The sequence below is a fragment of the Rhododendron vialii genome, chromosome 7a (assembly GCF_030253575.1).
Source record: "Rhododendron vialii isolate Sample 1 chromosome 7a, ASM3025357v1".
NCBI lineage: Eukaryota > Viridiplantae > Streptophyta > Magnoliopsida > Ericales > Ericaceae > Rhododendron > Rhododendron vialii.
Genome location: NC_080563.1, coordinates 6577058 through 6682754, shown reverse-complemented (window position 1 = coordinate 6682754; position 105697 = coordinate 6577058). Strand labels below are relative to the sequence as shown.

General features: G+C 38.2%; 14 protein-coding genes across 16 annotated transcripts; 8 read left to right on the top strand and 6 right to left on the bottom strand.

Moving 5' to 3' along the window:
• The first annotated feature begins 306 nt into the window (after positions 1–306).
• LOC131334338 (secologanin synthase 2-like) lies at positions 307–3870 on the top strand. The gene is made up of 5 exons (XM_058369299.1): positions 307–763; positions 1106–1329; positions 2101–2345; positions 2583–2967; positions 3127–3870. Exons 1-5 carry the CDS (start codon positions 454–456, stop codon positions 3556–3558), a joined length of 1596 nt encoding a protein of 531 aa, XP_058225282.1. The 5' UTR covers positions 307–453; the 3' UTR covers positions 3559–3870.
• Positions 3871–4728: 858 nt separating this feature from the next.
• LOC131332586 (secologanin synthase 2-like) lies at positions 4729–6578 on the top strand. The gene is made up of 4 exons (XM_058366888.1): positions 4729–4816; positions 4931–4940; positions 5248–5473; positions 5691–6578. Exons 1-4 carry the CDS (start codon positions 4729–4731, stop codon positions 5814–5816), a joined length of 450 nt encoding a protein of 149 aa, XP_058222871.1. The 3' UTR covers positions 5817–6578.
• LOC131332585 (secologanin synthase 1-like) lies at positions 5977–10408 on the top strand. Its single transcript, XM_058366887.1, has 3 exons — positions 5977–6325; positions 6610–6772; positions 10273–10408. Exons 1-3 carry the CDS (start codon positions 5977–5979, stop codon positions 10406–10408), a joined length of 648 nt encoding a protein of 215 aa, XP_058222870.1.
• A 4529-nt stretch (positions 10409–14937) lies between these two features.
• LOC131334337 (ferredoxin-thioredoxin reductase, variable chain-like) lies at positions 14938–15830 on the bottom strand. Its single transcript, XM_058369298.1, has one exon. The coding sequence runs from the start codon at positions 15543–15545 to the stop codon at positions 15045–15047; it is 501 nt and encodes a 166-aa protein (XP_058225281.1). The 5' UTR covers positions 15546–15830; the 3' UTR covers positions 14938–15044.
• Positions 15831–17634: 1804 nt separating this feature from the next.
• On the bottom strand, positions 17635–23441 carry LOC131334336 (cation/H(+) antiporter 28). The gene is made up of 6 exons (XM_058369297.1): positions 23101–23441; positions 22131–22492; positions 20929–21568; positions 20404–20650; positions 18822–19174; positions 17635–18485 (listed from the first exon to the last, which is right to left on the bottom strand). Exons 1-6 carry the CDS (start codon positions 23305–23307, stop codon positions 17865–17867), a joined length of 2430 nt encoding a protein of 809 aa, XP_058225280.1. The 5' UTR covers positions 23308–23441; the 3' UTR covers positions 17635–17864.
• Positions 23442–24697: 1256 nt separating this feature from the next.
• LOC131334335 (protein SEMI-ROLLED LEAF 2-like) lies at positions 24698–36439 on the top strand. Of its 2 annotated transcripts, none has more exons than XM_058369295.1 (19): positions 24698–25150; positions 25896–25970; positions 26249–26364; positions 26916–27030; positions 27150–27278; positions 27795–27842; positions 28398–28591; positions 28689–28888; positions 29040–29332; positions 29470–29620; positions 29713–30119; positions 30225–30374; positions 31976–32048; positions 32296–32423; positions 32657–32857; positions 33482–33622; positions 33701–33829; positions 34950–35162; positions 35874–36439. In XM_058369295.1, the coding sequence occupies exons 1-19, from the start codon at positions 25016–25018 to the stop codon at positions 36033–36035; spliced, it is 3060 nt and encodes a 1019-aa protein (XP_058225278.1). In that variant the 5' UTR covers positions 24698–25015; the 3' UTR covers positions 36036–36439. The 2 variants fall into 2 exon arrangements, with proteins under 2 accessions (XP_058225278.1, XP_058225279.1); XM_058369296.1 differs by having other exon boundaries at positions 24699–25150; positions 28692–28888.
• Positions 36440–37715: 1276 nt separating this feature from the next.
• On the top strand, positions 37716–44115 carry LOC131334333 (peptidyl-prolyl cis-trans isomerase FKBP42). The gene is made up of 8 exons (XM_058369293.1): positions 37716–37954; positions 38991–39062; positions 41250–41432; positions 42243–42332; positions 42453–42637; positions 42747–42869; positions 42976–43128; positions 43613–44115. The coding sequence occupies exons 2-8, from the start codon at positions 39026–39028 to the stop codon at positions 43937–43939; spliced, it is 1098 nt and encodes a 365-aa protein (XP_058225276.1). The 5' UTR covers positions 37716–37954; positions 38991–39025; the 3' UTR covers positions 43940–44115.
• A 755-nt stretch (positions 44116–44870) lies between these two features.
• LOC131334334 (uncharacterized) lies at positions 44871–45566 on the bottom strand. Its single transcript, XM_058369294.1, has one exon. The coding sequence runs from the start codon at positions 45269–45271 to the stop codon at positions 44903–44905; it is 369 nt and encodes a 122-aa protein (XP_058225277.1). The 5' UTR covers positions 45272–45566; the 3' UTR covers positions 44871–44902.
• Positions 45567–47028: 1462 nt separating this feature from the next.
• On the top strand, positions 47029–48103 carry LOC131332584 (uncharacterized). Its single transcript, XM_058366886.1, has 2 exons — positions 47029–47773; positions 47937–48103. The coding sequence occupies exons 1-2, from the start codon at positions 47029–47031 to the stop codon at positions 48101–48103; spliced, it is 912 nt and encodes a 303-aa protein (XP_058222869.1).
• Positions 48104–52844: 4741 nt separating this feature from the next.
• On the top strand, positions 52845–59127 carry LOC131334331 (protein OBERON 4). Its single transcript, XM_058369291.1, has 2 exons — positions 52845–56561; positions 58285–59127. The coding sequence occupies exons 1-2, from the start codon at positions 53546–53548 to the stop codon at positions 58857–58859; spliced, it is 3591 nt and encodes a 1196-aa protein (XP_058225274.1). The 5' UTR covers positions 52845–53545; the 3' UTR covers positions 58860–59127.
• A 206-nt stretch (positions 59128–59333) lies between these two features.
• LOC131334332 (DNA-directed RNA polymerases II, IV and V subunit 11) lies at positions 59334–61950 on the bottom strand. Its single transcript, XM_058369292.1, has 5 exons — positions 61795–61950; positions 61623–61712; positions 61416–61494; positions 60652–60747; positions 59334–59624 (listed from the first exon to the last, which is right to left on the bottom strand). Exons 1-5 carry the CDS (start codon positions 61845–61847, stop codon positions 59592–59594), a joined length of 351 nt encoding a protein of 116 aa, XP_058225275.1. The 5' UTR covers positions 61848–61950; the 3' UTR covers positions 59334–59591.
• A 1614-nt stretch (positions 61951–63564) lies between these two features.
• On the top strand, positions 63565–72507 carry LOC131334329 (uncharacterized). Of its 2 annotated transcripts, none has more exons than XM_058369288.1 (4): positions 63565–63840; positions 67103–67461; positions 70142–71971; positions 72192–72503. In XM_058369288.1, exons 1-4 carry the CDS (start codon positions 63618–63620, stop codon positions 72207–72209), a joined length of 2430 nt encoding a protein of 809 aa, XP_058225271.1. In that variant the 5' UTR covers positions 63565–63617; the 3' UTR covers positions 72210–72503. The 2 variants fall into 2 exon arrangements, with proteins under 2 accessions (XP_058225271.1, XP_058225272.1); XM_058369289.1 differs by lacking the exon at positions 63565–63840 and adding an exon at positions 63931–64020 and having other exon boundaries at positions 72192–72507.
• A 2751-nt stretch (positions 72508–75258) lies between these two features.
• Positions 75259–79267, bottom strand: LOC131334330 (probable cytokinin riboside 5'-monophosphate phosphoribohydrolase LOGL10). The gene is made up of 7 exons (XM_058369290.1): positions 78650–79267; positions 77982–78079; positions 77813–77843; positions 77602–77701; positions 77117–77187; positions 76792–76935; positions 75259–75577 (listed from the first exon to the last, which is right to left on the bottom strand). The coding sequence occupies exons 1-7, from the start codon at positions 78791–78793 to the stop codon at positions 75488–75490; spliced, it is 678 nt and encodes a 225-aa protein (XP_058225273.1). The 5' UTR covers positions 78794–79267; the 3' UTR covers positions 75259–75487.
• A 5976-nt stretch (positions 79268–85243) lies between these two features.
• On the bottom strand, positions 85244–88814 carry LOC131334328 (polygalacturonase). The gene is made up of 9 exons (XM_058369287.1): positions 88399–88814; positions 88158–88286; positions 87629–87796; positions 87504–87524; positions 87188–87395; positions 86936–87017; positions 86661–86769; positions 86137–86253; positions 85244–85696 (listed from the first exon to the last, which is right to left on the bottom strand). Exons 1-9 carry the CDS (start codon positions 88678–88680, stop codon positions 85472–85474), a joined length of 1341 nt encoding a protein of 446 aa, XP_058225270.1. The 5' UTR covers positions 88681–88814; the 3' UTR covers positions 85244–85471.
• Positions 88815–105697: the final 16883 nt, after the last annotated feature.

Sequence of the window (105697 nt, the reverse complement as noted above, 5' to 3'; positions counted from 1 at the left end):
TTTACGGAAGATTTAATGATAAGTCATTTTTATCCAATTGATGGAAAATGTTTTACATGTAAAATGTTGCCTCATTTTTTACACAATCAAACACCGAAAAATAGATAAAATATTTTACCGTAAAATATTTTACGTCCAAACAAACGGAGCCTAAACCTTGCACGTCCACTATAATCAGCATCTTTTGCTCTACTTTTTTTGTTTTTTTGTTTTTGTTTTTTGAAAAGCTGATCCACTCATTCAAAGTTGGTTTTTTGTATGTCATGGCCAGGCACCATTATTGCCCTAACTTCCTCTATCTTCTGTATTTCACTCAATTTATTGGCTCGTGATCTCTACTTCTAATCTATAAATAGAGTCTCACTAAACCATTATTTCTCACACTCAAAAACACCAATCACTCTCTCTCTCTCTCTCTCTCTCTCTCTCTCTCTCTCTCTCTCTATTGTAGCCATGGAGATGGATACAATGGTTGCTTGGTCTGGGCTTGCGGTTCTTCTCGTAATAGATTGGAGGTTGGCCTGTCTAGCTGTTCTTACAATATTAGCCTGGAGATTCTACTACTGGGCATGGGTTACCCCAAAAAGGATAGAAAAGCTCCTGAGGGAGCAGGGCTTCGACGGAAACCCCTACAAATTCTTGGTAGGAGACATCAAAGAATATTCCCAACTCCTCAAAGAAGCCCACTCCAAGCCCATCGACATCGATGACAATACCTTGCCACGTGTCTATCCTATTGTCCATAAATCCATCCAAAAATATGGTAAAATTCAAATATTTAGAATTGTACTTAGCTACTCCGTATATAAGAATTGTTGTCAGAAAAAAGATAGCTGACAAGCTAATTATGAGATACTTACAGTTCAATAGAATATAATAGGGTTCTATCACTATATATATCAACTTTCATCTTAACTATTGATAAACGAGACCAATGTACCCCAACGCTTGACCAAGTACATCATAAAGTGTTTTAATTCGTTGAATTATGCTGCAACAAATTAAGAGATAAAACAAAGGATCTCAGAAACACTAAAGTGATGACAAGATGCTATTAAACTTGGTAAATCTCGGTTTCATGATTATATATGTATATGATGTACAGGTAAGAAGAACTTTGTATGGTTTGGAAGAATTCCAAAGGTGACAATACTTGATCCTCAACATGTAAAAGAGGTCTTGACTAACTACAAAACATTTCAAAAGCATTTTGCAGCAACGAATCCTCTTTGCATGCTCTTTCTAACTGGAATTGGAACCCTAGAGGGTGACAAATATCTTAAACACAAGAAGATTATTGCCCCTGCCTTGCATTTGGAAAAGTTGAAGGTACTAATTCCCACTCCTCAGGATGTGTAAAACTTCATTCCGCCCAATGGTACCATATGTTAAATATTCGGTGCAACCAAAATGACATTTTGTGACGGAACGATGTTTTCCGCTAAAGTATCAGATTTCGTCAGCAAAAGTATTAGCGATGAGATGTTTCGTTGCCTATACGTTGTCGCAGGGGTGTGTCAGATTTGGTGACGAAAAAATTGCATCGCTAAATGTAACATTTTGGCAACGGAATTATTTTCGTTCCTAAACTGGAAAATGAGTTTCAACTTTGCAGTGCTCCTATTCAAAGATCAAACTCACGATCTCTAGTTTCCAAAAGGTACTCTTTCAACAACTAAATATGTGTTTCCTCAACAAAATATGTACATTATTTCCTCACCAAAAAGGCACTTTTTGGCGACGAAAAAAGGGTTTCCTCTCCTAAAGGAACTCATTGTGTGACAAAATCCTCTTTCCTCACCAAAAAAGTCTCATTTGGCGATGAAATTCGATTTTCTCATCAAGGAAATCGAATTTCATCAGTAGGTTTTGTCGCCAAAAATCATTTTTTTTTGTTGTAGTGGTCATTGTATTGAATGATACAACTCTTAAGTTGTGGTCATGTTTAGAGCTTACAGCAAGAACACAAGACCTTTGGATTACTTTTGGGCGCCGTTGGCCGGTGACAATCTTAGGGGACTTAATTCCATACTGACCGTTGATCGTTTTCCTCAGCTATGTACTACGTTTTTACTTGTAAATTTTCTTGTTTTGCTGTAGGGTATGGTAAGTGACTTTGATGCCGTATACAGCGATCTGATCGTCAGGCTTAAGAAGATGACCGAGTCGACCGGGTCCGTTGAGCTGGACGTGGCACCTCTCTTTGAGACCGTAACTATCGATGTGATCTCGCGCACTGCGTTCGGTAGCTCCTATACCGAAGGTCAGAACATCTTTGCGCTGATCAAAGAGATGAGGAATCTTACCTTCGTGCTCCAGCGCAGACCAAACATCCCCTACTCTCAGTACGTATAGCACGTAACTTTCTTTTCGCGTTAGCTGTTGTCGTAAGCAAACAGGGAGTACGTACGGAACCAAAATTTTGATACGAGATCAATCCTCGTGAAAATAACAGAGTTTCACCAAAAGAGATCGCAATTCTCCGATTTTCACTCCTAGATTTTTTCCGTGTTGTAACCGATTTGCATCACCCCTTCTTCTTCTTCTCTTTTTTTTTTTCTGATGATTTTATTTTTTTGTAGTTATTTGCCTACTCGGACGAACATAAGAATAAGGCAAGTAAACAAGGAACTAGATGATTACCTAAGGGACATGATCGAGAGAAGGATGAATGAAATGAAGGGAGGAGCTGCCACAAAATCAGATTTACTTGGTCTGCTACTGGAATCAAATTTCCAGGCAATAAAACTAGGGAATGAGAGTGCTGGGATGTCGATGAAAGATATCATCGACGAGTGCAAGCTGTTTTACTTTGCCGGGCATGAGACTATCGGGCTTCTGCTCGTGTGGACGACGGTGATGCTGAGCCGGCATCCAAAGTGGCAGGAGAGTGCCAGAGAAGAGGTTTTCCAAGTTTTGGGGAAAGAGAGGGCACGTACTTATGATGACCTTAGCCGCCTCAAAATCGTGAGTATATACTTATGTATTTGCCTTTCGGGTTAGGATCCTCTCCGGTCCAAATTTTGGACTGGACGAGACAAACACGTTTGGTGACTGCATGGTGTTTCAACCAAAACATTTTCAAAAGCAAACTAAGAATCTTTTCTTTTCTTTTTTCGCATGTAGGTGACTGCGATTCTGTACGAAGCTCTGAGGCTATTCCCGCCAGTGCCAGATCTCAGCAAAATCACGGTTGAAGAGACGAAACTAGGGGACCTAACCATCCCGGCCGGCGTTGTCGTCATGTTGCAAACAATTGCGCTTCACCGCGACAAAACCATCTATGGCCCCGACGCGATGGAGTTCAACCCCGAGAGGTTTTTCGAAGGAGTAGTGGCTGCAACCAAGGGTCAATTAGCGTTCATCGCCTTCAGCTCGAGCACTCGGGCTTGCCTCGGTCAGGTCTTTGCCTTGACCCAAGTCAAACTGGGCCTAGCAATGATCCTCCAACACTTCTCTTTTGAGCTCTCACCATCTTATAAACATGGTCCCAAAGTCGACTTGGTTCTTACCCCTCAATACGGCGCCCCTATCATCTATCACAGGCTGAAAAAATAAGTACTTCATTTCGCGACTGGCTTGCCTTTCTACTACTAGTGTGTAATGTGTTTGCAGAAGAAGCTAGTATGATGGATCTAGAGTGCGCGCGTTTTCTGTATGTAATGTTGTTGAAGTCGTTTTCATGAATGTTTCTGTCGGAATAACTGAATAAGTAGCGTGGGAGTGGTATTTGTCTTGTGAAAAAAATAAAATTTGGACTGACATGTTGTCTTATAATTGATGATAATGTCCATGGGTAGAGCATAGTTCCCCTTTTTCCTTCTATTTGTAGTAGTATATCTTTTCATGATATTCAAGTTCCTTTTCCTATATCTTTGCTATTAATGTATTATGCAAGATTGTAGAATTGGCATTTTCACCCCATTAACCGGACAAGTTTTTCCTATCATGGAAAAACTCTAAATTCAAATCTTGATGAGGGTTATAATTTTGGGTCGATTTGCAAAGTTCAAATCCAAATCTTTACAGTTGAACTTATAGATTCCAAAAAAATTGGGATGGTTCAGTGCTGGTGCAAACCTCACACAGAACACAAGGAGTTTTAGGTGGTTGTCCAAACTCAAGTACTTTCGCGGGGAGGAGGAATTTCACTATATTCGTACGGTGGGAAAGATGATTTGTAAAATGGCAGAGGAGAGGAGACACTTGGCTCACTATTCTCAACTCGCCTCTCTTGCTCTCACCTTCACCAGAGCCCCGGCTCGCTCGACTACTGTCCCTTTTAATCTATGTGGCAACTACACTATGGGCGTGGAAATTCTATAACTGGGCATGGGTGACCCCTAAGAGGATTGAAAAAGTCCTAAGGGAGCAGGGATTCGATGGAAACCCCTACAGATTTTTGGTTGGGGACCTCAAAGAAGCCCACTCCAAGTCCATTGGCATCGACGACAATACCGTTCCACGTATCTATCCTATCGTCCACAAATACATTCAAAAATATTGTAATTTTGGCCCCATTTTTGTTTGTATTTAGCTATACACATGTTTCTACTTTGATAGCTGAAAAAACCAAGCGGCGACATACAATTAAGCAGTGATATCAACTTCCATCTTGAATATTGATCCATGAGGACAGCGTACTCCAACACCCAAAAGAGGCACCCCCGATCCTAAAAGACATATCACAAAGTGTTTTCTTTGCATTCAGTGACAGACTCATGAAAAATGTCAAGGAAAAAGGCTAGGGTAGAATTTCTTCGGAGCACAGAACATATCTATGCTGCAACAACTCCAAAAATATTGAAGGATCTAAGTGAATTTTAAAATTTAGGAGGGAGGCCAGCCCTTCTGTCCGCCGAGATGTATGAACAGAAAACACTAATTGACAAGATGTTTTTTTTTAAAGTTCTTTTCTTGGCACATGTAGAATTTAGCAGGTTAGTTTTGTAAGATCACTAGTAGTAGTAGCGATATGCTGCGCTATCAGCTCGATCAAAGATCACATCACACTACAAAAATGGTGCTACATGACCACTAGACCAACAACCCCGGGTTTTTTTTTCCTTCAAAGAGTTGTTCACATGGGTTTGTGTAAACAAGTGTCCCTTGACAGAACTCAATGGAGGAAAAGGATTCATGTAGCCGACCCCAAGTGATTGGGACGCAAGGCTCGGTTTAGTTTGGTTTGGTTTAAAGAGTTGTTCACATGCTAACTCTTGGTGCATGGCTGTACGTGTTTTACAGGAAGGAAAAGCACTTTGTATGGTTAGGAAGGATACCAAGGGTGACAATACTTGACCCTGAACATGTCAAGGAGGTCTTGACTTACCACAACACATTTCAGAAGAAGTTTGCAGCACAGAATCCTCTTTGCAAGTTCTTACTAACTGGACTTGGGGCCCTAGAGGGTGACAAATACCATAAACACAATAAGATTATTTCCCCTGCTTTCCATTTGGAAAAGTTGAAGGTACTTGATTCCTATTCTCATCATAAAACTTCCCTCGAAATTCATTACGTTTCAAGCTTTGATTGTAGCAGAAGTTGAGTACACCAGGCTTCTTGATTACAGTTGATTGTTGGTCGATGAGAACTTTAGACAGCTGGTTAATGTAATATTAGTTCTGGATGTATGATCTTTTAACTGTAGTGAATTCACTTGTTAATCTTTTCTTATTTTGGTGTAGGGCATGGTAACTGCATTTGATGCTGTATTCACTGATTTGATTGTCGAATTGAAGAAGATGACCGAATCAACTGGGAAGGTTGAGTTGGACGTGCACCCTCTCATTGAGACTGTAACGCGCGGGTGATGTGATTGCATGCGTCGCATATGGTAGCTCCTATAGTGAAGGAAAGAAAGTATTTCGGTTGATCCAAGAGATGACGGATCTTACTGTCATACTTCAGCTCAGACCAATCATCCCCTACTCTCAGTAAGGATAACTAAACTTTTTTCGGTTGATCCAAGAGATGACGGAACTAGAAGATTACCCAAGTGACATGATTGAGAGAAGGATGAATGAAATGAAGGGAGGAGCTGCCACAAAATCAGATTTACTTGGTCTGCTACTGGAATCGAATTTCGAGGCAACAAAACAAGGGAACGAGAGCGCTGGGCTGTCGATGCAAGATATCATCAACGAGTGCAAGCTGTTTTACTTTGCTGGGCATGAGAGTGTTGGTCTTCTGCTTGTGTGGACAACGGTGATGCTGAGTCGGCATCCTAAGTGGCAGGAGAGAGCAAGAGAAGAGGTTTTCCAAGTTTTGGGGAAAGATAGGGCAGCCTCTTATGATGACCTTAGCCGCCTTAAAATTGGAAGTATGCATTCGTCCTTCGCACAAAGTTTTCGTAAGAGAAAATTTTATTGGCAAAGAAAGTTTCATTATCTCGAAAAATATACCATGAGATGTAGTGAGTTGTATCTAGCCAGTTGTTTTTATTAGCTCCTTCCCTTAGATTTTAACTTCCATCTTAGAATCATGATTTTGTAATTCAAGGATTCCCAAGAATTAGCTAGATCTGAATTTTTTTTTTGTTTACCTATTTGGAGGTGACTGCAATTGTGCACGAAGTTCTAAGGCTCAATTGCACGAAGTTCTAAGGCTATTCCCCACCAGCGCCAGATATCACCAAAATCACAGTTGAAGATACGAAACTAGGGGACTTAACCATCCCGGCCAGCGTTAGCATAACTACCATTCATCGCGAAAAGGCCATCTACGGCCCCGATGCAATGGAGTTCAACCCGGAGAGGTTTTTCGAAAGGTCGGTGGCCGCAACCAAGGGTCACCTGGCGTTCCTCGCCTTTGGCTGGGGCAGCCGGGCTTGCCCGGCGCAGTTGTTCACCTTGACCCTACTATTTCTGAAAAACCTCTTACCGATATCCTATCGAGTTGATTTTTTACATAAACTTTTAAAAAATTATTTTAAAAATAATGAACAGTTCGGATCATATTGGTGGGACTCAAAATGAGCCCCATAAAATAGTATGTGCAAAATTTGTGTAAAAATGTATGTGTCCTTAGATTTATTGTTATCTCTTAGTCACCTCCCAACTTTACAAATAAACAAGTTTATTTCAGACAAAAAGGCAAATAAATTATACGCTGATAGGAGGAAATCTTTCTCCACTCCCTATTTATCTGAGTCACCTCCCAACTTTACAAATAAAATAAACAAGTTTATTTCAGACCAAAAGGCAAATAAATTAGTAAATAAAACTGGTACTGTAAAGGAATCTCATCCCATGAGTGCGACATGAGAGTTGAGTTTTGTTCACCATTCACTTAAGAGAGAGAATATTACGCTCTTTTTTATTGGTTGAAATGATGTAGATTTCACTACAAAGTGATGTCATGCTTACCAAAAAGTTTATTGCATGGTAAGCATGGTATCATTTTGTGATGAAATCCACCTCATTCTAACCAATAGAAAAGAGAGTAATCTTCACTCTCTTTTAAGGAAGGTGAATAAAATTGGTTTGCAAGATTTTCACATCAACAGTATGATATTTGATGAGAGATTAATCATTATGTTTTTTTTTTTTTAACATTAATTAATCATTATGTTGATAATCAAAAAAGCGGTCATTATGTCGGAAGTATTTGCTCAATTATTCTCACGATGAATATTTAAATAAGGCAAAAGCCCTGCAATCACCCAACCAAAGTTTCATACAGCTCAAGATCACTAAAACCACTCTTTCTCCAAAGGAAAAAAAAAAACAGTAAGACTTAGAAAATGAAAATGTCGCAAAGACCCTTCATTTGCACAAGAAAGGTGGTAATGTGGACGAGTTGACAAAGCAGTTCGACTTGGGGGGGGGGCCCGATTTCTGAGCCCACTCCGGTCTCGCTCCGATGATCGGAATTGTTTACTTTGTAGAGCTCGTCGAGTAGAACAACTATGCAAAAAATCAGCTTAATTGGATATCATTAAGTGTCTGATTGGAGCTCATATAACTCTCGGTCCATGGATTATAGTGGATTTGATCCAGTGCTTCGGATCCATTCTTTTCAAGATAAAAAGATTCCGATCAGGCACTTAATAATACAGTATCTAATTAAGCTGATTTTTTTGCATAATTGTTCTACTCGACGAGCTCTACAAAGTGAACGATTCCGATTATCGGAGTGAGACCGGAGTGGGCCTAGAAATCGGGCACAGCAGCCCCCCCCCCCCCCCCTTCCGTTGGACTTAGGTAACCACTCTTCTCTCATGCAGTCCCTGGATTGAACCCAATTGCAGTAGCAGTCATGTAAACCTTATGCCGTGTGTCTTCGTGTGTGAGAGAGAGAGAGAGGGGCTTTGTTCGCGCATTGGTGGGGCTACACTACTACACAAGCTTATGGGCAATTGATTCCTTCCGGGATCGGTTGCGGGTCTAATTCACCTAGACTAAACATATACCGGGAAGTCACGGAGATAAAATGATGCAATATGTATCAGGAAAACAATATTGTTACAACCATAGATGCACCAGAAACGAACTAAGCGAACTAAGCATCGCAGACCATTTTACTCCACATAGGCTAGTTGAAGTTGACAGCCAAGGAGAAATTTTTATGGTGAGCTCTAAAACTCGGGTAGTTTTTTTTAGCACTAACCAAGTAGACAAGTTGTTTCCACCGGACTAAATGGAAAATATGGAATTGTTTGGCCTTGGTCAACGGAAAGATTAGGGGGAAGACAAAAAGTTTTAGTGGAAACAAAACAGCTATAGGCTACTAGAAGTTGTAGGTAAAAAAAAAAGCTGAAACAAGGATCTTCACAATAGTTCAATCCTCCAGTTTTGCTGTTTCCAATAGTCCACAAACCTAGCCTTTGTGCTTGCAATTGTGCCATCAGCATGCCTTATGATCATGAAGATCCACACCCAACTAGGGATCACAACGGGTCAGTTTGGCCCGAGTTTTTGCGAAACCCGAATTGAACCCAAAACGCTACAATCAAAACAAAACCCGATAGGTATCCTATCACCTAGACCGTGACCGTACCCAACGGGTCAGTGTTGTCCTCAAACCCGATTTTTATGTAAGTGCATATACATGAGGGCAATTATATAATATACATATATACAGTCATTTTCAAATGAGGAGGTCCTTATTTTAGTTAAAATAAGAACCTTTTCATTTCTCCCATTTTCCGTTCGAATTTCAATGATTCGAGCTGTTCAATGTGTTCAAAACGTGATTTTAAGAGTACCCGCGAGGAATTAGCAAAAAAAATGACCGGAAAGGGCTTCATCCGAGCAATTTTTATTTGAACCGTTCGATAAAATATAAACAAAAACTGCTCGGATGAAGCCTTTCCGGTCATTTTTTTTGCTGATTTCTCGCGAGTGCCCTTAAAATCATGTTTTGAACACATTGAGCGGCTTGGATCATCGAAATTCTATATATATATGTAGAGTCCCCTTCTCCTAAGGACCACCTTAACTTAATAAAATAAGGACCTCCCTTTCCCGATAGAATTTCGATGATCCGAGCCGCTCAATGTGTTCAGAGCGTGATTTTAAGGGTACAAGCGAGAAATCAGCAAAAAAAAAAGATAGGGAAGAGCTTCATCCGAGCAGTTTTTGTTTATTTTTTATCAAACGGTTTAAATTAAAACTGCTCGGATGAAGACCTTCCCGGTCTGTTTTTTTTTTGCAGATTCCTCGGGGATACCCTTAAAATCACGTTCTGAACACATTGAGCGGCTTGGATCATCAAAATTCAAACGGAAAATGGGAGAAATAGAGAGGTCCTTATTTTAACTAAAATAAGGACCACCTTATTTGAAAATGACTGTATATATATATATATATATATATATATATATATATATATATATACATATGTCATGTGTATATTATATGAGGTCATTTAGTTAATATATAACGTGGTTAGGGGTTCGATGCACATATTGTACAAAACCGAACCCGGTCGATGTGGATTGGTTTGGGAATCCATTGGTTCGGATGGAATTGCCGTCCCTACTTCCAACCTATGGCATGCATGGTTGCCAGGTGAAAGAGATATAAGAGTCCATGCGCATGTGCCATTAACCAGGAGGAGATAAGGGCAAAGGTTGAGCATAAGCAAATTGAGGGGCACCAGAAGTTATTAAGAGTTTGTTGAAATGAAAAGAATGTACTCCAATAAAAGAAGAGGAAGAGGAAGAGGATGAAGAAACCGAGGAAAGTGACAACAAACCGAAATCGATTTCAGTAAACAGAAAATGTATTGAAACAAAGACACTGTCTAGACACTATATCTTTGCAGTTATCACAATAGCCAACAGACAAAAAGCCTGAATTATGGAGGAGGTTTGATGGGAGCTGGACCAAAATGGGAAAAGCCCAGGCGGGGAACTTGGGAAGCAAAAGGCCTTGTCGAGCTAGGAGCCCACGGAAAGTAGCCCGCTTATTCACTTGGAAAACCTAGTGCCCTCAGGCCTCAAGGAAGAGAAAGACCTGAAACTATTACCATGTTCTCATTCCTGAAATGGAAAGAGAATGAATGAACATATGACTGGTTTGGAAGTTCAGAACTGAAGAAGGGAGGTTAGTGATAGAAAAATGTAGCGCTGAAAAAAGCTTCTAACCAAACAAGAAAGACGGGTAGAGGCTTCTTGTAACGAGGAGATGGTAGTTTCAATCAAATGCCTACTTTCCATTGTGATTAGAGCATGAACCGGATGTCTCATGGACAATCCCACTAGACCATAGGACATGATCAAGATCAATGTCGATAAAGTATCCTCCTTTATCGGACAAATATGCCTCAATAGAAGCATTAAATTCAAAGTAATAAGATCAAGAAAAACATATCAAAATATCAAACATACCTGATCTAACTGGCAAATCTATGAAAACCGACTAAGTCTACCAATTCAAGGAATAAGATTCAATGGCAGACCTACCAAGCAAGAAGGTTGAGTGCCAAAAACATATCATTTAGTACTAGTTTCCATATAAACTAGCAAAAAAGAGTGACCTTGCGACCACAATGGAAAGATTAGAAATCCAAGGAACTGACGTTGAAGCGTATATCATTCACTTAATCTCAAAGAACTGTGACCCCAGTTTGGCTCAGAATGGTAGAGTTGGAGTTCAATTCACAGGCATAAGGAGGAAACAAGAATAATGTTCAACTTCATGCATAAATATTGTTACACAATTACTCGATTACTCGAATTGGTCATAGTAATTGTCAAGTCAGGGAAAAATACAAATACGAACGTAAAAATGATCTCAGCAGAATAGGATTTTGGGTAAGTTAATGAGTGAGTCAAACAACTGTAAATCTCAATATGTGCAAAACAACATAAACCCAGCAAGTCAAATTAAAGACAGTCAGCTACAGAATGGTTTTTCGTATGAAGCCCAATGAACTTCTACGCTACCTTCTCAATTCAACTATACTGAAACACTCCATTCTTGGTTATTATCTCTTCAATAAGATGCCTGGCCGGTGATCTTAAAAAATTGCACTCAGAAAACTTAATGCACAGATTTCCCCGTGGACAAGAGTTACTTTTTTTTTTTGGTTATTACCTGTTCAGAGGAAAACGAACCCTGCCAAACCACAGACTGCTAGTCAAACTCCTTACACTTAATTACAGAATCATATCTAACATTCAGTAGGCTGGTAATCTCTTTGACCATATTAAAATCTTATCTCCAACTTCAACCAAAATGTTATCACCTAAACTAACTATCAAGCATAGCCTTGCCCAATTCTTTCGTCCCAACAATAGGAAGAGAACCACAACTATATCTCAAAACAATTCCCTTTTTTTTTTTTGGTGCTTTGGGAATTCATTTCCCTTCAGTACCTGCCATCACCATTTTTGAGAAAATAGAACATTCCATTTTGCAAGCCTCTCTGCACAAATATCTGGCTTTTCTTCAAGAAAGCAATTACTCCTATATCAATTCTTGTTTTGCTAACATTGTTAATTACTGTCTTCAGAAACCTTCTTAGCTTCATTACAAATAAGTTTCCTATATGGTAAAATCTTTTTAACTCGCATTAAGATTCCATATACTATATTTACAGGTATATGTAAATTGTAAACCATGACCACTTGCAGTATCTATTCCGCACTTCAGTCATTGAGAACCAAAGGCAAATGCTTCGAGACCCAAAACCTATAGTCTACAGTGAAAGGCCACAATTAAACCACACCATCAGGCATTTGTAACTGCTAATGCAAGCAAGTTTTGAGTAGAAGCCTTGCGCGCCATGTGAAGGCTGTGCATGAACTATGTATTGACTGGCTTACTATCTCAATCTTAGCACTAGATTTTCTGGCTTATTACCTCAATCTAAGCACTAGGCAAGCTCAACAAGATAAATTAAGCTAAAATTTCAATCCCATATCCACATAGTACCTGAAAAAGGCTTGAGTTAGTGACATACGTTTAAATTTAAAAGCTTCCACCTAAACTCTGATACTTTAAACCGTTTTTTCTAGCAACCTAAAAAAATTAAAATAGCATATCTGATCAAAACAGAGCACCCTGATAGCAAGGAAATAAGATTCAATGACAGACCTGCAGAACAAAAAAGTTCAGCGCCAGAAGATAACATTTAGCACCATTTTATTCCTAATAAACTCGAAAAAAAACTAATAACCTTCAGCCCACATTGAGAGGATTAGAAATACTAAGAACTCTCAAACTTACATCGAATCCCATATTATTACTACAATCTGAATCGTGAAAGAATTGTAACCACAGTTCGGATCAGAATGGTAGAGTTGAACTCAGTGTTCATTACTTCATCAAGAGGAGAAAAGCGTTAAAGAAAATGGTCATATTCCAAAATTACGGGTAAGGAATGTTGAACTCAGTGTTCAATGGGAGGAGAAAAGCATTAAATTTATAATAAAAAAAAATGGTCATATTCCAAAATTACAGGTATGGAATGGCAATACTAAGCCCATGAGAAGACCATATGGAAAGTTGAACTGACACTGACCTCCATCGACTGGGAGTTTGAATAGGAAGTCAAATGTACAAGGTAACAGTCAGCTGCAGATACATTCTGCATATAAAGGCCAAAAGAACAACTGCAGATCCACAATCACTCTCTCAAGTCTCAATCTATATCTATCTTTGAGTTGTTTTATATATTTCAATTCTTATGCATAATGATGACCACAACAAAAGGTTGGAGATTTTAGAACAACGCCAAATTTGGATAACCCCCTCTCTTCAGTTTTGTACACATGAGATGAAAAGAAAATCAGAGATATTTTCTAATCAAAGTTTCAAAACTTGATAAGAAATACTTCGGGTAACAGTCAGTTCTTGACAAACTATAATAGCCAACTTCAACGCCTTGCCATTATGTACAAAACTGCCAGGTACCAACCGTTGAGCATTTCACCACCTGCACCTTTTTTTTCAAGAGTGATGCAAAATATTGGCACAAACGAATCAAGAGGATGCCACCCATAAACAAAAACAAGGCCATAGACATAAAGGCCTTATACACCATTATGTATCGAAAATATCTATGAAATTTGAAGAAAAATGGGTAGGTTGTTGGGTTATCTCTCACTTGACCTCAGCCATAACCCTTGTGTACCCTGCCGGAAGTACCCCAAAAATGCCACAACAAGGGAGAACCGATGTATGCAACTCCCGCACCAACGGGCATGAGATGAGAGAGTGATCCAACGACACCCCATCTCTGAAGCACATTTAATTCCAATTTACTTATAAAATTCTCCGGGCGAATTACAGTATCATTCGTTAAATTATATTTTCAGCACAACACACACAGTGAACGAAACCTTTATCGGCACACAAGTAACCCATATGGCCAACCCATGCTCAACTCCCAATCAAAGTCAGATCGTACAAAAGGTCTCCATTTCAAAAAAAAAAAAAAATCTCCTAAGCTATTAGAGGTCATATAACCTGCCTACAAGAGCCAACAACTCCTCCACCTCTTAATCTTGCACACCTCTACAAAAATGATAATTCACAACCCCGCCACCCCACCATCACCACAACCACCACCACCACACATACACACAAATAGGATCACTTCTAATTAAACTACATCGTGAGATTTGAATGTAACACCATTCTTCAGCAATTCACTTTAGGATTGATATGGTACATGAAAACTATCCATGAATCGAACCCTTCATTTTTCTTTCATGGATAGTTTTCATGTATTGTACCATATTTGATTTACTTTTTCAACTGAGCGACTTTATGCAAACAATAAATGGATCTTTCTTTACCACGCAACTTCAAACCACCAAACAACATACTAAAAAACCACTAATTTTTCAAACAGACTTCAACAAACTCTGAGTTTGAAACCAAATCGTCCAGCAATGACATATTAGCTGAGTCGCCTTCTATTCAAAAATAACTGATGGGTTAAAGTTTTGAAACTTCGAAAGACTAATTCACTAACATATAGGAATGTGCATCGGCCATGACTTAATTACCTTGCGAAGCATGACTTGCGGCCTTCATATCCTCAGGTATGGACATGGCAATGATATGGGGCAGCCAAAGAGCTCGTACCTTCTCGAATATGGAATATGTACCTCCAACACCTCAATCATCGAAAACCAAGCAATCGCTGCACATCTACATTCTACACAAGCTAGGTAGTATACATGAAAGTATGAAACTAACAGACTCTGTTTCACTCACATCATTCTGTCAGTTCCACTCAATCCCCACTCCCGAGTACTCTCACTGTGGCCACACTAATCCAACTCAATCCCAAGTACTCTTCGAAATTACCACACCAATTACACATCTAATTACTCAGCATTTGTTAAAACGACAAGTATCATCGCTCAATTAACTATTTATCGGTACTTCAAGCGGGAAACAACGCAAAATTCACTCGGAAGCAATCGATTGCTTAGCTATTAAAACGCCAAAAATTCTAATTCACTGGACAGACTAGATGAATTATCTACATCCATTATCAAAATACAACTAATACAGAGTCAAGCGACAATCATTATATAGCAACAGGATATATATCACGAAAAGAAAAACCCAAAAAGTTCAATCAAGGTACTCGAACTCATCTTCTTTGAGGTGCGCGAAGAACTTAACCGCTCCTCGCCCTTCCACTTCCTCAACGAACTCGACTTTGAACGGCATGTTGGCCGAGATCCGCTTCCCTTTCCAAACGGCGACGTACTGCTTCAACTTCCCTTCCTTTCCGGTCAAATCGATCTCGGGCACCCTCGGCACGTGGTACACCTTTAAGGGGACCTTAACCCTAACCCTAGCCCCGATCTTCTCCGCCGCCGCGGCCGCCTTCTCGTCCTCCTCCGAAAACGCCCCCGACGGCGACACCTCCGGCGCCGGGTCCGCCACGAACGTCGTCGCCGATTCCGACGCCCTCACCGGCGGCGCGAAGGCGCGTTTTCTACAATCGCAGCAGCTGGCGAAGCGAGGTCGAGAAAAAAACGACGCCGTGAAGAGGGAGGCGACATTGATCGAGGGGGGATTCAGCGACGTGGTGGCTGCAGTGGAGAGGAATGCCGGAGATGTCATCATTGGTTACGAGAAGTTTTCTCTAACTAAAAATTTACTCACTCTGTATATATATATAGAGAGGAAAAGAATATCTGTATCTAATCCACAAGTTAGACAGAATGCTCGGTGGGTATGCTTCCCATACAATTGTTGCACATTCTACCTTCGGGGTCAGGCAGTAACAGAGCAATTTCGTGAATTTCTCGTCCTGGGCGCAGATGACCGGTCTTTGCGCAAATGATTGGCCTTTGATTGGATGTGTAAAAATATGTAGTTGAGATGCGCATAAACTAAATTAGATAGATTGCTTGTTGGTTTAAAAAAGAATTAGAATAAGAGATATATATGTATGTGATCTGTTAGATATGTGTGGACTTGTGTGACTTGAGATTTGGATTTTATTCCCGTGGATTTTCAGCTAACCAGATAAAGCGGGGTAGTCATCCGAATTATATGGTCACGGAGGAAAGAAAGGTAGACGGGGCACGTGACCATTGTGTGATTGCCACGTGCATGACGGAGGGTCGTTTTCTCAAGGGGGAACGATGGTTGCTTATTTATTGGGGGAGTAATGTAAATTGGGTTTTGCTAAAAATGCCTAGCGGGCATCTACAAGAAGACAAAAATTATATACATTTTTTCATCTCTTCATTCCGTGTCAGGGGTCTGACACGGGTCCACTCTTACTATGACGGGTCCATTCCTACTATGACAAAAATACCCCCGCTTGGGCAAAAAATATCCGAACCTATTTTATTTTATTTTATTTTATTAATACTAATGTTTATACGCTGTATCTTTATTTATTTATTTATTTAAAATTATTAGTGTTTCAATTTTCAATCAAGTTGAATTGGTGAAAAGATCTTTTTTTTTATCATTTTATCTTTAATGGTCATTATGAAATTTTGAACTCGTAGAATCAAATATCTCTTAGGGTTAATCAACGAGAGCGCTAAAGTCAAAATTTAATTATAGCCATTTAGGATAAAATGATTAGGAAACTAAAATCTTTCCACCGGTTCAAACGGATTGAAATTTGGAACACTTAATTTTTTAACTATATTTTTAAATATATAAACTGTCATTTAAATATAGTTAAAAAATTAAGTGTTCCAAATTTCAATCCGTTTGAACCAGTGGAAAGATTTTAGTTTCCTAATCATTTTATCCTAAATGGCCATAATTAAATTTTGACTTTAGCGCTCTCGTTGATTAGCCCCAAGAGATATTTGATTCTACGAGTTCAAAATTTCATAATGACCATTAAAGATAAAATGATAAAAAAAAGCAAGATCTTTCCACCAATTCAACTGGATTGAAAATTGAAACACTAAAATAATTTTAAATAAATAAAAAAGAAAAATGATACAGCCTATAAACATTAGTATTAATTAAATAAAGAAAAAAATAAAATAGGTTCGAATACTTTTTGCCCAAGCCCAAGCAAGGGTATTTCCGTCATAGTAGGAGTGGACCCGTGTCAGACCCCTGACACGGGATGAAGAGATGGGAAAAAGTATATAATTTTTGTCCTCTTGTGGATGTCACTGGACATTTTCTAGCAAAACCCAATTTAATTTTTTTTTTTTTTTGAGAATTAGGTTTATCGTCTTGGATTAGCGATAGGTAGTACGATGCCCGCATGTACAAAATCTTACTAGTTTGTAGGCCAATGCGTGCGCTACAAAAGCGACTCTATGAACTAATCACACAATCGCGTGATCTCGATGTCTTGATATACAAATAGTGCAGTAGAATTTTTTTACCATGCGACTGTGTTGAGTGTATCAGGAAATTGCAAGACCGTGTTGAGTGTATCAGGAAATTGCAAGAGCACTGGAGGAGAAATCATGAATTTGAAGATTTTACATTCTGGAATCTAACTTGGCTCATAACCTGGCTCATTCATTTTAATCTAGCAATGACAATTGTTAATGAAAACCTCTTCCACTTCCTGATTGATTTCGTTTTCCTAATGTACAAGAAAAATGGTCCAAGAAGCATACAAAAGAAAACTTGTAATCGAGAAAAGCAAATGCTAACATTCGTCTTTGGAGCAGAAGGTAATAAATAAAATGTGCATTGATATCTGAAAAATGTGTATTGATAATTAAAAAATGTATTAATATCCGTGAGATATGTATTGATATCCGAACTCTTTTGCTGAAATTATTGGTAGAGGTCAGCGACACCGATCAAGAAAAACCACTTCTTGCTTGTTGTACGTCAACTACCTTCCATTCAACTCTACTACTAGGTTTCATTCACGTTCCTTACCAACTCCTATTTATTCTGTTTAGTCACAACTAGAATCAAACATGTTTCTAAAACTACACGTCACATGATTGAAAATTCATCATCTAGGCCAGCCAGCTCCCCTCTGAGACTATGTTGTTGAACAATCAGCACCGAGGCCGTAACCGAGAAATCAGAAGCCGAGAGGATATCCCCGATAGGACCCAGCTCCGGACACTCCTCCCAGTCGTTCATCCCCACGGTTAAAACCGAGTTCACCCTCCCTCCCCGCCCCACGATAAAGAGCCCGTACTGCCCTTCCATGGCTCTCAGGGTCGCAAACGTCTGTCCAGAGTTGACGAGGTACTTCTCCATGTACGCCACGCGCCCTCTCGCCACGTGGCGGTCGTAGAAATCCGTGAAGCACTCGTCGTCGAGCCTCATTTCTTCCTCCTGCTCCGGGGTGTTCACCTTGGGCCTACCGGGCCTCGCCGAGGTCGAAGCGTTTTCTGAATTGGCTTCCAGTAGGAATCTTATGACCGTGAGCTTTACTCCGGTGTGGCGCGCCATGCGACCAGCGTAAGCCAGAACCTCGCGGTCGTCTTTGCCGCCGATAAAGATCACGGCCACGTTGAGGGAGACCGTCGATCTTGATATATTGGCGATCGATCCAAGCCCCCGGTCTACTAGTATCCCCACGGAGCAGGGGGCGTGGCGAAGAACCTGGAATGGATGTCAAAATTCTCGGGAGTTCAGTGTATGAAAATCAGAAAACCATTAGGCTTTTGGACGAACTGAGGCACGGGGTGAGTGAGCCACGCAATAACCGATTGAAGACATTTAACGAACCCTGCTATTGGTACCAACGGGTACCGTACCAAAATCGTACCGACGTTTTTTTAAAAAAATTTGGACGGCTCGAATCAGCGGTTCAATGGCCGAAAAAGGCCCGATACGACCATTGGTACGATTTTGGTAAGAGACCTGTAGGGCCTTCTGAATTGTAACCACAGCATACCCTGTGAAAAAAAGTGAACTTTCAAATGACTTGTTTCTTACCTTCCGGTTGACGTGGCGGAACCCGGAATGCCCGACCCCGAGCCGCCCGTCCCCCGCCTGCTCCTCCTTATGGAACGGCATCACAATCAAAGACACCATCAAATCCTCCGCCAGTATACACACGTCCTGGTGCATGTTGTTCATGGTCGCCACCGCCACCATCCTCTTCACCCCGACCCCACCTCCTCCCTCCTCCGCCGCCGCCACGTACCCCTCCACCGCCCTCGTCACCTCCTCCCTCATCTCCACCACCCCCGCGTCCATCACCGCCACCGCCCCGTCCCCGCCGTGCACCAGCGTCGCCGCTATCTTGTCCGTCAGCTCCACCATGTCGGTGACGTAGACGGAGATACCTGTCAAAACAATTTAGAATCTTAAAAGTCAAGTCTCGAAAGTGCTGGGATACACCCACTTCTTCTTCAATGCGTATCCATTGGATCCTAAATATTGATTTGTAAATAAGTATTCTACCTTTGTGAGTGGGGCTAGGCAAGACATGACAATACCTTTGTCATTGTCTTCCATACTCCCTATTCCTCTTTTCTTATACAGAAATTCCCATTAAAAGCTCAGTATTTTCTTATCCTTCCAATAGTTCCAATTACTTTCGGCAACTTCGGTTTGGGGCTTGTTTCATAACCCTCGTGTAGACGTGACCATTACAAGAGGAAGGCTGTGAAGAACTGGGCTGTATCTTGGAGTCGTAGTAACCCGATTGCACCTTCATATAGGGAGGATCTACGACTCTAGAACAGTGTAATCACAGCCAGTGGCGGACCTAGGAATTGACATAGCGGGAGCACCAATTTTTTTTGTAACCGTAATATACGAGTTACAGTTAAGCACATTTACTCCAAAATAATTTTAGCATTCATGATAAATTAACAATTTTAAAGTATATATTTATTTTAATAATTAGCTACTTTGGCAAACTTGCACACATTGACTAAATGCATTAAAACAACATTATCACATGTTCATCATCTATTTTTCTATTACTAACTCTACTATTACAGTTTTGTGGATAAAAAGTATACAAATGCAAAGTAGGGTAGACTCGAACCCACGAATAATACAAAAAATAAGGTACGCACTACTATTTTCTACTACCTTTTCGGGAGAAAAAAAAAACACACATTTTCACAAAAAGGCAAAAAAAAAGCCTATAGGAGAGCATGGGAGTTGTCTTGAATCCACCACCTCTTGTTTAGAAGGAGTACACTTTACCACTTCACCAACAGACAACTACTTACATGCATTCAACATAAATAATATATATATATATAAAACCACAAAAAAAAAAAATTTAAGGGTGTGGGGGCACGTGACCCCACGTGCCCTATGGTAGGTCCGCCCCTGATCACAGTTCCTAATTTTTCCGGCCTGGTTTCTCTAATCCTAATTTATCATATTTTGTAGCCTGTTAGTTAGAATTAGTTCCTATTGTTATCTGTTTTCTTACTGCTGCATTTGTTTCATGGTTAAACGAACTACAATGATAACTGTTCTAGTTGCTAAAAGCTGAGGTTATTATTAATGTTTCACTAGCATTTAAGTTTTATTGCTACTGTAATAACAATACCTGGGTCGGGCATGCCCCGGGAGATCTCGATGAAGTTGATTGCGGACCGGAGGTTTTGTGAGCCGCGGAGGCAGAGGAGGATTCGCAGCTCGGTTGACGGGTCGTGCCACTGGAGCGCCATGCGTTGGGTCGGGCTGCGTTTCCGGGCGCGGTCGATGATATTGGCGACGACTAGTGGGGTGTAGATGACGGTGAGGAAGATTGCGAAGAGGATTGACATGCTTGTGGATGTTGTGGTGATCTTGTTCTGCAGAATTTTGAAACAGTGTTTATAGTACTAGTAATGAGAACATATGCAAAATTGGAAAGATGTATACAAATTGAAAAGTTAATTGAACCGAACTAAAGCAAGTATTTGGCTAAGTGAGTGAGTTGTTTAGCCCAGCTTGCATGTAACTCAACTAATTCAGAGGCTCTGAAATTAACGATCCAGGCAAACGTCCGGTGACCAGTAGTCTAAGGTACTAATAGGTTTTCACCATGGTATATAGTGTCTATGCATTATAAAAAGAGTTGACAGCTTACTTCGGCAGCAGTGATGGCCAAATACACATGAAAATGGCCCTTGATATTCAGCAGCAGCCCAATGGCAACCGCTTCCGGCCAGTGAAACCCCAACATCACCCCAGAAACCAGAGTCCCAGCCACCTTCCCAACCGTTGCAATCACGAAGAGGAAGAACAGCCTTGCCCATGGCCCCAGATGATCACCGTCAAACTTGGTCAGATCAGCCTCAACTCCAACCCAAACGAACAAAACCGGGTAGAAAATGGTAGTCAGGAAGTAATTCACTTTGCTGATCATCATCTTGGATATCCTCCCTTCCCGCGGCATGAAAAGCCCGGCCAGAAATGCGCTGAGTATGGAGTTGTACGAGAATAGTGTGGAGGAACAGCTGCAAACCGAGACCACGTATGCTACAGATAGGATCAGGTGAGAGCCTTTCATTGGTTTGCCTTCTGGGTTTTGGCTATTCACCCAGTTCATGATTAGTGGTGATAATTGAGCTGCTATCACTGTTTCGATCACCAGGACTGAGATCATTTTTAGGATTGTTATTGAGTCTCGGAGCTCGTAGCCTGTCGTGGGGTTGAAAATGATGAATCCCAACGACAGGAGGAGGGTGGAGACCAGGTCGGATATTACTCCGGTTGAAACAACGAACCTGTTGGGGATTTAGACACTAAATTGTGTAAACGATTAACTATACACTCAAGATCACAAAAAACCAGGCAAGCAATTTTAGGCAAAATATGTACTGCAACAACAACAAATAACCACCCTGAGTGTTAGTCCGGGTAGCCAGTAGGTGTGCTCCCCTGTCCCCACACAACTATTCAATATTCAAGGTTTGAATTATGGAATCAAGCCATAAAAAAGTAATTTCTTATTAATCCCCTATTCGTGGAGTAGATGATGTGTCTTCGATCGGACAATGGATGGGATTGGTAGAGGTGCAAGTAAGCTGGCATGGATTAGTCGAGGTGCGATTAGGGGATAAGTTGAAATTGGGTATTTTGTGAATATATTACATGGTCGTCTTGTATATTTGGGTATTCATTGTAGCTTCTCAAACTAAGTGTGATTTTAAGTTGCAAGAAATACGTACCCGCCGTATTTCTAAGGTAAGGATGTTTTTATTTGAAACAAGACAAGGTCTATTGATTACAAACTAAGTGTTTCATCCATTTGTAGCAGATTCTGAAAACTTCAAGTACAAGCCGTACCTCCCTATGTCAGATTTCCCAATCTTGAGGTCGGTGATGAGCCGCGTCAGGAGGGGGGAGGCGGTGCCAGAGAGGACTATGGAGAGAGAGAGGTTGAATTTCGTGCTTGAAGCGGCATGAGGAACCACATGGAGGAAGGGAGTGAATATGAGGGCTAAGATGAAGGTGGAGAGCATGCCGGTGCAGGCAGCTTTGGTCTCGCGGACTGGAGGATTTAGGAAGATTTTGTGATCAATTTCCAAGCCTAACACAAACATATGGCAAACCATGCCAAAGTCAGCTATGTACTTCAGGGTTTGGAGTATATCCGGGGCACTGATATTTCGCCGTACGAATGGCAAGTTTGAAAGACAGAAACCTACCTGCAGTTGTAAACAAACAATGAGGGTATTAAGCGTTTTACCAGAGAAACGGGAGAAAATAAATGGACGAAAGACGCAAGAAATGAGAAATTTATGTACTTGCTGAGAGCAGTTCTACCGTCGGTATTTGGATCGAGAAAAGTGCTGACAGTTTTGTTATTCCAAACTCAAACATTTTTCATATGTTGTAACAATATTTAATATTCGTCCATTGAAAAATAAAGTCCTGCATCCGTCGTTGGCCTTTCATAGTATGTTCTAAATTTTGTCGCAATGTTTCCCCACCCACACTCGAATTCTGTTTCATCACTTGCGAATACCTTTCACTGCCTTATATTCTGAGGCCTTTATTTTCTCTCCATGTTCTTCTTCCCTGTCAATTTATTTGTCCATATTTCATTTCTCTACCCATCTCCGGAAAAAAAATCGATTATAGTTTTTGGATGATTTTGAAAACTTCATCTACAGGAACTAATTGTGATTTTTTATGTGCATAATTTGTTCATCCGACTGAAAAACATAATCTGAACGAAACCAATAATCTGGACGAGAAATTCTTAATGTATCGATATGCATGGGACAAATTTGAGAGAGAGAGAGAGAGTTACGATGAATTCGGGGATGAAGCGAGGCTGGGAAAAGGGCCTTAAGAGGGTGTACATGCCATTGCACAAGAAAAGGGTGAAGAAGATGAACAACATGTAGAGGGCTATGTTTGGAACATTGATGCCCAGTATTACCCTGCAACTTTCATCTGTTGTATTCCCGTTGCCTCGCGGCTTCGTGCTATTTTCCAACAGCAATCCCCCCGCCATTTCCTTCCTTCCTTCCTTTCTCAATTAATTTCCCTATCCCTTGATCTGTTTTCTTTCTTTTCCCGCAAAATACTGATCATATCGAGAGAGAGAGAGAGAGAGAGAGAGAGAGAGAGAGAGGTTCTCATGGATGCCCATGTCCACTAATTAAGGATCTCAACTGTGCAATTAAATGTTGAATGCTTAGAATCAACATCGTGTGGAACAAACTGGGGTTGCAATATCCAGACCGTTCATCTCGATAATCAATGGTCTAGCTTTAAGAAAAAATTCCCAGAACAAAATACTTTTTTGACGGTTGAGATTGCACAACACACCCCTCGAGTTCGTGTGGAATCCGGGATTTGGAGAAAAGTAAAAATTTAATGGTGTATGAGGGCACCTCCCTATAGTGCACCCTGCAGGAGAGTTTCAAATTGTCCATCTCAATAATTAATGATTTAATAAAAAGAATATTAGTTTTTAATTTTTGTTATTATAAAAATAACATTGTCACTTACCAAAAAAAAAAAAACATTGTCCAAACTTTTTACAACTCATCTCAATGAGAAAAATCATAAAGGAAAATTGATTTTTGGCCAAATTTAAAACCATTCAAGAAAAACTGTGTAATTAAACATTCACAAAAATGCTAGGAAAACATACAAAAGTGTATAGATCCAAACACCAATGTATTTTTAGTAGTCTTCCAATGTGTATGGTCCCACGTGTGTCCGATGATTTTAGATTTGTGAGGCTTGTGTCAGTTATAGTTACGGTACTTCTATTTTCCTTTTTTCCAAAAAAATAGGTTGGTTTATTTGATTCCATTTCGTAAACAAATGGTTATTGACAGCAAAAACACACAAGGTGAGGGGGAAAAAAAGCAAGAGGCTTTTGGCTCAACGACATTAAGATGTGTATTTAAGTTTTAGGAGTAAAGGTCAAAAGTTTCGACTCTTATAAAGTATTTTCTCTAAAAAAAAAGAATATACACATAAGCTCCGTTCAATTGCACGGAAAGGATTAGAAAGGATGGAAAAATCAACTTTTTCATAATTTTCTTTCTATTCAGTCACTAGAAAAGTTATAGGATCCACAATTTCAACTTTCACACTGAAAAATATTTTTCTACAAAATAAGTCTTGCCAAAAACAAAGAATTCTTGTTTTTTTGCAAGATTTTTTTGTTGATAGAACACACATAGAAAAATAAAATTTATTTTACTTTACTTCACATCACTTCGTTGGCAACTAACTAATTTTTCATACAACATACCCGACAATTAAAACGGAGCCTTGAGAACATGGTAAAAAAAATGAACACTCTTGTTTCTCTCTCCTAATACGCACATAGATCACGACCGTGCGAAGGGTATAAATACTCGGGACAGATCGCAGATATAGACTTCAAAGAAGCTTCACATTTCCTCTCTCTCTCTCTCTCTCTCTCTCTCTCTCTGGGCCGTTGGAGAATGCCACAGATCCGGTGCTCTCGCTCTTAAATCGTTTCTCTGCATTCCCAGCTCGAACACACCGCCAATTCTCCCCCGAAATCACTTTCCTTCCCTTCCGAATCCTCTCAATCTAAGCAAATTCCCAGATCCTCTGTTTCTGAATTACACATTGCTCCCATTTGTTCGATAAAAATTATGCTGTGAATTTGGTTACATAAATCAGGAGAGAGGAACAGGAAGAGGAAGAGAGAGAAGATTGAGGGGTTTGTAAAAATGGGTGTGATTTCGCGGAACATAATGCCGGTGTGCGATAACCTATGTTTCTTCTGTCCTTCGATACGTCCTAGGTCGAGACAGCCTATTAAGCGGTACAAGAAGTTGCTCGCCGACATCTTTCCTCGCTCTCCGGTCAGAATTCTCGTTTATCTTTTTATGTGTTTTTTTGTGATGGATTTTTGTTCGTGCGGTGCAATAGTATCTGTTGAGAAATAAGCCAAACTTACAAACGTCCTACACGCGAAGAACAATCAAGAGAAGAAACAAAGCACCCAAGACACATAGATTGATACGTGGTTCCCCAGATGTGTATAGCTGAGTACATCCGAGCTCGCACCAGTTTTCACTATTTGTCGAATGAAAAATGGAGTACATGTTTTATTGGATGCCTATGTCGGACCTTGAATAGTTAGCAAAATGCGAGTCAAATGAAATCAAGCCCAACATTATCGATCTTGTGTGGATATGCTGTTTTGATTTCAACGGGGATTGTTATTGAATGTACCTTTTTTCCTTGATTGGAACTGGATGGAAACCCTAAAAAATGGCTTTGATGTTACATAACTTACATTGTACTGGGATAGATCGGTTAATTTGTTTACTGGTACAATTTATTTCCAGCATGCCTGCATTATCAAGCTTGGTTTGTCTCATGCGATAGACCGATATCGTATGAGCCTTTTATCAAGTGAACACGAGCTTGAACTTGAATAGCTTGGTCTTGTCAGCCCTAATGGAAAGTATTTGACATTTAGTATCATGGTTAGTAGGCCCTGTGTAGAAATAGTACATTAAGCTTCTGCATTTCTTCATTTCGGAAACAAATATTCCATTCCTTTTAGGTCTATTATGAGTAGTCTTTCTATATTTTTGGCAGGACGAGGAACCTAATGATAGAAAAATCAGTAAACTTTGTGAATATGCTTCGAGAAACCCTCTCCGGATTCCTAAGGTATGAGTTTTTTTGTATAATCTGAAGCTTTATCACCTAAGATGGCTTATAAGTTGTTACTGTGAAGTATATGCTAAGAGCAAGAGAGCTGAGTTATAAGTTGTTTCCAACATTGTCTTTCGCTGCTGGTTGTGTACTTAAAATGTAATGGTTTGGAGACGAGTAGCGTATACTTATCTTGGAGTAAACTACATTCAGTGAACCATACATCTTTTTTCCCTTTCCTCTCCTTTTGTGCTTGACTACTATGCTAATTGAGTTCCAAATCTTATTCTCAGATCACATGCTCTCTTGAGCAAAGGTGTTACAGGGATTTGAGAAGTGAGCAATTTCATTCTGTAAAAGTTGTCCTGTGTATCTACAGGAAGTTGTTAATATCTTGTAAGGAGCAGATGTGAGTTCTTCCTTTGATCAAACATGTTATTGATAAATATATTTTTTTTTCTATTTTACCATATAATTTCCTGGACCATGGGGATTGCTGGAAAAATTTAATATGTTGCAGTACTTTAACCAGCATCTTAAAGAGAATCCTATGTTAGTAGCAGTTTCCTCTACAAAGGAACTCTCTTGAACACCTTATCCTCCTACAATGAGTTACTAACATACCTAGTCTTGTATTTAAGATTTGGGAGCTCTAAAAGCTGAGTTGCATTCAGACTTCAATGCTTGTTGTTTTTATTTTAGCCCCAGAACTCAACATCTTAGCTGCACTAAGTTGAAATGCATTCGAACTTAAGAATCTTCCAGTTAAGGAAGTGATGTAAATAAAACTCAAAGCAAGTTTACTCTTGAAACTTCACAGAGGGCTACTCCTCGATATTTTAACATGTCTGACACCATTATTTTGAAAAATATTGGTTAGCGAAGTTTTTCTGGCATTTCACGCAGAGCACCATTAATGATGTGCTCATCACATTACTAATCAGCACACATGTGTGTCAGGCCACTGTTTGCAAGCAGCTTGCTCAGCATCATACAGATTTTGTTGGACCAAACAAGAAATGATGACATGCGCATTATTGGATGCCAGACTCTCTTTGAGTTTGTAAATAATCAGGTGGGAGCTATTTGTTTATTCTCTCCTTTTGGGTTGATCTTGGTTTAAGATATTCCGAAGCTCGCAAGACTTTTCCTCCACGAACCAGCTAGCTTATGTATTGTCATTGTACGGTGCAGCATGATGGTACTTACATGTTTAACTTAGAAGGCTTGACTCCAAAACTGTGTGTTTTGGCTCAAGAAATGGGAGAGGATGAGAGGGTGAAGCATTTGCGTTCTGCTGGGCTTCAGGCCCTTTCCTCCATGGTGATGTGCCTTTTATCATTTGTTATTATGCTTCGTGCATTGATTGATATTTCTCTCTTTCCATATTAGTCCGAGTACTCTTCTAATCATAATTTGAAAATTTACATGCACTTTAGGTGCTACATCTTATATCACTCCATTCTTATTATTCTGCCCAACTGACATCTGTTCATGAAGCTGAAGCAAGTCTTCTCCTTATCCAAGTGGCTGACGATGCTATTTCCCCAACTATGCTTCTTGCATCCATGCATACACCTCATGTATGGAGGCAAGAGGCTTTTTACCCAGATCTTCAACTCTGGTTGCTTGTGCATGTTGTTTTAGTTCTGGCACCTATTGGTTCCTGAGATGCTTTTGTGTCAGTTTTGAATATTTTTTAGATATTTGCAGCTTTGGTTTGATCACTTAAACTATATGCTTTCATTGCCTCACCTTTGTTTCTTCAACTGGCTAATTCCTCTGTATAGTAATTTGATCTCATTCGGATTCTCAGATTATTTTAGCTTTGATTCACAGATCTGGTTCATAGGTCGATTCTCCCATATGTCAGCTGAATTTGATAATGTAAGTTAGCCAAGGATTCTTTTGTTTGTACTTCATTTTCTAATGAGTTCATCCTTTGGCATGAATCATCATTTATCTTGCAGTGCCAGTTCTATGAGTTATAGATATAATCATTCCTTCCTTAAAGCAGCTATTTGTCTTCAACACAAAACCTCCTCAAAGAACTTTTCTGTGAAGTACCTTAGTAAACTTACTGTGCACCTTTTACAGTAGGTGGCTAGGATGCTCTTTTCCAAGCGAAGTCAGTAGAGATTATGCCTACCGGGGGTGGATAGTCTATACTTCAAAATGATGATTATTTTTTTCACAAGTTTCACTTTAAAATTATCCATGTTAGAAATTACCATTCCGTCACTCTTAGAATTCCAAGGCATCCTGAAACATACAATATATCAAACACTAAATCTACAAGAATATGTCCACTCCTGGGTTGGCTTTTGTTGGCATCTTTGTTTTCACTAGGAAAATGGATGAAAGCACTTTTTTCTCTCTTTTTTTTCAGCAAGACCATGTTTAGTGAATACTCACGACATTTTATACTTCTAATTAAACCAGGTTGTTTTAGTAGTCTTGGAAAATTGTGGAAGTCCTACAGAGAAGTCGGATCATCTTAATCAAGGCACTGAGAGCAAATGGGTTCAAGAAGAGCAAAAAGTTGAAGACCATGCTGCTCCTGCACCAGATTCCATGAGAAGGGCTACGTCTTGGAAGAAGATTGTAAATGAGAGAGGCGAACTCAACGTGAATCTGTAATTCCTCTAGTCAGAAATCATAGTACCTCGAAAGTGCAACTAAATTTTGTTCATGAGCATTTAATTGTCTTTCCCTTATTTACCTCGTTTCTAGCAGAGAAGATGCCAGGACCCCTCAATTTTGGTCCAGGGCTTGCCTGCATAACATGGCCAAGTTAGCTAAGGAGGCTACAACCATACGGCGTGTGCTGGAATCCTTATTCCGCTATTTCGACAATGGAAATTTCTGGTCCCCCGAACATGGGCTTGCCCTTTCTGTGTTGCTGGACATGCAATTATTGATGGAGAGTTCAGGTATTCATCTTCCCCATATGTTTGGTTTACTTATGAATTATCATATCCCCTAACAGCTCCTTCAGAATCTTTTGTTTGTAATCCTTTTTGTTTTCATGCTTTACTGGTTCCCGGGTTGACCATTTATAATATTTCTAACATCAATTTGCAGGGCAGAACACACACTTCTTGCTGTCTACATTAATCAAGCACCTTGATCACAAGAACGTCTTAAGAGATCCCAACATGCAAGTACACATCATTGATATTGCCACCTGTCTTGCTCAAGAAACAAGGGTTCAGCCTTCTGTTACGATACTGGGTGCATATAGTGATATGATGAGACACCTGCGGAAAAGCATACACTGTTCCCTTGATGACTCAAACCTTGGGACAGAAATAATTCAATGGAACAGGAAATTCGGAGAAGCTGTAGATCAGTGCCTCATACAATTATCACGTAAGGTGACCTTCTCCTTTATCCTTTTGCATGTTTCTAGGATGCTGGAATTGAATGTTATAACGCCTTCTTGTTCATTGCGTCTACCTTCCCCCATATGTTGAAAACAAATAAATGAACTTATCAATCCTTTGAAAGGCAGGTTGGAGATGCTGGCCCTATACTGGACATTATGGCTGTGATGTTGGAGAGTATATCAAATATTACAGTTATTTCCAGAACCACAATTGCTGCTGTTTATCGTACTGCTCAAATTGTGGCGTCCATACCAAATTTTTCATGCCAAAATAAGGAAAGGGCTTATTTGACCCTTTTTCCTGTAGTATCGTTGATGGTTAGTGAGATTTTTTCACATGTTTAACTTGATCTTCTACACTGCTACAGGCTTTCCCTGAAGCACTGTTTCATCAATTACTTCTAGCTATGGTCTGTCCAGACTATGAAACAAGGGTGGGTGCACATCGTGTGTTTTCTGTTGTTCTTGTCCCATCTTCTGTTTGCCCTCTTCCTAGCTCAACGACTCCATCCTCAGCAAATCCCACAGACATTCAAAGGACACTTTCAAGAACTGCGTCTGTCTTTTCTTCATCAGCTGCTCTTTTTGACAAGATAAGAAAGGATCAAAGTTCCTCGCAACAAGATGACATAAGTCAATCAAGAGAAGACAAACCTGTGGATGATGAAAGTGGAACAATCGATAACCAATCTATGTTGAACAGATTGAAGTCAACTTACAGTCGAGTTTATAGTGTGAAAAGGCAAGAATTACCCATACACACAGAGCACGAGCCGGTATATGTTTAGATTCCTGCCTATGGAACAGTTTTGAAGTTAATTCTAATGCTTGGAAATGTTGCTTCATAACCATCTTTTATGACCCTTCTTATTTAACCACAGGAAGCTATTTCTCTTAGGTTGAGTACTAGACAGATCAATGTGCTATTCTCATCACTTTGGGCTCAAGCCATATCTCCTCTTAACACACCTGAAAACTATGAAGCCATTGCCCATACGTATAGCCTGGTGTTGCTATTTTCACGAACCAAGGTAATGCGTAATTCTACAGTACTGATTCTCCCCTTTATGTTTTTCTTTCCCCACAAAAGCGGATGACCTTTCTTTATTTCCTTTCCCCTCTCTTGCTCTTGGTTACATTATTCTGCTTTTCTTTTGTTTCTTGTTGGTGGGGTTGGCGAAGGGTGGAATGATTCTGGTCCTTACTTTATTGGGTTAATTACGTATTCTAGGCTTTTACTTATTAACAATTGTGCTACAAAAGCTGTATGAAAACTGAAAATTTGTTGTTTTGACTTAAACGTGTTGGATCCTAGTATAACCTATTATGTATTCTAAGCATAGTTTGCCAAGTTACGCCCAAAACTATTTTTAGGTATAAATAAGAATTTTTCTCAGCAAAAGAAATTATACTAAAATGAACGAAAGGAATTTCACTTTGATACAGATTAACTAAGTGACAATTTCCAAGACATACGCCCAGTGGACAGCTAGTTGATTGACCAAGTAGTTATTTTCTTTCTTGTACAATTTAGGTGTTTTTCTTTTTTGCATTACCAAGACATATGCCTGGTGGACATCTAGTTGTATTCTTAATCTCTTTGTTGCCACTCTATGTAGTAGGTATTTTATTCCATGCGATACTCTTTTTATTGAAATTAGACTGTTCAAAATATACATATGTCTAGTGGACATCTAGTTGTATTCTTAATCTCTTTGTTGCCACTCTATGTAGTAGGTATTTTATTCCATGCGATACTCTTTTTATTGAAATTAGACTGTTCGAAATATACAATCTTATCGCCATGCTTAGTCTAGAATATTGTTCCTGGTTAGACAATATTCAAATGATGTTTGTAAATGAAGTTGAACATAAGGATGATTGGTTAAAGAGGTCAGGTGACATGCAGTCTTGCAGAGATACATGTGGCACTTTTCCTGGGTATTGAAAAGTTGAGGTATGCAAGATAACCCGGAATTGTGCTGCAGTCTGGTACCAGTTCATGAATGAATATAAAGAAGCTTTGTCTGGCATTTGTTTAGCCTATTGTTGAGGTTCTATTGAGTTGATAAATGAATAATAAAGAAGCATGCGTTTCCAAGACTGTTCTAAAGTTGATAAATGAATACTAAAGAAGCAAACTGCATTTCCCAGATTGCCAGAGAATTGAACTTTTTTTTAAATATGTTTAAGTAACTAATTAAGAACATATGAGCTCATAGCTATGGGATAGGATTGAACACTAGAAGTTTATCGTGGGTTCGTTAGGAAAGAAGAAAATGAGGAAATAAAGGTTTGGCCATGCATCACTAGAAGATCATTGGATCTCTTAATTTTTTTCAGATTCTCTTTCGCTACATGGTAGATTAGTCTTGTAATTATTTGACTTGATGCTGCATCAGAAAGCTTTATTCTGTTCAATAGTTACTGGCTTTAATCCGGATGCTTCCTATGTATCCTGTTGCTTCCCTTCTTAAAGGCCTCGCACTGTCTTCTTGTACATGAAATTAAACTATTAATGGTCTTTATAGATTTTTCCGTGTTCTTTTCCATTGTAAATCAATAGTTATTCATCAATAAGTTGTTCCATTGTTGTATCTATGGGTTTTTAACAGTTTGTTGTGTAATGTAGCACTCCAGTCAAGAGGCTCTTATCCAAAGTTTCCAGTTGGCATTCTCTTTGAGGAGCATTTCTCTTGGTGCAGGTACGTCCTTGAAGTGATTCTGAATATCTAGAAATTTTGGCTTGGGAATGTATTGCTCTACTTGGGTGGATGACATGTTCGTTGGAAATTCTTGTGTTCGGCTAGTCCTGCTGGTGGACAGTGGAATTGATCCCTGTTTTGTCGGTCCATTGGGCTGGATTCTGAGTTATCCAAAAGAAATGTTTGTAGAAAATTGATTGCACTCTCTCCTCTTTGCCTTCATACCAAACTTCTTTTTGCCTTGCAGGACCACTACAGCCATCTCGACGGAGATCCCTCTTTACCTTGGCAACATCTATGATAATATTCTCAGCAAAAGCGTTCAATATCCTCCCTCTTGTTTATTGTGCAAAGGCTCCAGTGACTAGTAATAATGTATGTGCAGCAGTATTAGCTACTCCGCATTCATTGGCATAATATTACCTTGTAACAGTAATGACATTTTCTGGATATTTTGGATTGGTAACTGTTGAGTTGGTTTTTCTTCTTATCTGGGGTAAATCTTTGTGGCTTACCGTTGAAGCAACAGTAGAATAAGTTCTGTTTTATGAGGTTTTCCCAGTGGAGCTTACTTCATGCTACCTGATGTATCCAATGAACTTCTGCAGGTTGATCCATTTCTGCATTTGGTTGATGATTGCAAGTTGCAGGCTGTTAATACTGGATTAAACAACATGGGAAAAGTTTACGGATCAAAAGAAGATGATGATGATGCCTTAAAGACGCTTTCAGCAATAATGACAACGGGTGACCAATCCAAAGAATCCTTTGCTTCCATGATAGTAAAGATGTTGGGGAACTCTTCAATGGTAAACGTGATATTGCCTTTTACCTAGATGTTTCCTAGTTTGCAATTCAATAGGACAACAAATGGTGATGCTTAACCTTAGTTGCAGGAACCTTCAACTATGCCCACGTTTGTTCGACGGAAACGCGTTTCCGCGTTCCCGTCGAAGGAAACTCCAAGAAACCCGTCCCAATGACGACGGGAACTCGTTCCTTACCTATACGGGAACTTACACCCAAAAAACGGTTGAGAGACTTACGATTCAAGTTGCAATTGGTACCTTTAAAGTTGTTTTGATCTTGTTAGTGAGCACATCTGATATTAACCTTCTAGAGTCATATTAATGCCCTTAACTTTTACGCCTACTTAATATGCACAAGAGCTCTATTGTGTAATCATGTGCTACAATAAAAATGTTGAAATATAACTAGAAACTTATAATTTTAATAGTAATATTTTATGTGGTAGAATAATATTTATATTGACATTTAACAATATAAAATTCCAAAATATATTTATAATTTTAATAATTTTTCCTAACCGCTCCCAATGGCGCTCCCACACTTCTGTGATCATCCGCTCCCCCGCTCCCGCTCCCGTCCCCGCTCCCGCTTCGTGTAACTAAGTGCTTAACTACTTCTTTCAGCCGGAGTCTTCCTTAATGAAGGAGCAGTTGCTCAAGGATTTTCTTCCCGATGATGCATGTCCATTGGGAGCCCAGTTATTCATGGAGACACCTGGCCAGGTCTACCAGTTTGATTCTCAAGATAGGAAATCTCTTGATGAGGTATGTACCCTGTACAGCCTTCCAAATCTAGCCTTTGGAGAACATTGACCTTTACGTACTTTTATTTTCAATGTGCAGGTTAAGCCTCCAATATTTGTGATAGATGATGGTGTGCCACCTGATGCATCTGAAAGTCAACCAGATCCTGATTTTCTGCTGACTGTAGGAAATCCGAACCTCCTGAGTGTCGACCAATTTCTAGATTCGGTATGTATGCCAACTTACTGGTCCATTGGCATGAAGCAAAGTAATACCGTCTGGGTACAAAAGTGATGGACTTTGCTTTAAACGTTCGGGTGTAAACCTCAATCTCCAAATCTAGCTATTTAAGTGAGGGTTCCCTCACGCTTGGGACTTGGCTTCAAACGCTCCCTCGCGAGCAGTGGGCTCACTTGGCAGCAGTTGCTGTGTGGAGGCTAGGGACATGTACCCTGCCCATCCCTGGTACTCCGGCTCTGATACAATATCACATGGTCTTAGGTAGAACTATACCTTTCTGTCTTTTTTTGAGAAGAAGGTAGAACTATATCTCAAAAGCTTGCTTTTGAGCAGTTGTGTACTGCACATTACTTTTGTACCCAAGCCATGTAGGACTTCGTTTTGTAATCTTATGGTAATTTTAAATCAGTGTTTTTTTTTTTTTGATCAGCAAGTAATTTTATTAGTGGTTGTCAGACGTCGTTAACAGAACCAAACTGAGCCGAGCCGAGCCTTAAGTCCCAATTAATTGGGGTTGGCTACATGAATCCGTATTTTCCATTGAGCTCTGTCGAGGGCATCGTGTTCATTAATAACCAATAAGCCTAGATCCTTGCGCACTACCGCTTCTAAGGTCAATTTCGGAGACGTCGTTAAAAAGGTTCTTAAACTAATTCAGGAGGTGTTCTTTTAAGACGTCGTTAAAAGAACACCTCCTGAATTAGTTTATGAACCTTTTTAGCCTCTCCACTCATTACCAATTGATAACTCTGACTCATTGTCAATTACTTTGAGTTTGACACTATAACTTGGTATCAGAGCTTGGTTTTAGATTCTTATGGGCAAAACTCTATTTCATATGACTATATGAGTTGATATCCTTTTGTTGCCATATTTATATAGTGTTCATTCTTTGTCACCTCTCCACATAAGTAAGGGCATTGCATGTGAGGCAAAGCATTGGGGATTGTCCCAGAGTTTAAAATAAGACCTCCAAGATTAGTGTATGAGACGTGTTGAACTGTCCACTCATTGCCCATTGGTTTTGTGCCATGCTTAAGATTTAGTTAAAACTTTATGTATGTCTATTTGAATCCTCTTTTACAAAGTTGCAAGTGAAATGATGCAGGTTTTGGCGACAAGTAATCAAGTCGGAAGGTCTTCTGTCTCTACCGCATCTGACATGCCTTACAAGGAAATGGCAAGCCATTGTGAAGCCCTCCAAATGGGAAAGCAGCAAAAAATGTCTGATGTCATCAATTCCCAACAGATTCAAGGAAGTGCAGTGAGCTACTCTTGCCATGATTTTGACCAGGCAAAGCATGTTCCATCTTATTCCCAGGTTGTGCCCGGCTTCTGTATGGTACCTCCTTAATTTTTAAGCATCAATGCTATGAAGAGAAGTGTCAGCACAAGTCTGTTTCTTCAGTAGTCATAGAAATCTGCCACATAATACATGGAAATTTGTTTGAGGCAGTGGTCCCACGTTATTTTCTCCCATTAATCTGTCATGATTTCACTCAGTAGAACAGGAAGCAAAGCTTCTGAAAAAGATCAACTGACGAACGTAAATAAGGAAAAACTAGTTTTATGTGTAGCTAGTTTTCACCACTGCGCTACTGGTAATTGGTAAATATGACTTCATCGGACAGTCAATAAAAGTCAACGAAGCATATACTGCTGGTGAGAAATCTTGATTTTAACCTTAGAATGTGATTTCTTGTGGTCACTAGTTTATCATGAGAAACTTGGTAGCGAGGTTGATAACTCGTCAATCATCATTATCACCAAGTCTGCATAAGTGGAATTTAAATCACTTATCTAATTGCCACATCTGGATATTGAGCCCCACAATGCCCACATGGTGGGGGTTTGTTGGTGGTTGGTATCACCGGTTCATACGACGGTTGAAATTCCTGATATGGAAGATTTAGTTTTGTTTGAAATTGCATACGAGTACACATCCAGATTCCATACATATGCTTTATGGTATACTGAGCTGCATAGCATTTCCTGTATAGTAGTTTTGATCGTGGAACCATTGAAATTGCAGATGGGGAATCCATTCCTTGACCAGAACTTGAGTGTTACTTCACACAAACCAACCACTGGGACTCCAATGCTTTGTGCAGCCGAGTACCAGCACCATCCCGACTTCTTTAGGCTACCGGCAGCAAGCCCCTTTGACAACTTTCTGAAGGCTGCTGGTAGTTGATCCCAAATCAAATGGCGGACTCCTGGCCCTGGCTGCTTTCAGAAGTTTGCACTGCTGTTTGCTATTGTTGTTGGAAGAGAAGTTCATCTTTTTTTCCTCTGAGAGGTAGTGAATTGTTTGCATTTTTCACATAACATGCCCCCATTGATGTTTCCTTTTTCTTTAGTGCTGGGGAGATGGAGATGGAGAGGGATTTGCTTTACTTTAGTTCCTCCCCATTGTTTTTTGGTAAATATTACGTGTCCAACTGTCTGGCGCCCTATTTTGTTGCCTGGGTTCCATATTGATTTGTACATTGTGTATTACTACTACTTATTGCCATCAGTGTGATGGAAGGAGTTTATAAAAGTTCGACATTCACTGCAGAAATGGAGAAGTTGTTTTGGGCCTTTGCCAGATAACTATATTTCCTGTACATTAATTTATTTTCTGTTTTGGAGAAGAACTTCCTGCTTCAATTTCTTTGTTAAATTTTAGTTTTGGGAGAAGTAACTGAAGGGGATTCCTGCACCATAACACAGCAAGCAGTTTGTAATCAGTTTCTTTTAGCTTTCTGATCAACCTCCTGCCAAATGTGGCTAATGGGCCTGTTTAGAGAGAAATTTTTGGGTGCAAATAGGGTACGGCCGATGTGGTACTTGTGCAGCACATCCGAGTCGTCCAACAATGCAACCGACGGGTACCACGTGGTAGCCGATTTGCAACCAAAAATTTCTGCTGTTTAGATGAGGGACCATAGAGATAAATAAACTCATTGGAAAAAAATGAACTTTGCCTTTCTTAGGGGTTATGATGACATTAGGCTACCTTTGGGTCATGCTGACAAGGAAAGGATATGGAGTAAATTGCACACGCTCATTCTCAATAACTAAACAAACCAACGAAATTCTTTACAAGTCTATAATGATTTTCTTATCATATCTAACTCAAAAATCATTTTAATTTTACATTATTCGTAGGCAAATACTTAAAAAGATTTAGAAATTTGAACATTGGAACTTGTTCAAAGAAAGTACTTGGTGTTTCCTAACAGGAATCAAAGCACTTAAAAGCTCAACTCAACTGACTACTGTTTGGCAATAGATACGAAGAGCAGTTGTCATCGAGTCATGAATTTTGGGCCTTGACAAACACGAATGTGAGATTAACGGTCTTTCGTCCTTTCCCACTTCTCTTTTCGGTCACTATAAGTACTAATCTGAATGAAAAACCGCACAGAGGAGGAGGCTACCACACCATTGAATAAGACTATGAGAGTAGAGGCCGAGGAACTACAGTTACTCTCTAATAAGAATTTCTTTCCTTGTAATGTTTTTCATTTTTTTCTCCAGAGAATTTCTCCTCTTTACCAGAAATTTTTCTGCCATTTTTTTTCCTTTTCTCTCATTTTCTTCAAATTCCAAACAAAGCATAAAAGCTCATTTTGAAATTAATTTGTATACTCTCTCTCTTTCTCTCTTCTTAAATGATAGTGTGTCATGAAAATACATACAATTTTCAAATCAGAATATGTTTTCGTGCATAATTTAAAATTAATTTTTTTGACACCAAATTAAAGGTCTCATTGATATCTTTAATTTGGTGTCAAGAAATTTAGAAAATTATGTTTTGTACCTTATGTTTTGGTTCAAAAATTGAACGTATATTCATGGTTGACTATTAGTATTTAGAAACGGAGGAGGGGGGTTTATCGAAAACAAATCATGAACATATACGAATACAGATACTGTGTATGTACATACACAGTTTATACGTCAACGCGAATACACAATCCATCCAACTTCCTGCCTGATCTACGTCGTACTCTCTCTCTCTCTCTCTCTCTCTCTCTCTCTAGAATCTTCTTCGGTCATAGCAAAAACATAGCTCTCGAAGCTTGAATCCAGTACCAGTAGTGCGCTCGCTCGCCCTCTCTCTCGGTACCTCTCTCTCTCTCTCTCTCTCTCTCTCTCTCTCACACACACACACACACACACACACAATTGTACGGAACTACTGCGGTGTTTAATTTCGCTATTTTTTGCTGCAATGTTGATCCATTTTTCCTGTTCCGTTTCGTTTGCTAAGAAAACGTTCGTGACAAAAACTACACAATTGAATCATCTGCTTTGTTTTGTTTTGTTTTCTTGTCCTCAATTGGACGGACTTAACTAGGCTAAGTTGAATTGCCACCCACAGAGAGAGTAGATCCAAGTTGCTCTAATAAGTTCAATTGAGTGAAGAACTGTGTGCTATTTAGGGTATAATATTCTTCTTGCATCTCTAGCAGCGAAAGAGGTTTCAGTCACAATCAATTTTCCCTTTTTTTTTTGGATAACTCAAGTGTCTGGACCAGCTTACGCGCACCTCGACTAATCCTGGGGCCAATTCCACCGCCCACTTGCAGGGAGCTCAATTAAAGCCGGTTTTGACGGGCCCCAAAGGAGTTGATAGCACCTAAGAACAATGGCGGAGCCAGGATTCTTAGGTGGCAGAGCCAAGATTTTGTTACCGGGAGGCCGGCTTAATAGACATATATTTTTTATCGAAACGTATAATTATTATATCATAAGGTTTTTGCTTTTTAGTTCATTACATTTATACATTGAATTGATTCTTTAGGCTATTTCAATTGTCACGTGCTTATTTTTTATTTATGAAAGAAATTGAGAGATGAGAATGTAAAATAACCAAAAATTTTATCAAATCAAAGCAAAATTATTTAGATTGTAAGTAACTATACACGAATAATTATCAATAATATTTAAAATTAAGTATATATAAAATAAAAATTTTAAAACTTGGACGCTCGGGGAGCCGGGGCCGGCCCCCGGGCCCCTACACACCTCCGCCCCTGCCTGAGAAGTTTCAAACTGGGACCTTAGCATAGCTCCATATGAAATTTTGCATTTTTAACAATGCTGCTTATGTTGTGTTCTCCAGAAGTTAATCTAACTTTGATTTTACCACTACCAGAACTTGATAAGACTGTTCGGTTGCTGATTTGAGAAATGGAGGAACTTCAGGAGCTGCAAAATCAGTCAGATGGTATATACATCCTGTCCTTGTATTCTGACAACTGTTTGATACATTTGATTTCTTGTACAAACATGAACAACAGTGGAAATGGCTAATCTGTTTTCATTTTTATTTGGGAACCTGAGAGAAAAGCATTCAATTGTAGGTTCCTTGGGTGCAAAATTTTGCGTATTCTGGTTGAATTAGTGATAAGTGACTATGACTTAATCTTATCTCCAATGTGAATGTTTAATTAAACCAAACTAGACACCAATGTGAGTGATAAATCAACCCAAACTAGACATCCTACCTCGTGTCTTCCAGTTTGATTTCTTTGGGTACTTGTCCATAATGCAATCGCTAACGTTGCAAAGTAATATAATGGATCCTCTCTGCTTGATTGTTGGTATTGTTCTGGTTCCACAGAAGAATAACAGAAAACAAAGTTCAAAAGTGTTACTTGCCCTAATATAATTCTCATTTTGGAAAGTTCACCTTGGTCTCCTTAGCTTACGTAAAGGCCCCCTATTAGAGGTTGTTCATTATGCATAGACACAGCTCCAATAACAAGATTGTGGAGATATAGACATGACTCTGCTGGGATACTATTTTTCTTTTTTTGGAATCGGCGAAAGTCAGTATTGTTATAGTAGTTAGATTAACACCTTGGAAGAGGAGTTGAATCCTTGACATCCTTTCTCCTGGCACCTAACTGCACTCCTTATGCCATTGGGCCAAAGGCCTCTTGGCCTGCTGGGATACTAGCTAAGTCATACATACATTGAAAGAATCAGAAACAGCAGACCGTTATACCGTCTCCTCAATGGATTTTATTGACTCAACTATAAGTTGCGGTTTGAGGTAATTCTCGGACAACCTCCTGGCTTGATATCAGAGCATTTGGTGCTCATGTTGGGGTGGAGTGCTGCGGAACACAGGTTGTGTTGGGAGGGCCTGCCATAATCTCTTATAGTTTGTATTAAAGTAGCCAATCTCTAGTTAGGCACAGAGATCAGAGACCAATTCATATGTAGTAGGGATTGTCGTCCGTCTCTAGGCATCAAGTCGTATAAGATATCAGAATTTGATTTGCAACTAATCCATCATTAGTTTTTGTAATTTTAACCTTCAGGAGTAATGATGTAATGTGATTAAAAAATCTATGACTCATCTTTGAGTGTTTCTAATGATTCAGATTTCAGAACCAAATGAGGGCTATTATGTGTATGCTTCTTTCTATCATGGAAATCAGCTCTGTCAAATGTGTTAGGTTTTTTCATATTGCGTTCACTGCTCGGTACAAGTACCTAGTGCTCCTTGCCTTCAATGTTACTAGTTCCCTTATCATTCATGTATATTTGCATTTGTTTGCACAACAGATGTTGCAAATTGAATTTGTGAGTGAGAATACGTACTCTATTTGCAATTTGAAAATAGAGACGCAAACCTAGAGGGAGGAAGGGAGGCATACATTTGTTACCACATGAAAGCAGCTGGCTCCCTTGCTAAAGTGTGGCAAGGGACTTATCATTAAATTACAGCTATTGCTTGTTGAAGCTGCAGAAACAACATTTTTCATTACTAATATTGTTTGTCATAGCCTCATAGGTACTATCTGATGCGTGAGAGTCAGAATATATGATCTAGATCCTTGTCTGGTCTTTCAAGCTACGAATGGCTGCAGATGATGTATAATTGGGTTGCAGTGTATATATTAGTTTTGATTTTCGATTCTTCCGTAATGGCCGGATTGACTTTGACATGTGATACTGCTCGGCTTTACTTCTACCTTAGGTTCTAAGCTTTGTTCATTGGCTTCCAGCTTCGTTAAGTAAGTTTACTTCACAATTCATGAATACCTATGTGGACTACATAACATAAAGGCTGACTGGTTCTGCTGAGGTCTGATGAGCAATCAAATGCTACAGCACGTGTGGATACCCAACTTGATGTTTCTATGGAGGGAAAGTGATAATTCTCAAAAGAAACACAGGAGTCAGGTTCTTACTAGAAAACCTACTAAAAGAGAGACGAGGGGTGGAAGACATTCTTTACTTTTTGTCCTTTGTCTTGCTTAGTAAAGGATATACAAATCGGTACAAAATATAATTTGCTTTTTATTGCTCATTAAGGGTATAATTTATCAGGAGCAATCAAGTGTCAGCATTAAGAAGGAAGAAGTACTTGGAACTTGTTGTTTTCTTCAAATTTTTTCAGGTCAAGATGCTGAAAGTGAAATTGTTGCTGAAAGTGCTTCGTTTGTTAATGGAGAACTTCGTCAAGACGGTAGCGGCCCCCCAAAAGTGGATTCTGAAGTCGAAGTTCTTCATGAGAAAGTCACTAAGCAAATTATTAAGGAAGGTCATGGTCAAAAGCCATCCAAATACTCGACATGCTTTGGTAAGCCCTGCTACTCATTCGTGTGCTTTTAAGGTGCACCTTTTGGTTCTATTCAAATTCAACGGTTGCAGAAAGGAAAATTGAATAAATACTAAGTTGCATGAACTTAGATCGCGTCTGTGAGTAGAATTCTTTTCCCTTTCTGGTGTCTGGTGGTGACCATCAAGAACTGAAATGGGGACAAATTCTTACACCTCCTTCCACGGTTGTCCTGTTGAAAGTCCAGTTATAATAATCTGGATGGATAGAGGTAACTGGTAAGGCATAGAGGAGGCCAAGAAAACCAATTTAATGGGTCCGATTTTTGTGTAAAAGGTTTTTAATGGATTTCCTGAATCAGAGAAGATGGTTAAGAAGATTTTGTCCAGGCTCTTCGACGACAATGAGATAATCTATGAAGGAAGGAAATCATTAGAGTAGTCATGGTAGATTTTGGTAAATTAGTCATCCTGAAACTGAGGGTGCAGTTGGGATCAGAGCTATTGCTGCCATCCTCGGTCGATAATTTAAATTCTCTTTTTGCAAAAGTAGTTCTTGTGATAGTAATGCATCTCCGAAGTCTTAATTTGGAGGCAACAAAGGTCACGGAACAGTATAATTCAAAGATTTGCTGCTAAGCTATATTGTTTGATTGGGTATGAGTTCATATTAATTATATAGCACTTTCATGAATGTTTTGTTTCCGCCAGTCTCGTTGTAGCCTAAAGCTGTATATTCAGTGCTTGACATTAAATGGACTCATGCGAGTTCCCTTTCATAAATGTAATTTAAGAAAGACTGACATAATTTTTTGTTATGTACATTGGATAGTGCACTATAGAGCGTGGACTGAAAGCACCCAACACAAATTTGAAGATACATGGCAGGAACAACGTCCACTGGAGTTGGTTTTAGGAAAAGGTATGCATAATTGATGCTTGTTTTCCAAAAATTGTGGACAATTTGTGGAACCAATTTAGATTTTCAGTATACTTTTGATGGTGACGATTGTACTAAGCTTCAATCGCTTTTTGCCAACAGAGAAAAGAGAAATGACAGGACTAGGCATTGGTGTATACAGCATGAAATCTGGTGAACGTGCACTACTACATGTTCATTCGGAACTGGGCTATGGTAAAGAAGGAAACTTTTCTTTCCCAAATGTTCCACCCATGGCAAATATTTTATATGAAGTGGAGCTCATTGGTTTTGATGAGACTCAAGAAGTAAGTTGTCCCATTTTTGATTAATTGGTTTGTTCATCCTTGAAGCTTGATGGTTTGGATCTCATTATTGTTCTCATAGTGCAACTTTCGTTAACTATGTCTTTCATAGGGGAAAGCTCGTAGTGACATGACAGTAGAGGAGAGGATTAGTGCTGCTGATAGAAGAAAGATGGATGGAAATGCTTTCTTCAAAGAGGAAAAACTGGAGGAGGCTATGCAACAATATGAAATGGTACAAGCTCGTGTTCTTGAATGTTCCTATTCCATTAGTCACAATCAACATGAGCTTGTGCAGTATTCTCTCCCAGTTTTAACTTATTGTGGTTGATTTTGCTTAGGCCATAGCATATATGGGAGATGACTTCATGTTCCAATTGTTCGATAAATACAGAGATATGGCTTTGGCTGTGAAGAATCCCTGTCACCTTAACATGGCAGCTTGCCTGATAAAACTCAAACGCTATGAAGAAGCAATCGCTCAATGCAGCATCGTAAGTATCAGATTCTTCTCTGTATCTTGGTTATATAGCCTTTTTGTTTACACCTGGATAGGCTGGATTGCTTTTCCCCTTAATGCTATGCTGTCAAAAATCCTTGAGGTGTTTTGGCACATCGAAGGATAAGGCCCTTCGAAGCATAAGCACATCTCTAAGTCACTTCTCACGGTACTTGGTGTTTTTAGTCTCGAAGGAACATAAATGTTGTTATATAGCTTTACTTATGAACTCACTAGCATATTTTCCTCATGACCTAGTTTAACATAAGGCAGAGCACCGTTTGAAAGTTAGCTTGCTCATATGCCACTCTCCTTCAGCCCTTTTTGATTAGCTGCTACTCTCATCATATCGTGTCCCCGTTTATTATTGGGTTACTTTTGACTGCTTTTTTTTTTCTCAGTGGTCCACGAATCCTTGTCTCCCAACTATCTGAGAATGGTTAAACTTCATGAATAACTCTTAATATTACTCATTTTAGGTGTTGGTGGAGGACGAAAACAATGTCAAAGCACTGTTCAGAAGAGGAAAAGCTAGAGCGGAACTTGGGCAAACAGATGCTGCCAGAGAAGACTTTACCAAGGCAAGGAAATTTGCTCCAGAGGACAAAGCAATTCCAAGGGAGTTGCGTTTGCTCGCTGAACATGACAAGGCCGTTTATCAGAAGCAGAAAGAGCTGTACAAAGGATTGTTTGGACCAAGACCTGAGCCTAAACCCAAGCCAACTAATTGGCTGATATTGATTTGGCAATGGCTGCTTTCACTATTCTATCGCGTTTTCCGGATTGACAGGCTGAAAGCCGACTAAGCTACACTTTCGAGCAAATTTACATGTCGAATCAGATTTTGTTTTAAGTAGACAATAATATGAGATCATAGACAAGTTGATTTTTATGATGTAGAACAATATGCCATCATCTGTGTCTTATAACGCATATGGATTGTCCTTGGATATGTTCAACAAGGAGATGGACTCTCTCTCTCTCTCTCTCTCTCTCTCTCTCTCTCTCTCTCTCTCTCTCTCTCTCTGTGCGCGCGCACACACGCGTCTGTGCTTGCCCCTCTGCTTTACGCTATGCATGAGCAGTATAGAATTTGCAAGATGAGGAGGTCAACAATATACATGTCCACTATGATTCTGTTGTCCACTCGGTTTCTGATGGTTCCAATTTTGTGAAAATGCTGGATGTCAAGGAACTGTGATTTCTTGGGTTTTTGCTAGCTAACCAGAGGTAACAGATAGTACAACAGCTGAAACCAGAGCCTTAAATACCCAGAATTCAACCACGATGTGTAACAATCCTCCTCCTCAATGTCCAGGTACTACTTATTCAGGAATCCATTTTTGTCATTCTGATCACAATTATTAGGTTTACGACAACCGGAGACCTGTAATTGTTCCTCAATATCCCCCAACACCTGGGTGAACCTTGTGCACTGCGTATCCATCTTCCCTTTCTCGTTTTTCGCTTATCCTAACAATATCAAGTATGATAGTTGCCTATGATCTTAAAACCAACATTAACTGGGATCATAGGTACACTAATTGGCCAAATGATGGAGAGAATATATGCGAGTCTTTAAACTAGGAGTGATCATTTTTTCTGTTCCTATAGCATTACTCTTAGACGAAACAAAACATCCGTTGCTATACAAAATCAGAAGCCCAAGTTATACATCGCCAAAGAAATCGAAGTCGCAAATAAGAAAAAGATTATCTACTGGTGAATCCAAACATATGCACATAATACTGTTGTTTTATTAAGCTGTTCTACCAAGGTTGCTTGGCCATGGAGGTCCAAGCACAATAGGCACAAACTATCTTCTGAGACATATACACATACACTGCAAATGATAAACTCATCAACATCAAGTCCTTCCAGTCACCCTTCTGCTTTGGACTCAAGTTATCCTTCAATTTCTTCCCGAAATTCTCAACACTGACTATAATAAGTTTTGGCAACAATCCCTTCTTCTCCTTTTCCTTCTCCTTTTCCTTCTTTGTTTCTGAGGTTAACAGATCGATCGGTCTTCGGCAGGATATAATACTAAAGAGAATTCTTGGACATTTCTTGATCTTGAGTTCTTGTGTTGACCAGCTTCTACAAGGAAAACAATGGCCCGTTGAGAGTGCAGCCATGGAATTCAATGAAGGTGGTTGGATCTAGCAGACTTGGATGTAGAGTTATGGTGGGAGTGGGTCAAAGAAGATGTGGGTTTGGTCATGGATATTGGTTTGGGAAAGGGTGGAGGTTGGTGTTTTTAGGCACTTTTTGGAGGAGAAGACAATGACTAGCTTATCAAAGTGTCAAAGCAAGTGAAGAAAATATCTTTGGTAGGAAAGGAATGTGTACCATTGGTTTTTGGAGGGGAAGGATAAGGTTCTTTGGTGAGATCATGAGTTCAAGGACTATTACAAGCCCCCAACCCCCAACTGGGAGATGGTGTTGTAGCCATCCGCTCGGTTATCCAACGATCCGAATCTCATCTCCACCATTGGAGCATTTGAGCCGTTTATTACCGAGATGAAATCTGGATCGTTAGATTGTCGAACGGACGGTCCGAATGTACATAACTGTGCATGGTGCCGCATAACACCTCCCCACCCCACTAAGGATGGGGGATGATAGTAGTAGGACTTAGGAGCAGCCAGCAGGCTTTTTTGTAACTTATTTGATGGATTGTACTAAACGATTTGTATTGGTGAGCTCACGGGAAAGCCCACTTGACAATTTGAGCCATTCCACCTTTTAGGGTCCAATCGAATTATCAAAAGAAACAAGGAGACCGGACACCAATAGTCACACGATGATATCCCATCAGTAGGTTTACATGTGGTTCGATCATGCATGCCACTGTCGAGGTGCAGTTATTTGAATTTTTACATTAGTTATTATTACAATTTTACAATTGATCTGAACTCTAATGGGCTGACTTGGTATTCAAAATCTGAGACTTGGAAGCTTGCTTCTTCATTGGTTTCATATTTGAAATCTCGTTGGTGTCATCAACTTTTGTGGACTCAGCACGTGCGAGATTTTGTCCAGCTCCAATTGGGCCATTCGTTAGTAAACGGTGAAATTGATCCCCTAAAAATTAATTGAGGTGCACATAAAGTATTTTGACACTTTGAGTTCTACAGTAAAAAAAGATAAATTATCCTATTCTGACAATAGATATGAGATCCACCATAACAGTTTATGCGATGCATAAGAGCATCTTCACTCCTTCACTAAATTCTTACTCAAACTCACATTTGAGGAAAAACCCCCAAAATCCACCTTCACTCCTTACCCCGAACCCATACCAAATTTGAGTTTTACTCAAAGTTTTCATCAAATTTGGTTTGAACTCAAATCATTCACCAAATTTCCAGGTGGTTGCTAGTGGTGGTCGGCGCTTGTGGTCGCAACACCAAATTTGGTTGCAACCACAGCTCCTAGATCGCAACACCAGATTTGGTTGCAAAAGGAAGGATGAGAGAGAGAGAGAGAGAGAGAGACCTGAGCTAATGGGCGGCAGCGGTGATGGTGTTGAATGGATGAGATTTAAGTAAAATATGGGTTCTAGAGTATAACCTTTTGTACCAAATCAAGTTTTTACTCAAATTTGAGCGAAAATTTGAGTAAGGAGCGGCGATGATTTAATATGGCTAGTATTATTACAGGTTTTTTTTTGGTAATTATGGATGATTTCCTTTATCACGACATTAGTCGGTCGTATACAATTTGCTTTTAAATTGCAAAAGAGGACTCTCAGTTGCAAGTTAAATACGAATAGGTTTTTTTTTTTTGATCGGCTAAATAACGAGTACTAGTAATTAAGCGCACAAGAGTACCCCAAACGCCGATCCCTCTTCGTCGTTGGAGTCGAACGAATCCCGTCACAGATATAGTTATGGTGGTGGTGCTGAAATCAGAGAAACGGAATGGTCATCGTCAGATTGAGCATCGCTGCCGGCGGGAATCCTGGACTCAATTAATCCTCAACCGACTAATCCATCTGTCGGACTATCTGCGCTTCGCGGCCGCATGCAAGCCGTGGTTCTCTGCCGCCGCCCATCAGAAGGATCGCCGTCGCAGAGAACCTCTCAAGCAGGTGGTTCCGTTCTTGTTGATACCTTCGCCCGATCGGAGTCCGGAGGCGAGGGAGGCGGAGGACGAACGCAGGAGACTTTACAGCGTCACGCAAAGAAAGGTCCTCAACACTGAGCTACTACGAGTTCCTTATCCTCGGAGAAGCTGTGGTTCTTCGCACGGATGGTTAGCAAACTTGGAAGTGGCGGAGGACCTGAGCATTACGCTCCAGAACCCCTTCTCCGGTGAGACCCTCCGGTTCCCTCGGGTCAATACTAGAGGTTCTATCGCCAGTCCGGCCTGGCGTCGGTATGAGTTCGACGTCGCTAAGGTTGTTTTGTCATGTGATCCTTGTTCGAGTCCGAATGATTTCGTTGTTTTGGCAATTTATGGACTCACGAAATCATTGGCCTACATCAAACCTGGCGAGGAGGATTGGACTTACGTATGGGGTTTCGATTTTTTCGAGGATGCCATGTATCACAGGGGAAAGTTCTATGTTGTGGATATAGATTCTCGTGTATTCTCCCTTGATGTTAGGGAAAGCAACGATCAAGTTAATCGAGGTCCCTCCTCGTACTCCCGCTCGTTTGGACAAAGTCATATATCGTAGAATCATCATCTCATCTGGGCAGACTTGCTGCTGGTTCAGAGGTTTCGAAAAAACCAAGAATTCGTTAAGGTGCAAGATGACCTCTTCTTTTAAAATCTTTAGGCTGTTGGGATTAGGTAGCAGCAGTGCCGGCGGCGGCAACAACGATCAACAAATCATTAAGAAAGTTGAAGTCACAAGTTTGGGCGATGACACATTATTGTTCTTGGGTCACAATTTACTCTCTTTGCGTGTCGGCTTCACATTTCCCTGGATGCCGGGCAAATTGCGTTTATTATACTGACGATTGTGCCCACACGTATTGTGATTATACTTTTTCTGGACCTCAAGACGCGAGTATTTATTTAGTTATTAGAGAAGAGAATTTTTGCCCGACATACCAATGAATACAAGAAAAGAGCTTGTCCATGCCCGTGCCCGTGCTGCCTCCAATGTGGATAGTGCCAACGCTGCAGTGACACGCTTTTTGGAATTTGGGCATTTGTAGCCTTTGGGGAATTTTTTTCCCTATATGAGCATAAGATTGTCTGTTAAAAAAAATTAAGAATGGCTACACAGAGAAAAAAGTGATTGCTGAATTTTATTTTCTCCGTCTTAATTTGTTTGTCTAATTTTAAAAATTTGAGAGAAAAAATGATTACTACGTACTAAAAAAATTTGAGAGAAAAAATGATTACTACGTACTAAAAGGTTTTGAGTTTTCAAGAATATACCTCACTCTTTGACATTCTTTTTGATCGGCAAAAGAAAATTTCACTTTTTGACATTAAATTATAGTACACGTTCTTCAATGCATAATTTTTTTGAAGATGGAGCAATTAAGAAATTTTTTTAAGACAACTTAACAGTGAACAAATATTTTGTGACATGAAAAATTCAAAAAGTATGACAAACCAATTGGAGTTCAATAAAAGAAAAAGAAAAGAGAGAGCTATAGATCTAAGCCTGAGGCTTTTTTTTTAATTTTGTTCTCATTCAAAATTTTCCGTATTTATTAATTTTGCGTTAAGTTTTTGTAAATTTATGGTTTATCTTGACTTGAGGAATTGAAAAGTTACAATATTATGACTTTTAACCATATTTCTAAAAAAAGAGAGGTAAAAGTTCTAATTTTTAAAACTATCGAGTCCTCCCATCGAAACGAAACAATAATTTACAAGAATGCAAAAATAAAAAATGCTAATTTTTTTTAGAATAAGATTTTTTGTTCGGTTAACTGTTTAGTTTTAGTTTTAGTTTTAGTTTTCAATCATTACTCTATTTCTTTTTTCAATCCTTACTCTATTTCTCCAATTATTACTTTCTCATATATCTCTATATCTTTCTAATCATTACTCTTATTTTCAATCATTATTCTATTTTTCTCTCCACCTACTACCAAAACTAAACTAAACTCTCAACCAAACAAACCAAAGCTGAGGTTTTTTTTTGCTAGTGATAATGCCAAAACTGTTTTTATAAGTGTCAAAACCCCAGCGCAAAAAAGTTTTGTACACTACATATTGAACAAGTCTTTTGAGCACTAGAATTTTGGCAACAACAAAAACAATTTTCGACATAGTAATAATTTTGCGCGTGTGGAGAACTAGGAGAAAAAGTGGGTTTTGTGTCTAGAATTTCTGAGGGTGTCTTTAGCAAGTCCCCCATAAAGTAGTAAAATTTATTATTGATGACGCGACGTAGTAATACTAGTCTCTCAATTGGAGACGGATAGTCAGAAAAAAAGCAATTTGAAAATCGTCAAAAAGAAGAAGCCGCACAGAAGAGTCAAAAGCAAATTCCTCTTCCTCTTCCTCTTTCCAAACGCCCCCATCGGAGTACTAATCTCCCCCACTCGCCATCGCATCCGAACCACGCGTATTCTTTTCGGGAAAATCGTTCCGATCGTGGGGCGGGAAAGGGCGAGTAGATTGCACGCACCCGCTCGCGGCCGTATGGTTCTACTTATCAATCATTTTACAAACCTTTACGCCTTGTCCTCTTTAGAATTTAAAAAACATTTTTAAAAAAAGGGTTTTGTTAACTTATGCCCAATAGGCATATGATAGTGTACATATATTCTTCTTCATTTATTGTTTGTTTGTATGGAAAATCTAAATTTGAAATACTAGTCATAAATCCTTCATTAATTGTTCTTGAAAGGATCAACTTTTTCTGTTTTGAACAGAAATACCCCCAACCATACACTTTTCCCTCCCAAAAACTTTCGACATATACAAGACCAAACCCAGTGAGTAGATGTCGTGATGTCCAAAAAAAAATTGCAGCCAGAGTTCATACAAGACCTTTACCCAGTTGTAACCAAACGAATAGTGATGTCAACAGGCCTTTTCCCAGTTGGCCAGTTCTATACAAGGAGAAAATTTTCCAATGCCGGGTGGGTACCACGTGGTGCCCGCTCGGCACATTCAGTCCTTCCAAAAGTGTTTTGAAAGGTCCAGATTTTAAAGAAACTTTTTTCCCGAAAAAGTTAAACTCTTTCTTGGAAATTTTTTTTTAACTCTATACCGTTCAAAATACTTTTGGACAACTTAGATACGCTGAGCGGGCACCATGTGAGATATACCTGCTCGGCACTGAAAAAATTCTCCTATACAAGACCGAATCACACATTGGAATATGCCGGAAATTCCCATCAATGGTGAAAAAGTAAACAAACGATGCACTAATAGCAACGGTGAAAATCTGTCCAAAACGAAGTATTTCTGTGTAATATACTTTTTCCAAACCGAAAAGTATTGCCGTTCTACTTATGCACGAAAAGTATACTCATACAAGACCTTTAATTGGGGTATTTCTGTCCAAAACAGAAAAAGTTGATCCTTTCAAGAACAATTAATGAAGGATTTATGACTAGTATTTCAAACTTAGGTTTTCCATACAAACAAACAATAAATGAAGAAGAATATATGTACACTATCATATGCTTATGGGGCATACGTTAACAAAACCCTTAAAAAAATTCTCTCTAGATTCTCCATACTCCTAACATTTCTCTTTCTATCTCTCTCTACTTATTACCTCTACCATTTTTCAAAAAAAATTTCAAACATCAATCCAAACAAAGCATTAGTGCCTTGTTTGGATTGGTTTTTAAATTTTTTTTGAAAAATAAAGGCTCTGTTCCGCAACTTTAAATAAGTACTTATTTTTTAAAAAGATAATTTCAAGCTCAAAAATAATAACTTTGTTTGGTTTACATTTTAGGAGTTGGAGTGGTAATGAGTGGAGAGAGAAAGAGAGAAAGATTTATTAAAAATTGTGCCGAGAGTTAAAAGTAACTCTCAAAATGTTAAACCAAACGGAGTTGTGTTTACGCAAATAATTTTCTTATCAATATGGATTTTGTTTGATAGATCCCATCAAGATCTTTTATACGTGCAAAAAAAATTTAAAAATTATTTTTCATTTACATTATTTTTTAGTTTGAAAATGTGATATAAACTGCTTATTTTTAAAGAAGGTTTTTGGAACGGGACCTAAGTGGAGAAAATAGAGAGAGAATGTTAGAAGTAGGAGGAATTTAGGGGGAATTTTTTGAAAAATTCTTTTTGAGTTGTAAAGCGAACACAACACTAGTGGGCCCGACAGAAATCGGCCTAATTTGATACGTGTAGGTGCTTAATCCAATCTTTTAAATTTTTATTCAGATTACAAAATCATAAAATTCGAATAAAACATTAGAAGATTAGACCGAATGCCTACACATATCAGATTGATCTGATTTCTCGCGGGCCCACTCTATTTTCTTCTAATTACTGAATGACTCGAATCATCCTTGCGCAACGCGGAGTGGCCCCGCGTGCCGATTAGTACACCGTTGATATACTCATGATGAGTCCCCTGAGCTTTATGGGCGTTGTATAGGTAAACAATAACTATATAACTATACACACTCACGCAAACGTTTTACACACGTACTCGTATCTTTTGGTGGCTCCGACATACACTATGATTTTTAAAAAAATTATTGGACGGCTCAAATTATTTGTGCGGGATCCGAAGTGGGCCTTACGTGCCCATTGATACCCCTTCGTATACTCATGGTTAGTACATGTAGCAGGAGTCATTTATACACAACAATTTACGTGAAGTACTGTCACATGATGTCCCAATAGCACCAAATAATTGCTTGAGGGTGAGGGGGACACGGTACACCAAGCAGGTGCGGTGAACCCGTTACCTCTAAATTAATCCTTTCACCAGGAAAACGCGACCTGGGTCGTCCTTGGACCCCACCGCCGACGTGGATATAAAATGCGAAAGGTTTTTCATCCAAGTAGTGTTATGTGTACATATGGAATATACATAAAACGTATATATGAATTTTTTGGGATTCATCTTGGATCCTTTAAAAATGGTTCGAACTATTTATTATTTTTAAAATATTTTTTGTGAAGTTTTATAAAAAATCAGTTCAACCCGATATTTGTAAAAAAAAAAATTTTAAATTTGTAGGGGTAAAACTGAACAGTTAAGCAGTTTCGTTCTCATAAATTCAAAAAAAAATCCTTACCGATATCGGATTTAACTGATTTTTTTACAGGATTTCATAAAAAAACATTTTAAAATAATGGACAATTCAAATCATTTTTATGAGACCCCGAAGTGGACCCTACAAATTCCATATCTATATGGTATGTATATTCCATATCTACTCGTAGCTTTACTCTTTTCATCCCCTCGCTAACTTGCACCCAATGCGCACTACACACCATTCCCCTTTCCGCTACCATTCATCTTTCCAGCCTTCCAAAGTCCGACTCCTTACTTGTTTATACTTTATAGTGCGTTCTACGCACTTTGCGTATTCAACTCTCTCTCTCTCTCTATCTCGACTGGGCGTACGGACGAGTTTACACGCATTTTAATTAATTTTCGCACCAGACGGGTCAAAAACATGCTACCCATGTCAATACTAACAAATTTACAAGAAATTACTTTCTCGATGCCTCGCCTCAATTAACGAATCTTGATTAATTATGTAAAGAGCAAATCCGCTAACCAATAAGGCTAACCCTCCCTCTCCTACAGTGGTTAAACCTGCGTTGACTGAAATAAACAATAAAATAGTAAAATAACTTTCCCCAAAATAAGAACAGACCTCCCTCTCTCATCTCTCTCTCTCTCGCTCTGAAACTGTCTCTCTTCTACAATCTCTAGCCGAATTTCCCCGCCGGCCGTCACCGACGAGCTTCTGCGATCAAGTCGTTGCTCTAACCGTTAACCTTCCCTCTGGTAATTGATCTCTATTTGGATTTCTCGTCTTATTCCCAACTTTCATTACGTTTCACCTAATTATGGACCTAGGGTTGCGCAGCTAGGTCTGTGTTTGTCCGTATTCGTATACTTCACACAGATGTGGCTTTTGGATCGTATATGGAGTTGTTAAGACACGTGGCTTCTAATTATGATGATACATGTTCAGCTGGAAACTAGGGTTTGTTGATGAAAATTGGGGATTCAGTAAAGTTAGTTGGAATTGGGGGTTGGGACTAGGGTTTGGTTGCACTTAATCTTTGTGTGGTGCTTTCTTTCTGTTTAATAAGATTATTTTCATGTATGGTTGGGGATGATGTTATTGGGGACGAGTAGGTGATGGTGCTTTTTGATGGGTTTTTGATGGGTTGAAGAGTTTGATGTTCTCATAGATTGCGGGAAAATTTCGGGTTTTAAGTTTGATGGTCTGTTTCTTGTTATATTTTATCGAATTTGTGATCTGAGCATGAAGAGGTTGAGGTCAAGCGAGGAGCTTGATTCATTCGGAGAAAAGGGGGTTTTTAAAGACTGGGGAAGAAGGGATGAGGATTCGAGTCTGAGCCGGTCTTCATCTCACCGGAGCTTTCATTACAAGTCTGAAAACGGAAGGAAGGGCTTATCGTCATCGTCCTCTTCTCGATACGATCGGATAGATGACGATCGTGAGAGTTCACGACCACCAGTAAGGAAGCGCTCAGATTATGATCCAGAAAGTTATGATAGGAGAGTGAACTATGATCGGTATAGGGATGGTGGTGAAAGGGGAGTTCTGAGCTCTTCACCACGTAGTGGATATGGTAGCGACAGAATCCATAGATCCGAAAGCTTTTCTGCGACGAGGAGAGAATTCCCGAAGGGGTTTAGGTCGGAGAGGGATCGGTCACGGCGAGCTGATAGTGTTTCATCATGGAAGAGATTTGGATTAGGGAAAGATGCTGATGAATGTACCAGAACTGGTGCTGATTCAGTTAGAGGGAGTAAGGTTCTATCATCAGAGAATAAAAGAAATTCTAGGTCCCCACAAGGGCCGAGGGAAGCAAAGTCGCCAACTTGGTCCAAGGATCTATCATCAGAGAATAAAGGGAATTCGAGGTCCCCACAAGGGCCGAGGGAAGCAAAGTCGCCGACTTGGTCCAAGGACTCTGGAAGTGAGCAATCAAAGAGTGTTGAAGTGAAGAAGGGCGAGTATTTACCGGCAGAAGGTGGTAGTAGCAGTGAAATGGAAGAAGGGGAGCTTGAACCTGAACCTGAACCTGAACCTAAACCTGATCCAGCTCAAGAAAATGAACCTGCAGCTGAAGAAAAGTGCGCTGTTGGGGAGTACCCTGGTCAAAAGGAGCTTGACAATAAGCATCAGCGTGATGATAGAAATGTGGAGTACGGGGCTAGACCTGAGTCGGAAATGGAGCTGGACAAAGATGGTGCTTGTGAGAAAAAACAAGAGGTTGGGTCGCGCAAAATTGTTAAAGATCTGGTGAAGGAAGTTGATCAGTCATCAAATGGACCGAGTAATTTAGTCGAAGGGACTCATTGCAATGAGGATGCAGCTGGAACCTCACCGCACATTGGAGGTAGCAAGAAGGAAGAGAGCCCAAGGGAAAATAACAATGGTGAGGACGGAAGAAACAAAGATACTTTTGGTCAGAAGTCAATGCCTATAGAAGAGAAGCGCGAAGAAGACAAGGGCATAGATGTTGAAGTCAAGGTGCGGGATGTTGTTTTGCCTGAGTCAAATAAGGAATCATCTGAGGGCAGCAGAATCCCTGAGACTGATTTATCTATTTTTCGGGATGGCATAACCCAGAATTTCAAGGACAAAGGGAAAAGTGTGGCAGTTTCCTCCTCTAATGGTAGAGAAGAAGAAGGAGAGAAGTTTGAGAGAGATGACGATCTCGAAGGACCAAGTACCAGGGGCTTGGAGTTGTTTTTCAGGGATCCTGTCAAGCAGCCAGAGAAATCAGATGTATCTGGTCTTAATAAGCCTAAAGATGAAAAACTGGTACTGGAATCACTTGATCTTTCTCTTAGCTTGCCGAATGTTCTGCTACCAATTAATTCCCACAACATAGTTCAGGCTCCTGGTTCCCCAAGTCATGCGAGGAGTGCTCAATCCTTCCCTAGCACATTCCTTTCGAATTCTGATGGATTTACTGCCTCAATGTCTTTTTCTGGTTCCCAACTTTTTACACACAATCCAAGTTGCTCCCTTACACATAATTCGGTCGACTATGAAAAATCAGTTGGTAGCAAGCCCTTATTTCAGGGAGTGGATTGGAATGTTCAGCCACCAGACGACCAAAAGCACAAAGAAGTTCCGATGCATTCAAGGGTGGAACCAAATGGAAATGGCTTTTATCATCAATCTCAAGTATCACAAAGTCTCTCTAATGGTCAAGGTGTGCGAGGACAATTGAGAGTTGCAGAAGGAAGCTCCACAATACCCTTTGGACTCGATCACCAATTGAGTTTGCATAGACAGCTGTCAGGAGTACAGTCAAGGCATCAGATTGATGGAAAAACCCCTTCAAATAGTGTTGGGTCTCATGAAAACGGATCCGAATACAGCAGAGACAAGAGGCGGGTAATGAGAGAGAGAGAGAGTGGTACTTTGTATAGGAGCAGTAGCCAAAATGTGAAAGAGCTGGTATTGGGGTCTGAGTTTGTTGAGCCCATCATCACCATGATAGTTTCTGAACCAGTGCTTTTGATGGCTAAGAAATGCAGTGAAATGACAGGACAAGTTATGGCATGTCTGAAGGATAGCGTTCGTGATATCATTTCGAATGCTGGTAAAAGGTGGCAACTATCTGCCTTCCAGAAAGCACTGCAAAATAGGTCGGACATTACCTTGGAAATGTTGCTGGAATCAAATCAAGTTCAGATGGAAATATTAGTGGCTTTGAGAACTGGTCTTCAAGAATTCCTTCAGAGAAACGATATTTTGGTTTCTGACTTAGCGGAGATATTTCTGAATTTAAGATGCAGAAATCTCGCTTGTCGGAGTATTCTCCCCGTGGATGAATGTGATTGTAAAGTCTGTGCAAAGAAGAGCGGTTTCTGTAGCAGTTGCATGTGTCTTGTATGTTCAAAGTTTGACATGGCTTCTAACACATGTAGTTGGGTTGGATGTGATGTATGCCTCCATTGGTGCCATGCGGATTGTGCGTTGCGGGAATCTTACATTAGAAACGGGCATAGTGCATCTGGGCCCCATGGTTCAACGGAGATGCAATTCCATTGTGTTGCCTGTAATCACCCGTCCGAGATGTTCGGCTTTGTGAAGGAAGTTTTCCAGAGTTTTGCAAAGGAATGGACGGCTGAAACTCTTTCCAAGGAACTCGAGTATGTGAGAAGAATTTTTTCCGCTAGTGAGGATGTGAGGGGGAAACGGCTGCACAACGTTGCTGTTCGGATGCTGTCAAGATTGGCAAACAAGTCTGACCTTCGAGAGGTTCAACACCAGATTATGGGTTTCCTTACAGGTTAAGTCCGACTATGAACCTTATTGGTTTGTGAAACCTTGCATATGGGGAATGTCTTAACTCATTTATGCCGATTGACATCCTTCGTTTTGACATCCTTGGATCATATCTTATTTCATCATTCAATGTGTCCGTACTGATTTATAGCCACTTTCACTGGCAATGCTGATTAGGAAAACTAACCTCATTAGAGGTGAACTTATTTCCTCCTTTACCTTGTTTAAGTATACATGTAGGAAGTAGTACACATGCACCCGTGTCACACTACGACTTGAAGGTGCAGCTATGCCTTAAAAGGTGGCGAGGAAAATAAGTCAAGCTTATAGATGATCGTTGTAAAACAAGTGATTTCTGTTTTTTCATCTATTTGTTTTTGGTGCTGAAAAAGTATAAGAACTTTAGTCCGTTGTAGCCTGCAGGCTTTTCTTTTCTCCTTTTTTTTTAGGTCAGTTTGGTAGGCATTCGTGGTTTATCATTTTGTATTTTGTACTTCACTCCCTAACGCTTCCAAGTTTCAACAATCAAATTCACCGGTCAAATCTCTCTCTCTCTCTCTCTCTCTCTCTCTCTCTCTCTCTCTCTCTCTCTAAATGAAATCTGTTCCTTGATAGTTAATTGTAGTGTAACATGTCTGTAGTGGCAGAGCTATGTTGGGGCCCTGTGGGACCCCGGCACCCCGAGCTCCTGAGTTTTAAATTTTTTATTTTCTATGTATTTGATTTTTAATATTATTGATAATTATTTGTGCATAGGTACTTATTATCTTAATAATTTTGATTTGATTTGATTTAATAAAAAACCGATTATTTTACATTCTCATTTATCTATTTCTTTCATAAATGAAAAATAAGCATGTAACAGTTGAAGTAGCCTAAAGAAAAAATACAAAATGATTGGTATACTTTAACTGCATTAGGCTAGAATCATTTCAATGTACAAATGTAATGTATTGGAAAGCAAAAACTTTATGATATAATAAGTATTCGGATAAAAAAATTATATCTACTAAACCGGCCCCCCGGGTTCAAAATCCTGGCTAGATTGAAGCGTAAGAAAAAGAATTTAGTTCTGCACCATACTATGCGAAATCTTGGCCATTGAAGGAATTTATTCCAGGCAGTCTTGTCAACCTTGGGGCTGCTCTTTTTCTTGATTTACATTGCGTATAATCTATTGAAACTATAGTTGAATTTTATGGAATCCTCTGACTGTCCAAAAATACTGCACTAGGGTGCAATTTTCCCCTGAATTTGACTCGGAGAAATAACTATTGTTGCTATTTTCATTTCAAATGAGCATTTCCCGTCAAATGGTTTTTGCTTTTGACAGCGTATGGGAATTGTCATAACAAAAGTGCTTTCTAAGCACAGTCTCTGATCATTTAGGTACTTGGGACAAGTTATGATAGATCTCTTGGTCCATTCTGAATGATGATTAGAAGCTATCACACGGTTCACATTGCTCTTTATAATTCCAATGTACTTGGACTGCCTATTTATGATAGCAAACCATCAATGTGGCAAGGCAAAATTTGACAATTTGCTGGTTGGTGGATTACCACTCCTATGAGTAAGATTTTTTTGTTCTTGTGTTGGTACAGTCATGATTGTTGAGTGGCTGTATGAAACTCCTTTACCATCTACATTTAGTGCATGCACATTTTCCTTTCAAAGAGGTTGCTTTTATTAAAATTGCCTTCTAAAATAAAGTCCTGTGATTTCAGAAAGTGATTCCTTCAAGTCTGGCGGCAACACTCCACTTCTGTCAGGAAAGGAGGCGTCCAAGAAGAATCAAGAAGGTAGTAATGGCATTGCCGGGTCTAGCCAAGAAGCCATATGGTTTAAACAGCTTTACTCGGAAAAAGTACCAAAATTGGAGAGATCTTCTAGTTTACTTCCCACCTTTAGTTCTGATCAGGAAAACAAACACACAAGCGACTCAGATTCACGAAGGAGTGCTCAGAAGGGACCTGTTTTCGATGAATTGGAAAGTATTGTGAGAATCAAGCATGCCGAGGCTGGAATGTTCCAAACACGTGCCGATGATGCAAGAAGAGAAGCTGAAGGCCTGAAACGAATTGCAATGGCCAAGAACGAAAAGATCGAAGATGAGTATACTAGTAGAATTGCAAAGTTGCGTTTGTCTGAAGCTGAGGAAATGCGGAAACAAAAAATCGAAGAGCTCCAAGTTTTGGAAAGAGCTCATCGGGAGTATTTCAATATGAAGACAAGGATGGAAGCAGATATTAAAGATCTGTTGTCCAAAATGGAAGCTACGAAACGGAATCTCTCCATGTGATTGGCGTATGGGTAGAGTTTTCCCCATGAACTCTCCGCATCTTGGATAAGTCTCAACCTCCTGTTTTTCTATGTATTGCTAGTGTAAAACACCTTGGTTGCCATTGATTGGCGGGTGGGTGTATCTTTCAATTTAGTTTATGGTTTTCTTCTAGTACTGCTAACCATGATCTGTACAGAGACTGGTTCATGTCTTTATGTTAGAATTTAGAAAGAGTTCCCAGTTAGGGGCACAATCTGATAGGAGAAATTGCAGATCAAGTTTTTAATCCAAGGCGTTCAATTTGCGTTCTTGGGAACCTTCTAACATTTTTTTCCCTTTTCCTATTTACCATGAAAATAGGATTCAATTATCAAATATAAGTAATCCATCCTTGCCTCTGGCGATGTTTGAAACCCAACCGCCCATATGCGTGCAGGGGTGATGCCCCCATCACTTACAAGTAGGCTAAAAAATATGAACTGTATCTCAATCTACTCCAGCAAAAGGCAAATCATTTGATAAAAGAAGGTTCATCCAGTAAATTCATGTCAAAGAAGGAACCCCTAGAAGAAGCCTTTGCCACTTACAAGCATATCCGCACCAATATTTAACAAACGGTAAAGGTTTGGCCAAAGTATCTATGGATTCATACAAGTGCAGTGAAGTCATAATGCACTTCTAAACATAACCACATGCCACATTCCCACACCAACGGGAATGCTTGAATGCCACATTCTCAGTTCTTTCATGTCAGAACTCCCTTGAATGCTTTGCCACCTCAGTCTGCAATAGAACATGAGAAAATGAGGACTAAGAATTGTGGATAAATACACGGAGATGAATTCTGAGGAAGAAAGCACACAATGTTTTAAGATTCTGGATTAAACTACACTACTGCATAACAGTGCTTGAAAGAGCAGATGGCTCCAATTCCATCCACATCTGTTCACTATATTATGTCTATCTAACTCGATTGAACCCACCTTTCAGAGTTATACAATTCAAATTAGAGCGAAAGCAGATAGACATTGTAATATGATGAGAATGGGGAGGAATACAGAATAAGAGATTGATAAAAAAAGAAATCACAATCAATCTGGTAGGATAGCATGAATCGCGTAGTTTTAGTGTGACAAGGCATTTCTAAATAAGAACGTGATTCGGTGTGCAAAAGTACATGATGGATACTTCTTATTTATATTCACATCTCCCCTAGTTAGAATACTATCTAGACGTACAAAAGTGTGATACTCCTATGTGGATATACAACAGCTTCCTAAACACTCTAAAAGGTCCTAATTGGCATACTCCCTAAACTGCCTCCTCTTCTTTCTTCAAACCAATCACTGCATGGCTTGAAAGGACATGTGACCTTTCTACAGCAACTTGAATTTTGATATCCCTTGTTTGGGCGTCAGTAACAGCCAAAAAACCAAAATGCACCTATAATACATGGGTAACAAACGTAAGCTGTATCTAAACAATTACATATAAACTTTGATGGATGTTATATATCCCATGTTTCAGCTTCAGTTTGACTGATTATTCCGAGTTACTTGGAGTAAGCATTGGAATACGAACTTGTCAAAGATCCTACCCCCCCCCCCCCAAAACCACCTATGAACCACAAAAATCTAGTTTTCCTAATAAAGAAGTTACTAAATTTCCTAGAAGGAATGCTGAACCACAAAATCATGAGCATCTAAAAGACAAACAAAATCTGGAAGCCTGTATTCAATTACAAGTCGCAAAAAACTGATGAAAAATAAGGTAAAAAGCTTCAAGCAGAAACTAGGAAGAGAAGTCACACCTCAAACGCATTCTTCAGATGATCAAGCTCTTTGTCCAGATCATTTATAGCTTGATTATATGCCTGCATTGGTGACGACTGGCTTGTTGTGTGAATCTGCAAGACCACCCAACAGAACCAATAACAATCATACTAAGCACATCATATTTATGAACAAGAAGCAGACAGGAGAAGCCTTGGCAACGTATACTGCCCAATGCAGAGAGAGAACTTCTAGACTCGATCAACACATTCCTCACAAGTCTAACAAATTGGTTGGATCACGAGACAATACAATAAATCTCCTTCCTCTGTCGTAAGTCACCCTTGTACCAGAATCCCATGTAGTATAGCACACAATAAACAACTGGACACCAATTCATTTTTCCATCAAGTAAACAAAGACTTCGAAAAGTATTCTTCACCCTGTGATCTTTGGGTTTTCAAATGTACATTCCAGATACACTACCCACAGAAAAACACAAAACTGTATTGTCTGATTCCCTGCAGATAAAACTCGTAGTGGCCATTCTGATGCAGTATCTCACTCTATAAACTGTCAAGCAACTCAAAGCAACTACAGTCTACGTATTAAACCATTGCTCCTAGTTTAGATCCAAATCATTTTGAACACCACCATCTCTCAAAAGCACCAAAACAAATCTGGTCACTCACACATCAAGCCGCAAATAAACCCTACCCTAAAAATCATATATTTTCCATTCTACATAGCTGTTTTGTTCACGCAGTCATAAACATACAGAAACAGGTAGAAAAAGACTAACCCTAACAATGATCTTGTACTGAAGCGGGTGAGGAAGCTTGTACCCAGCAAATAGCACGTTCTCGTCCCTGTGCAACTGCCTGCGTACGATGAACAACAACTAGGGTTTAACATAAACTAGGGTTTATCACTAGGTAAACTCAGCTGAATCAATTTATTTATTTAATTATAAAAAACTGCGAAATTTGATGGAAGCAACAGTTAGTACATGCGGAGGATGTTCCCAACGGTGTGATCTTCTCTCTCGATCGTGAACGAGGCTGCATTTATGATCTTGGTGTCTCGTTCATAGGAAACCCTAGAAATCAAAGAATCGTCAATATCATATAAGTAAATTTGTAGTGCGAGAGAGAGAGAGAGAGAGAGAGAGAGAAGATTACTTCTTGGTCCCCTCCGGTACGACAAATCGCTCGTAACGGTCCGGCGCGTTCATTGTGTCCGACTCTCTTTCTCTCACGCAGCTCTCTCCCTCTCGACTCTTCTCTGCACATAAAACACTCTCTTCACTGAGGAAGGCCCTTATTATCGTTTTTTTGTTTTTAACTCAAACTAAAAATTAGTTATATATGTTTTTCTTATAAATTGAACCCAATGGAGTATTTCACTCAATTAAATTGAATTTTATTCCAAACAAGAAAGACCGGAAAGTTTTACTCAAGTTTCGTACTAAGATAATTTTCTAACTCCCAAATTTACAATTATGTAGCTTTTACTTAATTTTTACGCTTTTAAACTTAAATTTGTTTATTAAATTTCTTACCCTAAGGCTCCGTTTGTTTCGATGTAAAACTATAAAATATTTTTCATGTAATTTTTTTTTCAGAAAAACAAACTTCAAATTTTTATTTTTCGGTATTTGTTTGGCACTTGAAAATATTTTAAAAAATCAACAAAATAGTATAGAGAGAGTGAGACTTAAAGAGTGAAGAGATTTGAGTTTATTGGAATTGAACGTGTGGGTCAGGACTGACAATCGAGGAAACTTAATAGTAACAATTGTAGTAGAAGGCAACGGGTTTATTTCGAAAAATAACTTACGGAAGATTTAAGGGTAAGTCAATTTCATCCAATTGATAGAAAATGTTTTAAATGTAAAATATTTTTCTCTTTTTTTACACATCTAAACACCGAGAAATAAGTAAAACACTTTACCGAAAAATATTTTATGTTCAAACAAACGGAGCCTAAATGAAGTTTTTACTCAAATTTGAGTAAAACGGTAGGTAAAGATTGAAAATGCCTGGTATGTTCTTATTTATTTTGTTGATAAATATTTACAGGAAATCAATCTGTGCACGCAATCTTTCCGTGTATAGATTGTGGGAAGATGGGATCGGGGGTGCCGTAGTGCACCCCTGTATTACACTTGTAGTGCGGTTGATCCAGCTATTCATCTTGGCAAAAGATGGCTTGGATTTTAATTCAAACAATTGACAGCTCGAATTAATATGAGCTCGGATTAAATTTGAGCCGTTCATGCCAAATTAGACAATCGAATCGACGGTGTAATTGAGGGGTCCACTACATCCCTCCCAATCCAGGAAGATGCGTCTGAATCATTCCATACTCCATAGTCTTACATAAGAAAAAGGGGTTAGATAGTTATGGACATATTTGTCAAACCAATCAAGTCAATTTAGATCTCTAAAAAACAATGAGATGAGTTGCATTTTCATCTGTCAAAAAAATAAAAAAAACCAATGAGATGAGTTTTTTTTTTCATTTAATCTAATAGTAATAAAGAAATTGCGCAAAATAACACCAAATGGATGCATCTAACCTAATTGTAATTTTGATGCCTCCACAACGATGATGTGCAAAAAATGACTTTGACATTAACGTTAATTTTCTTTTATATCGTTCTGCTAAGGTTCTTATTTTTTAAGTATTTATTTTTTATTTTACTAGATATGTCATTCTCTCACAATAAATCACCTTAAATTAAAAGAATGAATACAATACTTATTTTAGTTAGTTAAATACCCCCAGTTTCACCAGAATCTCATTTTATTGACGAAAAGTAAAATTGAAGGTCAAGTTGCCACAGTTAATAACAAAAGGACGAAAGTGAGATTTACATAACACTACGAGGATAATAATTGTAATTTACCCTTCTCAATAGTAGTGACTAGCGACCGTCCATCCGCATTACGCAACACATCAGAGCCAAATTCTCCAATCGGAGACGGAAAGCAAAAATCAAATGGCAACACCGATCAGCAACAACGGCGACGACGGCGATACCGACGGCATCTGCTCGTGCAGCTCCAAGACGAACTGGACAATCGCCGGCGGCTCTCTCGAAACTTCTATCACCTACGAGTCTTCGGACTCACCGATCGACTCCGAAACGGTAGACGCGAAAGGAAAACCTACTCTCGTTTTGAAACCGACGTCGCCTGACTGTGGCCCGTGCGAGATCACGTGTGAGTTTTCCTTCCTTTTTAGTTTGAAAGTTTTGGTTGAATTAACTGATGATATTAGTATTAGAGAGTTGAAATCTCAATTATTAGGACTTGCGCCTGGGCGTTTTAGTTCAATGACGATGATAGGGATTTTAGAGTTTGAAACCAACGTCACCTGCTTGTGGCCGTGCGAGATCACGTGTGAGTTTTTTTTTTACATTTTCAATTGAAGTTTTGGTTGAATGAACTGATGATGGTTGTATTAAAGAGTTGAAATCTCCGATTTGTAAGGCTTTGGCCTCTGCCTTTTAGTTCGATGATGATGATAGGGATTTAGGGTTTGAATGGTTGATGCGAACAGGAAACCTAATGTCATTTTGAAACACCCATCACCTGATTGTGGCCCGTGTGAGTTTTCCTTCTGTTTAATTGAAAGTTTTGGTTGAATGAACTGATGATGCTATATTTAGGGAGTTGAAATCTTGATTCGCAAGGCGTCTGTGCCTTGTAGTTCAATGATGATGATAGAGATTTTAGGGTTTGAACGGTCAATGCGAACAGAAAACCTTATCTCGTTTTGAAACCCCAGTTACCTGATTTTGGACCTTGCGAGATGACCAGTGAGTTTTCCTTATTTTTTTAATTTAAGTTTTGGTTGAATGAACTGATGATGCTAGTATTAGAGAGTTGAAATCTCGGTTATTAAGACTTCAGCCTGTGCCTTTTAGTTTGATGATGATAGGGATTTGGGGGTTTGAACGGTCGATGAGAACAGAAAACCTAATCTCGTTTTGAAACCCCAGTCACCTGATCGTGGACTGTGCAAGATCACGCGAGTTTTCCTTCTTTTTAATTGTAGTTTTGGTTGAATTAATTGATGTTGAAATTTCTATTAATTAGAATTCGGCCTGCGCCTTCTAACTCGATGATGATAGGCATTTTAGGGTTTAAGATTTGTTTGTTCTGATGAATATGCATCTAGTTGTAAATGATGCATGGTCTGGGCAAAGGTATGTGGCATGAGATGAGAAATCTAGAATTGCAGTACTTTCTGCGTAAGTTGTGTATTTAGTTTCCACTTATTTGCATTTTTTGTCCTTGGAAAAAGAAGATCGACACAAATTGCAAACCGTAGAAGTGTACTAGGTGGGAAAAGAAAAAAAGAGAGGGCTGTGGTCTCTTGCATAGGCGAGAAAAAGAAAAGAAGCAAAAAAATGATTATGTTTTCTCGCTAATCGCTATCATGTTTGGATGAGTAAAATAGCGAAGTATGAGAGGTTGAGAACTAGGAAAATGATTGGAGATTTCTTTTTCTTCATTTGTGTTTTGATGGGAAATCTCGGTGCTTTTCAAAGTTTACAACCCATCGTCTAGTTGGTGGGAAACAAATGGGTTAGATAAGAGAGTTCACTTTCTCTTCTGTAACCCTTTCTCTCCTAATTTGTTACCTAAACATGAGAAATAGTTTTGTTTCTTCATTTCTCATCAATGACTCACCTTACGGGCTGTAAATTTGTCAACGGCTGCAAAAATAGTTGGATCATAGGGTATTTAAAATAAGGGGCATGTAAATTTTTTGATTGAGTTGAAAAGATTATGGATACGTAATCTGTTCAATTGGAATGATAGCTTTTTGAGTCCAATGAGGCAATAATGCTTCTGCTGAGTCATGCCTTAATACTTTGAATGCTACAAAGTTTCACTTGCATGAAATAACTTCTTCCTGTTTTGGTTTCTAAGGTCTGAGGTACCATCCAATGAGGCAATAATGCTTCTGCTGAGTCGTGCCTTAATACTTTGAATGCTACAAAGTTTCACTTGCATGAAATAACTTCTTCCTGTTTTGGTTTCTAAGGTCTGAGGTACCCTAGGTGGATAGACGACACTTGTGTAAGGGTATGTAACGCATGTCCATGATGTCTGATATAGAAAATGATGAGCAAGCATTGTAGGTAGTGTTTCAGAATAAAATGCTCAAGAAATGTTACTAAAAGCACTATTGTACCCTAGTCTAGCAGAAATGTCTAAATGTAAGTATATTGTAGTGGTATGAATTCATGGTTACATATGTGCTCACACTTGAGAGCGATGTTGCTTGTTATACCGGGATTTGTTGCTACATAATTCCTTTTAATGCAGAGGATCTACTTCAAATCTGATTCAAACTGCTTGGGAACCTATGGAAAGAGGTTATGCCCTCAAAAATGTTATTTTGGCTGTTTAGGAGGTATTTTTTGGTCCCTCCACCCTCCCTAAGGGGGCTATAAGAAATAAAGATAGCCTTGCTTCCCAAGTGCAAACGCCAATACACCTGTCTGTCTTGCTGAACAGGGAGTCACCCCGTTCAATGCCCTCTTTGATGAACCCAAAGTTGGAAAGATCAAACTGTTATTGAAGACTAATTGTGTGATGGCATGGGTCAATGTTGACCCTTTCTCCTACTTGACAGGAAGAATTTTGGTTCTTTATGGGTGGATTTTCCTTCTAGCGCTTGTCCTCCTTATCCTTATTCTTTTCTCTTTCTCTTATCTTATGAAACTCTCTATTATCAACAGGGAAAAGAGTTGATGAATCTTGTTTTGTTATATTGTTTGTGCAAAATCTTCTGTTCATGGTGGTTGCCATGAGATCACTATGTAGCTATTTGTAATCGTTTCTTTTCCCCCTTTTCATTCATTTCCTCCAACTTGTCCTGATTGGCAAAATGAGGGTTGGGGTTTCAAGTGTTAACCAAAGTATCCAAGAACATTATTGCTCTGCTTTGTAGATTTGTTTCTTCAAAACTCGAGTTGTCACCATTTTAGCTTGTAGAAGATAGTAAATTTCTCCTTAAATCTAAGCTTTTTGAATAGGAACGTAAGCTAATAAAAAGGGTATAGAAAAGTTATTAAGTGATGAGGTTTTTGGCTGGAGAAACTTTCATCATGCTAATGTGTGACTGTTTGCATAATTGAGCAGTGTGTATTGCCTTCTTGGATGGCCCAATGTTGTTTTTGGTATATATGGAAGATGAAAATTCTTTCCATATCCGTGTCTGTAAACTACTAAACTTCAGTATTTTACTGTAAGTTTAAGGACCAAAATTGATCTAATCATAATTTGACCCGGTTGTGTATCCGTATGCTCATATATACATTTTTATTAAATCGTGTTTAGTAAGTAGTTTGTATTCTTCTTTGTTACTTCTTATTTTCTTCCAACAAGAATTCTCTTGCGTAGCTAACATTCTCAATTTCTCTGCACCATTGCACTTTTTAATAACTAAGAATCCCCGAAACTACAGTGAATTTCACACAAAAGCACGAGATCCGTCAGGTCTATGTCCGGAGTACAGCTCGCGTCTATGAGATCTACTTTGCACCTTCTCCACGGAGTAGCAATGAATATCTCTGTACCGTACGCTGCTGCATTGCTACTAGAGATGATGAAGTACTCCATGCACCTGATGCTGAAGAAGCTGTTGGTGCCAATTCAAATGTGTCTGATGGAGAACAGTCTAAAGAGAAATGGAGTAACGATGGTACAATTTCCCCGACCTTAGATGACTGGATAGAGGTGAAAGTCCCTGATTCTGCATTTCTAGATAAGCAACATAGTTCAATGCCGGAAAAGATTGGTGCGAACCCAGGAATTAGTATTCAGGTATTATGGCTAATGTCCTTCCAGACTCATTATCATTATTTATCTACCACTTCTTGATACTTTATTCTTTATTCTTTTACTATTATTTTCCGTCATGGTCTTGCCTCTTTAGTAAATGGAAATGATAAAGTCTCGGGCCTCTGGGCATGTTAGCATGAAAAAAGAAATTACAACTATGATCAGGTCCTACCATTGTCTAAGAGTTAAAGGAAATGCATATTAGAGCTTTAAACAGATGGTAGATATGAATGATTTTTGCTTGTCTACAATAACACACACATGGTGCTTGCCATTGGCTTTTCTATGTGGCCCCTTGCTTTGCTTCGTGACAGGGATTATGCAGTTACTGGTAATCTGAATGTTAGTTATTTTTGTTAGGGAAAATTTCTTATATATCCCTTCAACTTTGATTTAAAATTCAATTTGGTCCTTCACTTTTTAATTTGGACATATAAATACTTCAACTTTTCAATTGGTTTCAATGTCATCCTTTACATGGATGGCGTTATGTTTTTTAACGGAAAAAGAGCACGTGACCCCTTTTAAGGGGTATTATTGTCCATTCCCCTCTCTCTCTCTCTCTCTCTCTCTCTCTCTCTCTCTCTCTCTCTATATATATATATATATATATATATATATATATATAGGGAATGGTTCAAGGAACACCCAAAAAAACACCTAAAAAAACACCCAAAATCTCAATCTCATAGTTCCCGATCAAATTTTGATGATCCGAGCCGCTCAATGTGTGCAGAATGTGATTTTAAGGGTGCCCGCGAGAAATCGGCAAAAAAAATTACCGGAAAGTGCATGTTTTGAGCAGTTTTTAATTGAACCGTTCATTAAATCTAAGCTAAAAACTGCTCAAATCAAGTCTTTTCCGGTCATTTTTTTTGCTAATTTCTTGAGAGTACCCTTAAAATCACATTTTGATCATATTGAGCGGCTCGGATCATCAAAATTTGATTGGGAACTATGGGGTGTTTTTTTAGGTGTTTTTTTGGGTGTCTCTTGAACCGCTCCCTATATATATATATATATATATACCTCTTCAAAACTCCATGTATACACAAGCGACAAAACCCAGGCGCCTCACTGTCGATCTCTCTGGCCACCCTCTCCCTCTCCTCTCCTCTCCCTCACCCTCCTCCTCCTCACCTCCTCTCCCTCAGTGCTCAATCTAGATACTGGGATATGGTCCGAGAGACAAAGCTATTATGATAGGGATCTTGGGTCGGCCCGGGTAAGTGGAAAGGGGAGTGTGTTTCCAGTAAGGATTTTCCAACGACGTCGTGTAATCAGAAGCTGAGCAAGGTATTTTAGTGATGGGTATGAGGCGACAAAATGGGAAGATGAACGAAACGACTGAGTATCGGTCGCCAAGGGATTCTGATGGGCATGGGACCCACATGGCATCGATCGCCATCGGGAGGTACTATTGGAATGTATTAGTTCTTTGTGTAACAAAAATAGTTTGAAAGAACAGTGGGTGGAAAAGATAAGTCCAGTTTATGGTTTGTTTGAAAAGGGGAAAATAAATTTTTTAGAAATTTTGCGGTTTTAATTTTGGAGTGGGAAAAAGATGCCGTGGAAGATTCTGGGGCCGGGGGAAACGCAACGACGTCATTTTTATTCAGCGAGGAAATGAGAGGTCCTCCAGGAGGAATCTTGGCTGGTGCTAAACTCAGCTCCTTTTCTTCTATCAAGTTTACGGCATCCAACAGTTCCCTTTGTGATGCTTGGTTACCGGATTCTAGGGTCTTTAGATTAACAATTGTGGATAGTCTCTGTTTTTTGTTTGGATTCTTCTTTTTCAATTGCAATTAGCTTTGAAAAGAAATCTGTGGGGGAATAAAACAGGGGTGACCCATTTTAGTGAAAACAGAGGAGACCCAAATAGTGAAAACAGAGCATATATCTCTTTCTATCACTCACTCTCTATCTATCACTCTTTCTCTCTCTACAAGAAATCTAGTGATTGAGGTTAGATGGGTAAGCGAGTTTCTCTCTTATGTAGAGAGAGATGGAAAGAGAGATTGGGGATGAGGTGAATTCTTCCTAAATAAGGGGGTGGATTAGGAGGGTTCTTACCCAGCAGGGGAGAATGGGTATAGTTGAATCTAAGTAGTGGTTTCAATGTAGGAATGAGCGGATGGATGGGGAAGAAGGCTACGGGGTTTAATTAGAGAGAGAGAGGGAGGGAGGGAGGAATGGGCAATAATACGCCTCAAAAGGGGTCACGTGCTGGGCACGTGGTCTTTTTCTGTCCAAAAACATAACGCCATCCATGTAAAGGATGACATTGAAAACAATTGGAAAGTCGATGTATTTATATGTCCAAATTAAAAGGTGAAGGACCAAATTGAATTTTAGATCAAAGTCGAAGGGATATATAAGAAATTTTCCCTTTTTCTTCTGATATCTCATCCTGTTTATCTGATCTGGTGGTTCTTTGGTTCTTCCATTTGGAGTGTTAAAGTGCATGGTACAAGGAGTTAAATGCAATTTTGTTTCCAATGAATGTCTGTCTTATGAGACTCAAGTAGTCAAGTTTAGCTGATTTATTCCATAGTAGACTAGTAGTACAGAATAATTTTAATTTACAGTAACTATGCGAAGGGGACCACTGATGCACAGTTGTACACAAAAATCAATAGCTGATTCAAGTTTTTTTTGTCAGGATTTTTATGAGGCCACGGCAGAGATTACTAATGCAGATGCTTGCACATCCCTAACAATTCGTTTGCTATCACTTCAAAGTAAAGGTTGCCTATATGTTGATGAAATATATGTATTTGCTGACCCTGTCGAATCAGCTGATTCAGAAACTCCAGCATCTCAGGTTCCAAACTCAACTGGGAGTTCTCTTATGGCCATGCTTGTCCCTACACTTTTGCAACTGTCTAGAACTGGTAATAACCAAAGAGAAGACAAACATGATTCTGATACATCAGAAACAGGTGTAACTGATTCAGCCAATATTGTGCATGAAATTCAGCACGAAGTAAGCATAGCTTGTCAGCAAAATGTGAAACTGCAGGAAGTGAATGAGGTGACACCTGAACCTCCTGAAGTTCGGATTCCGGGTGAGGTTTCAGATATAGAGAAAAGGAATCAGTTTGTTGCTAAAACTGACATGCCATATGATCGTATTGAGAGAACCCTGGAACAGCTTGTTTCTCGAGTAAGCAGGATAGAAGATATTTTGCTGACATTTCAAGAAAACATGCTGAAGCCTATTTGTAGCATGGAGACAAGGCTCCAGCAGGTAGAGCATCAAGTAGAAATGCTTACCAAGACTTCCCAATCTTCTGGATTGCCACCTTGTACAAGAATATCTGCTCCTGAATTTTCATGCGATGAATCCAATTACAGCTCCTTTTATAATGAGGGTGATGATTATGCTGCTTGTGGGGCAATTGAGTTGGAAAAGAAGGATTTAGCTTCTGATAAGTGTTCTAATCCACCTGATAATATTTCTCTCTCAGTGAATGATACTCGGTTTCTCCCTAGTCTTGTGATAACTGCCCCAGAGTTTTGCAGCGATGATGAGGAAAACAGTGATGGTATGGAATTACCAGAAGAGATACCAAAGCAAGCTTTGTCAATTGATGATGCTTTAGCTGCTGCACTTGCCGGATTCTTATCTACAGCTAGCATCCAGCCTTCACATTATTCCCCGGCAGTGACAGTTCAAGTTCCTGAATATGAAATTGAGGAAAAAGGCAGTGATGGAAACGTAGTTTCACCTAGTGCTCAGAGTGACAAGTCAGCTCCCACCACCTTGTCATGTGAATCCAATGGAAAAGAGCGTGTAAATGATTCAGTTTCAAATTCCAGCCACACTTCTTCAATACTGTTAATGGAGCAAGTGAGTGGAGATTTTGATGAAATATCTGGAGTTGATGGACAAGACATGATCGATGAAGGGAGTACTAGTTGCAGTTCTCCGGGTACAAGTGTTAACTATCCAACTACTCAAACTGGACTTGAATTTGGACAGACAGAGTATTGTCAGACTGCGGAATCAACTTCAGTTTGTGAAAGAAGTGAGATTCTGCAACACATTGGTAATCACACCGAGGATACATCTGGCGCTCTTCATGAAGATGTTGAAGATGTCGTAGAAGGGTCTGAAAAGGAAATGTTTCATGATGTTTTCAAATCTTCTGCTGCTGCCACTTTTTTAGTGGATTTTGAACTTCCTATCCTGGATGTCAAATTTGATTCCGGGGAAACATCCGACACTAAGTCTCCTCTTGAAGCGCTTTTGACTGACATGTCTGAATTCGAAGTTGGAACTCCTCCTGTCCAGCGAAGGGATGATGAGTTTTTAATTGGCGAGCAAAATAACCTAATTCTTGTGGAGGATGGAGAACCATATAGTCCTCTGTCCGGTCACCTTCTTTTCGTGGATTGTTATGAGGGAAGAGATGCGCCTTCTGGCATGGAGGGGGTAGCCCTTCAGTATTCTTCTGATATGAGTGACGACGACGAGAAGAAAACGTGTGTAAGTCTTATATAACTCGTTTAATTTGTATACTTGATGTGTATTTGTACAGGGCTGGAGGAGACAAAGAATTACAGTTAGCTGTTTATCCTGTTCTCTCGTAGTTGATCTATTTTGGTATTGTATGGTATACTATATGCGATAAGGAGTCAATCAATTAAAGTTCTTCCTTGGTGGTGTTCTTGAAGTAATCACGGTTGGTTTTCCGTTCTTTTGTTAGGAGTTGGAGACTCTTTAGGGGCTCTCTTCTGGACAGCTGCATTACTCACTACATGATTGTCCACCTTCAATTTATTAGTTGTTGATCCATTTTCTTTTGGGGTGCCACGCGGTATGAGTTAATACATGGGATTTTTTGCGATAGAGATCGACATGAGTCACATGACAGTGGACACAACTTGGATGAGTCCATTTTCGGGTCAAACCCTTTTCCTAAAACACTTGTCCATCATCATGAATGAGCTTCTAATTACGTGGTTACCTTTCAGCAATGGAAGCACAAATTTGAGATGCTCAATTTCCTGAAATTTTAGACCCGATCCTTTGACAATTTTTGGCAGTCTCATTGTTTGACCCTAGGAGATAGACATGTTTGCATTAGCCAAATCTGTATCTTCTGTTTACATAACTACTCCATTTGTGTAGTATAGTACTCCCTCCGTCCCTTTTTTTGTGTTCAGTATTCCATTTTGGGCTGTCCCTTAATAAGTGTCCATTTTGTAAAGTTAGGGAGGTAAAAGTTGGTGTATTGTCTATTTTGTCCCTAAAAGTAGAATTTATTTTGAAAAGTTAGTGAGTAAAAGTGTAATGATGATGGGTAAGTAGGGAAAGTGGAGGAAAAAGTTGATGTGAAAGGTGTAATGATGATGTCTTTTTAATAAATTGGAGTTACGAAGCAGGACACTTAAAAAGGAACGGAGGGAGTATATATTTTAGCTTTGACAGGTTGCTTTCTGGGTGGTTGATGGTAATGTCCCAATTGTCTCTCGGTGAAAAGCAATTGCAAGAATAACTTTAAACCAAAGACAGCATTTGCAGTAGCGTTTGGGAGGGGAGTTTAGTTTGAAATCCCCTCGAGGATAGGGGGAGGTGTATAACACTTGTCATCGCTCTAGGTCAGAACATATCTGCTTGAAACCATTACATCCTGGTACATGAGAGGGAATGAAAATACTCCATTTGTTGTCTGAAATTCAGTCACAATCGAATCATGACCGGCTTCAATTGTTCCAAGTTCTTCACGGATTATGATTAGAAAAGAAATCACTAAACGAAACGAAACGACTGTAACCAAAATGAAAGAAAGTCAATCTGTTCTTGCAATTGTGGTCGGTCTCGCTACCTCTTTAGTTGGCGCCCCCTATATAGCACAACACCTAAATTTGAATATGGTATTCTCTCTCTTTTTATGGGTATTCTACGACCTCTACCATAATAAGTAGCAATTTCTCTATTATTTACCTTGCCATTAGATAATACTACAGTATAAGATACAAGGGTGAATGTGGAAAGGATCCGGCTCCTCTCCGGTCATACTTTTGAACTAGAGGAAACAGTATTACATCGCGACCGTTCATTGATATAATCAATGGTTCATATTTGTTCAAAACTCTTCATGGAAGAGCTGTTGAATGAATCTCAACCATTTATTGCAGCAAATAAACGGTCGCGATGTGGAGCTTTTCCCTCCGATCCAGAAGTACAATCAGAGAGGATCCATTTCCTTGCGGAAATCGTTTTGATAGAAAGCTAAAGGCCTTTCATTTGTGCTTTTTACCTGTACCAGTTGGTTTTACTGACAAATACAAGGTGCAAATAGTGGTTGTGGAAATGAACCAATGGTTGATATTGGAAACAAGGATGATTCATTTTGTCTTACTGATGGCAGAAAGGCCATTGGCAGTCATTGGCCGATTGCCTCAACTTCACTTCCCAACAAAAATAAGTAGGAAAGTACTGCTGCATTGTGTGGTGTAACAGATTACTCATACAAATATATGTACCTTTTATTTATTTATTTAATAATAATATCTTGGCATATAAAAAAAAATACACACATATGAAGAGATCATTATCGTTATTTTAACTACTTTTTTATGAAAGAAGTGGTCGTTTATTCATAATTTTGGGATTCATCAATGAGGAATGGCATAACAAAATCTAGAGCCACTTCAAACAAAACACAAGAATGTAGCACAAAACGAGCATGTGTTACTATAAGAATTTGAGTCGTTCTATTTTGCTATTTAAGTAGACATCATCATTATATTTCAAAAATCTCAAGTTTTTGAGTTTCTCTTTATTTTGAAAATAGAGAGCAATTACTCCACTACAAAAAACAGCAAAGATATAAAAAAAAACTTTTTACTTTATAATAAGACAAACAAAAATAGAATAATGGACTAAAATTACTAGATCGAAGTATATTTAAGGATTTCCATTTTAGGGGAGTGATTTTTCACTCTTTTTTTACAATTCACAATTCTCTTTTTATTTTTATTTATTTGAATAAAGACAAAAAATGGAGTATGAATTATAAAAAGACTGTTTATTTTAGGGGGTGATTTTGACACTCCATTTTCTCTAACGACACTCCTCTTTGTGTCTCTATTAGATGGTTGAGATGACTGAGAAAAAAAAAAACAAAATCACTTCCCATATTTTAAGAAAAGATTTATGTGTGTGAGAGAGGCACTAAGCTACAAAATTGTCCAATAGAATTGTGGGGTCCAAGGCATGCAGAGGCTCAGTGAACAAAATATTCATGCCAAAATCCAAAGGCTCCCATCCACACAAATGAGAATCTTGTAAGTAAAATGCCCCCACCCACAATAAATAACTCAAGGAAATGGACAAAAATGCTCTTAGCCTCTCAAAAACCCTAGGCAAGATGACCCAAGTTATAAAGAACAATCTTTCCTTTTGCTTAAACTTTCCCACACCCCACCAAGTCCCAAAGTCACCACTGTCCATGGATGCCTTTTTTGGCATGGTCAATGGCCCATCAATGAGCTATCTTTCAAGAGATTTCGGACACGAAAGTTTAAGGTTGAATCAATGATTAATTTCGTTTGTCACCATTTTTTTTTTAAAAGCCACTTTTCTCCTGACTTAAGCTCGATCATGATTGCCTGATTATACATAGAATAGAATTTTTTTTTTAAAAAAAAACCATAAGATCAGTTGCGTAATATCTAAACATCCACGCTACAAAAGAAAAAAGGACGTTGTCAATGTGACACGGTCAAATACTCAATCGCCAACGCAAAAGAGAGCAGCAGGAGGAGAGAGGGAAATAATACTTTAGATTATAATTAATGGAACTACAACATACTTGAGCATTATTCAAATGGGTGATTTAGATATGGGGATCTTAGGGTTTCCCCACTTGCTAGAGGTGCTAACTTTTGCTGTCTTTTTCGTTTTGATTGAAATGGGAACTTCACAAACATATATGTTATGCATATGTCTTTATATACAGAGATAGAGGTGATTAAGGTCTAAGATTCTTCTTCATTAGGCTTCTCCACCTGTGGTGGACTCTAATAATTGGTCTATTTCCCAGCTTTGTCTGGGTGCAACCCTGTCATGGACTGGCACATACTCCTGCAACACCCAATCAACACCCGTAAATAAATAGCTGAGAATTTTTATAAAAAAAAGCCAGTAATTAAATTAAAAAAAAAACATCATGGCCTACTTTCTCATTCACACTTATCGGTTATCCTCTCCAAAAGTCTCTGTATACAAATTTTTGCACGCAGATTCAATCACAAATGTGTTCAAAATCGTCTGCTGCGCAAAAATGCTCTAAAATAATTAGAGATTCACGTGCATCGAACAGTCTGGATATGTACCACACAAATTTGCGTACGCAAAGTAGCTCCTTCAATGATTCATCAACTTGCAGCCTCAAATATGTCAAGAAAATAGGGCTAGCTTTTTTGGTAATAAATACCAGTACTTTAGGCAAACCCTCCCTCTAATAAGAAATTTTCTTTTGACGAGGACAGTACAGGAAAAGAAAAGAGGAAACTCTCCAGAAAAAAAAAAAAAAAAAAAAAAAAAAAATCTTTCTGTCATTTCCTGGACAGTTTCTTGTATGACCGTCCAGTTTTCTTTCATGTACAGTTTCCTGTTTTCTTTTCCTGTATCCTAGTATCGTTTTTGTTTTCTTTCACACTGATCCATGAAAATGGTGTACGGTGCCAATCATATTTTTTTTGGAAAATAATGCCCCTTTGTTGGCACTAATGTTTCAAAAAGTTAGCTCGATCTCTCAGACATGTCGAGTATGAATTTTAGTATATGTTCCTTCTTTTCGTATATCACTACATTATCTTTTTGTAATATCATTACTCACTACATTATCGATAATATTATGAATACAGAAACTTTATTATTCAGAAGTCTCGATCAGTAGGTACGGGGCATGTAAATTAAGCAGCACACAATATTTCGAATCTTTAGACATTCCAAATTTGGGAGCCACCGAAAGGTTTGCTCAGTGGTTAATTTCAGGATGCCGTAATTAATCGAGATGCGCACAAGTTGGTCCGGACATCCGGTTATCAAAAAAAGAAGAAAAAATATACGTACATTAGAATAAAAAAATGGCAAAAACCCAGTGCACGAGGCTCCCGCCACTGCGGGGTCTGAGAAATGATTGATATACGCAGCCTTAACCCCCAGGAGGCAGTTTCCGCGACTCGAACCAGTGACCTGCAGGTCACAATGGAGCAACTTTACCGTTGCACCAGACCCACCCTTCATATATACATTAGAATATTACAATAATATCGATTCGTTTATATATATACCTCCATTTTGTTGATTAACTCTTCAGGTGTATCTGCTGAAACAACAATCTGTCTAGCTGAACCTTGTATGAAACCTTCTTCCACTCCTTTATCGAACAATGCAAGCAAGCTATTGTAATACCCATCCACATTTAACAACCCAACCTGCAGTTTGAAAAAAAAAGAAAATCCACACCCAAAATAAATAAATAAATAAGTGGGAAAAAAATTCAAACTATGCCTCTGATAAAATTTTGGAAGAAAGGAAAAGGAATTAAAGTGATCATAAGAAAGTAGAAAAATTCCAAAAACAAAATTATAGATAAAAACCGAAAACTCGCTGTACCGGCTTTTCATGAATTCCCAATTGAGACCAAGCAATCACCTCCAACAATTCCTCCATGGTTCCATAACCACCTAAACATATATATATATCATCATTGTTTTAAATTACAAGCATATCTATCAAAGGTTTAAATTTGGCCGCTACGGTACGTATCATTACTAGATTTGTATTAGAATTTTGGACCAACGCATTGATTTCTTTTATAACAGGCCATCTTACTCACACATGTACTAATTTCTGAAAAACCAATCTCATTTAAAGACAGGACAACCCCGGAGAGACTAACCCTTAAAGAGTTGATATACCGGTCAGGACAGAGTAAACCCTCATACGTACCCAGGCCTTGACCCACCAGGTCAATCGGTTATGCAATATTGATATTGGCCTACACACGGCTGTATCGCCGATAGAGATATACGTATGTGTGTGTATATACATATATAGTTATGTGTACCGTGTGTACCACAGAATTAAGCATATTTTACCAGGAAGAGCAATGAAAGCTTCAGCATGTTTCTCCATTTCTGACTTCCTTTGGTGCATGTCTGAAACTGTTATAACCTCTCCTACACTTTCTCCTGAAATCTGTACATAGCTTTCACCAAATCATTACTTCAATTAATTAATGAAACCAAAAAATATATATATAAAAGAAAATTCAAATAAATTAAAGGGATGAAGTGTTTACTTAATTACCTCATGTTGCAAGAGAGCTCTTGGAATTACTCTATATAAAGTGCACACAAAAGGAAGATGAAGATATATTAATTCAAATATATATTAATTTCTTTCTGAAAAAACCTAAAGAAAAGGCAATTAAATTCTAATGAAAAAACCAAAAAGAGAGTATAGATTCAGTATATACCCAAGAACATGACAACCTCCATTAAAAACAGTTTTGGCGATCAAGCCCATTAGACCAACACTTCCTCCACCATAAACCAAATCAATCTTTCTCTCAACCTGCGAACAAAACAACAACAAATCACTTAATTAGTCTGTTTACCATATTGCGTGTGTGCATGTGTTTTTTTCTGAACGACAAAAGAAATTACATTAATCTTTGAAATTATTACAAACACTACTAAAGGAACAAGGATTTGACCGCATCTTTGCGTGTGTACATAGCTCTTAATATATACTACTAGCAAATATATATGAACACAAATGAGAAATCGCAAATATATAGCTCCTTGAGTACTGTGTTATCGATTGGTATCGTATTATCTATCCTAACATGGCCTCTTAAATATGATAAGTTCGTTCAACGAGGACAACTGGAAAATTTTACGACTTAAGGCTTGTTTGGATTATAAATTTGTATAGGAATCCATGCACCCGTAGGTGGAAAAAAAAGAGAAAGGAACCGGGAAAAAAAAAAAAATTAGCTTCTTAGTTAAGTTTATCCTTTTCTTTGTATCTTTTCCTTAACGTTCCAGAGTTCCTTCACATGTCTACGATCCAAACACAACCTTACTATGAATATGTGCATATGTGTGTGCGTGCTAGTACGATGATATATATTACTTGTACCAGCTGGTTGCCAAGCTGAAGAGCTGCATCACTGAATGCAGATTTGTGACCAGCTCTACTCCCACAGAACACACAAATTCTCTTGAACTTTCTTCTCCTTTCTTTCGTTGAAGAAGCTGCCCTTTCTTGATCATCTCCTTCCATTTCCAAGATTTTTAGAGAGAGAGAGAGAGAGAGAGAGAGAGAGAGTGGAGCAACAGGAGAAGCAAAAGATTGCGCGCTATGAATGGAGCAGAAGGAGACACCTTAATTGGCTTTTAATTGATTCTTCCGCTTTTTTTCTCAATCCCAAACAGACCCTTCTGTCTGATTCAACAAAGTACTGTAGTAGATCTATGTTGAAGAATTGCCCAACATATAAGAGTCAAGAATCGAGAGAGAGAGAGAGAGAGAGAGAGAGAGAGAGAGAGAGCTAGCCCACCTCCATCTCTTCTTTTTATCCTCCTCCTCCTCAATCATCAATCATTAATTATCCCATCTCTCTCTCTCTCTCTCTCCAAATAAATGTTTTTGAAGTTTTGTTGAATTCTGGAGAAAGCCCATGTCCATTGTCTTTCCTTTTGTGTCCATCTAAGCCAGTAGTTCTTTTGCTTTTACCATTTTGTTCCCCTCTCTCTCTCTCTCCTTGCTGTTTAATGCTACATAAAAACATCTTCGTCCTTGCTATACTTTAATGACAAAATTCTGGATCCAAGATGTTGTGTTGAAGTACCATATTCATGGACTAATTATCCAATGGTTTTGGGATACTCGCCTGGTGTATATTCCACACCCTCTTTCACTACACATTACATGGTCTATCTTTATTCTATATATAATATACTTATTTCTGGACGTCATATGCGTGTCTAGTGGTGGAAAGAGCTGGGACATGTCGAAAGTATAAATTATAAAGTTATCGACCCCCCCTCTTCTCCTAATAGCTTAAACTTTAAAAATTAATGATTTAGCAACCAAATATGGTATCAGAGTAAATAATAGATACTTTGTTTGAGCTTCATCACCTAAATTGTTCGACTACAAGGCCTTTGGCAAAAAAAGGTTTTCTTGTTGTTTACTAAAAAAAAAAATTAATGGATCGATCAAGTGATCGATAGGCTAAGTGGCCATTTCGAAAGAGCAGCGCTACAGCCATCGCACAATAAATGTGGTGGCCGGCCACCGCACGGATGATTCAAGCCGTTCAATAATTTAAAAAATAAAATAAAATCAAGTGGGCATTGAGGAACATCAGCTCAATCCGATATGTGTAGGTGCTCGGATCAAGCTTCTCATATTTGGAAAATCGAAAAAAATAGAAAAATTGGTTTTCTGGTGTACAGAAAGATGATAAGATTGATCCGAGTACCTACATATATCAGATCGAGCTAATGTTCCACAACACCCACTCGATTTTAAAAAAAAATTTATTAAACGGCTCAAATCATCCTTGCGGTGGCTGTAGACTTTCTGATTTCGAAATGGCAACACATTACCCCAGCTACATTTTTCTGAAGTTTTTTTATTAATTTCATCCAATGCATATAATTAACCACATCCTCACGTGTGGTGCAACCAAATTCTTAATGGGCCTAGGACCCGCATGGCCCAATTCCTTTTTTTTATAATTACATTCAATGATGGGGGCAATTATTCTCTCATTGAAACCCCAATCAAATTAATTTTGTGTAGGTGACGTGGCCACAGTATATCAAAATACCAGAATGTAGAGCATTTTTTTTATATACCATTAAACACTTGCATCTCACACAAGGACAACACACAACACAGAGGGGACCATCTAAGCAGACAGATAGTTAATTGTGCCAAATCATGTTGGTGGAGACGGATAGATTCATATTGGTCTCGGGCATGGTCACGTGGTGACTCTTAACCACCCTCTAATCATATGAAGTCTATATGCTGAGTCGTAGCTTTCATGGTTGATGGTTGCCTGATAGTAGGACGACTCTGAGGGATCAAGTGATCATACTTGACCAAGAACATTTGATAATTTTCTTTAAGGAAAGGTGAATACGCATACCATGTTCTGTTTTCATTGGTTAGGAAGGGTGTGGGCCTATTTCGAGCCTCGCAATGCAATCCTAATTGTTCATCCTATAAGGTTTAAAATCAAGATTATTCATTGAACATACGTGGCTATTCACATTATTAGATTATCTTGGTATTTGGATATATAATATCCTGATGATAGTTCTTCTGGTTTAATTTTCCATATGTTTTAGTTTTTTTCAAAGCATAGTAGTATATAAAATGAACAGTTCAAATCGTGTAAGGATGCTCGGGTTGAACCCAATGACCGGAGTTCTGCATTGGGTGCGGTGTGCACAGTACTCGTCCCATTTCCCTGTTTTCCCAACGTATACAAGAGATAAGCGTGACACAATTGTGGGCCCAAAAAAAAAATTGTGATAATCTCCCAATGGGCCCATCCGGCCCAAATCATCTTCTCTTTTTTTGAAAGAAAATCATCTTCTCTCACTTTGGGTACTTCCACAAGATAACAATACTCCGTAATTTAATAAGGGGTTCTTCCCGGTCGGTCCTATACACACATATCCTGTATAAGACTTGGCCGGTTATGAAAGTGAAAAGTAGGACCGGCCTGATATTTTCTCATTTATCATTTAATAAGTGTAGTACCAGTCCAGGACAGTTCACTGTTTGTGGTCTTTGCCACAATGTGTGGTGTTCCTCCAAGATATCAGCCTATGCCCCACTAATACTAGGGGTATGGACAAATTGATTCCACTTCTTTCTTCTTCTTTTTCAAAGGGTAGGGGGGCCCGGCTACTTACACACACCTTGATTAATTTCCGCTCCGATCTGATCAAAAGTAAGCCATCACACCGAGATTAGGAAATTTATAAAAAATTATTTTCTTACGGTCTGACCTCAATAATCGAACCTAATTCTAGTCTTTTGCTCTATTTTTCCCACTTATCCAAAAATGCGAATTTTTACCCACAGCTAATGAACATTTGCCTGTGTGGAAATAGGCATTTTGTATGCTTTTCCATCCGAATATTTATGTCTACTTTGGATGATTACGTTGAATCTGTCTTTGGTATATTGATAGCACACACCACACCCTCTTAGTTTGCTAATTACTCCGTCCTCTCCGTTAGGGAATATCGCCTTGCATTTCAATTGGCAATAAAAATTTGAAGGAGATAATTGACTTTTGGTGAAGTCAAAACGTTGCAATTGGTAATACAAATTTGAAGGAGATGATTGACTTTTGGCAAAGTCAAGATAAGCATCCTAAAACTAACGTATCACTATAACAAAAGCCAATTGTCACACGGCTCACACCGCACTACTATCCGCAGGGGATTTCACCACATCTATGTTGGAGTCTGAGTTAAGGTCCCACCACATGCAGATAGTACTTATAGAAGGATAGAAGCGTGGACTATAGCCTAGGTTAGCTTTGGGGGAAAAAAATTTATATGTAAAATTTAGCTCAACCCATTTCACCCACTAACCCATTTTAGTCCAGGACAGATTACATTTCTGGTTCCGCCCTTGCTCACGGGAGCCGGGGAAAACACTTTGGAAATGTTTTAGATGAGAACTTGGAACTTGGAAGGTCACTTGAAGGCCTTAAACCATAGGAGTGTTTCCACAAAATCCCACATAAACTCCACCACCCCAATTCCAACACAATACGTACACACCAAGCCAAGCCAATTCCAATAAAACCATGGGACCCATGCACATTATATTACTCTGAGCATAGTTTTTCATGGGGAACAAAAAAGAAAAAGAAAAAACCCAATCGTCATGGCCTTCGTAGGCATCTTGTTATGCAAATCTCTCCATTCCCCGTCTGAAACGGAGAGGACCCGAATCTTTGTTTTTCATATATTACAACTTGATGTAATTAAGGATTCCTAGTCTAGTCTTGTGATCATCGAATTCTTTGCTTTTTATACGAAAAAATTAATAAAATCTTAAGTGTGTAGCTCATGGCTAGCTATTGATTTGAGAGAGAGAGAGAGAGAGAGAGAGAGAGAGAGTAGCTCATGGCTAGCTATTGATTTGAGAGAGAGAGAGAGAGAGAGGGGTTAGGTGTGTTTGTTAGTTAAAACATAAAAGTAATAGAAGTTGCTTGTTAGCCATGTTATATCTAAGTTGGCTCATGGAAGTTTAGGTGAATATTGTAAGGGCAACTTGTAATATATATTCACTTATTTTAAATAAAAAAAAACTTTTTTGTATACGGTTTATTAATTAAGATTATGAGTCCAAAATTTCACAAATATTTTAAGTGATTTGATGAAAAATCAAAAGAAAAAACAGCATATTGTTATTAAACGGTTTGTGGCATAAAGAAGCAATTTAAGACAAGACTTTCACCTTTGCCAATGTTTTTGCAGAATTTCGTCTGAATTTTGTTTCATCTTTTTAATTCATATAAATCATCTCTTTTTTTTCAATTGTATATAAATTTATCTACAAATAAAACTTCCAGCAATCACAAAGATTAAATGATGAAATCATTACAATAGGAAAGTCAACTAACTTCTTATGAATCCTTATTGCTTATGTAGTTAATTTTATTTTTTAAAGCTACTTTTTTCGCAGAAGCAATAACAGCAGAAATTTTGAAAAAAAAAAAAATCCTTATTACTTGGCCAGATCTTTTTATGAATCAAAATTATTGTTCTTTATATATGTAAGATTATATTATTTCTATTCATGGCAATTGGGGTCTAAACTAAAGGCTTTACTAAATTGCCTTGTGCTTGAGACGGCGCCGAATCCTCCCGAATCTCATGTGACAAGCAATAATTTTTACTATTTTTTTTTTAAACGGAAAATCTAAGATAAACAAAAGATGGTCAAAGTGTGACTAAAACCAATGAGTTGGAAGGAGTTGGCCCTTCACTTTTTTCTCTTTGCAAATTGGACCTTAAAGCTTCTATTTTTTTTATTTTATGTTCGACGGTCAAGGTATCCAGGTCAATTTACATGCATCTCGACTATTACGGTCAAAGGCAAGCCATCAAGCCGGGAGTAGGAGATTCACTAAAGATTTATCTCTTGCGGCCTGGCTCCATGAGGTTGCTAAATTTTGAATTCAAAATGTCTGAATTTACAAGAATTGATTCTCTGTTGCCACTTGAGCTACCGTTGGAATTATTGGGAAGCTAAATCTTTGTGTGCAAAAGCATTTCTTTGATGAGGTCATGGGTAGATACTTGCTTGTCTGTTCCATTTCTTTCATGGGTCATTTTCTATCAAGATTCTCACTTTGATAATTGATACGCCCCATTCTGTTGCTGGCTCTTCAGACTTTAATTGTTTATAAGCCTACCATGTAGAGAACCAGCTACATATGAACTGTTATTCAAACTTGGGTTACCAGATAGAAGATAGGGGATTTATCTTGACCCTTAATAAAAAAAAAAAAGGGGAGCATTTGCAAGATCTATATGTACTACCCTGGGCAGAAAAAATCCAATGCTATATATTAGGGCAAGGTTGAGCACGAATCTAGATCACACACTGGTGTGGGGTCTATATACTCGGGGGTGGATCCCAGACCCCATCTCAATGTGCGGTTCAAATTCGTGCTCAACCTTATCCAGGGGCATTGAATGTCTTCTCCTCCCATGGAATTTCCTATCCGAAGATAATAGTACGTCCAAACATTGGATATCTAAGAAAATTAGATATTGTTTGGATAGGGGAGTGATTTTCGCAGCCTCCACAAGATGCCCATTTTAGTTGTATCCAATTTCATATTAGTTTTTGTGCTTAATCAAAGAAGATTAAATTGCAATCGATACGCTTAATGGGTTTCGCTCTCCAGTGGCGACCGGTTTGAGGTGTGCCGTTACTCTCTCGCTCTCGTTTGAATTCTATGATCCGCTTATTGCCTTCTTCAACCTTGGGTGGGGCGGTGCGCACCTACGGGTTTTAGGTCCCCTTTGAGAGGCCCTCGCCGCGGATCTGAAATTCCTATAATCACGCTCAGGTGAGGGTTGCTACTTGCTACGCCTAGTCGCCCCTACTCCACCTTTCAATGGCAAAAAGAAAAGAAAAAAGAAAGCAACAACTTCAGTGATTTATGCATGGTGGATTTCCCTGGCCCATTTCACTTAAATCAATAAAGACGGGCTTGGGTCTCAATACAATGGATTGGGCTTATTCAGCATAATTATCAAGCGGTCTAATTTTACTAATTTGGGCCACCTGAATTGGGCCCAATATCCAATTTGTTCTGATCCAAAATGAACTTTTCCCCATGCAACCACATTTTAAGTTTAGTAGTACTCCTACCGGCCACTAATTTCTGTCAGTTTTCGCCATAAAAAATAACGTCATTCTGTCAATATTTTTTTTTTTTCATTTTTTTCCAATCCTTGAACGAATGCGAAAAGCAAATACTATAAGAATTATTCACGGAAGTGCTTTATTTTTTATTTTAGCACAACTTCACAGTGGACTTCAATTATCGAATGGAGAGAGTAATTGACAATGAATTATGTACGCATCTACGATTTCCACATGCTACTACTCGTAAATATCAATATAACAATCTTATGTGTTAATTTAAAAAAGGGATCGACATTAATTTCCAGCTAGAAGAAGCAATATCTTCTATTATTCTCACATAAAATTCTCATTTAACAGCAGCCACGCCACGCGCGACATATTTCATTACATCAAAAAAGTAAGATTTGTGAATGTATAAATGATTTGCTATCTACACGACCTTACAAATTTTAATATATAAATGGGTATACAGATTCCTGATTTTCCTCTCAAGAAAAATGCGGCGAAACCCTTTCCCAAGTTGTGATTTTCCCCTCAAGAACAATGCGGCGAAACCCTTCCAAAAGTTGACAATCCCTTAATATTGGCGCAGGAAGCTGCCTCTTTATCTTTGGCTGATACGCTAGCTAGGTTTATACTTTGAAGCACAATTTGTTTGCATGGTAAGCTGTTGCTGCAGTCGAATTTTATGGCCTTTTCTGAAGCACTGGTTCCTTGGATGTTCCTGTACATCACATTCTGTACCTGTACAGCTGAACCCTGCATGCCATTTATATATGGAGATGATCAATATCACTATTGCATGCCATGCAATACGAGAGAGAGAGAGAGAGAGAGAGAGAGAGAGAGAGAGAGAGAGAGGAAAAATGCTGTTTTCGTTTTCTGTTTTGTGTTTTGGAAAAGAAGAAGAAAACTCGTTTTACCAAAATTTTGATGTGAAAACTGCTGAGTAATTTTTTATTTCCTCCCAAAAACAACAAATTTTCAAAGGCAAATGGGAAATTATCGTTATAGTTTTGAAAACTATTTTCGCGCAAAATGGAAAACAGATACTTTTCCGTTGTTTTTTCTGTTATACAGTACAATTTTTCTTCTTACGATTGATGAGTCGTAAAATTCGGAGTAATTTTTTTTTATTTTGTAGAATTCAAGATCCGAACATAGCACAAAGGTTGACAAGACTAGGACCCGTTAGTCACCTGCTTCTTGCACGCGGTTTTTTGATCGCAGTAATTCTGGTCTATGATTATAGGGTTGCTGACATTATTCATCACAATGTTTTCGAAAACGATGTTCTTCGCATATCCAGATCCACCCTGCATATTAGAATCGGAATTAGACCAAAAATCCCAAACTTATGGAAATTGAAATCTCAACACATGAATCCTTAACGAGCTTATGTTGCAATTATACGCTAAACATAAATTATGTCATAGGTTTCTTGTGGACAAATTAACTAACTAAAACCATCTACCTCGATCCACTTGCTTATGATATTGTGAAAAAGAGAACTAATTAAGTGGAGAAACCACTAAAACTTACTATAATATTGTTTGCTCCCAACTTAAAGTGTCGATATCATGCTAATCTTGCTCATAATACCTACCCTTGTCCCACTTCAATTTCCCTTGCTTGGTGTACCAAATAAAGTGGTGAAATTTTATAACCATAAATACGTAAAATAATTAACTAAAATGAGAATTTAAAATGCAGTAGTGTTTACCTGCCAAGTTTTTATTCTCACTCCGTTTGTGGTTCCTGTAAGTCTGGCTCTGCTCACGAAAACGTCCGAGACAATGGCTTCTGATTTTCCTTTTCCCAAGCTTCCAATGCTGGAAAGGCGATAAAGTAAAAAAATCAAATAAAAATACTAAATAAGAATAAAAATAAAATTTGCATGTGCAAAAACCAAAAAGTCATATGGCTTTGAAAGTAGAAAGGTTTAGTTGAAATGGTTAAGTAGAAATTTAGTTGGTTTAAGGTGCTAGAATTTCAGACCTGATTCCATGGCCTGGCCCACATATAATGTCCCTGACGATGACATTTCTTGACCCACTTACTATTGAAATACAATCATCACCTTCAAAGAAGAAATCGACATGAATTTAGAGTTAGAGAATCGCATGTTTTGCCATGCATTTTCCTAGTCATTTCCTCATATAGGAAATAAAATAAATTGATAAAAATTACACACACACACACACACACATATATACATATATATTATTCTTTCTCCCGGTATTTACTCACCTGTTCTGATGACAGAGCTCATGATAGAAATATTTTGCGTCCCAGTGACATGAATTCCGTCAGTGTTTGGGCTGTTCCCCGGTGCAAAAACTACCAGATTCCATGCCTTAACATTTACACACTTCTGGAAGGTAATATGCATTTGTTGTGCATTCTTACTCCTTATGCCAGACACTCCCAAGTTCTTGCAGTTTAAGAAGGTTATAGCCTGTAAAACATATAGGAAATAACTTTGATAAGTAGATTTTCGGATTTCCGACCAAGTAATTTCTACAAATTATCCAAGTAGTAATAGATAGTTTATCCATCAACATACCGTTGGCGCATCTTTGCAAGGCTGCGAAAATAGGAAGAAAAACAAAAAGAACCGTTGTAAGTTCGATAGTCGAAGGAAAGAAAGGTGATAGAATCGATTGCTAGAAATCTAATGGAGTTACGTACAAGGCTTTTGTTGATTTTGCAAGACTTTCGCCACCATATCTTTCCATTGCCGTTGATGGTTCCGGCACCTCGCACATTGAAGTTTTCTAGGTTTACAAATTGAAGCCAATGTCTTGGATCCGCGCTGTAGTCTGCTGGCTTATTGGAAGCTTTAATCGTCCCATCGATCTAATTAGAAAATACAAAGGAAGGAAAGAGATCAATCAACGATATCATCATGGAAATAGCGCCTAAGGTTATAGGAGCGGAGACAAGTGATCATACGAGTTTGATTTTGTACACTTACTTGACCGATGGAGTAACAATACCCTTAACGTGATTGGAAATAGCGCTAAGGTCTGCTACTCTAAATCGAACCCATTACACTGTTTTAACCAACAGTCTAGGTGGGATCGATCAAGTAGGTGAACAAAATTATTTCCAAGAGAATGAAATTTTATCAAATTGTCGATTTTTTTTTGTGTGATTCTCTGAAGTGTGAATCATTTTTATAAGAGTTTAGAACATAGTAGTTCACTAATAAACTCACCTGCATTGTAAAACCAGAGCTGCATGGGCCTAAAAAGGTTAGTGGCTTAAGATGATATATCCTGTTTTTAGGCACCACAAGAACAGCATTCTTAGAAGCACAAGCCTCATTCCAAGCTGCCTTGAAAGCCTAAATTGAGAGCAAAAAAAAAAAAAATTAATACCCACTTCAATACATTTTGAAAAGAATAAATCTCCCGACAACGCATCGAATGAAATTTGTTTTAGCACAGGTGAGGTACCTTTGAATCATCAGTTCCATCCGCTTTGGCTCCGAAGTCATCCACATTCACCGTTTTTGGAGAGCTTGATGAACGGCGACCAGCGGCCAATCGGGTTGAAAGGCCAAAACTTGGAAGACCAAAGGTTTTGTGAGCGGGTTCCACCGCATGATGACCATGATTAATAGTAGTGCTCCTCCTAAGTTGGTCCGGTAAAAGAGTGGTGAAGCTAAAAGAGAATGCAGAAGTAGACACTAACAAAATGCATAGTACTGGGACGACAAAATGACTATAGAGAATCATCTTTGTTGTCTAGCTTGTACCTTTTCAGAGAGAGAGAGAGAGAGAGAGAGAGAGAGAGAGAGAGAGATGAGCGTTCTGTTGGGATGGTTGGAGGGTATGGAAATGAAAATGTTAGTGTCTTATCATTCGGCCGGCTGTGAGTATTTATACACAAAAAAGAACAAGTTGATTTACCCAGAAAAAGAGTTGATTCTAGAGAGAGAGAGAGAGGTAATGGTTGGGAAAGAAGCAATTGCTACTTGGAGAATGTTGTTGAATTATGACTAAGAAGGTATGGAGATTGAGTGGCAAGAGTTTGAAACGGAAGGAACACGTGGCCGGTAGCCGACTCTCTCTCTACCCTCTCTCTCTCTCTCTCTCCTCTCTCTCTTGCAGTCTTGCTGGAAGGAAATATAAAATCCACTGGTGGCCGGGTCTTTGTGGTTCTGTGCTTGTTTACCAACATATATTATGTACACATTCAAATAAAATTTACAATACTCCTAGTCTTCGTATATACGCATATTATATATATAGTTGTTTGTTTTTATATTGACAGAGAATCCCCAAGATCTAGTCTAGTGACCTAGGTCAGGCCGTCGTCTCAAGTTTAAAATATCGGCGTTACTTATTATAAAATTTTGTTACAGCTTAAAATGGGCTTCTTGCTAGTGAACGGAATGATTGGTTTTCTATAAATAAGTCGAGGGACACGGTAACTAATTCGAACACTTTAATTAATGAAAAAAACTATATAAACTAGTGGGCCGTCTTTAAAGTTTAAAAAATGTATTAAAATATATTTTAAAAAATGTATAGAAGTATAATAGTGCTAGAGAGAGAAGATTCCTATAGGGATGACCTTCCAGTTTCGACCGATTCACACATTCTTAAAAAGCACCACCACCATCGACTTTCCAAATTAACATATATATATATATACACACACACTTGGGTATTCCTAGGATGATTACAAGTCAACCAACATATACCAATGAAGAGTTAGAGCTATTCATATAATCCTCCTTTCATTTTGATTATGACAATAACTACTTAACGCAATTTCATTACCCTAACAGATCCCATAAATTAATGGTTTATATACCTCTGCATTCACAAACTGATTTTCACAGGCAATATTTTTTTTAAAACCATTTTGTGTGCTTATTTTTTTTTTTTTTTGTCTTCATTCATGTAATTTTTCTATGATAGTGCCCTTTCATATTTAAAAAAAAATAGAAAAGTTGAAAGACAACGTTGCAGTTATAAATAAATAAAAAATAATAAGTACGGCTATATAAAAAAAATAGAGTGTAAAAATCACTACGTACCATCAGCACAATTATATATTAGGAAATGTAGTTTCTCACATCGATACTTAAGTTATAGAGTAACGCTAAGTCATTTTCCGTCAAAGAGCTTTGAATGTGTGTAAGTACAAGACAACGAATCTTGAATTTATAATTTTTTTTCTTCAAGAAAGAAAGAAAGTTTCAATTGACCAATCTAACAACCTAGATTGTCTATGAGTTTAAATGAAATCTTATGTAGATTATTCATGTTTCTAAGTCAAATATATCTTACGTACGTAGCTCTACTCCAATCACAATCTTATGAGGAGTTATTCTACTCCTATATTAATCAAGTATGCCGGATAGCAATCTATATATTTGGATAATTGATGTTGGCACTTCACTTTTTGATAACTACAATTTAATTTTTGCCTTTTAGCGTTCAAAATACGCATAACAGGAACACTAAAAGACAAATATTTTGAGTGCCAAAATTACTTCTCTATATCTATACTTACCTACACTATAAATTATGGGGAGTGATTTTGGCACTCTTTTTTTCTCTAACGGCTTTCCCCTTTGTGTCTTTATTAGGTGATGGAGATGAAGAGAAAAGGTGAGTGCCGTTAGACAAAAAATGGGAGTGTCAAAATCACTTCTCTAAATTATAGTGCTGTCTCAGTACTGTTTTACTTGTGATTAAAAAAAATTAATAATAAAATACACGATTATATACGGTTAGATATACTTAGTACATAGGTTTTTTTTTTTTTTTTGGTCATAGTATTTTAGTGATGATTTGACTCACAAGAGCAAACGCTCTTATGCTGGAATGTTGCCGATTGGCAGCCGGCAAATGAGCATCGAGATGTAATGAGAATATATATATTGCATCATTGGGTGGACTTTCAAATTAAGACCTATATTTTGTTAAACTTAATTCTGTATGGTATTTGATAGGCGACGTGTATAATTTATATTTTTCATAATTTAGATTAAACATATACTACTTTATTACATGATTTTTATTTTTTTTTTTGAATATATAGGCCTAGTTTCCCAAAACTGGTAAAAAGTGTTAAAAGTATTAAATGGGCTTTGTCCTTTGGTATTTTGTGAAAGGGAAAAAAAGGCCATTTAGTACTTTTTAAAAACTAGACATCGTAGTACATCTATTACTTATGAATTTTCATAACTGAGGTGCTTAAAACAACTTACGTGCACTTTGATAAATCCTGATGGACCAATCCACTCGTCCCACTAGCTAGGGTGCCAGACTCCAAATGATAGTCAGACCAAAGTTTCACATGGACTCGCCCCAAACGATCGAATTGATAACATATTTGAGAAGTTTCGAATATAAAATCTTAGGAGACCGGGTTGCATATCTATTAGTACATACTAGAATCTTGTTCATGTCGTACGTAAGTATTGGCACTATAAAAGTAGTAGTACTATCAGACTTTTGCTACTCGTGGTGGTGAAATGTGAAATGTATTTGTTCATCAAATAAGAAAGAAAAATCAAAATTACCCAATACAATGGAAAAATCAGGAGAGGTTATGGCTTGACTCATTAATTAATACTCGAGTTGTTGTAAAGGTAATTTAACTGTTGAAACAACTAATGGGCAGGTGAAAGGTTTTTAACTGTTAAAACATTTAATATTAGTAATTATTAACACTGGCAAGCTAAGAAAACCTTTAGTAACAGTTGTGAGTCACATTAATTAGCAAGGCACACTTGTTAATTTAACGATTCAACTTAAAATGTGAGTGCTGATTAATGTTGATTTAAAACTCCTGGGGTTTGGGCAGGTGGCCGGGCATGAGAAAGAAAATAAGTATTGTTTGTCTTTCATAAAATCATATGTTCAAATCCTCCGGAGGCTAAATGTTTTGAACCTAAGGGCTACATGAGAGTTTGTCCAGTCGTTAACTTTAGAGCTACAGATTTAGTCGAAGTGCGTCCAAATTGGCTGCCCGGAAATCTGGTTATCCAAAAAAAATGTTGATTTAATCGATGTGTTACCAACTCTTCACACTTGCCCTAGCATTTTTCTATGTTTTCAAGTCAATTTGATATGAACGACAAGGATTACAACGTTTTAACTAAAACTCACCACGTGCTCGTTCCATGATTTACCCTCTATTCCTTCTCACTAAATTATCGGTTTTCGATAAACTGGACGCCAATCATTATGGGGTTGGTTGACATGACTTCTGGGGGAAGATTTTGGAATAATGAACAGAGAAAGATAAATAAAAAGATGGGATTAATAAGCGGAGATAAACTTATTGAAAATCGTGCACAGAGAAAGTTAGGGAGACTGGTTTTAAGGACCAAAAGAGAACAAATCCATATTCTCACGGTTCATATTAAGCCAATTTAATTTAATTTTTTTGTGATAGGAACGGGACCCACTACAGCATCCACCAGCCCAAACAAGACCCTCTAGTCGCAATACTTGACCTGAGAGAAGTGATCATCTCTTATTACAGGGCCTTGACTGATGCTGAGCTAGTTCATATGGAGCTATGTCTCTAATTGAGGTCTCGATCACCAGAGAACATCAGGATTCATTTCCCGAGTGAGTTATCACAAAAATAATACAAAATACATATACAAGTATGGGTATGCACGTACGTATGCTACACGATATGTCTAAATTTGGAAGAGGCATGTTTGGTAGAGTGTGTTAGGGAAGTTAACAATGTTTTAGGTGGTTTTAACCTAATTGTGTGCAAGGAAAGAATTAATAAAGAAGTTATGGGTTGGCATTAAGGGTGAAAGAAGTTAAACTAACCTAAAACAACTTCTCACTTTTGATAAAATTGATCATGGCGTCATCACCAGACTTGCCGTGGTGTGTTTTGGGCAAAAACCAAAAGGCATGGGGACTTGGAGTGGAGTTTTTTCTTACTTTGGGCTTTGGGGTATAAGTTATTTACAGCCAAGGGAGATTATGTACGTCTTTATCAAAAGTAATGAGGGAAAATTAGGGCCGTTTGTCTCAATCTGGTCATTGCAATTTGAAATGGCTCAGAAGTGGTGGAGTTAGTCAAAACTAGAGTAGCCATGTGGATGAAGGCTAAGTTTGACATCAAGATTTACACAGTGGAGGATTTTAAAGGTTATTTGGATGGGATACGAAAAGTGAAGGTGTAGAATAAGTATTTGAGGGTGTTTTATCCAACTTTGGTTGGATAGATCTTTGTACTTTTGATTTCCTCATCGATGTACCCTTTCGAGTTTAATAAAAAGTTCTGTTTGCGGAGAAAAAAAAAAAACCCTGAGTAAGAGTTTCTCTCGCATTTATCAAATCAACAATGCCTATTGTTTTCTCAAAAAAGAAAAGAAAAACAATAATGTCTATTGTTTCTGACAAACAAATAGACACGTGCAGCTCACGTGGCCAGGTTTTAGGTTCATAATTTATATGCAAATGATTTGTTTCTCCTCCCTACCAAATTGAGACAAAAGGGGCAAATTACAAGAACTTCCATTGTAATCTGCCTAATCATTAGTTCTTGATGTTGTTGTTAATTATTGTTGAGAATTGATTTTGTCACTCCCCTTTTTGTTAATGTCACTCTCATTCTCTTACAAAACAAATCATCTAATAAAGACACAAAGGAAAGTGGCTTTAAAAAAAGGGATTGCTCTTGCTTCAAAAGAAAAAAGAAAAACTTCAAAAAGACAGATCAGATAGGTTAACAGTAATAGGAGAGAGTTGTGCCCTCAATTAGGCTCTCAATGCTTTTCTTTTATTATTGTACTGATTTCAATTTTTTTTAATGAATGAAATCTTTTTTCAGATTAAAAATAAAAGACTTAGAGACTAAAATCATTTTGTTGCATTTAAGGCCAAGTCAAAGAATGAATTCACAGGCTTAACTATATATTGCATGTTTTGCTTTGCGGCATTTCTATTATTGGCATCTCTCTCGTATCCATAACATGAATTTTATACAGATCATCAATATCCGCATTCAAGATAATCTGACTGTGATATATATTATCGAAATAATGTTCAATAAACGGTAAGCAAAAGAATTATATAATATTGGGTCATTCAGTACGAGATTCCACTCTGTGTTGCATTACGGCCTTTTCATATTGGATAATGCTACACACACACAAAAAAATCTTCTAGTTACAAAATAATCCATACCAGATGCCGTACGTAATTGTTTGTAGACATTTATTTTGAAAAAATATTAAAGCGTTTTATCTTACTAGCTACTATACCTACCGCTGGCAAAGTTCAATTTGTAAATCATTTTTCTCCTCTTCCTTGCCACCAATACTGCCATCCGCCTGCATGTGTCATGCTTTCGAGTTCTAATTGTCACAAAGTCAATCCAAAACCTGGGTGGGCTAGTCACTGTTTTCGTTTGTCTTGTTTTACCCTCGATGTACCCTTTCGAGTTTCTATAAAAAGTTTCGTTTACCGAGCAAAAAAAAAAAAAACCTGGGTAAAGGAGAAGGGATATGTGATGTTTTGTAATACACTTTCACAGCTTCGGGTTTGTGAAGTTTTGGTATTCGTACTTCGGAAGCTAGACCTTTTTATTGATTATTGAATCTCTGTGGAACAAGAATCGTCTTTTTTGATGTGCTACGATGCTCTATTTATCAATGAAAGTTTCTTACCATGTTGAAAAAAAAAAGAGAAGGGATATGTTGCTGACAACCAATACATAAAAAATCGTGTTAGATCCTTATGACATGAACCAGATTACGATGAGTTATTTGAAGGCGTTCCCTTAATCATGGAACATGGTGCATGTACTCGACATAATTTATTAGTGACAATGAATTTAGGTAGCCGATCTCAATTAATAAGGACTTACGACTCCATTTTTATTTCCTCGACAAAAATCAGTAGTGTTAAGTTGTAATTAGTGAGGGTTGAACCCCAATCAAATGCATGAGAGTATATGGTGCCTACCACTGTGCTACCACTCCACTAGTCATGACTTACGACTTCGTTTGAAGCGGTTTCCTTACCACCAACGCCGAGTTGGCCCCAATGATTTCAGTAAGAACAACGTCCTACTTCGGATTAAAAATGGCTTTAATCCCAAGAGATTGGCCAAGTGGTCTCGGCTTGGAATTTAGGGGTTTGCTCTCTGCCAATGTCTCAAGTTCGATACACCTTGCCAGCAAATTGTTGGGGCCGGCCACCTCACCCCACGCGCAAGCGTGTGAAAAGACTTTGTTAGAAATTGTAGGAATTAGTCGGAAGTGCTCGCAAGCTGGCCCAGAAGGGCCGGAACACCTTACATCACGGGGAGGGGAAAAAAAAACGGCCTTCTAGTCAAAACTGGCTCCTGTTTGTTGACCACATATATACCGTTTGGGAAGCACTCGGCAGAAAACAGTTAGACTCATAGTCCAATTGTACCAAATTAACGGCAAAAAGCAAAATTCAAATAAGGGCAGTTAATTGTGGACTTCAAAAGAAGAAGAAAAAACTGAAAGCACTTTCTTCTTGAAATAAAATAATAAAATAAAGGATACAGCTCCACTTTCTTGCTTTTTGCTTCTTGGACCATCCAGATAACATGGAATTACTTAATTCAGATTAATGGGGACTAGCTTCTAGCTAATTAGCTTGATTAGAATGTGGAGTTAAGATGGCAATTTTTAATTAATCTCGCAGTTTGAATGTGGTATTTGACGTTAGAATGGTATGGAGAATTTTTGTAATGGAAAAAGTAGTACAAAGCTAGCTTCCTCTTTTCCTCTTATGTTAGGCTAGTTGACTAGGAAAAGCAATAATTTATTTAATTGTGAAATGTTATTTCAATGTCTTAAAATTTTTAATATGACTTTTTAAGGTAAGTATATGTATGTATACACATGTTTGACTGTGCGCTCTCCTGAGGTCTCCTTTTTATGGATGTATAGTTTGTTTTGAATCAGAAGTCAAAATTAAAAAGTGAAGGCGTCGATCTAAAAAGCTACTTAGTAAAAATATCTGGTCCGGAAATCGGGCCTTAAACTGGCAACATGATTGAGAAACTTGAAGACGGGAAACGATGAAATGAAGAATTTATGAGGAAAATTAATTCGTTAAGTTTCTCTATATGCACGCCGCTGCTGATAATACGACATTCCATTTTGATTTTTCGGTGTCATCATGATCAGTACCGTCCTGGTCTCGAGCAGTTGTGTATTACGCGAATTCTTGCACCTTTGATAAAAATGTCAACTACTATACCAAACATGACGCCACGGGAAGGACCGGAAGGTTAATTCAACTTTGACTTTGTTCAAATTCTTGCAGTGATATTGAACAAGTGCTAAGTGCAAACTAAACTAACTTCCAAAACGACATGTGATGTTTCTCCGCCGCTAATTTCTCCGATGGTTAGGCAGCCTTCTGGGTTGAGTCTAGTTTTCCTGCTTCTACCTCTACCTTGGACGAGAAGAAAGGGTGCTCTCCCTCGGTTGACTTCTTCTAGTTAGAGCTAGTATCTGTTCCAACTTCCAAACAAAGAGGAAAAGCCTAAAGAAATGCTAATTTGAGTCAAGCGGGTCAGGTCTAGTTGTTGTGCAATTTGTTAGAACTGCGGCTCGTATATTAAGTATGAAGAGATACTAAGTAGTTCTAGAAAGAAAGTCAGATGCACAAGGGTATTTTTGGAATACAAACCAAATACCAGGTTATGGTTAAAACAGAGTCGGTATAAATACTCTATGTTTTAAAATAGAGTCGGTATAAATAGAGTCGGTATAATAAAGAACAGCAGCCGCTCTCGCTCCCGTAGATGCACCCGATTTTGGGGAACCACATATATCTCTGTGTTGATTTCTTTACTGTTTATACTCGTATATCGTGCGCTTGTGTGTGACGATCCTTACACAATTCCGTGTAAACGAGTTTTTATATACAAATAATTACCTACTCCTTTTCCATGATTTTATGGGGACGGGGGAGGGGAAAATATTATTCATTTCTCAAACGAAGTGTAAAGTCGGGAGAATAAAACCTTGAACATCCAGTTATAGAGTGCTTATAGAAAAAAATATCTTTAAAACTATCGATCAATACGTATATCATCTTCATGATACTTACTTTTGAAAATTTTAAAACGCTTTGCCCAAATTGAATGCTTTCTCAAAATGGTTTTTTCCAAAAAATGAGTTTGGAATATCATCAATCAAATAAATGCCGTTTCGCTTTTTTTTTAAACATTCTTTTTTAAAAAGAAGGTAATTTCAAACTCAAATATAATGAAAATGAAAAATAATTTTTTAAATTTTTTTTCACACCGTTTAAAATATCTCAATCGGATCTATTAAACAAGATTCATATTGCTAGAAAAATTATTTGCGTAAAAATATAATTTTTGAGCTTGAAATTATATTTCTTCTCTAAAAATTCATTTTTTAAAAAACCGGAACGGAGTTTCTGAAAAATAGATTTCTATCACCGTAACCAAACTGATTCTTTTGTCTCTTTTCAACTATCAGAGCCAAATCTTGCACCGGGCCAGGCCCACGACACTCAATGACCCCATTTCTATGCACGTCCTATGAGGCACTCAATGAGCCCATTCCAATTTTGTAGTCAGAAAACAGTCCAGCCCAATCTATTAAAAAAAGCCCAACTTCCCCCAAACCCCCCCACCCTCTCTCTCTCTCTCTCTCTCTCTGAGAACAAGAAGAGGGACTCCCAATATCTCAAAGAGAAGCCTGGAGGAACGAACTCTACTAAGTAGCTCATGGCCATGGTTACAAAAATAAACTCATACGCATTGAAAAACTGATTCGGTTCCTCAAATTGGGCTGGCTTCTGCCAAGTTGCAAGGCCGTCCTGACTTTTTGAGGGTCTAAAGCGAAAAATATAGATGAAACTCATTTTTGTTGGACTAGTCGGTATCAAAGTAGGAGTGTCCCAAAAAATTGTAAATTTTCGAAGGCCTAAAGCAGCTGCACCTCAAACTGTAGCTCAGCGCCGGCTTTGCCAAGTTGATTGAGATGTTCTTTATGGTCTCACAAGTCGAGCACATTTGATTGTAACTTTGATGAAAAATCGACTCTTATGTTATCAACTAAAAGGATTGAAGGAAGTTTTCTCCCATAATGCAAATGGTAATCTACTTCTATGAGTGAAAAAAATTAGTACCATCTTGGAAATTTATCTATCCTTCGACTTTGGGAGACTTATTTTTTTCTGAGAAAAACAATGGGATCTTAGGCCCCCTTTTTACCTAATTAAGGGAATTTAAGAAGCAAAAACAAGAAGAAGAAAACAAAGCATGCGAAAAGAAAGATGATACAAAAGGATATGGTCGGTCTTGGTTATCTTCTTAGACTAGAGGACGTAATTCCTTCTTTAGAAATAAGCTCTAATCGGATCAGTGATTTACCAGAAATTCGATGGGTAAACAGTCTCTCTCTAAGAATTTCTAGTAGAACACTGACCGTCCAGAGTTTATCCTAATACTTCTTGAGCGAGAACTTAAATGAGTCTTGTGAATCCCTTTCTTAGACTACCGGTATGTATAGCATTTAGTTCGTCATTTATTGCCGGATTCTTCTGGATTTCTGAATTATTGCCGGATATTTCGGGATTTCGCAGATCCATTGACAGATTTTTCGGGATTTCGTAGATCCGTTGGAGATCCTGCGGCGGGAGTGCGATCCGATGGTGATTCTCCATCCGCCCACCTCCATGAGCGGAGTACTGGGACTAACATCAGCATTGAGCGCTTTTCTTGTTTTGTTTTGTTGTATTTTGTTTTGTTGTTTCTGTTGTATTTTGTTTGGTTGTTTTAGTTGTACTTCATTTTCGTATTAATATAACTAGAATGATTTTGTTCATAAAAAAAAAAGAATTACAATGGAGAAATGTAAACAAAAATCATACACGGTTTGCATTTAATGTCATCTATAATGTGGTTTGCATTTGATATAGGCTGCTGATTTTGCCACTTCTTTTTTTGTTAACGCCACTCCCTTACAAATGTATTTTTGTGCAAAAATACACTTGCAAGGGAGTGACGTTAACAAAAAAAGAAGTGGCAAAATCATTTCCTTTGATATATTTGACTCTTTATTAGCCTGATTTTGAGATTTGATTTGCTTTAATTGTATGATAGGCGATTCCAAGTTTGCCCATACTTTTTCTAGGTTCTTCAGGTGGTTCTTGTTGAAAAAAGGGGTAGACTTGTAATTTGCACAGTATGTTTGGTTTCAAAACCAACATATTGAAGTAACCATTGGTTTTTTCCCACCAGGCCCCGTTCCGGAACGTAAAAAAAACTTTTATTTTTTAAGAATGCAATTTCAAGCTAAAAAATTATGGTTTTATTGAAATCTAAAAATATGCAATATGGATCTTGTTTGAAAAATTTCATCGAGATCTTTTATACGATGCAAAAAAAATTAAAAAAATATTTTTTATTTACATTATTTTTGAGTTTGAAAATATGAAATAAGCTGCTTATTTTTTAAGAAGGTTTCTGGAATGGAGCCTACTCCCATTGGATTCGGATGAGCCAAGAGGTCTCAAGTTCGAGTTGTATGTGCCAACGACACTCTCTCGAATTTGGTCCCTCTAGGCAGTCCGATTTTGACCCGCTAGCCCTTGGTGGAGTGTAGGACTTGCTATGGCTCTTTGGTCCCTCCCGAGAACCGCCGCACGTCTAGAGTCCTTATGATCACGCCCAGAGAGGGGTTGTTATGCCCAATCACCCCCTCCTAGACCTTTTTTAGCTTAGCCATAAAAAAAGATGTAACCATGGTTCATATATAGATCAGGAGTGTTTGGACAAATAAGCTACTTTGGCTTATTTTTTGTCCTTATTCAAATTTTTTTCGTATCACTTGGCTTATTGTCATTTTTGGGGGGATTATTGCATCCTCACGTCAAGAGGAATCTAAAAAGTAAAAAAATTTGACCGAAATTCAATTTTTTTTGAATAAAGACGAAAAAAAATCAATAAGCCAATTTTTTTCGTCTTTATTCAAAAAAAATTGGATTTCGGTTAAAATTTTTTACTTTTTAGATTTCTCTTGTCGTGAGGATGCAATAATTCCCAAAAAAATGACAATAAGCCAAGTGATACGAAAAAAATTTGAATAAGGACAAAAAATAAGCCACTGTGGCTTATTTGTCCGAACGGTACATAACTTTTTTCTGTTCAGATTGATTTTTTTGTCCTTACCAGTCACCATGTTACAAAGCAAGGCACCTGTAACGCCCCGACTTTTCGGAAGCAAAATAAAATAAAATCTTAAGAAAATTTGCTAAATAAATATAATTTTTCAAAATAAAGTTTAGCTATTACAGTCGCAAGATAAATTTACTGATTCAAAATACATTAACTTCAGAGCTGACTCTAGGCTTGATACAAATTCGAAGCATACTAGATCTTCGTTCTTGATATTCTTTCCGTGTTGAACTGCACCATCTTTGAATCATCTCCATTGAATCCTGTGCCCACTGGCAAATTGATCGCCGAAACAAACGATTTGCCAGGATACAGACGTATCCGTGAGTGATAAATCACCCAGTAGAATAATCCAACCCAACCACCCCTCTTACTTTACAATTAGCAGGTAACAAGATAATATTGAATCGAAGAAGCCAAACAAATATTCTCCACATAAGCCAGTTCATTACTATCCATAACCTAATGTGAAATCTAAGATCTCTCCGCGAGATCTTTCCTCCCCAACCGCTAGCTATGCCCTGTCCCATGAGCTCATTTTCTTTTGTTGTCGCGGATTGCACTTCAGTTATGTACCTAGCGTGTATCCCTCTCATTACAACAAAAGAAAGCTTATCATGCCTGAATCATAACTAGGGTTCGCTTATCTTATATACCACTTCACAATCATCACTGGGCACACGCCAGTTTATCAAATCATCACTGGACACACGCCAGCACTGGACACATGCCAGTTTATCAACTCATCACTGGACACACGCCAGTTTATCAATTCACCACTGGACACACGCTAGTTTCAATTTCATCACAAATCTCAACATCACGCCTGCAGGCAATCTAGAAATAAAACTTTTCAATTCATCTATTATCTAGCATCGTCTAGGTGAATTCTACTCGCATACCACCCCATGTCTCTAGGGTCCAATCTATCACTCAAATCGATGCAATATACAACAAATCAATAATAATTAAAACAATTAATAAACAATGTAATCACGCAACTTATTATGAACGGGCCGTTGCCCTAAATCTTGTATGGTCACGATGTCGATAATAAAGTAAGAGTTTTAAAAAGAAATAAAAAGGAAACTTTTATGGGCTCTTATTAATTAATTATAAGATAATAGATTAATTAAAAACCAATCTAATACATTAATTATATAAAAATATTAGAATATTTATCATGACCTTAAATAAGAGTCCTAAAGGTCCTATGCAACCAGTTGTGTGTCAAAAGTTGGGTTTGGAAGGTCACGGGATTAATTTAAATAAAGACTTTAAATAAAGTGGCCGAAAGTGAAGTAAATAGATTAATAAATAATTTACAAATTAAAATATGTTACGGTTAACAAAATTTCATCTTCAGAAAGTAGATAGTCTAAATAAAATTATTCGGGCATTAATAATAAGGTTTATAAGGTCGTGAGGAATTTTTGATTAGAAACGCTATAAAAATAACAATAAATAGTAGATTAAATAAAAAAAATATTAATTAAACAAGATATCATCTTTAAGATGCAAGAAGTTTATAAAAAATTAGTTTGGGTGTTAAAACATTGTTTGGAAGGTCGTAAAGATTTTTCGTTTGTAAACTTTGATAGATAACTAATAAATAATTTAATAAATAGATAATTAAATAAAAATATATATAATCTTAACAAGTTATGATATTTGAGATGTGAAAAATTTAGGAAAAATAATTCGGGGGTCAAAAATAGGGTTCGGGAGGTCGCAAAGATTTTTCGAAACATTTAAAACCAATTCAATCTACCAGATAAATTAAACTGATATAACTAATATATTTTATACTAATATGATATTAAACTGTAATAAAATAATATCATATCAGTAGTTTTTCATAATAATAATATCAGACGGAATGTAAAATAACCATTAGAAGGGTCATCTTCTTCGTAAATAATTTCAAATAAAGTGTCGGACTCAAAAATAATATCACTTTGGTAAATACGGCAGAAAACGCGCGGTTAACTATATTTTTTTCGTTCGGGACATAGGGTTAAGCATATAAACACTTAATATACTTAGAGAAGAGGTTGGAATGGATTATAGTACCTTTAATCGGATCGAATTGATTTAAAAACGAATCTTGAATTGTGGGGAAGAAAACTTCGGGTTCTTTGATCGGAAGACTTTGGGATCGGATTGAGGCTTGTTTGGGGATGCTCTGAGTTGTGGGAAGAGTTTGGAACGATCGAATTGGATTTCGGTCTGATCTTGGTACAAAATCCACTTTTCTCTCTCTTTCTTTCTCTCTCTAAAACTTCATTGATTGGAGCTTGGGTTTCTTTTGTTTTTCTCTTCTTTTTTTTTCTGGTTGGCGCGTGGGGAATATTGCAGTGTAAATTCCGTGGGTCAAGGGGGTGGGGTATTTATAGGAGAATTTTGGTAGAAGATGATAAGAGTTAATTTGATGGGGTTGGGTTCATAGGATTTGGAATGGACGAATAGGGCTTGATTTTTGGGTTAGGGAGGAAGTAGAGACTGAGTAGGAGACAGAGAGACGGAAGGAGTTTGAGGTGAGGGAGGAGTGTGCATACACGCATGTGTATGTAGGAAAAATTTAAAAAGAATGCATATATATATATTGCATGCATAATTGTATTTAAAAAAAAGAATTGCATTAAGGAAAATAATTCTAATAATATTATATTTAGAAAAAAAAATTGGGTTAAAAATTCGGGTCGTTACAGCACCCTCGATTGTCGCACTACTACAATAAATCATAAAGATCACAGCTATTGGCTATGATTGTAAGTTTTTTATCACGCTCCTGCTACCGTGATGGATCTGGGTGTGATTGTAAGTCACTCTCTTTTATCACGGTTATAAACCGTGATTGAAGGAGAGAAACAATCACAGCCAAAAGGCGTGATCGTTTTTCTTTTATCATGATTATAAGTTGTGATTGTTTCTCTTGGGCGTGATTGTTTCTCTTTTTTGAAAGTGATTGTATGTCACTTTAGATCATGGTCTGTAACCGTGATTGAAAGTTCAAAATAATCACACCATAAACTGAGATGAAAAATTATTGCGCGTGATCTTTTCTTTGAATCTATTAGACAATCTTTTCTTGTCATTGCCAAGTTTCAAACCCACGCACTCTTGGTTGATTTCTCAAGTTTTTACCACTAAGCTAGCCAAGAACTTCTGTTATATTAGGAAAACAAAAATATTTATATTTACTTCCTAAAGTGAAAAAACTTTTTTTTTTTAAAAATTTGCTGAATTTTTTAAAATGCAATTAACATGATATTAAAATATATATAAAAATACATACGCTGAAACTTCCCATTTGGTCTAATCCAAAGGTTTACGTATGCCAACAATATAGTCATGTGCTTAGCACTGAATTGATTTCCAATTAGAGAAAGTGAGTGATTTGGAAATGCCTCTGACATAACATTGCATGCCTATCTATTACGTACACATAAGGACGGAACCAGGATTTTATCCTAGCAGTGGCGAAATGTATACTAAAAAAATAAAAATAAAATACATTACAATATTAATAGTCATCGGCTCCGGAAAAAATTAAAGTAACATAACAAAAACTAAACTAAATGATGTTTGTCATTTACACATGGAGTACAAACGAAGACTAATTTTAAATTTGCGCATCGATAATGGCATAATAATTAAATTTTCTTAATTTTTTTAGGTTAAGTTGTTTTAGTGTTAGAGTGTGGAATATTTTTTTCCTTAATTACACATCATCATTTATATTATTTCACTTTGGCCCATTAAATTTAGTTTTGGAATATTTTTTTGGGTCTTCTTTCATGAAAAAAAAATAAAAGATTTATGACTAGTATATAATAAAAAATAAGGAAAAAAACCTAGCAGTAATGAGACTATATAAGTTTGGGATAAAAAAAATTTGTCACATATAATAATTGCATTTTCTAAAATTCTTATCGTGGCAGTCGCCGTCATTAGACCCCCTTTGTTCCATCCTTGGTTAGCATGTCAGTTGGCGCAAGTCATTATAGGTCATACATTATAATAATGCAATATTATAATGTGGATCCAATACTCATTCATTCTGCAATATTATATTGTATGACCATTTATTATAAATTCTCTCACCAAAACTGCAATCAGAAACTCTTAACCAAAACTCTCACTTAAATCAAGTCTCGCAAAATACTAATTTCCACAACAACAAAAAAATAACATTTACTGGCTTCTCCAATCCAAATGGACGAATCTTCAATCAAACAAATAAACAAACAAACAAATTAATGAAGTGCGGAGTCTTCCAATATTGGATTTGAGCAAAAAAATTCCACACACAATCCTTCTCAAATACAAGAATGACCGTGTGTGGGGATAAGCTCATTCAATGTGCAATTGAGACATTTCGTTTGTTTATTTTAGCAAACTTTCAGTGAAGACTTTAATTTGCAGTCAGCTTCAATAACAATGTATGAGGCCCTTGTTTGCCACCAGCTGATAAAGTGGGGACCTATTAATTCAAAAGGAAATGAATTTCATTAAGTCCTTTTGATTCCCTCGTTCAACAATAAGTTGATAATATTCTCTCATTAGACACCAAACCATCATTCTCAATTAAATGAAACCAAAAAGAGTGACCAAGACTATTTGAATAGTCCACATACGTACTTGTCAGCAATAAGTTGATAAGGTGGGGACCTATTAATTCAATGAGAAATGAATTTCATTCGGTCCTTTTTATTCCCTCGTTCAACAATAAGTTGATAACATTCTCTCATTAGACACCAAACCATCATTCTCAATTAAATGAAACCAAAAGAGAGACCAAGACTATTTGAATAGTACACATACGTACTTGTCAGCAGGATAATTCCCAGGTCAAGAAATCCTCCCATAGTAACTTCTGATCTGGTTCTTAATTCTCGATCTCGTACGTGAATGTTATAGTTGAAATAATTTCGAAAGACAATTTAAGGAATCTATCTCCAACTAATTAATTAAAAGTGGCACGAGACAAAGAGATATAAGTGATTATAAAAAGTAAAGAATGCAACTGTCTCCAAATAACGTTTTCTAATGAACTTGGCTATATTTGAATCTGATTGGTCACTCTTAATCTTGGTTAGCTCATTAATTTTGGTTGCATAGTCATAGTTGTAGATTTGATTGGGTTCAAGCAAAAGTAAAATAAATTAAGAATACAAGAATATCCACGTGGTTGTGTTCCCAAAGCACTGGAAAATCTCTGTATATATATATATATATATATCCTCGTACTCATTAACTTCCTTATGCTGGCTTGACGACTCAATGGGGTATCTTTCTGCATGACTCGATATCCAACCTAATAGAACGACTAATTTGGAGATAGATCTCATCCACCGCTTATTAGCGGGGATTCAATTAAAGTCAAGATAAAGTTCGTAAAGACTGATCCTCAATACAAAAATGCATTACAATATTAATAGTCATCGGCTCCAGAAAAAATTAAAATAACATAACAAAAACTAAACTAAATGATGTTTGTCATTTACACATGGAGTATGACAAAGGACTAATTTTAATTTTGGGCATCAATAA

What these genes read in the sequence shown, in the direction of transcription:
- LOC131334335 (XM_058369295.1), top strand. Translation starts at nt 25,016, where the DNA reads ATGGGTGTGATTTCGCGGAACATAATGCCGGTGTGCGATAACCTATGT. An exon ending in ATTATTGATGGAGAGTTCAG is followed by an intron (nt 28,889 to 29,039) that starts GTATTCATCTTC and finishes ATCAATTTGCAG; the next exon opens with GGCAGAACACACACTTCTTG. An exon ending in ATGTTCCATCTTATTCCCAG is followed by an intron (nt 35,163 to 35,873) that starts GTTGTGCCCGGC and finishes TTGAAATTGCAG; the next exon opens with ATGGGGAATCCATTCCTTGA.
- LOC131334329 (XM_058369288.1), top strand. Translation starts at nt 63,618, where the DNA reads ATGGCAACACCGATCAGCAACAACGGCGACGACGGCGATACCGACGGC. An exon ending in TGGCCCGTGCGAGATCACGT is followed by an intron (nt 63,841 to 67,102) that starts GTGAGTTTTCCT and finishes CCGAAACTACAG; the next exon opens with TGAATTTCACACAAAAGCAC. An exon ending in ACCCAGGAATTAGTATTCAG is followed by an intron (nt 67,462 to 70,141) that starts GTATTATGGCTA and finishes TTTTTTTGTCAG; the next exon opens with GATTTTTATGAGGCCACGGC.
- LOC131332585 (XM_058366887.1), top strand. Translation starts at nt 5,977, where the DNA reads ATGACGGAACTAGAAGATTACCCAAGTGACATGATTGAGAGAAGGATG. An exon ending in TAGCCGCCTTAAAATTGGAA is followed by an intron (nt 6,326 to 6,609) that starts GTATGCATTCGT and finishes CGAAGTTCTAAG; the next exon opens with GCTATTCCCCACCAGCGCCA. An exon ending in CCGGAGAGGTTTTTCGAAAG is followed by an intron (nt 6,773 to 10,272) that starts GTCGGTGGCCGC and finishes ATATCTTTGCAG; the next exon opens with TTATCACAATAGCCAACAGA.
- LOC131334330 (XM_058369290.1), bottom strand. Translation starts at nt 78,793, where the DNA reads ATGGAAGGAGATGATCAAGAAAGGGCAGCTTCTTCAACGAAAGAAAGG. An exon ending in GAGCTCTCTTGCAACATGAG is followed by an intron (nt 77,702 to 77,812) that starts GTAATTAAGTAA and finishes AGCTATGTACAG; the next exon opens with ATTTCAGGAGAAAGTGTAGG. An exon ending in TGGGAATTCATGAAAAGCCG is followed by an intron (nt 76,936 to 77,116) that starts GTACAGCGAGTT and finishes TTCAAACTGCAG; the next exon opens with GTTGGGTTGTTAAATGTGGA.
- LOC131334334 (XM_058369294.1), bottom strand. Translation starts at nt 45,271, where the DNA reads ATGGCTGCACTCTCAACGGGCCATTGTTTTCCTTGTAGAAGCTGGTCA.
- LOC131332586 (XM_058366888.1), top strand. Translation starts at nt 4,729, where the DNA reads ATGTCAAGGAAAAAGGCTAGGGTAGAATTTCTTCGGAGCACAGAACAT. An exon ending in TCCATTTGGAAAAGTTGAAG is followed by an intron (nt 5,474 to 5,690) that starts GTACTTGATTCC and finishes ATTTTGGTGTAG; the next exon opens with GGCATGGTAACTGCATTTGA.
- LOC131334337 (XM_058369298.1), bottom strand. Translation starts at nt 15,545, where the DNA reads ATGATGACATCTCCGGCATTCCTCTCCACTGCAGCCACCACGTCGCTG.
- LOC131334338 (XM_058369299.1), top strand. Translation starts at nt 454, where the DNA reads ATGGAGATGGATACAATGGTTGCTTGGTCTGGGCTTGCGGTTCTTCTC. An exon ending in TGCATTTGGAAAAGTTGAAG is followed by an intron (nt 1,330 to 2,100) that starts GTACTAATTCCC and finishes GTTTTGCTGTAG; the next exon opens with GGTATGGTAAGTGACTTTGA. An exon ending in CCAAACATCCCCTACTCTCA is followed by an intron (nt 2,346 to 2,582) that starts GTACGTATAGCA and finishes ATTTTTTTGTAG; the next exon opens with TTATTTGCCTACTCGGACGA.
- LOC131334333 (XM_058369293.1), top strand. Translation starts at nt 39,026, where the DNA reads ATGGAGGAACTTCAGGAGCTGCAAAATCAGTCAGATG. An exon ending in GTTTTGATGAGACTCAAGAA is followed by an intron (nt 42,638 to 42,746) that starts GTAAGTTGTCCC and finishes TGTCTTTCATAG; the next exon opens with GGGAAAGCTCGTAGTGACAT. An exon ending in CTATGCAACAATATGAAATG is followed by an intron (nt 42,870 to 42,975) that starts GTACAAGCTCGT and finishes GATTTTGCTTAG; the next exon opens with GCCATAGCATATATGGGAGA.
- LOC131334332 (XM_058369292.1), bottom strand. Translation starts at nt 61,847, where the DNA reads ATGAACGCGCCGGACCGTTACGAGCGATTTGTCGTACCGGAGGGGACC. An exon ending in GTACCGGAGGGGACCAAGAA is followed by an intron (nt 61,713 to 61,794) that starts GTAATCTTCTCT and finishes TTTGATTTCTAG; the next exon opens with GGTTTCCTATGAACGAGACA. An exon ending in GTTGGGAACATCCTCCGCAT is followed by an intron (nt 61,495 to 61,622) that starts GTACTAACTGTT and finishes CATCGTACGCAG; the next exon opens with GCAGTTGCACAGGGACGAGA.
- LOC131334336 (XM_058369297.1), bottom strand. Translation starts at nt 23,307, where the DNA reads ATGGCGGGGGGATTGCTGTTGGAAAATAGCACGAAGCCGCGAGGCAAC. An exon ending in GGGAAATCTGACATAGGGAG is followed by an intron (nt 21,569 to 22,130) that starts GTACGGCTTGTA and finishes AATCCCCAACAG; the next exon opens with GTTCGTTGTTTCAACCGGAG. An exon ending in CCGGGGCATGCCCGACCCAG is followed by an intron (nt 19,175 to 20,403) that starts GTATTGTTATTA and finishes TTGTTTTGACAG; the next exon opens with GTATCTCCGTCTACGTCACC.
- LOC131332584 (XM_058366886.1), top strand. Translation starts at nt 47,029, where the DNA reads ATGGTGGTGGTGCTGAAATCAGAGAAACGGAATGGTCATCGTCAGATT. An exon ending in CAACGATCAAGTTAATCGAG is followed by an intron (nt 47,774 to 47,936) that starts GTCCCTCCTCGT and finishes TGTTGGGATTAG; the next exon opens with GTAGCAGCAGTGCCGGCGGC.
- LOC131334328 (XM_058369287.1), bottom strand. Translation starts at nt 88,680, where the DNA reads ATGATTCTCTATAGTCATTTTGTCGTCCCAGTACTATGCATTTTGTTA. An exon ending in CTTGCAAAGATGCGCCAACG is followed by an intron (nt 87,396 to 87,503) that starts GTATGTTGATGG and finishes TATGTTTTACAG; the next exon opens with GCTATAACCTTCTTAAACTG. An exon ending in TGAGAATAAAAACTTGGCAG is followed by an intron (nt 86,254 to 86,660) that starts GTAAACACTACT and finishes TCTAATATGCAG; the next exon opens with GGTGGATCTGGATATGCGAA.
- LOC131334331 (XM_058369291.1), top strand. Translation starts at nt 53,546, where the DNA reads ATGAAGAGGTTGAGGTCAAGCGAGGAGCTTGATTCATTCGGAGAAAAG. An exon ending in GATTATGGGTTTCCTTACAG is followed by an intron (nt 56,562 to 58,284) that starts GTTAAGTCCGAC and finishes CTGTGATTTCAG; the next exon opens with AAAGTGATTCCTTCAAGTCT.